At 44.2% G+C, this 121,896-nt stretch overlaps 2 protein-coding genes and 2 long non-coding RNA genes across 5 annotated transcripts; 2 read left to right on the top strand and 2 right to left on the bottom strand.

Moving 5' to 3' along the window:
* Window positions 1-5,285: 5,285 nt before the first annotated feature.
* LOC121140899 (60S ribosomal protein L24-like) lies at window positions 5,286-7,617 on the bottom strand. Its single transcript, XM_040747521.1, has 2 exons — window positions 7,133-7,617; window positions 5,286-5,456 (listed from the first exon to the last, which is right to left on the bottom strand). Exons 1-2 carry the CDS (start codon window positions 7,615-7,617, stop codon window positions 5,384-5,386), a joined length of 558 nt encoding a protein of 185 aa, XP_040603455.1. The 3' UTR covers window positions 5,286-5,383.
* A 40-nt stretch (window positions 7,618-7,657) lies between these two features.
* Window positions 7,658-10,042, top strand: LOC121140900. Of its 2 annotated transcripts, XR_005877851.1 has the most exons (6): window positions 7,658-7,759; window positions 7,853-7,952; window positions 8,270-8,318; window positions 8,630-8,723; window positions 9,175-9,478; window positions 9,772-10,042. It is a non-coding gene; the product is annotated as an uncharacterized LOC121140900 (long non-coding RNA). The 2 variants fall into 2 exon arrangements; XR_005877850.1 differs by having other exon boundaries at window positions 9,175-10,042.
* A 13,324-nt stretch (window positions 10,043-23,366) lies between these two features.
* On the bottom strand, window positions 23,367-48,206 carry LOC110342060. Its single transcript, XR_002384051.2, has 5 exons — window positions 48,157-48,206; window positions 47,382-47,633; window positions 40,708-40,916; window positions 27,081-27,361; window positions 23,367-24,455 (listed from the first exon to the last, which is right to left on the bottom strand). It is a non-coding gene; the product is annotated as an uncharacterized LOC110342060 (long non-coding RNA).
* A 3,485-nt stretch (window positions 48,207-51,691) lies between these two features.
* On the top strand, window positions 51,692-115,801 carry Cds1 (CDP-diacylglycerol synthase 1). Its single transcript, XM_040747522.1, has 13 exons — window positions 51,692-52,055; window positions 67,351-67,478; window positions 79,114-79,210; window positions 83,330-83,427; window positions 85,171-85,310; window positions 96,440-96,498; window positions 98,334-98,416; window positions 99,601-99,688; window positions 101,489-101,557; window positions 104,290-104,442; window positions 106,297-106,416; window positions 107,353-107,456; window positions 113,168-115,801. The coding sequence occupies exons 1-13, from the start codon at window positions 51,939-51,941 to the stop codon at window positions 113,295-113,297; spliced, it is 1,386 nt and encodes a 461-aa protein (XP_040603456.1). The 5' UTR covers window positions 51,692-51,938; the 3' UTR covers window positions 113,298-115,801.
* Window positions 115,802-121,896: the final 6,095 nt, after the last annotated feature.

A 121,896-nucleotide genomic window follows, 5' to 3' on the forward strand; every position in this document is an offset into this window, starting at 1 on the left:
CAATTATATAAGAAGACATATTCCATGTCTGTTAATGCAAATGCACCAGGAATATAGCCATCCAAATGGCCACACCAATTCACAAATGTGATTACATTCTGAGTGAAGTGTGGCATTATTTAGACACGTTCAGGAACACGTGAAGGACCATCTCTGGTTCACCTGGAGTGCTCACCAGCATCACCAAACAAAGGGTTCTGAGAGTTACAATGTTAGCCTGACTAATGTGACAGTCGCTTGAAATACAGCATGCCTCTTTGCTGCTCTATTTCTGTAACTAATATCTTACCTTAACAAAGGCAAGATCTACCTCATATCAAGCGACTGGGTTTAATGTCATGAAGTTAGGCTTAGAATAAATCAGTTCAGCAAATGGAATTTTAAGTAAGAGTAAAAGCATTGTGTGTGTAGGGGGAGGGACATGAAAAGGGTTTTTAACCAACAGAACACAATTTGATACAAGCAAAGGGAAAACACACAGCAAAGGGGAAAGAAATCAGGCAGTACCAGGAGTGGCATGGATAAGGGAGGTGTGACAGCAGCCACACAGACTCAATTTTGTGAGTCGCCTGTAACATAAAAAATAAAAACACAGAGACTGAAATGTGTGATCCTGTCTCCACTTATTCTCAGAGTGTAGTCCAGACCTCTATGCTCTCCTCAGCGTGGTTGGGGATTTATTGCCCAAATGTGATTTGAAACCAAAATGCCCCAGCTGAGTATCTGCTCCTAGCTTATATACCTCAAGTGCTGGGATTAAAAGTGTGTGATCCCAAATGCTGAGATCTCCTTTGTGCAAGTTGTTTCTCTTTAGGACTGGATCAATTTCACGTAGCTCAGTGTCGTCTTGAACTCACAGAGATCCATCTAGGACTAAAGGTGTGTGCCACCACTACCTGGATCTATGGCTTTCTAGTGTGGCTGCTGGAATTAAAGGTGTACATCACCCTTTCCTGATCCCTGTGGATTGTGTCTAGCTTTGCTTTCTGATATTTTAGGCAATCTTTATTAAATCATAAATAATTAAGGCAAGAAGATAGGCAGGACTCCTAGGAGGAGGAGAATTCTGGGAAAGGTAGGCATACCGGCCTGCCATAGAGTTGCCATACTGCCAAAGGAGTAGCAACATGCCAGACCTTACGGGGTAAGCCACAGCCTCACGGCAATACATAGATTGATAGAAATGAGTTAATAATTAAGACAGAGCTAGCCAATAAGAAGCCTAGTCATTGGCCAACAGTTTCATAATTAATATAAGCTTCTGTGTGTTTATTTTGGGGCTCAAGGGTGGCAGGACCTCCTGTAACAATTAATATATCACCACATTTGCAAAACAACTTGTAGGCAGTCTATGAACATAGAGCAGAGGAACCAGGGGTAACACTATGGCGTTGCTTTCTCTTCTCAGTGGGTGGAAACATTGCTCCGAAATCTTGGGGAGGCCGAGTCAGATGGATCTCTGAGTTCAAGGCCAGCCTAGTCTACAGGGCATGTTCCCCATAGCCTGGGCTACACAGAGAAACTTTGCCTTGAAAACAAACAAAAAGCATTCTGTAGTCCTCCTAATGCCCCCTCCCACCTACATCCTTACCCTTCTTCACCTCTGACCCTTGACTGAAGCATTGAGGTTACACAGCAGGTCTGCGCTCTGCTCCTTATGTGCTCTTCACGCCCTCTGTCCTCTGCCCTCTGACCCCTGCCCTCTGCCTTCTGCCCCCTGCCCCCTGCCTCCTGCCCCCTGTATGCACTGACTTTGATGATGCTGCTGCATCTCTGACATCTTTTGCTCTACATTCAGCTATCCAAAGGCTGACCTCACAGGCTTCTCCAGCTGAACATAACAAAAATGGCATCACTATCTCTTCTAGCAGTCATTCATAAGATCATGGATTCTGCCGTCTTCCTATCTCCCAAGGGCAAAGTGGTTTAAACCACTACCTTCAGATCTACTTTTTGCTGAATTCCCTTGTGTGCAGGAAATTGCTCAGGTGCTACTGTGTTTTTCTCCTCCATTGATAGAAAAGCGACCACCAAATGTAAGCCGCATGGCAGATCACCAAAGAGGTCTGTGGAGTCACTATATTCTGGAGGCCTTCAAACAAGACTTTCCCATCCTCTGTGTTAGCCAAGCCTCTTAGTGTGGTGAGAGGATTGAAGATGCTCATTAGTACTATTCTTTTTTTCTCCATGAACATATTCTCAAGCTCTCATTGTCTTCATAAAAAAATAGAAGAGGAAGCAAATCATTCTCTCCTTCTGTCTCCTCATAGTTCAGAATACATCTTTTAAGGGTTACCATTCCTAGCATTGCAGTTATTGTCAACACAGACAAACCTCCAGCGCAATTCTCATTGTATACTCAGATTTTTAAAAAATCGGCTTTGTTGTTCATTGTAGCCACTCTGCATTCTGCCATAAGGTGGCTTGCGTACAGAGAACCCCTATCCTTCTTGTACTGTGCCCTGAAGTCGGCTAGTGCTTGCCATACCATACAGGATGTCCAGTGAGATCAAGAAAGGTTCACATTGGCCGTCAGTCTGGTCTTTGTTTCAAGTCTGCTGGGGGGAAAATGCACAGTGAACCAAGATGTCTCTGGCGCCCTTCCATGATACGGATGAAGGTCTGTGGTTACATCTATGCCATAGAACCTAACAGATTGGTGGGCTGAGAATGTCGTGCTGAAGCGTGAACAACGCGTCGGTGGAAGTTTGCATTTCTAATTCCGTTTTACTGATGTCAACATGCAGACCCTAGGTGACTTTACTAAGGTTGTGGAGCATTCTCGTTTTGTTTTGTTGCAGTCCTGGGGATTGAACCCAGGGCCTCACTCTGACACTGAGCTGTGTGGCCAGCCCTCGTTATGTAGGATCACATGTAGTCTACCATTGTAATACTGGCTGCTCTCTTACTATCTCTTTCGCCGGGTAGCTAGGCAGCCTGGGACCATTCCTTAACCTCTCCCAGTCTTAGATTCCCCATCTGCACTGGAGGTCCCAGACTGCCTAAACCTGACAGCTCTTATGAGGCTAGGGGTGGGGGAATCACAGTGTATAAAGGACTTTATATAAGATTCTGTATTGTTTTATACAGATGGTAGACTTGGGAAGGGACTCATCATGGCAACAAAACACTCAACAAGAACAACTGGAAGAAGGAAGCATTTCTTTGGGCTCACACTTCCACCGTGCCACCAGCCATCACGGCAGGGGAATCATGGCTGCAGATATGTGAGGTGTCACATTATAGCCACAATCAGGAAGCAGAGAGAGACAAGGGTCAGTACTCATTTGGAACCTTAGCTTGTGGCTGCCCACAGTAGGGTGGGTGGGGAGTGGTCCTCTCAACTTAATTAACCTATTCTAGAAACTCCCTCACAGACATGCCTAGAAGCTTGATTCCTAGGGTTTTCTAATTCCTCTTGAGCCGACCATCCATGTTACCTTTCACGATGTTAGAAGACCATCCATGTTAGCCTTCATGCTCTGTTGCCTTCGTCATTGCCTCCGTTAAGTCCAGATACAACCAAAGTCAAGACAATAATTTTCACTGCTAAAAGCCAGACCTTGCCTGGAACCACCTCTCAACACATCATCTCAGTGGTAAAGCATTTGTTTTGCATGTGCAACGCTCTGGGCTCAAGACCCAGTGCTAGGAAAAAAAAGAAGAAAGAAAAAAACTTAGCAAGCTTGACATCACTTTCAATCTTTGTCGTTACCAAACTCCTCCTAAATGCACAGTTTTCATTCCTCATCCCACGTGTCTTCTTTATCAATGTTTATATATGATGTTTATACATGAAGAATTTAAAGTGTACAGTGACAGACAACTTGTGTAACAAATTAGTCACGAGTAAGCATTTACACATTTACACCAACTGTCAGGCCTTGCAGCAGGCAGTGGAAATAAAGAGGGGCTGGGTGGGGCTGGGACAAAAACCCTGTCTGTGTAGAACTTCCATGAGCTAAGGGATACAAGGGAGAGGAGCAGGGGGTAAAGGGTGACTCGCTATGGTTTGGATAGGAGTTAGACGTAGTCTCTAAAAGTTCATGTGTTGGAAGCTTAGTCTCCTTTGTGGTGAAGGTATGAGGTGGCAGAATTCTGAAGAGGTAGTGGCCGGTGACTAGGTCCGGGACTGAGCTCCAGAAATGACTACAGCGTCGCCTCAGGGAGAAGTCTGTGTTGGGTGTACACTTCAGAGCAGCGGCATTTGCGCATTTGGAGCTGAGGCTAAGAGACAACAATCTACCAAGCTGATGAGTTAACACAGAGAAGAGAGCAATTTCAAGGCTGAAACTTGTGCATCGAAAAGCAAGGAAGGATGGGGTGGGGAGGAGATGACACAGCGGGACCAATGAGGGCGAAGGAAACGGGGAGGGGCGTGTTCTAAAAGATCCCCCAGCAGGCCTCTCGGTGGAGAGTAGAAACCCAGCCAGGTGCTGCAGGGCGTCAAGGTGGGTGAGTAAGGGCTGACAGGTTTACCCAAGGCAGAGTCCTTGAGTGTGATAAGAGCTGGGTGACCATACTGCATGAGCTGACCGAAGTCAACTCAGGAAAGCGCGGGAAACAGGAGCTGGAGAACAAAGTGAACGGGACATGATAGTTTTGCTATAAAGAGAATCTAAAGTGAAGAAGGAGAATCGGGTTACAGAGTCAGAACGCTTGGTTTGGGGGAATTTAAAAACAGATGTCCATGAACATTGAATGTATTAGTCATTCTATATCCGTAGATATGCAAAGAGTCAAGGCTGGATATGCATATGACTGGTAATTTCTCTTTTCAGGAACACAGTTAGCATCTAGGAGGTGAGGGGACAGAGGGAAGGAGGGACGGAGGGGAGGAGGGAGGGAAAATGGATGGATGGAAGGAAGAGGAGCCCAGCTGTGACTTGTCCTAGACAGCGCTGATCGGCAGCCTTAATTAGCTTCAGACTTGGAACACAGATGAACCCAAATGGATCCAGCCTTTCCTGAACGTTGTATCGTTTATTTTGTTACTGAAATGAGAGTCTCGGGCAACTGGGAATCAATGCATTGATTTAAATATTATGCAAAAGATGGAGCTATTACTACGAGAACATTTTTATGACTTAAAAATCACATTTCAGCATTTTCTTATGTCAGGGGCTGTGACAGGGCAGCATTGATTAACATGCTCAGACCCGATCATCAAGAAAAAGACTTGAAACTGCAAATTTTTTTCTTGTGAAAGATGGCTTCTTAGGTCCACATTGGGTTCAAAGTTATTAAATAATGACAGTTACATTTGGGAGGCTTTTGGCATGTGATTTGTTTTCAACTTTTTATTATGAAAAATTTCAAACTGGCGCAAAAGTACAGAAAGAACACATAACGACCTCACTCTTAACACCTTCCAGACTCCGCTTCAGTAACTGCTGACTCTGAGCCAAGCTGACTGTATCCATGTCCAAGGCCACTTCCGTCTCCTGAGTACTGGGCTGCCGGAAGCAATTATTTTCAAATGAATTTCTGACACCATGTCATTTCATCTGTAATTATTTCACATGTTAGAAAGAGACTATTTTGAAACATTAAAACATCCCATTGTCATTTCCACACTTAAAATCAGAGCAGGTCATGAATTTTAGCAAATATTCTTCAGAGTTCCCATTGCCTTCACATGGATAAGTCTAAGTCTGGACCCTATAGACACAGCATCTTTGAAAGGCAAAGAGAGACAGTTACAAGTCTTGGTTTGACAAGCACCTTATCCCAAGCCCCTTATTGTTGTGATACGCAGTACAAGAGAAAGTCTAAACTAGGAATAGCGTGGCTTTGATGTTTAGATTCCCCACCATGTCTTCCTGGGGGTGTGCCATTGGACTCTTCATTTGTCTTTTCCCGGGCTGGCCTCCGCATGCCTCGGCCCTTCCTTCCCCGGCTCCTTTCTTTCCCGAGTCCCTCCAGTCCCGCGGTCCCGCATCCCGCTCCTGCCACTTGTTTCACTGGCTTCTCCATCCCTACCCCCTTTAAGACTTCTTCCTCCTCTCTCATGATCCCCTCACTAGCCTCCTGACCCACAAAACGCGTGTGTAAACACACACACACACACAATTGCAAGTTTAGGTAGCACATTTGCCTGTCTTTCTTTTTCTCCACTGTTGCTCACTGATACACAGGCAGGCTCTATGGCAACAAGCCTGAAGATGCTGCAGTGAAGGGGGAGGGCGAGCTCATGGCCACAGTTGCGTGGAGCCCGGAACAGAAGAACGCCATGCACAAGCAAGAGTGGGGCGGCCCACGCTGGTGGGGGAAGCAAGTATAGGCCAGGGTCAAAGGCCACGAAGTCTGCAGCCTTGGCCCCAAGCCCTAGTCCTCTCTCTCCTTCCTGTCTTCCTTTCTTCCTCTCTTCCTTCCTTCCTCCTTCCTGTCTTCCTTCCTTCCTTTCTCTTTTTAAAATGTGTATAGGTGTCCTGCTTGCATATATGTGGGTGCATCACAGGCAAATAGTGCCCATGGAGGACAGGAGAGGGCATTGGATGCCCAGGGACTGAAGTTGCAAATGGTTGTGAACTGCTTTGTGAGCACTGGGAATTGAACCAGGACCTCTGGAAGAGCTCTTCACCTCCGAGCCATCTCTCAAGCCTCTAAAGCTCCTCTTGCTGGTTGTCTCCTAACTCCAGGCCTAGGCTGGTACTTCCCTGGGCACACCTTCTATAAAAACAAACAAACAAACCAAAACCACGTACTGCTCTTATGACAAACGTCATGGCCTCTAGTCCTGCAGCCTTCCTTCAGCCCTGGCTTAGGTAGGGCCACACTACAGGGCAATGGTACACAGGCCTCTATGCTACATTTCATGAACTTCCCGCAGTGTCCCAGCCCTCCACTGCCACACTACAGCCCAGAGTAAATCTACAAACCTCCTCCCCCTCCTCCCCTCCTCCTCCCTCTCCTCCCCTCCTCCTCCCTGTCCTCCTCTGTCTCCTCCTCCCTGTCCTCCTCCCTCTCCTCCCCTCCTCCTTCTCCCTCTCCTCCCCTCCTCCTTCTCCCTCTCCTCCCCTCCTCCTCCCTCTCCTCCCCTCCTCCTCCCTCTCCTCCCCTTCTCCCTCTCCTCCTCCCTCTCCTCCTTTTAAGAGTTAGAGGTGGATATTTACTTAACACTCAGATCTACCTGTGTTCACTAACTCGGGGAGTGGCTACCCGCGCAGGCTTCTCCTTAGGTATTGCCTTTACCAGGGCCTGGGCAGCAGCCATTGCTGTCTTCCTTGAGGCCGCTTTGCCTTTAAGGCTTCCTTGGCGCCCGACAGCCTGCTCTCCCAGCCGAGCTTTCCTAACTTCCGGTTCCTTATTCCTCTCAGCCATTATATCAACAGGAGATGCGCCGGGGACGGCCCACTGGAATTTGACTGCGTGGCAGGGTCTTTTGAATTTCGTCTGTCTGTTCCTCTTTTGTGCGTGCTTCTGTGGAGGACAGTCCAGTTTATCTGTCAAGGATTCCTTCCCATCAGTCCTGGCACAGTGATACCCACGTCTGGGGTAGATCTTGTACCTGCTGAAACTGTACCACTCCATCGTCATGGCTAGGGCTGTGCTGGTGGAAATAGTGTAGAGAAAGAAAGGAAGACACCTCATGGGGCAGAGGGAGAGAACCTCCATGAATGTATATCTCTTCTTGATGAAGAAGACAAGGATAGCTCCTGCGAGACGGTGTCTCCTAGGCGTGTTGGGAAGTTGTCCTTGTGAAATCTCAACTCTATGATCGTCCTTTGCTTTCTTACTGACAACTACTCTGGCTAGGGTGACATGGAATTTTAATTTGTGTTCTCCTGGTGGGTGAGGGCATTGACTACCTTTCCAAGTATTTGTTGATCATTTGTATTTCGTCTTTTAGGAATTGTCTCTGGGCTTGGAAGCCCACACCTTCAATCCCAGCACTGGGGAGGCAGAGGCAGGAAGATCTCTGTGAGTCTGAGCCCAGCCTGGTCTACAGAGTGAGTTCCAGGACAGCCAGGGCTATGTAGAGATACCCTGTCTCAAAAGCAAAACAGAACAAAAACAAAATGAAACAAGAGAGAGAGAGAGACAGAGACAGAGACAGAGACAGAGACAGAGAGACAGAGAGAGAGACAGAGAAGAGAGAGAAGCTTTCTGGCATTTAATTTCGCATTTCTCTGTATAGTCTAAATATTAACTCTATCTAGTATGTGACCAGAAAAAAATTTGTTCTGTCTGTAGGCTGTTTCTTCACTCAGACAGTTTTCTTTTCTGTGCTTTTTAATTTTATGCAAATCCATTTGTGTGTTCTTAGGATTCCTTCCTGTGACAGAGATTTTCAGGAAACCTTTGTATCCACACAGGTTAGTTTTATATTGACTTGACGTAAGCTAGACTCATTCTGGAGGAGAAAACCTCAATAAGGAAGAGGCCCGTGGGCGTTTTCATGGTTGGTGATTGATGTGGGAGGGCCAGTTCACTGTCCGTGGGCCATCCTGAGCTGGTGGTCCTGGGTTCTACAAGAAAGCAGGCTGAGAAAACCATGGGGAGCAAGCCAGTAAGCAGCACCCTCCATGGCCTCTGCATCAGCCCCGGCCTCCAGGTTCCTGCCCTGGAGGAAAGAGGACCCCAAGCCCAGACTGTTCTGCTATCACACTGCTTTCTCTCTCTACAGAAAAACCAGTGAGTCCAAACTGCAAGCTCATGTGTGATTCAAGCACACTGCCTTTTCACGGAAATGTGTGGAGCATGAAGAGGGCTGGCTCCCGGTAAGTTTCATTTGTTTTAATTTTACTACGTATGCGTACGTTAGCAACTGTCATCAATGACTCGTTCTTATTTCATTATTCAATGTGTTTAATATGCTTTATCCAACTACACACATCTACTGTTATTTAGCTCTTGGCTGACACAGAATGAGAGACATCAGGGTGTCCCGAGCTCAGCAAATATTTGTTCGTTTCAAATTATGGCAATGTTTATCTTTAAAAGAGCCAGCTGTCGTAGTTATGGTAGAATGAAAGGACACCATCCTACTCATTCCCTTCTCGGGAAAGACACTATCAATAAACTATGAAGCTTGTATAAATATTTTTAAAAGGAATGTCACATAATTTGTTGTAATGACACCCCCTAGTGGGCATTTTCATTACTGCTTTGACCGCCCTTTAGAGTTGTTCGTTTTAATAGTTGGTTACTTGGACTTTTTTTTTTTTCTAGAGCTAGGTAGGGTGGCACATATTCGTGATCCAAGCACTCGGGAGGCTGAGCCAGGAAGACTGCCTCAAGCTCTGGTCTAACCTGGGATACATGTTTCAAAATTACTAAAAGAAAATTCTTCTGCCTGTAAACAAAAGTTACATCTCCAAACAATCTTTCACATGTGGGCCACAAAGCTAAAAAAGTGAGCCCAATCCCTTTCATCTTGAGAAGAACCGTGTCCACGCTTTGGTTCACTTGAGACAAGAAAGAATGAAAACAGCAAGGAAGACCCCAGCATGTCGAATTGGCAACGAGAACCAAGGTGTGTGGAGAAATTATTTTGCATGGGTTCTCCCTCAGCACTCACAGAGGTTATTTATGTGATATTTGTGCTGCTGTATTTTGTGCCAGTACTAATCATTGTGCAGATGGAAAGTACATTGGCAAGGGGAAACTGGGATGTGAACCCAGGTTTCCCAGCCTCAAGCACGGGATTGGTTATGAGTTAGCACAGCCACTTACTGCTTGCGTCTCAAAGCCAGTTTTTCTCAGAATAGCAAACCTGCTTGCTAGACGACTGCTGCCCTCGTCCATTCCCCTTTGCTTACGTCACAGACAGGCCCAGCATTGTCCTCCTCCAGGACTTCAGTGCCGCTTCCTACGTTCTACAGCTGCCACTCAGTTGGGAAGAAGTGGTCACTAATCCCAGAGCCGCAACTGCCAACCTCTCCTGGCAATCTGAGACAATGAGACGCCAACACAGCCACCATAAAACCGAGAAGTGAGGAGTCATGAGTTCATACAGTAGAAAGATAGACCATAGATTTAGAGAGAAGATGCATAGATAATAGACTAATTATATATATATCCTCTTTGGTGGTTTGAATGAGAAATGTCATCTATATACTTGTGGACTTAAACCCTTGCTCCCTTGTTGGTGGCACTGTTTGGGGAGGTTGCGGAGCCTTCGGGAGGTGGAGCCTTATTGGAGGAAGAAGATATCATGGGAGTGGGCTGTAAGGATTTAAAGTTTCACCCCACTTTCTTTTTTATTTTTAGAAACACTCTTATTTACATATCCATCCCCCCATTCCCTCTCCCTCCCATCCTCCCATGCTTCCCACCAACTCCCCAACCCAGTCTCCAGGGATAGTGAGACCCTCCATGGGGGATCATCAAAGTCCATCACATCATCTGGGGGAGGACACAGACCCTCCTTTCCGTATCTGGGCTGCAATAGTATCCCTCCATAGGAAAAGGGCTCCCAAAGTCCATTTGTGGCCTAGGAATAAACCCTGACTCCACTGTTAGAGGTCCATAGACTGCCTTGGCCTCCTAGCTGGTACCCACATTCAGAGGGCTTGGTTTGGTCCAATGCTGGTTCCCCTGCTTTATGTCTGCATGCTCTCTTTAGGTCAGGTCAACTGTTTCTGCAGGTATCTCGAGACAGTTCCGTCTAGGTTCATTTGGTCATCTCTCCTCCCTCTCTGCAACTGGATTCCAGGAGTATGGCTCAGTGATCAGCTGTGTCACCCTACTTTCTTATCCCTGACCCCCTTACCATACCACTTCTCTCTCCCTCTTTCTCTCTCCCCCTCTCTTCCTGTCTTCCTCCCTCCCTCCCTCCTCTCTCTCTCTCTCTCTCTCTCTCTCTCTCTCTCTCTCTCTCTCTCTCTCTCTCTCTCTCTCTCTGTCTCTCTCCTTGTGTGAGGATGAAAAGTTATAAACAGCCAGCTTCCTCCTTTGGCCTCACCCTGATGAACTGTTCTCCTGAGCTTAAGTAACAGTCTCTTCCTAAATTTGCTTTTTGTCTGTGTTATCAGCAACAGAAAAGCAACCGATCCAGGCTCTCCCAATAGGAGACTGTTAGGGCACACCAGTTAAAGCAAGAGTGCTGGCGTTCAAAGGGAACATTTCACAGTCATCATAACAAGATCACTGATGACTTCAAATCTCGAGAGAACTTTGGATGAGAACTAGTGTCTTCCCACCTCCTGCATCACAGCTACAAGGGAAGGAAAGGCGATAACCACTTCACAGTGGATTATTAAGTTACTTCTTGATATGCTGAGCTAGGGGAACTCCACCAAGGGGCCACAGATGGCTGTGGTGTGACTCCAGATACAGACGTCAGAAGAGTCTGCTCCCATGACGCACTTCTGCTGACGTTGCAGACCGACCACAAGGACACTCAGAAAAGCCAGGATGGCGACCCTTCTGCCTCCTTAAAAGAGGAGACATTGTCAAAACCAGGGTCAGAGGTGAATTTCAACAGTAGAGTGTTTGCCTTAAACACACATGGTTTGGGATTCTATCTCCAGCCCCACAAAAACATAATGCACCCCTAAACCTGTCCAAATCATAAAAGACAAAGGCTGTGGGAAATGCAAGTTAAGGGAGTGGAAATGGCCATCAGTGGTGACTGCAATGCCCAGCGAGGACCCTTCATGTCACTGAAGGGTGCACCTGACAGAGGTTAAGTCACCCCTGTTAAAATCTGAGAGGAAATAAAGTTATAAATAGGTCACAGAAACACAGAGTGACAAATAATAAAGCTACAGGGTAAAAGTGGGGTGCCAGTCAGTCTGTAGTCACTGGAACAAAATATCTGAGGAAAAATACTCAAAAGGTGGAAAAACTTGTCCGGTCTCATAGTTGAGAAGCGTCAACCCAAGGTCACTCAGCTTTGTTTCTGGGCCTGTGGTGAATGAAGCAGGACTCATGGCAGAAGCATGTGTTGTTTCTTCACATCCAAGGATCTTAGAGACTCTGCTGCTACCTAGAAGTTCCGGTTGTCACTGAGGTCCCTCCTCCCCCCCCTCCTCCCTCCTACCGTTATATCCTGCACCTGCGACTCCTCAGCACGGAACCAACGATGAAACTGCTGGAGCATGTCTGTGACGGTCTACGCCGCTGGGGTCAGGTTCCTCCATGACACCTTTTCTCTTGCTACTTGACCACTGGTGTGGATATTGTACAGGGTTCAGAGGATACGAGTGTTGTGTGTTCGTGTAGGGTGTGTGTGTGTGTGTGTGTGTGTGTGTGAACAACACTGCAATCCTAGGCCAGAGGCCTGACTCTGGGTATCCCAGCATATTGGGTTCAGGCACTCACCCAAAACTCAGAGAAAGTAATTGTAAAAAAACGGTAAAGGATGTTATGTCTGTGAAACCATTGACAGGAAGGAAAGGAATGCTGCTGTCAGTGCTCCTCAGAGGCACTGGCAAGAGCCCCATGCTACCCCAGAGAAGTCAAGACGATGCATGCATGCGCATGCACCATTGATCAGCCTTGGTCAAACTGCCGAACTCTCAGGATCTACCAATCTCAGTCCATTTCCCATCTTACAAGCACCCTCCATCTGACCTGACCAGGGGTTATGCACACTGTGCCCAGCGTTTACAGGGGTACTAGAGATCTGAACTCAGCCCTCATTTTTGTGTGGCAAGCACCTTATTCATTGAGCCATCCTCCCTATGCCCCTAACCCCCCCCTTTAGTTTTAAGGATGGATCCTCTGTAACCTAGGCTGTTCTTGAACTCATGGCAATCCTTCTACTTCAGTGTCCTGAGTGTTAGGATTACAGCCATGAGGCTCCATACCTAGCATGGGGTTTGTTTGATTTAGTGTCTGATATTAACTATGGGAACTATTTTTTTTCCAAAACTGCATTTTTTCCTACTACATGCTGTCCTTTTCCCATTTATTCATGACACACTTTTGCTTATTGCATACCGAACCCTTTTATTTTGCCTAGATTCTATCTATGGCCTATTTATTCAGTTGGGATTTGAGTTGTGATGAAATTTAAAGCTGGTTGAGTAAAAGACCATTTTAAGCAATAGGCAATAATGGTTCCTTAGACCAGACACTGGCAAAAGAGGACCTGGGATAGAGCTGACAACCGGACACAGAGAATGTGTGGACGCTGGTGGCCCCAGAGCTTTGACTAGCAGGGCCAGGCTACCCATGGGCGCAAGGGTTTCAGTTTCCCAGCTTCACGTCACCTCATTTACCCCAGATTCCAGAGGGACCCAGTAGCCTGAGCCAATCTGTCTCGGGTCCCTAAATCCAGCTGATCGCTACTGGAAGGTGAGAGAAGAGACACCAGAGTACAGCGCTAAACACAGCTGGAAACAGCGTTAGGCAAGTCGGAGTCATCACGGACAGGAGCTGTGGATATGTAAGCTGAAAACATTCCCCTTCCAAATCATTGTATTTATCACAACACGTGTTTTAGTGACATTGCCCCCGCTACCAAGAAAGCTGATGTAGTTATGTGACTATATATTGCATGGACCACGTTGCTATCAGTAAGTCTTAGTGCTAGAAGTTCCTCAGGTAATTCTCTTGCTGCAATCAATAACTGTTTTACTTCTTCCCAGGGTCTTTGTTTTGTGTTGCGTTTATGAATGTGTCTTCGGCTTTTAGAAGCAAGCTTGGTTTGTTTCGTAGGTAAAACTTCTAGATCAGTTTTAATGAAATAGAGTAATACTAAACATTCCTGGTCTTTCTGGTTCTCAGCATTTTTACTATGTTTATTATTGCTATTGCTGTGTGGGTGTTTGTCTGCATGTCTGTCTGTGCACCGTGGAGGCCAGTAGAGGGCCTCAGAGGCCACGGAACTGAAGTTACAGCTGGTTGTAAGCTGCCCTGTGGATGTTGGGATTGAACCTGGGGCCTCTGGAAAGGCAGCAGTGCACTTAGCTTAGTGACCACCTCTCCAGTCACTACAAATGTTTTACATGCCTATTACAAAACAAATGTGAGCAACACAAAAGGCACGGAAGGATGAGCCCATCCTCCCTTACATACCCTTGTATTATGACAGTCCTATTGTCACCATTTCCTTCGGTATGCCTTTGACCGGTTTCTTTTTGTTTTGGCTTATGTTTGGTTTCTATTGCTATCCTTTCCTGATACACCTTTACCTCCTTTTCCATGGCACAGCGTAGGTAGGGTTGACCTGGCTCATAATCCAGGGGTGGGTGGTGGACCAAGCTGGGGCCAGTTAGTGAGTTTCTTTCTAGTAAGGTTTATGGCCTGGTTGGATGTGAGCCTGGAGTCATCATCGCTGCCTGAGAAACCAATGTGTCGGAGAATGGGACCAAAACAAGTGAGAGCAAAATCGAGATAGAGCAAGGGGTGGGATTCTGACTATGTGGTCCACCCGAGAATCCTTGTGCCAGGGATGTCAAGGATAACCCTGCTCCCCAACCTTGCCATCTCTGTCTTAACTTGTCATGCTGGTATTCTGTCATTCACGATGAAGGGTCACCGATAACAACAACTTTGACAAACTTTATCTGTCGCTGATATTAACTTCCAAGAGTGTTGCAGAAGAAAGTGACCTGAACTGAAGACAAATTTAAAGTTTAATCCATGGTTGACTCTGGGCACGTAGATTCTAAGCCTTACTCACTCTTAAAATGAGACAAGATTGCATTTATTGGGTATACTGACTACTTGAAAATGTTTGTCAAGTTTAAAACATTCTGGAAAAAGAAGTTAGTTTTGAATTATGTTTGCACTAATATTAAATGAATGTTTTCCAAAAATCATTTGTTTTACCATTCTAGCTAAAAATTTCAGAATGTTCTAAATTTTTCCCTCTGAAAATGAAATCAATCATCTTGGGATGCACAAGATAGGGACTGGCAGGGTGGTGATTGGGGTATAGATACAGGACACGAAGCATGGTTGGTCACTACTTGTGTGGTTTGTATGGGAATGACTTCCATAGGCTCCTGTTTGAATGTCTGGTTCCCAGATGGTGGACTACTGGGAAGGATTAGGAGGTGTGGCCTTGCTGGAGGAGGTGTGGCCTTGCTGGAGGAGGTGTGTCATCAGGGATGGACTTTGAGGTTTTAAGAGTCCCCGTGATGCTCAGTGTCTCTTTGTCTCTCTTGCTGCCAATCAATATATAAGCTCTCATTACTGCTCCAGACCTATCTGTTTCCTGCCATGACAATAATGGACTAACTCTTTAAAACTGTAAGCAGACGCCAGTTAAATTCTTTCTTTGATAAGAGTTGCCTGGCTCCTGATGTCTCTTTATGCAATAGAATAGCAACCAGGACACTACGAAAGCAAGATAACAGGGGGGTGAGATGGCTCACTGGGCAGACGCACTTGCCAAGGCTGAAGACCTGAGTTCAACATCTCGATCCGTGTGGTGGAAGTAGAGAAGCGACCGTCAGAGCTGACCTCCACACACAGGCTGTGTGATGCCCACAAGGGCATGCGCACACACACCCGGATGCACTCACATGCACACACACAAACACAAATAAGTAAATAAATAATAAAGCAGTGCAGTGACTGTCCTGCCATTCCCTATTATTTCCTCTACCTTTGTACATCCTGCAGTTTTCCATAATTAAAATGTTAAAAATTCCTTGAAGCTCTCCCACTGTTACACTCCCAGCCCTAAAATTCCCTGACATCCTCTGAGGGCAAACACCTGACAGAAAAGGCTGGCTTGCAGAATTCCAGTGTTACCTCAGGTCTATGTTTATAACATTCATTTACTTATATTGGGGGTTGTTGTGTAAGTGTGCCCATGCCACAGCACACACGTAGGGGTCAGAGGACAGCTTTCAGGGAGTAGGTTCTCTCCTACCTGGGGATCAGACCCGGGCCCTGGGGATTGGCCACAAGCACCTTTATATAATCAACCATCTCACAAGCTCAAGTACAGTTTTTTTTAATGGCCGAAATAGTAGAAACACCCTATGCCCATTCACTTAAGTTGTAGAGGTCCAGATGATTAATAATTCATAAAAATAATATGGAATGTACCCCAGCTGGAGCCAGTAAGAGAAGGGCAAGACCTGTCAATAATATTTGGATGATCATGGGAACTTAATGAAAAATACCGTCAACATCCCACCATGTTAACCGTGGACCGAGTCGCAGACCCATACTAGGTCCTCCAATTACTAGATCCTCCAATTGCCAAATGACCCTCACTGTACACTGTTTACTGGGAAACATAAAAGGCTAAGAAAAACAAAAGAACACTCTTAAAGAGTGTCGGGACTTCTGTCCCCCAGGAAGGCCACTCTGTGCCCAGTGGACCAGCCTGTCTAATCTGAGCAGCAGACCCCTCTCCCTGGAAACTAGGGTTACGAGCAAGGGACCGACTCTCAGATCAGTATTTACTGGCTCTTCTTGGGAAAGTCACCCAACTTTCCTGCGCCTCTTTTTAAAAGGGGAACAATAAGGGTTACCACTCTAAGGGTGATGTGGGCTGTCTCGCGAGGAGGCAAGGAGTCCTGTAATTTGCCATGGCCCCTTTAGTGTCCACTGTCATTATAAACAGAACATTTTCCTAGTAGTTTGTTTCTAAGTATTAAATTCCTTATATTCAGATTACTTTTCTCAAAATTTACCTATATAGCTCCTACCATAAAGTGAAAGACCAGTCTTAGTGACAATAGATGTGTCCATTCAGCATCGCTAACAGAGGATCCCACTGACAGTCATAAGTTTTAACATGTGTGCACTGAAGAAGGGCCCAAGGCGGCTGAGAGCCAAGGTGTTGAAGCCTATGATGCTAGAATGGGTAGGAATGAGAACCCCCAGGGCAAGGCCACAGCAGCTCACCAGAGGCTGAGGCTCAAAAGTGACAACCCCGGACCAGCGCTCTGTCATGCTAAAAGGTCTTAGAACCAACTTCCAAATCCAAGCCTTCCCGACACTTGTTCATTTTTTCTCTCTGCCATGGCAAGGAAGGACTCTCTTCCAGAGACCCACGTCTCCACAACCAGATCAGTCCAAAGAGGACCACCATCACCTCCAACTTTCTTATCGAAATCCCTTAGCCAGAGAAGCTAGATTCATGTGTAGCAAGACTCCACACACCTGGGCAGAGTGTCCTCTATTCCATCTACACAGCATCACTTCTAACCTATTGTTTCATAGGCACTATGAACACTGTCCCAGTTACCTGTGTCTTCTCCAAGCCCGCTGAGTTCCCTTAAAAATCATCTACTATTTCCCTGAAAACCGTTTTACATTCCCATCCTGTTACCCTGTAGGAAACATGTGAGTCACTGGCTCATATTGGTTTAGAGAATTATCACACTCCCATGATACCGCCATGCTGTGGTGTTTCTCCCTTTGCACATTAACAAGCTTGTATTCCAACCCTAGAGGGAGGAGGAGAAATTCCCCTTCACCTTCCACTCTGTATAAAAATGACAAAATATTATAACCAAGATACCTAGGCCAGATATGGTGGTGCAGTCCTGTAATACTAGGACCCAGGAGACTGAAGCAGAAGGTTAGTGAGTTTGATGCCACCCTGAGCTACATAGTAAATTTCAGGCCAGCCTGAGCTACAGAGTGAGACTCTGTCTCAGAAAGTGGGAGAAAACAGAGAAACAGACTCTGTCTACACTGATGTACATCAAATTATGTGCCTTGAAATACAAGTATCTCAAAGTGTTAGTAACCATTGCACATAAAAGGGTTCTACAGATAAAATTTAAATGTTAGGTAAATTTTGTTAAGTAGACTGTTTACAGGAAGGATTTTCAAAGCTTTGTACCAATATCTTATTATTGGTGAGTTCAAGAGAGAGCCCGGTTTCCTAACAAAAATTTGAACATAGGTGGGCGTGGTGGCTCACATCTGCCATCTTAGCTGCCAGAGAAGCTGAGGCAGGAAGATAATCACCAGTTTAAGGCCCTCTTGGTCCACACAGGGAGTTCCAGACCAGCCAGAATTACAAAGTGAGTGAGACCCTGTCTCCAAGCAATCATAACAACAAAGTCGAGCATAGAACTCTTATTTTAGCAAACAGACACATGTGGCCTTTGTTGAAAGAGGCTGTTTCTAGTGTCATCCCAGAGAAGCCCCTCATCATTTCATGCCTCAGTTTCCCCATCTCTAGGGTTGGTGTGATAGAGAGCCATGCTTTATTCTAGCAAAAAAGTGAAGTGTTTAGAGCAGTACCTGATTCACAGCACACACCACAAAACTGCCTCGACTGCTCTTGCAGTTGTTACCTTCAGGCGGGCACACTGATGTCTCAGCAATCTAGAGCAGGTGTGTTAACATGAGTCACAGCTCTAGGACAATGGTCACACACGGTCATGGATCTTTTAATCTATGCCTGCTGCCTGAACTTCTGGGACCATGGTTCTGAGGCCAGGGCGATTCTGATGTTCACTCACTGATGTCAATGGACCTTACTTGGATTTCATATTTAGAGGCTGTAATTCAAACTTTAGGAAGATTACTTCCATGGGCTTGCCCCACCTTGACATTTTGGGCAAGGAGACATCATAGACTCCCAGAAAATGCTGGGGATGTGCCCATGACCTCACGAGCCATACTAGTCTTCTAATATTTATTGCTGTGGTTTAACACAGATTGCAAGGGAGGTGAATGAGTTAGCCTCTCATGGTCCAGGACATTACAGAGAAAGGAAGAGAAGTAGACGAAAGGAAAAAGGACACAACAAATTCACAAAGTAAATAGATGTCTCCACTTGGTGGGGATTGCCAGGGTCCTTAACAAATGTGTGATATCATTTTGCAGTCTCTACCCCAACACTTGGTAATGATGGTTTCCCTCAGGAGTCATCAACAGAAAGGACTATTAAACCCATAATTTTCGTCTTTGCTTGCATGGTCTTACTTGGAATCGTTTCTTCCTATGTGTGGGACCATTTGTGTTTATTTTTCTAAGAACTCTCCATCTCTGAACTGTTCCCTGTGTCTCCAATGTAAGCTACTCTGACCTCACAAGTCACAGAGGCATCACAGCAAGCAAAACAGAGCACCCCTGACTCCATGGCCCCTTGGCCTTCTGAGTGCAAAAGGAACCAACAGACCTCACTGCCACTTGAGGAGTCTGTTTCCTGGCCCAGCCTCATGACAGGAAGTAGCTGGCAAACCAGTCATGTTCAGTCCCCTGCTCAGAGGAACAGAAGACTTTGTTCCCACGCTTAATAGGTCATTATACACCTTTCTTTTTATCTTGGAGACTAATAGATTGACTTTAAACCGTTCTTCATTGTAGAATATTGTTTTTTAACTAGGCAAAGATGTGTTATGTTTGTTTAGGTTGGGAATATTAATTTAATTGTGTAAAGGTGTGTTATTTTTGTTTGCCCCACATTTGTTTAATGATGTAAAGATGTATCACATTTGTTTCACCTTGCCTGCCTAAGGCACCTGATTGGTCTAATAAAGAGCTGAGTGGCCAACAGCTAGGTAGGAGAGAGATGGGTGTGGCTGGCAGGCAGAGGGAAAAAATAGGAGAAATCTAGTCTTGAGAGAAAAGATTGAGAGAAGGAGAGAATGAGGGACACACCCAGGGCAAGAGGCCAGGCAGCCTCTACCAGCCTGGCACAAGAAGCAGTGGAAAGAAAGAAGAGCAAAAAGCCCTGAGGCAAAGGATAGATAAAGTCAAGCTGAAAGAGCTAGCCAGAAGCCAGCCTAAGCTAGGCCAAGCATTTATAATAAGAAGTCTCTATGCCATGACTTTGGAGCTGGTTAGTGGCCCAAAAGAAAAAGCCTGGTACACGTCTTTTTTGTCATATGTCAAAGACAAATGTCACGATAAAGTCTCAAGAATTTGTTTCATACCATATGTTATGTTGTGAACCAAATAGAGCTTCCCAACATAGTATAAAACTGTAACCTGCTGGTGGTATCTCAACATTAATTTAATTTAAAATTTTCACATTTAATTCAAGCAGTGGTGGCATACATCTTTAATCCTAGCACCCAGGAGGCAGAGGCAGGTGGATCTCTTGAGTTTGAAGCCAGTCTGATCTACAGATCAAGTTCCAGGACAGTCAAAGCTACACAGAGAAACCCTGTCTCAAAAAACATGTATGTGTGTATGTATGTATGTATGTATGTATGTATGTATGTATGTATGTATGTATGCATATATGTATAAAACCATTATGCACTTGGTAAACAATATATTTATAGATTTGAATTTCTCATTATATTTTATTGTGCTTATTACATTGCCCCCCAAATTATCACTTAGTTATTAAGCTTTATGAAGAGAAATGTGCCATTTACCCCCAAGTAGACAGTGAGAGGTTTCACTTGAGTTAGTTTCAGTCCATCATGGCAGAGTCCACAGTGGGAGCACACGGTGACGCTCCTCACATGGAAGTGGGGACACTCCTCACACGGAAGTGGGGATGCTCCTCACACGGAAGTGGGGACGCTCCTCACACGGAAGTGGGGACGTTCCTCACATGGAGGCTGAACCAAGAACCAGGGCAGATCAACAATTTTTCCCCCAAATGCTGCCTCTTATTACATTATACACCATCACAGATATTCAAAAGGCAAACAAGGTCCTTCCTTAGTGTATGGCCTGCCTCCCCCTTTAAAGATCTGTTCGCTATTTTAAATTATGTGTATGTGTGTGTCTGTGTGGGCATATAAGCACATGAGCGTAGGTACCTATGGAGGCCAGAGGTGCTAGATACCCCTGAAGCTGGAGTAACAGGAGGTTATGAAGCTCCTAACACGGGTGCTGGGAACTGAGCTCAAGTCATCTTCGAGACTGATACATGTTCTTAACTGCTGAACTGTCTCTCTAGCTTTTCTCCCCCTTTCAACTCCTTCTCTCTATTTCTTTTTCTTCCTTTCTTCCTTCTTTCCTTCCTTTCTTCCTTTCTTTCCTCTCTCTGTCTCTCTGTCTCTCTGTCTCTCTCTCTCTGTCTCCTTCCTCCCACTCTCCCCCCCTTGTATGTACCATTGTGTGGATCGTGGGACAACTATTAGGGCTGTCTTTGCAATGTCGATCCCAGGGACTGAACTCAGGTCTTTAGACTAGGCGGTGAGCACCACTATGGAAGTACTTGAGAGAGGCATGACCTTTTTCTTTCTTAAATCTGGTATCTATTCTGATGTAGAGAGCAGAGCAAATGTCTTACCAAGGTCCCTCACCTGGAGAGAAGGCTTAAAGAAAAGGGTTAATATTTGGTCAGAAGAACAAGCCCAGTGCAAGTCTCCTACCAAAGAAGCCCAAGAAACCATCAGGAAACAGCTTGGGAGACAGAGAGAAGATGCCCCACATGAGCAATGGGTGGATGTGTGTCCTGAATGGAGCATTGCTCCCTGGGATCATTCTCTGCGTATACCCAAGCTTGTGTGGGAAAGAGGTTTAAAGTATTTAACTTTTTTTCCCCCTTAAGGTTTATTTATCTTGTACACAGTGTTCTGTCTGCATGTACACCTGCAGGCCAGAAGAGGGCACCAGATCTCACTACAGATGGTTGTGAGCCACCATATGGTTGCTGGGAATTGAACTCAGGTACTCTGGAAGAGCAGTCAGTGCTTTTAACCTCTTAGCCATCTCTGCAGTCCTGGTTTAAAGTATTTTAAATGTCATTGTATTTGCATTTGCATTTGATTTGACTACGTACTGATTTAATTTTGAGTAACTTTAAATTTTAGTGTGTGCTTGTCCTGTGGCAATCAAACTCAGGTGACCAGGCTTGCCCAGCAAGCACCTTTACCCACTGAGCTATTTTGCTGGCCCTCAATGATTTTAAAAGTGATTTCAAAATGACAGACTCTGGAGATCCGCCATGGAGGGTCTCACTCTCCCTGGGGATCAGACTGGAGATTGGCTGGGGGGCTGGGGGGCTTGGTGGTGTGGGATGGGGAAGACGGAAGGGAGAGGGACCTGGGATTGACATGTGAAACAAGCTTGTTTCTAACTTAAATTTTTAAAAAAGGAAGAAAAAATAATAACAACAAAAAAAGTGATTTCGACGTCTGAGGGTGTGGCTCAGTGGTAAAACCACTTACCTGTCATTCATTAAGCCCTGGGTTGAATCTCCAGCACTACAGTGAACAACAACAAAAAAAATGGGGGGAGGAATTTCCAATTATAGTAATGTGATATATTTTCAATTATAGTAACCTGAAAAAGGCAAAACAAAGCTAAGGAATCAATAAAAAGATTAGTGATGTGGCAGTTAACTATTGTGTTTGGTATTAAAATGAACTCACATCATCGTACACTTGCCACAACCTGTGGAATGCGCAACAGAAGTCATGAAATCCAATGCAAGTCAAGAGCTTTGGTGGTAACCATGTGTCACCACAGGCTGGTGGCTGTAACAAATCTGCAGAGGACTTATTCATAGCCGAGACTGTGCTCGTGCAGTGGGCGGGAGGACTCACAGTTGAGGCTGCACATGTGGGGGAGGACTCACAGTTGTGGAGGATGCACATGTGGGGGAGGACTCACAGTTGAGGATGTACATGTGTGGGGAGGACTCACAATTGAGGATGCACATGTGGGGGGAGGACTCACAGTTGAGGCTGCATATGTTAGGGGGAGGACTCACAGTTGAGGATGTACATGTGGGGGAGGACTCACAGGGGAGGATGCACATATGCGGGAGGACTCACAGGGGAAGATGCACATGTGGGGGGAGGACTCACAGCTGAGGATGTACATGTGGGGGAGGACTCATAGCTGAGGCTGCATATGTTAGGGGGAGGACTCACAGTTGAGGATGCACATGTGGGGGGAGGACTCACAGTTGAGGCTGCACATGTATGGGGAGGAGGTGTGAGGACCTCTGTGCTTCCTGCTGTTTTGCTGTGAACCTAAAACTGGAATAAAAAATATATTTTCACAAGGTGATTCCTCTTTTAAGAATCTATTGTGTCAAATCATAAAAGCGGAGAGAACAGAAGGACCCATCAAGTCAATTTTAACAATTACCGACATGAGGCCGACCTTGCTTTATCTCACACCTACTCACTTCCCTCCACCAGACCTCAGCATCAGCCAGGGACTCACCGCAGCAGGCCTCGGATGGCCTCTCCCTCATCACGCAGTAACAGCCCAGAAATGGGATTTCAGGACCCGTGTGGTAGTGCGCGCTTACAGTCCCTAACCTGGGAGTCTGAAGCAGGAAGAGAGAAAGTTGGAAGGCGGCTGGAGCCACACAGCGGCACTGTCTCTCATGCACAGAAGGAAGTACTTTCCAGGACTGAAGAGACCGCTCAGCGGGTAAGAGCACTGGCTGCTCTTCCGGCGGCGCTTAGTTCAGTCCCCAGCACCCACAGGGTGGCTCACAGCTGCCTGTAACTCCAGCTCCAGGGGACTGATACTCTCACACCAGAGCTCATAAAATAAAGGTTAAATAAGCTCTATTAAAAAAGGAACATTTCATAGTTCATTATCCAAGCTAAACCTGTCAATTAGTTTAATACGAATTACTTTATTGTTCTTGCCTTTATATCTCTTCGGAACATTTTGACATCATTTTCCCAAAAATCCACAGCACCCCCAAGTCTTCCCAAACCTCCAAATTGAACTTTATCCACATCCTCCTAACAAAATATTTTGTAAACCTTGAGAAACATCATGGCTCTGTATTGACATAGTAAATACCTTTCGAAAATTAGGAGAAGCAAAATCACATTAAAGGTGGGACCTATGGCCTTTGAAGCCCTGCTATTTTCAGCATGGTATTTTCTTAAGTGCCAGGATGTCATCTTCTGGGCAGGGCTCTCACGCACTAGTCCAGCAAGCTACTAATGAGGTGCAGCTTGATCAACCATCCAGGAATGCTGAAGTTGGTGACCTGAGCTTGCTGGAGCCTGGCTAAGCAACTCCATACACTGTGCTTAGGCATGCTGATAGCTTCCCTTAACAAACAAAGGCTAGGCTAGAATCTTCTTGGTAAATATTACTTTAAAAAAAAGGAAAGCAGGAGATGAAAACTATAAGAGGAAATGGAGATTAGAGCAAAAAAGCACATGGAAAGGCCACACAAGCCGGAGGCAGATAATGACTGCAGAAACCTTGAAACCCAACTGCTATGGAGGAAAAGTCAACTAAAATGTTTCCACTGCTAACCACTAGTTGGATGGTTTGGGAGCTCCTGGCGGGTCTGCAGGTGGGATCGGGAATATGGTTGAACACCAGAGGATTGATTGATAGCTCACAGAAGAAGCAAACTGAGGAGTAAGGAAAGCCAGGTACCCATGCACATTTTACGAGACAAGCCACTCATTTCCTGCATTAACAGGCTAGTTCGCTTTGTAGCGTGGAGAGCCGCTGGGCACAGCACATGGCAGTTGTAGGAGCAGCTGCTTTTGCACTGCCAGGATCGGGTAAGAAGGGACCTGAGGGCTGTAGGGTTTACTCGGTCCCGCAGTTTAGGAGCTTTCGGTCCACTTTAGAACAGAAGGCATGCAGAGCCGTCTTCACAGCGGTGGGAGCGAGCAGCGGAGAATTCTCCCATCACAAGCTTGCGTTGGCTGGCAAGGGGGCTCCTTTTCACCCTTTGGAGAATGGGAACAGGAACACAGATCGGTGCAAACTGAAAGTCGGGTTTCTTGGCAGGTATTACAGACTTCTCAGAAGGAAAGGGCCGCTCCCACAACTGGTGAGACCAGCAACTCTAAGTGGGGTTTGGTTTTTACTTGAGTTTAGGTGACTCTTTCTCTTCCCTTTTCCTATTGGTCTAGAGGAATCTGTGAGCCCCTGACTACAGCAGGAGCTGGATCTCTGGAATCATCGATCATCTGGGGCACCCAGCTTGCTCGCTCTTTGTGATATGATGGGTACAAAGAAAGCCACTATGTGTGAGGGGAGATGGGCTATGTGTCAGAGAAGAAAAACTTACTGCTGGGGATAAAGCCACAAAGAAACCATGTACTGCCTATTGATGAGAGCAAAAAGCTATTAGAACCTCCTCAAACTGGGGTTCTTAGGCTCCCCTTTCTCATCCTAAGGGTTGATTGCTTCAAAGCAGAAAGAGGGCAGGAGCCTAGGCCAGGCTGTACCCTCGAGGGTACAGCCTGGCCTAGGCTCCTGCCCTCTTTCTGCTTATAACCCATGCCCACTTATCAGGTCCTTCTTTGAAAGGTTTTTCAGCCTCGAGAAATATCATAATCTGCTGTGAAACAGATATTCAGATCACAGACCTGTGGGGGGCTCCGACTCAAACCAGGAGAGAAATGAACGAAATTACAGGAATCTCTGCCTCTGAATACATGGTCTTCATGTCCAGGTCCAGTCAACTTCCAGTGTGTGGGAGGCAGATTTAACACAGGCAGAGCACCAGAGAACTCCTCTTGGGGAGAGGGCCTCCATGTGATCAGGTAGTGAGTGGCAAAGTTCTCCAGTGAGGGAGGCTGACCAGGTGGTACAAGGTTACCCTAGTTTGTCAGTAACAGCTCTCCTGCTTGCCCAGCTCCAGGGACTAGGACTAGCTGTAGTTGTCTAAGGCAGTGTTCTCCTGTGGGTTGTGACTCCTTCAGGGACAAATCCTTTCACAGGGGTCACCTAAGACCCTTGGAAAACTCAGATATTTACACTGCAATTTATAACAGAAGCAAAATTACAGTTATGGAGTAGTGAAAATAATTTTTTGGTTGGGGGGTCACCACAACAGGAGGAACTGTATTAAAATGTCACAGCATTAGGAAGATTGAGAACCACTTAGATGCTCCCTCTCTGTCTCTCTCTGTCTCTGTCTCCCTCCCTCACTCCCCCTCTCTCTTTCTCCTTCCCTTTCTCCAGCCTTCATTGTTTTGTTCTGTGTTGTCTTGGTATGACATGGAGTTTTGTAGCCCAAGCTGATCGCATAGCAACCCTCCGGCATTAGTCTCCCAAGTGCTGGTATTACAGCTCTGTACCACCATATCTTGGTTTGTTCTAGGGTTTTAGTGTTTTGTTTTGTTTGTTTGTTTTGTTGCTGCTGTTGTGAAAGAGTCTCATGTAATCTAGGCTGGCCTAGAACTTGCTATGTAGCTGAGAATGGTCAGTTCTGAGATTGAAGAAGGTACCATCATGTCTGGTCTATGTGGTTCTGAGAATGAGCCCAGGGATTTGTGTAGGCAAGGACTCTCCCAACAGAGCTGCATCCCCAGCCCCAAGGATTTCTTGAATTTCTAATAGACATCCAGAAGCTCTTGTACTCTTTCAATAAGTCAGAAGAAATTCTGCTGTTCACTACTAGTATTTACAGAAATGGACATCTGAACACGTATAAAATTGTTGAAATAAAATAATATGTAAATAATTGTATGTGTGCGTGTACAAAACAGTATGTTTATTTTAAATTTTTTTATTTGAGACAGGGTTTCTTTGTGTGTAGCCCAGCTAAAATGGCATAGTCTTGTACTGACCAGTTTTATGTAAACTTGACATAAGCTAAAGTCATCAGAGAGGAGGGAACCTGAATTGAGAAAATGCCTCCAAGTTGTTGGGCAGTGGTGGCACACACCTTTAATCCTAGAACTTGGGAGACAGAGGCAGTTGGTTCTCTGTGAGTTCTAGTCCAGCCTGGTCTCTAGAGCAAGTTCCAGGACACCCATGGATGTTACACAGAGAAACCCTATCTCGAAACAAAACAAAACAAAAACAAAAAGCAAAAACCTACCCTCTACCCCTAAAAAGGGCTACAAGGTTAAGTGACAGGAAAAAAAATGGTATTCAAAATAAGTTAATTAAAATGAAGTTAAAATACAAAAATATAAAACATATTTGATTTACTAAAATTAGCTCAATAGGCTTACAAATGATCATCAAATTTGGGGCATCAAATCGCCGTAGTCAAGCAAGGACCGGTGGAACAGGCCTGCAATCCAGCACTTGAAAGCTGCAGGAACAGAGTTCAAGGTCTCTGAAGATGGAGGCCAGCCTGAGCTGCCTGAGAGCCTACCTCAGACAACAAAACCAAAATGGATCAAAACCAAATGCAAATGGTCATATAAGAAGGAGCAACGCCTTAGCCTAAGATTCTGGCCTAACCTTAACCCTGTTAGTATTCAGGCATCTGTACTGTCCTGTCCAGAACTTGACAAAGAAAATAGGCATCTGAAAGTCAGCTGTTAATAAGTTATCAACCAGAGCCCCATAAAGCACAGTTTATGTTTGGAAGAAAATCAAAATAATCCTACCATCATGAGACCAATCAGCCTTAGGCTACTGCTCCCTTCATCTCGACTGATGGGCTTCTTGATCCTGGAGATCTTTTTGTGGGGAGCTCAGATACTCCAGCAGCCAGAAAGAAAACCAGACTGCTAGCATTCGTGTTTTGTTTTGTTTTTTTCCCCGTACACAAGAAGGGACACTTCTGAATTCAGTGTTTTCTGTGGATCTGAGAGAGTACACTGTCAGGATATACTCTCTTCCTCCTGGAATGTCTGTGCTGCAGGATTTTTCACAACAGTGGGAGCAGCTGCAGGAGTTAGGGGGACAGAAAAAAAAATAACATGTTGCCGAGATCACCTTTTACCAGACACACTTAAATCACCCGTTCCTCCCGCTCAATCGAGTCAGCGCAATTCCGCAATGACACCTGTATATGGAATTGCTAACTTCATTTAATTAGCAGTTTCATGACGATTTAATAACAACCCTCAAATGCTGTTCACACAAACACAGAAAGTATCAGGTAGATTATGAATTCCACAGTAATCTTATGTGGTCTACAGTGTTGTTTGTATAATTTTACAGATGAGGAAATGGGCTTGTAACGATTGATTAAGTAGTTTGCTCTGAGTTAGATGTCTGGCAGGTAACAGAGGTATAATCAGAAGCTAGGACTGCCTGCTGGGGAAGCCCCAGGCCACTGGGTTACAAGACTTTATCAGTCACCTGCTAGCAGCCAGCCACTCACAAAGCGTGGCCTGTCTGGCCACGTCTTCCCACCTTTGGCTTTCCCAATACCTTCCCTGCCCCCTCCACCACTGCCCTATTTCACTAAGGCAACGACGACAGCCAAGTATGGAGCCACTGGAGGCTCACCTGATGTTTGGTGGACTGAGGCTGGAAAAAGAATATCCCGAATGTATGTAAGCGTTTAGGGCATCACTTAAGACAAGAGGGACTTAACTCTGTAAAATACACTGTGAAGAAACATTACATGGGGCGCGCACACACACACACACACACACACACACACACACACACACACACACACAGGTGGTGGTGATATAATTTGAGCGTCTTTATATTCCTGTTTGGATTAAGCAGATAAAATACACTCCTGTAAAGTATATTCCAGAATCAAGAAGTCGGAAATAGAGCATAAAAAAGGTAAAGGACACCTTTAATCCCAGCACTCGGGAGTCAGAGCTCTGTGAGTTTGAGACCAGCCTGGTCTACAAGAGCTAGTTCCAGGACAGCCTCCAAAGCCACAGGGAAACCCTGTGTCGGGGGGGGGGATATAAAGGACAAGATGAATTAAATTAATTCTGAAATAGGAATTGTTTTATAAAAAAGAAAAAAAAAGTAGGGCACATAAAAAGAAAAGCTACTTTTTTTGTTTTGTTTTGGTTTTGTTTTTTGAGACAGGGTCTTCCTGTGTAACCCTGACTATCCTGGAACTTGCTCTTGACCTGAGTAGCCTTGAACTCACAGAGATTCCCCCTGCCTCTGCTTTTCAAGCGCTGGCTAGAAAAACTACTTTTAAAAGCATTATATTGTGGGGCACTCAGGAGACAGAGGCAGGCAGATCTCTGAGTTCAAGGCCAGACTGGTTTACAAAGGAAGTTCTAGGACAGTCAGAACTGTTACAGAGAAACCCCGTCTTGAAAAAAAAAGGTCAATTTATTTGCTACCTGTTATCAATTACCAAAGTTCAATGGATCTGAGCTAAGTTGGATAAGATTTTTTACGGCAAAAGGCCTAAGAATTCTTAACAGGGAGACAGTGACTAAGTGGTAAGTCAATTTACTAAAGTATCCTTTATCACAAGTAATTGTGAAGTGTTTTATCCAAAGATGCCACATTAATAAGAGCACTATCATGAAAAATGGAAATTAATTATATTGTAGTGTTAATACTGATTGTCCAGTTGACAGGATAGAACCACCGGGAGACAAACCTTGTTGGGGTGTGCCTGTGAGTGCTGCTTGTATTTTACAGATTCAGCTGGGTGGGGAGACTGATCCTAGTTATGGGTGGCCTCATTCTTAGGGCTGGGATCTCGAACTGAATTAAAAGGCAGGAGTGAGCTGATTATTTATGGCTTATTCTAAATTTAAGTTGGTTTTATTTGCTGGCTAGCCTACATTCTGGTCTTAACAGCTTTTCTGTTTTATCTATGGCTTACCTATTCATCCATGGGTGGGGAAAGAATGGGACACTAATACAGAAGGCAGCAGAAAATGTTTCCTATTTGTTATGACTTTTTTGAAGACAAAAAATAATAACACATGACTAATATTTTTAAGTTAGAGAAGTCACCAGCCTTCCATTTTCTTTTTTAAAAATTTTTTCAGAAATTTTTTTATTTAAGTTAGATACAAGCTTGCTTCACACGTCAATCCCAGTTCCCTCTCCCTCCCCTCCTCCCCCAGCTTCCCACCCAATCCCCACTGCATTCCCCAGGGAGGGTGAGGCCCTCCGTGGGGCATCTCCAGAGTCTGTCATTTCGTTCATGGCAGGGCCTGGGCCCTCCCCCCATGTGTCCAGACTGAGAGAGCATCCCTCATTGTGGGATGGGCACCCAAAGTCTATTTGTATGCCAGGGATAAATACTGATCTATTACCCAAGGCCCCATAGACTGCCTAGGCCTTCTCACTGACACCCACATTCAGGAGGTCTGGATCAGTTCCATACTGGCCTCCTAGCCATCAGTCTGGGGTCCAAGAGCTTCCCCTTGTTCAGGTCAGCTGTTTCTGTGGGTTAAACCAGTCCAGTCTTGACCCACTGCTGGTGATTAATTCTATCAGAGACTTCAGATTCTCTGCTGTGGTTAAGGGGTGCCAGGAGATCCTGAAATGGGTATGATCATTTTCTTAGATGGCCAGTAAATTGTACAGAGTAAGTGCGCTTGGACCATTCAAGTGAGGTTAACCCATAGCTTATAGATGTAGGCCACTGGGTATACTGATATATTGATAAAAAAGTTACTGATAGTAAGTACCATACGGAATGATCCTAAGTGACCACCAAAGGATTAATGGGTAAAGAAAATGTGGTTTATATGTACAATGCTAGTCTGTCTTGATGAAGAAGAAAATACTGCCATTTGTTGCAACTTCAAGCTACTTTAAGATAAGTCAGAATGGCTACCATTGGGAAAACAAATTTGACAACAAGTGGTGAGGAAACAGAGAAAGAGGAACCTAGTTTCTCTTGGTGGGAGTATAAGCTCATGTGCAAGTCAGTGTGGAGGCTTCTCCAAAAACTAAAATAGAACTGTCATGTGGCCCAGATATACCACTCCTGAGCATATACCCGGGGAATCCTATAGCCTGCCACAAGGACAGCTGCACATCCATGTTTATTGCTGCCCTTACACAACAGCCAGGAAGAGGACTTAGCCCAGCTGTCCGGCAACATATGAATGAAGAATGAAAATGTGACACATGTGTATAATGAACGTTTACTCAGCAACAAAGAGATGTGAAACTTGCAGGAAAATGGAATGGAAAACATTATATTGAGAGAGGCAACCCAGGCTCAGGAAGACAAGCACCATATGTTCTCTCTCATATGCAGATCCTAGCTTATAATTGTAAATTCTGTATGTGGGGGTGGGAGTAAGTGTGGGTAAAAGACCAGGAAACTAGAGAGGCCCATGAGGCAGGGAAGAAGAGGCTTTGGGGAGGAGGAAAAACCCTGACCCTAGCCCCACCCTTATTACTTGTAAGCTAACTTTTAAAAATAATAAAAATACTGTCATTTGTATTTATACTCAAGATAAATAATTGACGTTGTCATTAACCAGCGGTATTTTGGGTATATGGTTATTGAGACTCCCATTTTTGTGTGTGTGTGTGTGTGTGTGTGTGTGTGTAGGAGAAAAAGAGAAAAGTGTTTGCTTGTGTGTTGAATATGTGTTTGTGTGTTGTGTAGTGTGTATGGCATGTTTGTGTGTTTGTGTGGTGTATTGGTGTATGCGTACATGTGTGGGTGATGTGTTTGTGTGTGTGGCATGTTTGTGTGTTTGTTTGTGTGGTGTATATGTGTTTGTGTGGTGCATGTGGGGTGTGTGTGTGTGTGTGTGTGTGTGTGTAGGAGAGAGAGAGAAAAGTGTTTGCTTGTGTGTTGAATATGTGTTTGTGTGTTGTGTAGTGTGTATGGCATGTTTGTGTGTTTGTGTGGTGTATTGGTGTATGCGTACATGTGTGGTGTATATGTGTTTGTGTGGTGCATGTGGGGTGTGTGTGTGTTTGTGTGGTGTATATGTGTTTGTGTGGTGCATGTGGGGTGTGTGTGTGTTTGTGTGGTGTATATGTGTTTGTGTGGTGCATGTGGTATGTGTGTGTGTGTGTGTTGTGCATCATGTATGGATGTGCATCACATACAGATTTGTGCTTATGTCTGTGGGTACCAGTGGTTGGCATTAGACGCCCTCCTTAGATGCTCTTTGCTTTACTGAAGCAGCTTCTCTCAGATGAACCCATAGCTCACCAGTTCTGCTAGTCTGGCCAGCCAGCTTGCCCTGGACATCCCCCCTTTCTCTGTCTTCAAGTGCTGAGATTATGGTCTTGCCCAGCCAGATTTATGTAGGTGCTGGAGATCAAACCCAGGTCCCCACGCATGCATGGCAAGTGCTTTCACCTGAGCCATCTCCCCAGCACTAGTAAATGGGAACTGTAATGGAATAAGGAAGCCATTGTTCAAGACTGAAAACCCTAGAGACTTGCTAAGCGGTTTTCCTCTTTGCCTTCTGTCTTCTTGCTTACGCACCCTCTCCTAGCCCTGCTGTCATTTCTGGATTCTTTCCCTTCTCCCTGTCCCAGGGAAAGTTGTCTTCCCTCTCTGTACTGGTTTCTACCCTGGCAGCTCCTGACTTTTATATACGGTCTGCCCCCACCACTTGAACTGTAGTCTCATATTCCTCCCATGACCTCGTTTTTTTTACTTTGATGTTGTCTTAAGCCCCAAACTTGCCTACCTGAATATATCTCTTGGCTCCATAAGTCGCATTTCTCTTGGGGAGGGAGAAAGCATGGTTATTCTCAGTTCCCTTGCTCTTGGCAAACACGGTCAGTCTTTAGAAGACCCTGAACTCAAAGCCCTGGGCCATTACCTTTGGTTGAGTTCACTGGTGATGCTGTGGAAAACTAGCTCTCCTCTGCATCTCTGGGGCCCATTAGAAGAACCTGAGATTTCACAGCTAGGTCCTACTGCCCAGAGGTTGTTAGTGTGATTCATCTGGAGGCTGAATTGTGTATCCTTGCACTTCTGTTGACATAAAACAGATCTTCTCTAAAAAAGAATAAAATATTTCATTCTAGAGCCAAATATGAGTGACCCAGCCCAGGAACACAGGGGATAATTATTCAGTAGGCTGAAGATAGCCCAAGGTGAATTGTTAACTTGGCTCTGAGCTGCAACATCCTAACCTCCCTGCATCACTGAGGCTCTGATCAGTCCATCAGCTTTGTAGACATGTCTTTCCCCAGGAATTCTCATTCACATTCCTAACCACCACAAGCGTGAGGACAGGGTTGTGAGAAATATGTGCAGCTTTGCAGCAGGCCCCTTGCTCCCATAGTCTGTACCATGTCTGTAAGTCCAAATGAAAACCCACAACAGAATACCCCTGCACTGCCCATCACCCCACAATAGAATACCCCTGCTCTGTCCTTCACCACACAATAGAATATACCTGCACTGCCCAACACCCCACAACAGAATACACCTGCACTGCCCAACACCCCACAATAGAATACACCTGCACTGCCCAACACCCCACAATAGGATACCCCTGCACTCCCCAATGCCCCACAATAGAATACCCCTGCTCTGCTCTTCCACCCCACAACAGAATACCCCTGCACTGCCCACCACCCCACAATAGAATACCCCTGCACTGCCCATCACCCCACAATAGAATACCCCTGCACTGCCCAACACCCCACAATAGAATATACCTGCACTGCCCAACACCCCACAATAGAATACCCCTGCACTGCCCATCACCCCACAATAGAATACCCCTGCACTGCCCATCACCCCACAATAGGATACCCCTGCACTCCCCAATGCCCCACAATAGAATACTCCTGCTCTGCTCTTCACCCCACAATAGAATACCCCTGCACTGCCCACCCCCCACTCTTTCAGAATCCTTTCCTTTCCCATCCAGCTGTTCGTTTCTCCATAGACTCTCTCACACCTAACACTCCATACGTCTACTTGCTCTTTACTGTCCTCTCCCTCTCTCTCCTTTGCTGATCCTTGTCTTAGACTTGCTCAAGTGACTGTCCCCATATCCTCCTCCAAAAAATTGATAGACTAACCTATGAAATGACAGACATGCTTGACACTCTCTAGGTACCCCAAGGGTATAAGCCCCAAGAAGGAAGCGGTTTTGTCTCCCCATATAACTGTCATAGTCCAGTACCTTGAATAACATGTGGCACACACACAAAAGGAAACTAAATGAATAGTTATGAATGAATAAATATCCCTAGGACCATTTTTAGAATGCCTGGTTATTCAAATAAGTTACATTTACATTGTATTCATAAGATAGTTCCTAAAATGTTAAAGAGATGACACTCTCTATGAGAGTGGAAGGGGAAGGGTGTGCAGCGCAGTGGCCAAGTGATTGTCTACTGTGTTCAAAGCCTTGGATTTGAGTCTCAGAGCCCAAAAACCCCAGTGGTGAATAAAACAACAATATTGGATTGTTTTTTTTTTGAATAACTGTTATGCCCAGGAGCCAATAGGCAGTCTCACGATTCTAGCTACTTTTTATTAAAAATCCAGTGGATTTCCTACCACATCTGGAAGGAAATGACCTTAGCTGGTGTGTAGTTCTGGCTACTGTTTGGGTAGCACATGGCTTGCGTTTAAGGCCTTGCCCGTGCTAGGCAGGAGCTCTACCATTGTGCTACATCTGCTATTTATAACTCTTCCAAGTCCGTCATATCATTAAAACACCCAGTGCCTCCAATGGAAAAGAAAGTATGGCTGATGTTCCCACACTTTGGCTTCATACAAGGAAGTCCTCTGACTTATTCTCAACATTTCTCTTACCACAACTGTTTACAATGGTTTCCAAAGAAATACTCCAGTTGTTAAAACCTGAAAGTCCACGTTCCTGTTGCCACTTGCAACAGAATTACCTACAACTTGCCATGTGAAAGTATTGACACATGGGGCAGAGCAGATAGGCCAAGGTGTGGGCTGTGGACATGACTCCCTTGGTGACTCTTGTCTGAACTTGTTCAAGTGACTCTCCTTGTCCTTCTCCAGAAAGTCAACCTGTAAGCCTTTGGATTAAACACCTTGTATATAAAGTGATAGTAGTGCTTGGTACTTTGTAGGTACCTCTAGATGTCTAGATGATCTTCCCCATCTTCCTCTAGTCCCATCTCTCCTCCTGTAGTCCCCTTCTCCAGCAATAGTGCCACCAGACAGTAGGCTGCCTGAGTAAAAGACCCTAACCCTGTTCTTAAACCCTCACCCATTCCACACACAAGTGGTCAGCAGTTTGTGTTGCCTCTACTTCATTTTGTAAGTATTTTGTTCTGAAACGGGAAGTAACTGAGGTTACTTGAGGTCATGAGGGTGAGACAATTATGCAAAAGCATAGGGATCCTTGAGGAAAGACTCCAGAGAGCACCACTGGCCTCTTCACCATGTAAGGCCATAGCAAGAAGGTCTCTGTCTGCAATCCAGGAGGAAGAGCCTCCCCAGAAACCCACCCACTTTGATCCTGCCTTCTGAACCACAGGAAAATACTTTTTAAAAAATGGTTGATCTACCCAGTCCATAACAGTCTGCAGTTGAGGCTGAAAACTGAGAGTAGGGTATAGTGTAACTAACTAAACACATGCATGAGGTGTTGGAGGAAGAGGTCAGAAGAATTTTGAAGTATGTTTTACAAGGAGCTTCAATCATGAATGGAATTCTGATAGGAATAAGGCCATTGATGATCATCATATCAGTATGAAGGAAGAAAAAAGGGGACCTGGAGAAAAAGTGTTTGTCTGCAAGATGACATGAACAATCTCACACATTAACAGAAATAGATGTCACAGGCCATTTTGACATGTCTGATGGAAACAGGGAGAAGAGGACATTGGAAACTAGAGGAATGGTGAGCCACAATGTTGAAAAGAATTGGCTGAGTCTATGATAGTCTGTTATGAGTATAATGGCTAAGATGGAACCAGTCTGCTGTGCTGGGCCAGTCAGTACTGGGTATGATGGCAGGCTCTGTCCTCAAGCTCTCCGTGATGGCAAGAGAGGAAGGTGGGGTGTGGGCTGTAATTTCATCCTTTTAGGCCCAGTTTTCTCAAATGGAAGCTCTAAAGCTCACAGTTCTCAGTGGGTGCTGCACTGGAGAAAGGAAAAGTCCACACCCCCACCAGGTAAGTAGTGCATCCTGCCCGTGCCCACTTCCGCCTCCTTCCAGACAACATCCTCAGAAGTCCTGAAACAACACGAAACTGGCACAATCATTCCGTAGGGACATCTTACAGACTCTGCCAACATATTAAAAGCACGTGTTGGGGGAGACATAACCAACATCCACTCCCTTCTACGTCTCAAAGAGAAACCAAGGTGATTCCACTGATGTTCAGTCTGGGGAAGCAATGAGTTTATTAGCCTTACTTACAGAGCAATGTGTGAGGGGTTACACAGGAACACAGATGTGATGGGGCAAGTCCTTCTGTGTATATGTTGTCCTATTGGTTGATAAATAAAGCACTGTTGGCCAATAGGGAAGAAAGATAGATGGGACTAGGAGTCAAGGAGGATTCTGGGAAATGTAGTCTAGGGTAGAGAGTCGCCATGTGATCCTGGGGAGAGAGGACGCATGAGGCTGCATCCTCAGTAAGATAAGACCTTATAAAATGCATATTAGTAATTATGGGTTAATAATTAAGTCAGAGCTAGCCATTAAGAAATGGCCAACAGCTTCATAATTATTATAGTGTCTTGTGTATTATTTAGGGGCAGAGACAGCGGCAGGACCCAGGCAGCTGGCGGGAAAGAATATTACTTACGCAGATGACTTTAAAAGCTGCCACATGAGCAGGTTTATATCCAGCACGCATGTATGCATGATGGTGCCTCTGTGGCTGCTCCTTCCCTGAATCCTTCCCTATCTGTGTCCTCTAGCCTTTCTTAGAGTCCATGAGGCGACATTCACTTACAACAGAGTTTCCTACAACTTGGGAGGGGTGGCTGGATGCTCAGGTCCTAGAACCCTCCTTTGCCCCTTCTTTCAAAAAAAGGGGTGTCAGGAGTCAACTAGCCCAGGTTTGATGGTCTTTGGTGAGCACCCAGCCAAACTCCTGAAGATGGCAGCAATTTGGCCTGGAGGATGCCTTGTACAGTAGCATATGTTCTTAACCTTATCACCACTGTCTAAGTATTTATAAAGCTGCACTTCTCTCATGGGTTTATATTCAAGTATATACAGTAAATGTACATTATAATTATGTACAGTATAACTTTAATAAAAATAAGATTGGAGTGAAATCCCTACCTGTTCATTAATAAAGGAATGAATGTCATTGTATCTATACTGACTGGAAGAATGAGTGTTCATAACCTAACTCAAAACTGTGATGGAACATAATAGTCAGAGAAAAGGCATATTACAGTGCATCATGTCGAGTATACACACATGCTACATACTTGGTTTTTCTGTAACTTTTTTGAGACAGGGTCTCACATACCATGAACTGGCTTCAAACTCAACACATAGCTGTGGATGACCTGAACTCCCACTACCTCTTCAATGGTGGGATTTTGGGTGTGCACTATCATGTCACTCATGGATGCAGAATTTAACATAGGTTGCACACATGCCAGGCAAGCACTTTACCAACCAAGTGATCTGCATCTCCAGCTCATGCTATAGGCTTATATACGTGAATTCAGACATGGGAAATTATCCGGAAGGAAACCTGGTAAATAGTTAACAACTGACTATTTCTAGATAAAGAAATATGCTTTCCAGAAGATGTAAAACAGATTTTAGAATTGCAATATGCTCTGGCTAATAGAGCATCCTTTAAGTTTTTAACTTCAAGTGTGGGTTTATATATGTACATATAATTTATATACATATATGTTTACATATTTTATGAGCTACCTAGAGCTGAGCTATGACTTTGAAGGTATTAAAGAATATTTGTTACTTAAAGAGAAGAATATAATATCTATTGGATGAGGACAAGCATGCATTGTTAAAAAGTACAATTTACAGGGGCATGGGAGGATGGGAAGGAGAGAGAACTGGGATTGATATGTAAAATAATATTGTTTCTAATTTAAATAAAATGTATTTTAAAAAAACAAAGTACAATTTACAAATAGAGTGAGGGAGGGCCATAATTCCATGTGAACATAAAGTAAAGCACACAACAAACACTTATTTCACCCTCAGTGATGTAAGCAGAGAGATACTGTGATGGGGGAAGTCCTGTGATTATGCCAATAAAACACTGTTGGCCAATAGGGAACTAAGATAGGTGGGACTAGGAGTCGAGGAGGACTCTGGGTAGGAGAAACACAGAGAGTCAAGATGTAACGCCTTGGGGTAGGAAGCTCGGAAACCTCTCCAGTAAGAGAAATACTTAGATTAGCAATTATGGGGTAATTACTTAAGTCAGAGCTAGCCAGTAACAAGCAAGGCCAACAGCTTCATAATTAATATAGCCTCCTGTGTGTTTATTTGGGACTCATGTGGCTCTGGAATCAGGCTGGCGGGAAGGCTTCTCTCAAGGAAAGGCTTCCCTTTACATAATGGTGATTAGGAGTGGGATGATGACTTTCCACGTAGAATGACAAAAGCTTTAAAGGAATTTTAGAAACAGAAGAATGGAGAGAAGCACAGATTTTTGGTAGCAGCATTTTCTCATGTGGGCTCTGTTTTGCTAGCAACAAGCAGAGACTCTCCTGGCTCGCTTAAGTGAGGCTTCCTGACTCAGCAACAAAACAACAACAACAACAACAACAACAAGGTTCTTTTAAGAGGCTCTGCTAACCATTAAAAGGTATGTATGTACAGCTGGAAATGGCAGTGACCACATCTCCAAGACGGCAGCTTTTGCTGGATGTCAGACTGAGACAGTGAGTTGGAGTCACGCTTACGCACGCCATCTTAGAAAAACTGTAGTTTAAACAGCTGCGGTTTTAACAGATAAGACACGTGGCCAGAAAAACATAAAGATTTACAGTAAAGTCAGACTTGGGTGAAGAAAAACCTCTAAAGGTTTACAGTGTATTTAAAAATATATATAAGATTGAGAGACTAAAAGAAAAGGCATAGTGGTAAATAGAGTATCCAGCTGTGGTGACGCATGCTGGTAGTAATTGCTGCAGAGGCAGAGTCAGAGGCAGGCAGATTTCCAAAGAGAAACCCTGTCTCAGAGAAAAATAAATCAAAGTAAAAGAAATAGAATAATAATAGATAAATAAATAAGCCACGTAAAGATGGAAAATGCACAGAGAGTCTGGATACTGTACACTATTGTGTTTTTCAGTTTTTTGATTGCTCAGGAAGGAACAGCTGCTAAAGTACACTTGATTATAAATGCTACTAAATTAATTCAACTTATATCTTTTGAAAATGCCTTGACTTCAAAATTTAAGTATAAGGATATGTTACTTGGGAAAGGAGTTTTTATTTATGTTTCTACAGAAAATGAAAAGCTGAGGATTTCTTCCAGGCTTCTGTGGTTTGATGAACCAAGTCCCCTGGAAGCAGTGGACCAAGTGTTCCAACAACTGAAACAGCTAAGATGATGCAGTCTTACAGACCCTGAAACTAAGGACTTATACAGGTTTCGGAGTTTTGTCATGATCCCCATGGTTTGAACAGCGCCCCCTTCCAGCATGAAGCAGTTTGGAATGAGCTATGTCCTAATTCCTATCTTGTTTATAAATCTTTGTTTTCATTTAAATGGGGTTGTTTATAATTGGCTAATGATCACAGCCAATCTCTTTTTAATGGTAAAAAGGGGAATTATGGTATGGGTATGGTTTTTCATTTATTGATACAAATTCAAGATCAATTTTGTGATATGTATATTTCTCCTCTTGATTAAGTATTGTGCTTATACTGTTCTTTTAAAACATAATGCATAATTAAATACAGATAGTTACTTATAATAGTCAGAACTTATAGTTAGGTTAGTTAGGTTTTCTAGATATACAGAGATATATTTGAGATAGACAGTCTTCAAACCTTTCAAAGACCTTCAGAAAATGGCATTTAAAATGGTTTAGGGCTTTTCTTGACAACGAGAAATGTCTGCTCCTGGCAGCACCAATTACGCCTGAGAGAAAGATGGGCATTGAAGAAACTCATTATGGAGTTTGCTTTCAACATGGCAAGATTAGCCATTTGGGCAAGAAACTGCTCTTGCCTAGACTGTTTGTTGCTGTATAAACTGGACATGCAGGACCCACAGGAAAGTGATTGCTGAACTCAAACAGTCCTTCAGGGTTCCTGCTTCATGGAAGAGTCTACGAGTCTTTCTGAGGACACAGAATAATGACTGACAGACTGCCAATGCAGATGGACAGTTTGAAATTTCCTGCTTTGCTGAGAAATCTTCTGGACACACTGTGGCCTATGGGCTAAAGATGGATGCCCCAACATTACAGAGGAACTTTGGGTGACTGTCCAGGTAGCAAGATGTCTCTGTTAATCCTAGTGTTTATATATTATCCTTCTGTGGCCTTTGATAGAATTGAAGGCAGATAGTTATAATTATAGTTTTCCTTAGTTATGATAAAAGATAAGCTACATATAGAACTTTGGACTCACAAGGATGGGATGGATGATATTTTCTTTAAATCTTGCTAAAATATTGTAACTGTGTTCTTACTTGATAACTGTTCTGTTATATATAATTTGACTATGTTAAAGTTAGACCTTTCTTTTTGTAAAGACAGAAAAGAGGAGATGATGGGGGAAGTCCTGTGATTATGCCAATAAAGCACTGTTGGCCAATAGGAATCTAAGATAGGTGGGACTCAGAGTCGAGGAGGACTCTGGGTAGGAGAAACACAGAGAGTCAAGATGTAACGCCATGGAGGTAGGAAGCCCGGAACTATTCTCCGGTAAGAGAAATACTTAGATTAGCAATTATGGGGTAATTACTTAAGTCAGAGCTAGCCAGTAAGAAACAAGCAAGGCCAACAGCTTCATAATTAATATAGCCTCCTGTGTGTTTATTTGGGACTCATGTGACTCTGGAATCAGGCTGGCAGGAAGGCTTCTCTCAAGGAAAAAGCTTCCCTTTACAATACTGAAGTTAGAGAATGTAGCAAAGAGGATCTTAGCTTAAAAATCATTTATCAGACAAATGTATTTATATCCCATAAATATGAACCACATGAATGCCTGTCTTTCTTCTTAAGATTGACCTTTACCCCCACAGAGCTGTAAAATGACCCAGTTGAACAAAGACAAGCAAATATGTGTTCCTCCAGTTGCTGTTCAGAGCAACAATGGCTAAAGAAAATGTGGTCTATTTACACTGGTCAGCATAGAGAAAAAGGAAAGAAGAGTTTTTGTTCTGTTTTCGTCATGAACCACATTGTAGGTTGTTAACCTGTGTGTAAAGACGACTCAGAACTCTTACCTGTGTGTTTGTGTCCCGTTATCTTCTCTTCACACTCCGTCTCTCTGGCCTCTGGTGTCCACTACCCTGATCCACTCTTCTGAGACTGGTGTGTGTGTTTCTTCACATGGGTGGGAGTATGCGATGTCTGTATTTCTGTGTCTGGTTTATTTAACGCAGCACAATGACTTTCATTTCCATCGAGTGTATGTGACCCAGATGGTAAATAGCTGAAGAGAGGAAAATAAGGACGTGACCGTTACGTATTGAACACAGACTCTGACACATCATCATGTGTCAACCGTCAGTATCACAAATGCATGCCAACATGTGCCAGTTAAAAGCAAAAGGAAAAATATGGAACAGCAAAGAAATAACAGAAATAAAGAAATCCAGGAGTGGTGACACATAGCAAGTAATCATTTTCCACCTTCAGGGAGATAGAGCATGTGAATATTAATATTACAGCATATTATCTGACGGTTTTTGTGGGTGGAGTAATACTTTCAGACAGAGGATTTATGTTTTTTCTCTTAATGTTAGTGATTATGAAACTGACATTTTTCAAAAAATAATTTTAAGGGCTGCATATTTCATTGTAGGTTGTGCATAACTCACGACTTTATAAATTTTTACCATTTTAGGTGCTCGCATTCCGATTTTAGTATTATTAGCATTATATTTAATGTTTTTGTGTAACTTTCAAATTTTTACAAAATCTTCACCCTGTTCCAGTTTCATTTATATTTTCATGAATTTTTATATGCAGACTATGTTAATAAATATGGAAAAGCAATTTTAAAAGGTACACTTTTGCCGGGCGTTGTGGTGCTCGCCTTTAATCCCAGCACTCGGGAGGCAGAGGCAGGTGGATCTCTGTGAGTTCAAGGCCAGCCTGGTCTACAGAGCGAGTTCCAGGACAGCCTCCAAAACAATACAGAGAAACCCAAAAAGGTACACTTCTGTGGAATCAGGTGTTAGCAGGCAAGCCTACTGGGCATGCCCAGGGTCTATTGGAAGGACAGCTAGGAACCTCTTTTGCTCATTTCGAAACTTGGCCAATTTTCCCTCCCCTAGCTATGTTTATGATCACTGTGGTAGTTTGAATGTAATTGGTCCTCATAATCTCACAGGGAGTGACACTATTAGGTGTCACTTTGTTGGAGTAGGTTTGCCCTTGTTGGAGGAAGTGTGTCGCTATGGAGGTGGGCTCTGGAGGTTTCCTATGCTCAGGACACCACCCAGTGTGTCATTCTACTTCCTGTTGTCTGCAAGATGGAGCACTCTCAGCTCCAGCACCATGTCTACCCACACGCTGCCATGCTTCCCATCATAATGAACTAAACCTCTGAAACTGTAAGCCAGCCACCCCAGTTAAATGTTTTTTTGTGTAAGAGTTGCTGTGGTCATGGTGTCTCTTCACAGCAATAACCCTAAGACAATCACTCTCTGCCTTTTGAAACAAATTTGAATATTTGTGAATGAGCCCATAGATCTTAGTCACTTCTTCAGTGTACACATAGCAGGTGGATACTAGTCATTTATCCTCTTGACAAGACTGCCAAGTAGCAAGGCAGATTTGATTGTCTCCCTGGTGAATACAACTCCAAACTTTTACCTTCGGGAAACTTCTGGAAATCCTTGTAGAAGATGTTTTCATTCCACTACCAATCTCTTCCTCAAACATACCGGAAGTAACTTGACTAAACCTAGTAAGGGTACATTTGTTTCTTAAACTCAGTGGCAAAGTACTTACAATCTGTACCAGATGTTGAAGGGGAATTAACAAAAATGAGAAACAATACAAAACCCACTATAGCAAAAATGGGAAACAAAACAAACCTCTTAAGCATTGTAGGTTAACAACATTCCGGGTCCACCCAGTTTCTGTGGTGGTTTTCCTTCTTTGGGCTCCTCCCAAGAGTCTGGAGGCTACAGTGGAGAGTCTTTGTCCTTTTAGCAACTCCATGTATCAATATTTCACAGGTTAGTGCAGAAAAATGTATAAGGTAGTAAATAACTAAATTGTAAATTATTGTTATGGGACCAGATGAGATCAATTTACCCTCCATAATTATTTGGGTTATTAATGTTAATTTGATGAAGAAATCAGCAAAGTTTCTAAAATAGGACCTAAAATTTTAGTGGATCAACTGTAAAAAATGGGCTACCAGACAGTCGATCGTATAAGAAATGTATAACACAGAAGTGTTCAGAAAGGTGAAGGAATAAAACATTCACTGATGTAACATTTTTTAAAGATTTATTTTATTTTTAATTATGCATGCTTGTGCGTCTTTGTGTGGGTATTTTCAAATGTGTGGGTGCTTACGAAGGCCAAAGGAGTCATTGGATCCCTTGGAGCCAGAGATACAGGCTATTGGGCGCTGCCTGGTGGGATGGAGGGAACAAATTTGGGTCCTTGGAAAGCCCTCCTGACCCCTGAGCCATCTTCCCAGGCAGAGGTGTAGTCATGTCTTTAACATGACCGTGACTATACTTTCCGAACCAAAGCTGAGGCTTCATACAGTCTAACTGAAGATTTTTGGGGGGCTATGATAATATGTAGATGTGAAAGTTTGTCAATGTTTAAAAATCTTCATCATACGTACTTATGTACCTTAATAAATACAGCACATTTTAAAAATACAAATAATTGGAACCATCTGGAAAAAAAACCCAAAATATGTGATCTTCCTAACCAAGAATAGTAAACCTTGAAAAGGCTCATTTCAATGGATCATTGAAATAATCATTCAAAAATTGTGCCATGGTTTTACGTTCCTTAATAGTCAGGTTTCCAATGCTGTGAGAAAATCAATTTAAAAGTAGGAAAGAGTGATTTTCCCTCGTAGTTTCAGATGTTTCTGCTCACGGCCACTTAGCTTCTTCCTGTAGGTCTACAATGAGGAAGAACACTCTGCTGGGGAATTCATGAAGAACCTGCCAGTCACTGTCTGGTGGGCAGGAAGGAGGGAGGGGGGAGAGGAGAGAGGGATAAAAGAGGAGGAACAGAAAATAAAGAGTAGAGAGAGAGAAGGAAGGAGGAGGATGAAAAGGAAGGGACAGGCTCTGGTTTCAGAGGCCATGATCCCGAAAACTTGACTAACATCTACTAGGCCCCCTTCTCCTGAAGGTGCCACCATCTACCACTAACAGCACAGGCTGCCAATCAAGCCTTCAACACATGGACCTTTGAGAGTCCAGATACAAACTATAGCGATGGCTAATGGAACTGTGGCAGAGTATTTCCTTAACACAATCAACCAGGGTCAGTTTCTGTCTCTGAACCTAGGAACCTCATTACCTGGGAATTCTGGCAACTTGCTAAACACAGATGATGATTGATTTCGTCTACAGAAATTTGTTGACTCAGTCCTGATTTTGTTTGGTTTGGGTTTGATTTTTTGCCTTTGCTGTTTGTTTTGTTTCTTTTTGCTTTTAGCAATAGTATCTCTATCATTCTTATTTCAGCCTGGCCTGGAATTATTTAAGAAGCCTGGCTTAGCCTCCATATCACAGGGATCCTCCTATCTCAGCCTCCCAAGTGCTGGGGTTGCAGGTGCTTTCCGTGCCTGGCTGTGATTCAACCCTTCCAACAGCAGTTATTTACTTGGTCCATTTCCCAAAAGACACAAATGCACCTATATTTGAAGAACAAAATACCCACCCATTCAGTATCAGAGGCATGCATATACCCACTCTCTTTTGTGTGTACTTGAAAACGTAAAACTTTCATTTTTGCTTAAAATGCACTTTTGTCAACTGTCAAGGGAAAGTCAGGATTAAGCACCCCGTCCTTTAAATTTACAAACTGTAAATTTATAGAAAGTGTCTGTCCTCTACTTTACAACACATGATTTTCCTAGGGATCCATCGAGGGAACTGAAGTGTAAGGCATTCCACAGTGGCCACACTGTGTGCATGAACACAACTGGTTCCAGTTAATAGTGAGAGCTCTGTTTGTGTTATCTTTGCCTCCTCTCAGGAATGGGACAATAATTCTTTTGGTAAGCTGATGCTTTCTTTGTGCTTTGTTTACAAAGCCACCCTACCCCCCTGTTTTACTTCCCCAACACAGAATATTAGTGTACCCTTCCTTCAAGGTGTTCTGGGGTATGGCAGTGACCTTAGAGATCAAATACTGTTCTCTTCCATAGTGCGGGTTTTAAGAATATGAAAAATAATAATAGGTCACACTCCTGACCCTAACCCCAACCCCAACCCTAACCCTTACCTCCTGAACCCGGCACAATTTGAAGGTGACAAGCCTGTGGTTATGTCACACTCCTGGCTCCAGCATGAGGGAGACTGAGGCCTTCTGGCTAGCCTGAGCTACATAGTGAATTCAAGGTCAGCCTGGGCTTCCTAGAGAATTCCTGTCACCAAACAGCAACAACAAAACAAAGACTTACACTCTCCCACCCCCACCCCCTTAGGTTTCAACACAAAATTTCCTTTAGGAACCTATCATTCCTAATCTCTTGACTTTTTTTTTCTTGTAAAATGGGCAAAGGAGAACAAGTGAAATGATATGTGCGAAGATTGTACAGTGTTACCTAAAGAGCCATTAACCTTAGGATGCGTGTGTTGGTTAGGATATGGCTTCAGCCATGTTTGATGAAGACGCTGGTAAGCTGGGTCAAATCTTGAAGGCAATAAGTAGAGCTATGACCCCACAGTCAGGGCTGTTGATTATGAACCCACGCCTTTAACCATCCCATCGCGTTCACCTCTGGTCTGTCTCATAGCATCACACACCTCACAGTTGTTTTCCTGGGATGTTTACTTAAAAGTAAGAGTGTGTGAGCATCAATTATCTCTCAAGATTTTCCCATTAGATGCCCCCACTGATAGGCTTAAATTAGACATTCTGTTTTCGTTGCTTTTTCACTAATTTACTTTACCCTTTTATTTTTGAGATTTTATTTTAGCTACAGTATTTCTCCCTTCCTTTTCCTTCCTCCAAACTCTTTCATATACCCCTCCCTGGACTCATTCAAATCCATGGCTTCTTTTCTCACTAATAGTCATTATATCCATCTATGTATTTGCATATGCATAAATATTTCTAAATACAACCCGTTCCGCTCATAGAATGTAGTTTGTATGTTTGTTCTCAAGGCTGACTGTTTGGCTCTGGACAACCAATGGGTGGTCCTAAGGAGACACACACTTCTTGCTCCCAGCTTTACTCAGTTGCCTGTAGTTCTTTGTGTAGGATGAGGGCCTTGTAGGCTTTTTCCTGAGTGCTTTGGCATGTTCATTGGTATCCTCCTTGTTTAGCTCACATTTGGGCAGTTATGTTGGTGAGATTTTATGCATGTAACTTCTTACACTTGATCTTAGCCAAAAGGCCGAGAAGTGATGTGTGTGGCTTCCTATGTTACTAGAAGACACAACCTCACGGCAAACTCCCTGAACCTCTGGCTCTTACGGTTTTCCCATATTCCTCTTACATGATGTTTCCTGAGCTTTAGATATAGAAGTGTTTCATTGAAGGGTCCATGTGACTAGACTCCACAACTCTCCATATTGACTGGTTGTGGTTTTCTGTAGCGGTCTTTTTCTGTTGCAAAAAGACATACATTAATGAGGGGAGAAGACTACACTTATATGTGTATATAAGGTCAAATGTTTATAGGTTATTATTAGGGATTATTTTGGTTTTGTAATCAGTGGTTATAGATTCTCCTCCAATAACCATGGTTTCACTAACACTAGTTAATTAAGTAGGTTTTTAGTACCAGGCACAGAATCTTTAAGTCCAACTAGAGGGTAGTTGGTTACTGCCAAGCAGTGTGTGCCACTACTGCACTAGTAGGGTGGTTGTTGATGCAGTTCATAGGTGTCATAGTTGGATGGGACTGCTGGTTGCTTCTCTTCTTTGGGAGCTTGCATGGTGCCTTCTGATACCATAGAAACTTGTTTCAGGGAGGAGTATTCATGTTAGTTGCTCAGAGGCCTTTGGGTCCTGTTTCTAAAATGCATGGTGTCTTCACCAATAGGGACGTACTTTCCACCTCTATGGGGTAACCTAGGCAACAGTGGTTGACTTTGTATTGGGGAGTCTCTTATCTCTGACCAACAACTCTAAAGAGGGCTTCTCCTGTTAGGTACTGGGGTTTTGTTCAGTGGTTTGTCTTAGTCAGTATTCTCTTGCTGTGAAGAGCTGTCATTACCATAGCAACTCTTATAAGATGAACTTAACTGGGGCTTGCTTACTGTTTCAGAGGTTTAATTTATTATCATCATGGTGGTCCACATGCAGACATGGTGCTGGAGCAAGTAGCTAAGAGTTCTATGTTTAGATCCACAGGCAACAGGAAGAAGAGAGAGGCCACTGTGACCAGCTTGGGCCCTTGAATCCTCAAAGCTCACCCACAGTGGCACACTTCCTTCAAAAAGGTCATACCTCCTAATCCTTTCAAACAGTACTACTCCCTGGTGACCAGCCTTCCAAATCTTTAAGCTGATGGAGGTGATTCTTTTTCAAATCTTATGGTTCTTAGAGGGAGCACTGTCAGCATAGAAATATATATATATTTCTCATATATTTCCATGTATTATTTTTAGGTAAATGGTTAATCATACGATTCTTTGTGGCTTTTTTAGCCATCTATTTTGTTATTTTACCTCCCCTTCCTGTATTTATCTCTTTCCCTTTAAATCAGAAATACTTAACTCCAACTTACATAAAGAGGTGTAAGAGGTAGCAGAGAAGGTAGGTCAGTCCCCATCAGCTATAGGGAGGGTATCCAGGCAACACTTGGTGAGGCACAGCTCTTCTTCCCTTGGCAAGCTGGGAATGGTACATCCCAGGAACTCAGAACTTGAGATGTGGGAAGCAGCTCAAATTCCCACCTAAGATGGATACTTTACTCAGTCTTGAAATCTTGGGACACAGTTTTTGGAGAAACAATAGCAGGTCTCTGCATATCCTGTTCCTATTATTGTGGGCAATGGGAAAAGTTAAAAGCTAAAATAGACACCATAAAAATAGCAACATCACTACCCGCTCTCATACTACCCCCAAATCCCTTATTAAGAACTAAGCAACTCCACTGGGCATTGGTGGCACAGGCCTTTAACACCTTTAATCCCAGCACTTGGGAGGGAGAGGAAGGCAGATCTCTATGAGCTTGAGACCAGCCTGGTCTACAAGAGCTAGTTCCAGGACAGCCTCCAAAGCCACAGAGAAACCCTGCCTCGAAAAACCAAAAACACAAACAAACAAACAAACAGAAAAACAAAACAAAGCAAAACAACAACAAAAAACAACTAAGCATTTCCAAGACCACTGCCGTGGAAACTCCTCACACTAGCCAAGAAGTGTGTCTTGGCCGAATGTCTCCCATGTACTCTGGGGTTCCTGGAAAGTCCATCTGTAGGCTAAACGGACGCTGTAACGATACGCGACACACAATTACTGACAGTAAAGCTAAGTATTTAATGTAGAAAATTACTCACAAGATACCAAACCCAGAGGAGCCAAACAGTTCTCAGCTAGCGGCCGGACCGGAAGCCGAACTCCAGGAAAAGAGACCGAGACTTCCTGTGTGCTGTCTTTTATGCCTTCCCCCCTTAACGCCCCTAGCCATGCCCAAAAGTGGACCTGGCTAGTGACGTAGTTCCACCTACGTACGTATACGTCTTTACGTCCAGCCGTATACGTCTTTAGTCCTGCCTAAAGTGGGTGTGGTTAGCGGTGTGGTAAACCGCCCTTTTATTACCTCATCTGTATGCGCCTCTAATAAGTCACATGTTTAATGGCGGCATCAGACTTCCTCCTACATCCATCAGCAGGTCAAACTATAGCAAGAGGGACCAGGTGAAGCTTGGAAATCATTACATGTTGGATTTTGTGTCCTAGAACACAAATGTAATAAGGGAAGAAAATGAAAGATTTTTAAAAAAGGAAAGAAAAAGGTCTTGAAAAAAGTCTGCAAACACAAAGTGAAATAAAGCCAGTTATGGCTGAATACATTGTAATATATTTTAGCTAAAATATAAAATCATTAGTAGAACTTCTTTTAATACATGTTAAATTTAATCTTTTTTAAAGGTAAAGTGAAAAAACGAAGAAAAGTGAATATCCATGTGTATTAGAGTTCTCTAGAGAAACAGCACTGATAGAATCTATCTACAATCTGTCTATCATCTATCTACCATCTATTAACTATCATTTACCTATCATTCATATCTACCTATCTATCTATCTATCTATCTACCTATCTATTTAAATGAGATTTATTAGAGTGGCTTGCAGGCTGGATATTCCAGCAATGACTGTCTTCTGATGTGAAGGTCAAGAATACCAATGTTGTTCTAGCCTGAGGCTGGATGTCTTCACTGGTCTTCAGTATACTCAGGGGTTCCAAAGAAGGCTGTGATCACAGTGAAGGAATGAACGTGCCAGCCAGGGCACGGGCAAGCAAGACAATATGAAAAACTTCCTCCTCCCGTGGTCTTCACAGAGGCTGCCACCAGAAGCTGAGGCCCGGATTTAAGGTGGGTCTTCCTACCTCAATGATCCAATCAAGAAAAATCCCTCACAGGGCTTTAGTTGCAGATGTAGTCAACTTTACAACCAAGAACAGCCGTCACACTGTGTAAGTCAAAACATAAAACTCAAAACATGAACATCAAATAATTTCCCATTGGGCCATACATCTCTATCTGTTTCTCACTCACTTCTTCTACAATCACTGCTGACTGCCCGAGGGCAAGGGCTGGCTCTGCAGCAAGATCTTGTCTGTGGTTCCATTGATCACTCAACTAGAGTCAATAACGATAATGAATACAGAAATAAATTACCATTAGCTGAAATACAGGGAGTGGCGGAATTTACAGAAGGCTTGGAGCACTCCAACGACTCGCTCTGCTGTGTCCCTCCGCCCCGGGTGGAGGAATGCTATTCTTCTGTTACGCTCACTGTGTTCTCTCACCCTGCTTGTCCCTCTCAGTAGCCCTCCCCTCCACTGCTGCAAAGGGGGAAAAGGAAAGGAAGGGTGTAAAAAGAGGCTTTTTCCTTGAGAGAAGCCTTCCCGCCAGCCTGGTTCTAGAGCCGCATCAGTCCCAAATAAACACACAGGAGGCTATATTCATTATGAAGCTGTTGGCCTTGCTTGCTTCTTACTGGCTAGCTCTGATTTAAGTAATTACCCCATAATTGTTAATCTAAGTATTTCTCTTACTGGAAAACTTTCTGGGCTTCCTACCCCAAGGCGTTACATCTCGACTCTCCGTGTTTCTCCTTCCCAGAGTTCTCCTGGACTCCTAGTCCCACCTATCTCGGTTCCCTATTGGCCCAACAGTGCTTTATTGACATAATCACAGGACTTCCCACATCAGAAGGAAGCTGAGGGGTTGCCTAGAGGAGGGAAAGAGAAGTGCTGAGTACCTCCCTGCACCCGGGCAAGGAAAGACTAGAGTCTGTAACAGCTAGAAGGGGCCACGAGGCCAGCCTCCTTACTATTCATTTTACAGATGGGGATGGGGTTACCCACTTACTAGGGGCCACAGAGGTAAAGGGCACTACAGGTGCTGGAACACTGGCTCCCCAACTTCGTGGGAGAAAGTCTAAAGTCCTCCTTTTTGCTGGGTGGGAGAGGCAACCCACTCCAGCCATCTGAGGCCTCTTCTGTTGTTTTCTCTTCCCATCAGAATGTACTTTATCTCTGACCCTCCAAAAATGTAGAACAATTAATTCAATTACTCTCAGTCTTCTGTTCTTTACCAAAACAAAACAAAAAACCCAAACCACACACACATACACACACGCACACACACACACTCAAATCGTCACTAGTTTTAAGTGATATTTATTTATGTGTGTGAGTGTACACATTGAGGTGAGAGGAGAGGCTTCTGGAGGCGGTTCTCTGCTTCCCCCAAGTATGCAGGGTGTGGGGATGAACTTGAGTTACCAGTCTTGGCTTCGGAGTGTCTCCACCCTCTGAACACTCTCCCCTTGGCCCTTCTCCTCTATCTTTTTCCCATTATCTTTTTCTACTCTGTTTACAAAGAGCACATTATGATTTCTCTACACTTTGGAAGATGAAGCTGGCAAGCCAAACTGAATGAACTTGGTGGCTTTAAAGATCTGTCTGGCCAGGTAAAGACACGAGAGCCTGACATTTCTCATTGCATCTTACTCCGACGTTTGAATTTTGCTGGCTAGTTATTAAAATTTAAAAACAGCATAGTGCTTATTTTCACTTTGTCAGCAATGACCTGAGAAATTGTCGACTTATTACAATAAAGGTGCTCCCCTGTCCGGTTTGTGGAATGTGTGTCACTTTTACCTTTAAGGATCAGCTAGCAAATGCAAGTGAAGAAAAATAAGCGCCTGCTAACAGGATTTAGAATGGAATTAACGCAGATCCTGTGTCCATCCTGTTCCCGTTTTAGCGTCCCAAGGTCCTTGTCTTTCAAAGGGACACGGCTGGCGGCGGCGCCCTAGGGCATCAAAGGTTCTCTGTGGAACCTTCGGTAGAACATTTTGTGAGATTCCAAAAGCCTGAGTTTCCCCAGTACAGAACCTAGGTACGAGACTGAAACTATTAGCCAACTCATCCCGAGGCACCTGGGAGGCACAGCACCGGCTGGAACGCGGAGCCAACGGGTCTGTCCTGCCGAGCAAGTTTCTGCTTGGGGACGCTTGCGAAGCTCCGCCACGCCGCGGCGTGTCAAGCTGGGCCGAGTCCCTTGGAGTAGTCTGCTGAGCCCGGTGTAGTGCCCCTGCGCCGTCGACGGCTTCCCGTCGCTCGGGCTCGCCTCCCACCCTGCCAGTCCCAGACCCGTCCCACATCCCCAATCCCGGCTCGCACCTTTCCGGAGCCTCAACCTGCGCGCCGGGCCGGGGCGGGACCCGGGCAGTGACGTCACCACCAGGGGCGTGGCTCCGGGCACCGCAGTGCAGCGCGGAGGGGCGGACAAGCGGGGCGGGGCCTGCGGCGCGTGACCGTGCTGCGGGAGCTCGGCGGCTTGGCGGGCCGACAGGCGAGCCGGGTGGCGCGGTCGCCGGGCGCGAGGGAGGGCCGGGCTGCTCCTCCGCCCTCTGGGGCCAGTGCGTGGAGCCGCGCACCTGGCAACGGCGCCGCGTCCCCGCCCGCGCCGCCCCGCACCCCCTGCCGGCGGCCTCGAGCGCTCGCTCGCTCGTTGATGCCGTTCCGGGGGTGACCCGGCGGGGCTCCGCGGTGGCGGGGCGCTAGACGACGCCGGCCCAGCCAGCGACGCGGGAGCGGGACATGCTGGAGCTGCGGCATCGCGGGGGCTGCCCCAGCCCCGGGGGAGCGGGAACACCGCCACCCCGCGAAGGAGAGGCGGCCGGCGGCGACCACGAAACCGAGAGCACCAGCGACAAAGTGAGTGAGGAGAGAGTGAGTGAGGCGGGCCCGGGGCCGCGCCCCTGGTGCCGCGGGGGTCCCGTGTGTTCCCCGGGCGGGCAGGCGGGCGGGCGGGCGGGCGGGCGGGCGGGCGGGCGAGGCCGGGACCGCACTTGAACCTGACTGCACCTGAGCTGCTGCTTCTCCCGATCCTCCCACCCCCAACCCCGCTCTGGGGTCAGGGTGGAACCTGTCACCGCGGGCGCCCGGGCTGTCTAGTTGCTGCCACCTCTCTTGCCTTGCCTTGGTAGGGCGACAAAGTTGGGAGTAAACTTAAGATGGGCACCTTGGTTCTAGGCTGTCATTGGAGCCTGACGCAGACAGGCTGTGGAGCTACTCCAAGCTGCGCTTTCGTTTCTCTGTTCTTTTTTTTTTTTTTTTTTTTTCCCCCGACTGATATATTTCGAAGAGTTGAGGCTACTTGGGGGAAACGTGAGTGCGGTTTTTCGTTTAACCGGACAGTCCAATTCCAGACTTTTCACACCCATCCCCACACTTTTAATAAAATAGGTTAACCTTGCTTCTTATTTTAAAACACGCAGATGCAGTGCCCCTGTTGTAGTTAAAGCTAGGCAGAGTCAAGAGCTTAGGTGTGTTTCCTAATAAGCTGATGCCAGTGAGAACTTTTTGGGGAGAAAAAATGCAGTTTTATGACCGCGTGAAATAAGTTGGGAAATTGGGCCACAGAATACATTTATAAAAGCTTATGTTTACAGAATTCCACTTGGCTTGAGAAACTCAAAACTTTCGAATCATCCTTAGAATTATTTTCGTGGAAGATCACAGTGTGGTGGTGTTTGCCTGTAATCCCAGCACTAGGGAGAGGTGAAGGCTAGACAATGATTCTCAGCTTTGTAGAAAGCTCAGTGCTGGCCACGATGTCAAACAAAAACAAAAAGGTGACTTTTTAAGTTGTCTTGGGATGACCCAAGGTCAAGCTCACTGGGCTTTGGTGCTGGAAGCTAACTTCCCCATCCCTGCCTGTGCAGTCCTACATGCCTGGCAGATTGAGTGTTCCTCCGAAAACTTACGTTAATGAACTTGATGGAGCTCGAGTTACAAATCTGTGCCATGTAACACGGAAGCAATAAATATGATGGTGACTTTAGGATCAAAACTTTAGACCCAATGAGTTGACAGCTTTTCTTTCCTGTTCTGGTCTGTATGAGTGTCTGGGGAGTGTATGTGCTAGGGAAATAGACGAAATAGCATTTTCTAGCTATAGAAGGTTGAGAACTGGAAGCAGTGTGCTAAGAACAGCCTTTGTGAAAACTGTCTTGGAAACCAGACCAAAAATAGAATTAATTAGGTTGGGATTTTGTTTTAGCATTGGTATCCTTTGGAATCAAGGAAATACCAACCTCCTCATGCTGACTTCCTTAACTGGAGAAAGCTAACAGGGCTTCTTTTAACACAAAACATGTCCTGAAAATGGGAAGCAGTGCATAAAATAGCTTTTGAATTTACTTACTCACATTTTAAACACCACAATGCATTTAAAATAGGAATGACTTGTGCAGTGTCATTTGACTCAGTGGAATCGTCATCTCTCTTGGTGACTTGTTCACCCCACTGGCTTGTGTGTTTATTCGTAAATGCTGTGTTGTTAGCTGTCATTGATACATACTTTGGCGGATGTGGCTTTCCGAGCTGAAATGCATCCATCTGTAACTCGTTTCATCATGATTTCTTAGACGAGGTGAGCTTGTTCAAACCGCGCCTAGATACTCCTGTACTTCTAGAGTGTGGTCTCAAGGCGCCCTTGACTTGCCAGGCGTCGAGCTGTATCCTCTGTCTGTCCTTCCTTATCAGGGTGTGTGTTTGAACACACCTGTATTTCCAGGTCAAGGGCTATTTTTAAATGAGTTGCCTGTTGGAGGCTGGTTAATATTTGGTCCATCGAAACGCTCTAAGTGCTGTTCTGCTCAAGAGCCAGTAAAAGGAGAAATTAAACCTTTTGAAATTAATGCAAGAAGGGGAGGAGGTGCTTTACATCCTGCTATTAAACTGTACTCCCGTGCTGTGCCGTTTGGTAGCCTTTATAATGGTATTGCTAGTGTGACATTTTCATTGTTCAGGACCCTGAGACTTCTGCTCAGAGAAGGCTCTGTGCTCTGGAGAATTAACATGTGGAAAAAGTGCTTCTTACCTCCAGGGGAATGTTCCAGGAGATGGAGTAGTACTTGACGGAGTACTCCCCCAGCCCAGGCCCCACTCTGGAGACCTGTGTGGCTTAGAATTAATAGATGGCTATGAAGGCCTTGTTAGCATTTGGAGGGCCTGAATGAACTCTGCTTGGAGACTGTAGGAGAAACTGTCAAGAGTACCTGAGGGGGTTGAAGTAGGAAGTAAAGATGCCTGGGAATTCAGTCAGGTGGGCAGGAATTAGGACAGGGTTAGGACAGGGGTTAGGACAGGGTTAGGACAGGGTTAGGGCAGAGTTAGGACAGGGTTAGGGCAGGGGTAGGGCAGGGGTAGGGCAGGGGTAGGGCAGGGGTTAGGGCAGGGTTAGGACAGAGGTTAGGGAAGGGGTAGGACAGGGGTTAGGGCAGAGGTTAGGGCAGGGTTAGGACAGGGGTTAAGACAGGGTTAGGGCAGGGGTAGGACAGGGGTTAGGGCAGGGGTTAGGACAGGGGTTAGGGCAGGCCCAGGACAGGGGTTAGGACAGGGGTTAGGACAGGGGTTAGGACAGGGGTTAGGGCAGGCCTAGGACAGGGGTTAGGGCAGGGGTTAGGACAGGCCTAGGACAGGGGTTAGGACAGGGGTTAGGGCAGGCCTAGGACAGGGGTTAGGACAGGGGTTAGGACAGGGTGTTCTATGCAAAGGTTATGCAGAACTGCTTCTTCATTCAGGGTTCTAGGAACAGAACACAGAAATTAGTTTAGAAATCCCAGAGCATGAAGTCTGCCTGTCCGATTGGTGGGGTTGAGTGCTGGAGAGCCTTGTAGCCTTTGATGTTTCTCTTTATTCTTGGACTCTGGGAAGCTGCTGGACTTGGCTTTGCTATTGTTTTGGATATTGATTTCCTTTGAAGTAGTGTTTCCTGTGTAGTCCAGACAGAGCTGGAACTCACCATCCTCCTGTCTTTGACTCCCCGTGCTGTGCTGGGGTTGCTTGGTACCACCACACCTAGCTTGTCACTGGAAACCTCTGCAGAGACACTCTTAGCTCAAGAGAAGTGGTCTGGAAAGTGATGGAAGGGGGAACCCTGATAAGGAGGGTCTTGCAGAACTATCTAGGGGAATTGATGGGCTAGTGGTCAGTCTGGGGAGATGGTGTCCTACAGTAGAGAGAGGGTATGTACCTTTCCAAAGATGGTGGTGGGCCATGACCAGGGTGCTCATGGCAAGACAAATGAAAGAGTGTCCGTGTTAGAAAAGAGTTAGGGTTGTAAGGAGTAACCAAGATGAAGAGTCCTGGATGCTAGAAGAGGAGGGATTGCTTGGAAGGTGTCCTCAGTAGTACTTTACATTAAAGGCTGAGACACACACAGTGCTTAGCCAAAGGTCTTCGTGGAAACCAGGTTTTCTATTAGGGAAGTAAGGAAAGCAAACTTGGTAGCTGCTGTTGGGAGTTGGCACTGTAAGGGAGGACCATCCCCTCAAGGCTCAGGGAGCTGTGCAGAAGAGGAGGTGAAATGATTGTAAGAGTCAGAGGTGACAGATGACTCAACAGGACTGATGCATGTGTGAACTCCTTAGAGACTGAGGCATCATGCACAGAGCCCAGGCAGATGGGGTCCCAGTGCTGAGAGAGAGAATGTGGACACGGGCTCCTACCCTAACCCTAACCAAGAAACTACATGCAACTGATTCCTACTGATTGTCTCTGGGTATATCAACCGTATCGCAGGGCAGGCCCCACGCCCCGGAGTTAGTTGGCTAACACAAAATGCTTTTTTGTTTTGAGAGAGATGGAAAGAACATAAAGTTGGGTGGATAGGGGAAGATCTGGGAGAAGTGGAGGCGAAATGTGGTTAAAATATATTGCTTTTTTTTTTCATTTACAAAGATGAGGGAAGATGTTCTTTTTTCAGTGGAGGGGAGGTGTGTTCTTAGAAGTTAGCGGGAGATGAGGTGCTGACACGGATGAATAGGCTGAGCACGAGGCAGGAATGAACAGAGAGCACAGGGGAGTGTTCATATGTACCAGGGAAGAGAGGAAAGCAGAAATAGAGGGTGGTCCAGAACCGTTTTGAAAAGCAGAAGAGGGAAGATCCTCCCAGTTTCTCAGTCCAACAGGGACTTAGAACTGGTGAACGCTAAGCAATCTAAGAAGCAGATTGGCTTAAGCTAACACACTGGTGGTATCGTTTGTTTGAGACTCAGGACATTGAATGAACAGGAGGCAGCTAGTAGATCTGTCAAACCCAACGCAGACGGTTTCACAACAAATCCGCACAGTTGTTAAGTTAGCCGTAAATCACAGCATTTGGTGTTTGTAACATGGGGGGGGGGTTGCTCACTCAGTTCAGGGTCTGTCCAGTCCTGATGTGTTCCTCATACTGTGTTTGGAGTAGTAGCTGAGGGGAAAAGCAGTTGGTGCTTCCACAGTGGGAAGAGCAGGTGTGACAGAACTGGGAATTGAGTTAAGGAATGCCTTTCAATGTGAAGACTTGATAAGGATGTGTAACTGTCATAATACAACTGTGTGGAATTGTGCAAACAGCGGGAAGGGACTTAGAGGAAGGTCCGTGGCTGGGAACTGAATGCATCACCCAGTTAGTACTTCATGTGGAACAGCTGGTGTGTCTTTCAGAAGTTCCCTCTTCGGGCCTCAGAGGAACCGGGCCTTCAGGAATATAAGCTACGCCACTAAAGTCAGTTCTAAAGTTACTGATGTGCAGACAGTAAGCTATGGAGGGTGAGGGTTGGTACAATGCCATTTAAAAGTCTTTCTTATACTTGGGATTTCTAAAGAACGGCCTGGTGTTACTGCATGAGGTTTTACGATTTGGGTCTTGACTGTAAGCAATTCATCTTTTATTTTGAGAGATTTCCCATAGAATATTATCAGCTGTGTATAACAATTTATTCCACTAGAGTGGACTTTCTGATGCAAGCAATCAATATTCCTTGCATGTCATAAATGTACCAGGGAAAGGTGGAGTATTTTGTTTATTTAATTTTTTTCTTTTGTACTCTAGAGGTCTTTTATTTTTGCATACCTGTTATTCATAGGGGACTTTTATTTTTGCATACCTGTTATTCATAAGGGATGGTCTCCAGCAGCCCGGGCCTCTTCCCATTGGTTCTCTCCAAGTGTGCTTCCCTAGGTGAAGCTGGCTGGCGTTTCGGCCAAACCTGGTGCCACATTGTGTCCTTCTCTTCGGTGATCACCCTCCCTCAGTAATTAGTGATGGCCTGGGCTCTTGCAGTGCTCACAATCACTCGTTCTGTTGACAAGGATCTTGCTGTACCGTGCAGTGGCACTGACTCCTGTTTCCTCATGGTGACGTTTATGGGATACCGTTGTTAAGTATTCCCAGGCCCTCATTATCACAGGGCAACCCTTCTTGTTTCCAGAGGATGCATATCCCACACTTGTCTTTCCCTTTGTGTTGGCCACTTTGGCAGTTTACTGGAAGATGACCACCCTGACTAGACGGGCGTGGGATAATTAGTGTGGTCCTCTAGAAAATGAGGTTGTAAAGATATTATAAAACTAATATACAATAATCGAGCATCATTACTCTTTGGGTCTATGCTTTGACATATATGCATTATTGTAAAATAGGTATTTACATATTCATAGATGATTCAGCTAAATACATGGGTTTTCTGTGTCTGTTTTCCCTTCACTATTCTATATTCGAAAATGCTGCTTAAAATATTTTAACTTAAGGCAATGAAATGGGTCATGTGGGATCTTTACCAGTTTTCTGAGACTTGGTTTTGCGCCTTGGGAAAATGATTGTTAGGTGCACCTCTAAGCAAGGCTCAGACCAGATGCTGCCCTTCAGAGTTGACATATATGGAGACCAAGGGTGGCTTGTCTGTGTAAAGTCCCAGGGAGGAAAATTGCTGGGACAGGTAATTTTATATGGCAAGTTCCTTAGTAGCTAGAACTCCAAGAGGACCGGTTAGCTTGAGTTGTTCCTGAAGAGTGCTGGCATTAGTTGTAATGGTAATTTTTTTTAACCTAAAGAGGGGTCAGACTTATTCTTCTAGTAATTGGTATTGTCTGCTTGAGAGTTTGTGGGAACTGCCGAGATTTTAAGCTTTGTCTTTAATACGACATTGAGATGCACAGAATGGAAGTGCCCAGTACTCTGTGGGGATCTTATTTATCTTAAATGTTTTGTGAACCTGAAGGCTACTTCCTGGCTGTGGCGTGGTCCTTTTGTGTGTCAGGACTCTTAGCTGGATATGGGGGTGGTGAAGCTCATCTCATGTCATCATCTACCTGGCCCAGAGGGCACCGAACCCATTGGCATTAAGATAAGGGCTCCCTGCCATGCTATCTGGTGCTGTGGGGCAGAAAATATTTATTAAGCTCATCTTGGACTTAACATTTCACCTCATCTTGGACTTAACATTTCACCTCAATATGTAGAAATCCAGATGAGGAAACAAGATAGGCCTGGGGCTCTTTCTTGGCTGTGGTTTCTATTTTCTTTCACCTACTTACTGTAAGGTGGATCCTTTTAGCAACTGTATAGGATGGTGTGCTTGCAGAGGCCAGTGCATGCGGAGTCCAGTGCATGCGGAGTCCAGTGCATGCGGAGTCCAGTGAGTGTGGAGTCCAGTGCATGCGGAGTCCAGTGAGTGTGGAGTCCAGTGCATGCGGAGGCCAGTGCATGTGGAGGCCAGTGCATGTGGAGGCCAGTGCATGTGGTACTCCCTGGGATTCGGCATGCAGTACTCCTGTTTGTACTACGTTTAATAAGTACAAGATTGATGTCTGGCACCTTCCAGCTACTCATCTGGGTGACTCTTCTTATTCCTTCTCCTGATGGATTTACCACATGTGTTTAAGTCCTGAAACTGTGTTGTTTAGTTTTAAACCTTCCTCCACATTTATACATAAGCATCATCAATATCCAGTCCTTAATTTCAAATAATTATAAATATTCTGCCAAGTTTATTTTGCCCTATGATGTGGGCATGCAAATATTTGTTGGTGAATGTCTTGAAAGTAAGTTACAAATATGCTGGACACTCCCTGAGCAGGACCACACATCTTTCTCTTTTGCTTTCTTTTTGACAGTGACTTGAGTAGCTCAGTCTGGCCTTGAACTTGCTGTGTAACAAGGATGACCCTGAACTCTGATCCTGTGGCCTGTGCCTACTGAGTGCTGGGATGAACATCTGTCTAAGCGTGTATCTCTTACAGACATTTTCCTACATAGCCACAAGACTGTTACAGGTTTAAAAATTAACAAGTCTGTGTAGCTTGTTACAGTGCACACACTCACACTTCCAACTAATTGGGAGGTAGAGACGTGAGGATCACTAAGCCCAGGCATGCAAGACTAATCTGGGCAACACAGACCCATCTTTTTTTTTTTTTTTTTTTTTTTTTTTTTTTGGTTTTTACGAGACAGGGTTTCTCTGTATTGTTTTGGAGGCTGTCGGTCCAGCCCGGCCTCGAACTCACAGAGATCCGCCTGCCTCTGCCTCCCGAGTGCTGGGATTAAAGGCGTGCGCCACCACCGCCGGGTGAGACCCATCTTAAAAAAGAAAAAATCCACATATTAATTGTCTAACTCCCCAGTACTTCTTTCAGAGCTCCCTGTGCCCCAAATCAGGATCCTAGCAGGAGAGTACTGAAAGTAGGTATAGCTATTCTTGGTTGATTTACTGTTGTTGTTGGTTTTTAAAAAAATTTTCTGATGGGGTAAGACAGTGTAGCAGTGAGAAAATGGTGATGTCTCTGAAGAAACTTTACTAAAAACTCAGGTAAAGTACACATTTGCTATCGTAATCTTAATTAGCATTTGAATGAAACCCATCATCTGAGTTTCTCGATGTCATCCTATTCCTTTATCCCTTAAGGGATCTTTAGTTCTAATTTGGGACTTGAGACTTCCATAAATGACACCATTAGACATAGTACAAATTTAAGAATGACGTGTCTCCAGGGAAAGGTTGCTTCGAGCCAGAACTGCAGGAACAGGACCGGAGATTAGGTGGGGTGTGAATATTGCCCGTGGCATTTTAAACAGCAGAAGATGGCGAGAGCAGTGCTTTGCCCACTGGGAAGTCTGGACTTACTCATGTCTGTCACAGAGGCAGCCATCACCAGCCCCTCAGCATACAGAGTCCTCAGGTTCAGGCCAGGCCCTGGTGGGTGGAACTCTGGCAGGAGAAGAGGCCAGAGAAGAGTCAGGTAGACTCTGGCAGAGAGGTGGGATGCTGGAGAGGTTCTCTGTGTGCCATATTAGACTATGGGTACTTTTTGGTATCTCATTTCTGATAACCTGTATATTGTATCATCACAAACAGTGGCTTAGAACAACAAAGACTTACTGTCATATAGTTTTGCAATCAGCTCTCTGAGAACTCCCCAGCTGAACCCAGGATGCCAGCAGGGCTGCTGCTTCCCGAGGCTTTTAAGGGAAGTCCTATATCCTTGTCCTTTCTTGCTGCCCAGTCTTCCGGCATACAATGGCTGTGGTTCCTTCCTCCATCTTCAAAACCAGCTATATACTAACTTCTGCTCTTGTATCGCCTCTGGTTCTTACTGCATTCTCTCCCCTTGGGATTATGTGTAGCCCACCTGGATAGTCCAGGATAACCTCTCCATCTCAAGGTTGGTTGCTTGGCAGATGTCAGCGCTGTGTTTCTCCCTTGCACTGTAACATACGTCTTCACAGGCTTTAGGGAACAGATGGCTGAGAGATTAATCTCTGTGTAACTCTGAACTGAGCTTAGCTCTGTGGGTTCCGGGATATCTCTTTGGGACTACATGTGGATGTACCATACCCTTCACTGCCTGGTCCCTGCCTGGTGTTCACTGTTGGGAAGAATTTCTCTGGATCATTCTTTTCAGGCTCTCCAGTAATACTCACTAAATTGAACACATTTAAAGTGCTGTGTTGATAGTTCAGGTTACTATACAGAATGCCACTGACCGGCCCGCTTAAATAACAGGGATTTATTTCTCACAGTTCTGAGGCTGGAAGTGCAACATGGAGGTTGTGGCTGACTTGGTCCCGCGTGAGGATGCTGTTTCATATTTTCAGAAGACACTGGCTGTCTTTGTGTGGCAGAGACAGGCATCTGTCTGTGGCCTGTGAGAGAACTGGTTCCAGTCTCTACTCTGTGACCTCTCAGTGTTATCACATTGGAGGCTCACACCAGGGTATGACCTGGAGGGGGGGAGACAAATATCCATAGCAGGTGCAGCTTGATGAATTCTGAAGTCTTTTTTCCCTTGTAACCATCGCCACAATTACAATAATGAACATCATCTTCTACTCCCGTTTGTTGTTTTCATCCCCTGGGGCTGCTGCTATGCTTTCTAATACTATAAGTTAAGTTTACATATCTTGGGAGTGCTATACAGACATGCACTCATACATGTTTCATCTGGCCCTTTATTTTCTAATTTTTTTAAGAGAGGAACCTATGTCACTCTGGCTGGCCTCCAGTTGGCTTTGTGGTTAAGGTGACCTTGAACCCCTGGTCCTCCCTGCCTTGCCTCCCCACAACTAGGAATATAGGCATGTCACCACACCTGGACGTCAGACCTTTTTATTTAGTGTGATTATTTTAAAGCCACACCTATACATCCCATGGAGCAGTAGTTCACATGGAGAGAGAGAGAGAGACAGAGACAGAGACAGAGACAGAGACAGACAGACAGAGGAGAGAGAGACTTCCCGTATGGAGTAACAATCTGCCCATTTCACAGTGGAATGTTGGGTTGTCTCCTGTTTGGCACTGCTACAGATAACAGCTGCCGTGGATTTATGTATACAGCCACATACAATAGACATATGCTTTCATCTTTCTTGAGGAAAGTTCTATTAATGAAATGGCTGGGTCATCTGGAGATTATACATTCATTTTTCTAAGAAACTGGCAAGCTGTTTTTGCAAGTAGTTATCCTGCTTTACACTCCCACCAGCAGCATACAGTACTTCACAGTTTCCAATGCCTGGTGTGGTGTATGTATATATATGTGAGCTTGCACATATGCACACATATGTGTGTGTATACCTGTATGTGTGTATACATGTGTGAATGTATATATGTATATACTTGTGTGTGTATATGTGAGTTAGTGTGTATGTGTGTTACTGTGTGTGTGTATGTGTGTTAGTGTGTGTGTGTGCGTGTGTGTGTTTGGGTCTCTGTGTTGCCTAGACTGGCTTTAATTGGTGTGCCCCATGCCTGTTTCATTTGCAGGTTTTGATTTTTTTTCTACCTAATGAGTAACAATGTTAGCATCTTCACTTGTGTTATTGCCTCTGTGTGTTGTGGTTGGTGGAGAGTGTCTGCTAAAATATTTGCTCATGGTTTGTGGTGGTTGATTGTTCTGAGTGAACTTTGAGAGTATTTTATGTGTTCTGGCTGTCGGGTCATCACCAGTTGTGTGATTGACAGGTGCCCTCTCCTAGTCTTTGGCTTATCGTCTGATTCTTTTAGCAGCATTTAAAAAAATAATTTAGTGAATTTTGTTTTCTTTGTTCTGTAATGGATTATGCTTTTGTTATTATATTTAAGAAAAGTCTTTGAAAAAAAGAAAAATCTTTGGGCCCTAATCCAAGATTAGGGACTTTATGGAATTTTAAAAATTCTTTGACCCATCTTACTTAGGTTTTGTATGTGCTGTGAAATCTGGGTAAGGATTCCCTTATTTGTAGTTATCGCAGCCCCTCCCATGGCATTGCAGTTGAGCATGTGTGTGCGGGGTACTTCTGTTCCCGTGGTGATCCTGTCTTTTTTTTCAGTGCCGCGTGGTCTTGATGACAGTGGCTTTACAAGAACTCTTGCAAACCAGCAGTGGATGTCCTTTAGCTTCGTCCCTTCAAAGCTGCCGTGGCTGCTCTTTCCTTTGCAATTAAAGTCAGAGTGAATTTCTGTTTCTAAGGTCTGCTGTTGACTGCTTCCAGGCTTGGCGTCAGTATGCAGATTTGGGAGCATCCCTAGAGCAGGGTAAACTGGGTGCTTTGCTTAGCATCTCAGCCTAAATTTTTCCACTTATGAAACGGAAGTGATTGTTTCCTTGGTGATTGTACATGTAAGTGAATCAATATCTAGGAAGCATCTTGTTCCATGTTCTAGAATCAGTTTCCCTGTAGGAGCCAGACTTGTAGGTGAGCAGGGCGACTCACTCAGCTCAGACATTATAGACAGACAATTTTTACTTGGGCTTTGTAGCTGGATGAGGGTAGTGCCCCTTACTTAAAAGTCCTCATTCCACCTAAGTACAGCGTGGGTCCTAAGCCAGGCGGTTCACCTAGGTTTACCTGTAGCGAGAGCAGGTAAGGACTTATTTTAGCAGAGCCAGCAGACTCTTCAGCATGGGTTTGCTCAGTGCCAGCTCCTTGGAGTCAGGAGTGCTGCCTGTGGTCAACATTTTCTCTCCACAAAGAGACTGACAACAAATAAAGAATAGCAGACATGTCATTGTAGTAAAGAGAATTCTGGAAGTATAGTTGGAGAGTAGCTAACCTGGAGCTGAGCGTCAGAAGATGAGAAGTGGCCTTGATGGTGAGGTCAGACCATTGCCTGCAGGAGCTGGGCTTGAGGCACAGGCAGGGAGATTAGAAACATAACGGGTGGATGAGAGAGGGCTGTAACTTTACTTACACTTACTAGAGAATAAGCATTCACTTGCAGGAAAGATGGAAGACACTTTGTAAAAAGTGGGGTATGGGGAGGAGACCCGGAAGATAAAGAAACAGACAAAACAGCAAGAAGTGATTTGGCTTCACCCTGCTGGTTTTCGGCAGGAGAGCAGTAAGATCAGATTTGTGGCTTTGTAAAATTGTCTTGGCTGCAATGTGCACAGCAGGTTCTAGTGGGTAGGATAGGAGGCTGAGACATGGGGATGAGGGTGATGCTCAGGGGGGCTGGTGGTGATGGAAGGAAAGTCAGAAGACAGACTTGCTGCAGGCTAAGTGTGTGGACAAAGGAAATGCTCCCAGAACTGATGGCCTGTTGTTATTATTATTATTTTTTTTTTGTAACAGGGTTTCTTTGTAACAGCTCGCTATCCTGGAACTTGCTCTGTAGATCAGGCTGATCTTGAACTCAGAGATCTGCTTGCCTCTGCCTCCTCAGTGCTGCAGTTAAAGGCATGTGCCACCATTACCTGGCTGCCCAGTTTTTTGTGTAGTTCACTTTTATTATGTGTGTGTGCATGCACATAATGTGTGCAGTGCAATATCATATGTGTTGAGGTCAGCAGACAGACTTTTCAGGAGTCTGTTCCCTGCTTCACTGTTGATTCTGGGGGCTGAACTTAAGTCTTCAGGCAGGCCTGCATGCAAGCACTATAGTCACAGAGCCATCTTGCCAGCTGGACAAATGGGCTCACTGGTTTAGCTGTGGCTTCTTCTCCAGAGTTGAAGACAGGTTTGGTGGGAGAGGCAGGTCGGTTGTTCCTGTGGCATACCTGGTGGTTTTCATGGAAACATCCCTGAGCATGGCAGACGGGGAGGAAGTGGTACAGTCCCTGGTGTACAGGGAGATGAAAGGGAGGCGGTGTACGCTTTGGAACCAGGGGCCCACGATGGAAAGACATTTGAGAATCATCTTTAAACTATGGGTTTAGCAAAACGCAGCAGTGACTTTGCTTTTCAAAACCGTTTGAATCTACCCAGCATGCATCAGTGCTGGATGGCTGCTTGGTCATTTGAAGTGTTCCTTTGTCCATGCACTTGATGGCCTTTCAAGTTGGCTGTCTTTGTAGCACAGAATCCATCCTGGAATTCAATTCTAATGTTGGAGTAATGCTGGTCCAGCATGCCCCGTTTGGGAATTACCTTTGATTCTTTATTTAGGATGAAATTAAATAAGCCAAATTCAGTTTTCAATTTTAAATTGTGTTTTTCTAAAGGAAGAAGGATAAAACTCAGAATTTGAGGAATGTGACTAAGAGCGTGGCAGCACAGAGGGAGGGCAGGGCAGTGTTCCTGAGCGTGGCGGCACAGAGGGAGGGCAGGGTTTCATTTCTGCTGCTGGGAAGAAAAAAATCTTGATAGCAAGCAATGTTGCTAAGAGAAGGAGTTTATTTTAGTTTGGAATTCTCAAGTCCATCACTGGCAGGGAAGTCACAGAGGCAGGAGTCCTAGACAGCTAGCTATGCCACATACACAGTCAACAGCAGAGAGAAATAAATGCACCAGTGCTGCCTGCCTGCTTGCTGGCTAGCTTTCTTTACTCTTAGTTGGGAACTGTTGTATTGCTGTAATGAAAATCCATGACCAGGGAAACTTAGAAAAGGAAACATTTAATTGGGGGCTGGCTTACAGCTTCAGAGGGCGAGTCCCCCATCACTATCGTATCAGGCATGGCAATGGCTCTAGAGCAGTAGCTGAAAACTTTATACCCTGATCATCAGGCAGCAGGAAGAGAAGAGAGAGAGAGGCTGAGCCTGGCATGGCTTTTGAAACCTCAAAACCCCCTCAGTGACACACGTCCTCAAACAAGGTCACACCTCCTAATCCTTCCCAAACAGGTCCATCAACTGGGCCCAATCATGTATGCATATGAGCCTATGGGGACATTTTCCTTTAGACCACCACAAGGATCTATTCCAGGGAATGGTGTTAACTGCAGTGGTCCAGGTTCTCCTATATCAACCAGCATTGAGATACCCCCACCCCCCACATACCTGTGGGCCCATCTGATCTAGGTAATTCCTCATTTGCACTCTCATCCCAGGTTATTCCAGGTTAACTAAAGTGACAGTTAAAACTAGCCAGCACAAGAGGTGAGGCTTGAGCACAATTCTGTCACTGTCATCTATACTTGGAAGTGGTTTGCAAAAATGTTACTGATTTGAAGAAAACAACTTGAATTCCAGCCCAGTGGTTTTATTTCCAAGTAGAAACTGAAGCCTCCATTCCCTTGGGGCCAGTGGATTGATCTTGAGTCACACTGACCATCTGATTTGAGGTAGGCTGTATCCTGAGCTCCCGATTCCTGATCTTGTGCTCTTTTTGTGGCTTTGCGACTTCTTGGAGAGGTGTAAAACAGTGATGAAACTTACTGAAGCTTTGGAGCCAATCAACTGAGTTTGGGTTGAGGTTCCAGGAAGTTGTTTCCTAGCCCAGTGCCCATCCTTGTCTGTTGGGCATGTGCCTCTTCGCTGGACTCTGGTTCTCACATCTGCGAATCACTTCATTACTGAAGGTTGTTGGTTGTAGGAGCATGGAGGGCTAGGAGGAACGGGTGTAAATGAGGGAAGGATATGTCAAATCAACAGCAGATGCTATGTCTCTTCTTATGAATCCCTTGGCCATTTTATCCTGAAAGTTCTAGGATAGCCTCTGTCATAGAGACCCAGGGCTTGGATCCAGGGCCTACAGCACACACACACACACACACACACACACACACACACACACACACACAAACACCACAGTGCTTGCATATGTACCCTCTTAAAAGTCGGCTTAGGCATCAAATAACTTAAATCTGACAATTGAAATAACCCTGTGATCATGTCCGTCTGTTGGAGAAATAGGGTGTCCATTTGACCTACTTCCCTGGGAACTAATAAAAATGATGGACACTAAAATCCATATCACTACAGCCAAGCAGGAGAGCCTTCTTCCTGTTGATGCTGGGATGGTAGTTAGATACAACCAGACTGAACCGCTCTGTAGAAGGTACAGAAATAACCCTGTTCTCCCAGTTGAGGCAAACAGTAAATATTTGGTTCAGTCAGTAAACATCAGACTTAAGGAATAATTGGAGCTGTTCTTATGTCTTTTGTTTAAGGTAATCCTTTAGTCTGGAATTTTACCAAATATAATAAAGCTTACTTAGCCAGAAACTATGGCAGTGCTTCAGCATTCACTGTAAGCCAATAGTAGTGTCTTTGTCTTAGGTTAGGCAACTAAGTTTTGGCATACTGAGCAATGAGAGAATGCACCAGCAAGCATGCGTTGTTTAAAAGAATACTTTGCCCCAGGAGTGATAATACACACCCAAAGACCAGCATTGGAAGGCCAAGGTGGGAGGGTCAGAGATTGAAGACCACAGCAACAACATAGTAAGTCTCAGGCCGGCCCTGGGACCACACGGAGGCCCCATCTCAAAATAAACATATATGTGAACACTTTGCAAACAGCTCTTCTTTTTAATTTTAGGAAACAGATATTGATGACAGGTATGGAGATCTCGATGCCAGAGGAGATTCTGATGTTCCTGAGATGCCACCGTCCTCAGACAGGACCCCGGAGATCCTCAAGAAAGCCCTGTCGGGACTATCTTCAAGGTACGATGGGTGAGGACAAGTCCATCTTGCTGCCTGGCACAAGCACATGCTTCAAGGTTGTCCTGGTTCATCCATGCATCCTGTTTGGCTTTTTGTGCGTTTGGGACAATGGGAGAAGAAGGTGGTAATGAAGGACAATCTGAAGTGCTTTAGTAGAGCCTTTATTTAACTCTTAGGCCATGTGCAGTGTGAGAAGACCAAGTCTGAGAGGTTAACTGCTGAAGGGATGGGGTTCACTGATAAAGGTTACAGAGACAACCCAGGCTCCTAGATTTTCTGGTGTTGCAATGTCTCATAATGAAAATCACATATTGTGTGTTCTTCATATGCCAGAAAAAAGAAGTAATTTGTATCATTTAATTTGATGGTTGTTTGTGTGAGGAGGGGTATATATATATGTATGCATATGGTGTATGTGTATGTTCGTGTGTGAGTGTTCATCTGTGTGCACGCACAGGCCAGAGGTCAGTATCAGGTGTCTTACTTGATGTGCTCTCTAGTTATTTGAGATGGGATCTCTCACAGATCCTGGGGCTCATTGATTTGGTTGGGATGGCCACCCCTCCACCCCCACCCTGCTGCCCCCACTCTGTAGTGTGCCACCGGGCTGTACCTTAACATGGGTGCCGGGACCCAAACGAGGCCCTGCGCTCACTCAGCAGAGGCTTTGGTGCCTGTGCCATCTCCCAGCCTCCAGAATGTCCTTCTTTAACTGAATCTAAAATTACTGTCTAAAACTCAACAACATGTTACCATTTTGTATTTGTGCTATCTTAAAGTGTTTATGACCATGGGATTTCAGCTAATTCTGTCTTACCCTTCACTGAATGCCTTGGTAATTTGAATTATAAAATTTATGAAACTGCAGGAAATGTTCAGTTTCATGCAGATTACTGTGTGAATTGTTGCACCCTGACAGAGCTTCACCAACATCTTCTTATACACCCCACAGAAAGGGATGTCTTTTACATCGCATCCTGAGAGCACAGGCACAAAAATGCTCTGAAGGTTTCTGTGCTGTTACCTTATATGATAGCCTCTGATTTCTTTGTGCTTGATGTTGTTCTTTGGTATTGAACTGATGAACATTTCTCCTGAGGAGTCACAGTCCACCATTCTAACACCGTTGGTCTAGTCATGGGGCAAAGGCAGTTGGGAGTTTCCTTGTTTGTGTCAGCTGATAACCACTCTGAGGATATAAAGGGAGACTCACATTCAACTCCATCTCTCCCCCCTTATCTTCACAATGTGGGTCAGTCCGGTGGTGTGTGTGTGTGTGTGTGTGTGTGTGTGTGTGTGTGTGCGTGTGTGTGTGTGTGTGTGCGCGCGCGCGCGCGCGCCCGCACTCTCTCCTCACCAAGTCGGTTTCTCTATAGAGATCACCCATTTGGTGTCTGCTTTGACACTGTCTACCTGGAGTGCCAGTGGGCTGAGGCCCAGGGCTGTTCCTACTTCAGACAAGATCACAAGTTGAGGCTTTCAGACCTCTCACCAGACACAGATTGGGTTCCCGTCAACCCTCTCATTAGGTTCAGTTCAGAGCAGTCCACAGGCCTTGAGGAAATGATCATATTGCCTCTTTATTATAAAGCATCTTAATGGACTTCTGACAAAACAGTCGAGATACAGAGTGAGGTATGCACGTCCCAAGTGTTAGATTCTGTCCCTATGGAGTTGTAGTCCCCTTCCTCCTGGGATGTGGATGAATTCTTGTTCCCCTTTCTGGTCTACTGTTTTCACCTCCCAAAATTCTTTGTGCCTCATCTTTGAGGGTTCAGGAGACTTCATGACAGGACTGTGAACAGATAAACAGGTCAGATCTGATGTTGGGATGTTGAGCCAGGAAACCCAGCATGGATTTCCCTCCCGAAACTTCTTGTCCTGTGGACAGTGCTCCTTCCTCCTGGGATATGATAGCACTTTTCTCAAGTGGGAGTCTTCTGGTCCCCTTCTTGGCAAGATGGACTTGAGTATTTCTGTACAGCCAGCTCTAGGACAGGATGCTGAAGGAAGATTTGAGTATACTTTTTGTGCCTGTGACCTACCTAAGAGAAGAAAAAGTCGGGTGTCTGTGGCCTGCCTTAGAGAGAAAAAAAAGGACCGGATTAAAGGAGGGCAGACGAAGGCAGCCTGGAAGATTTTGCTGTTTGAAGTCTGCATCTGAGGACTCTCCTGGCCCAGCATTAATCTAGTCTTTGAGAAAGTAAAGGCTTTGGGAGGTAAGCCTGGATTTGTGGTTGAAAATGGAAAAATCTGTCACAGTAGCATAAGCATATTAAAATAAATAATTTCAAAGCAATGTTTTCCTGTTGTTTTTATTTTTAAGATGATGGAACAAAGGCATGCTGTCTTATTGAAAGCATATCTCTGATTTTAATAGTCCCTGTTCCCAGTCATCCCTCTGACCTAGTTCATGGACACAGCTCTGCTTTAAAAATCTCATCAGATCTGTTTCATGGTGTGTGTGTGTGTGTGTGTGTGTGTGTGTGTGCTATATAAATGCATACACATGTGTGTGCTTTACTTTAGTGCTCTGTAATAATGATGCTGAAATCCTAGGTATCAGTCAGACTCCTCCTCAGGAGTGACCTTGTAATATGAAACAACAACAAACACTTGGAGCTATTTACTGAGCAAGCACTGTGCTGAGCACCACTTTTACCAATGAACACACACTAATACATTCTCACAGAAGCCCTCTCACAGTTATGCTTGGACTGTTTTGTAAATGAGGATCCCAACTAGTAGAGGGATAATATGAGCCCAGGCCTTGTTCTTACCTGCACGGTGTAATGAGGGAGTAGTTCTCAAAACCAGAAAGATAGATTGTATAACACTGTTCATGAGAGACTTTGTTGTGAAGACTAGAACAGTAGCTGGTCTAACAGTTTAATCTCAGACAATTGCTCTGTACAGAGTACATACATGGGTGTTTATATACAACATACAGTTTGAAGCCTTCTTTTAGTGTAATAAACCAAATGAGACTGTGTTGTAGAAACTTGAGTTTATAGATATGTTGGGTTAAAAGTCCTCACTGTGTGAGAAGTTTCTGAGTATCAGGAGGAACCCATGACCTTCCCAGCATATGTATTTGCAGTAGTGGTATATATTCTCAGACCCTCTGTCCTGTGCATTTGGTGTGCATGTGTGTGCATGTGCATATTGTATGTGCACATGTGTACACGTACGTGCCAGTGTGTGTACGTGTGTGATACAGAAATGGGATCATATTCTTGGCTATTTTCACTCCATTCTGTGGTAATTAGAAGCAATATATCCTTTCCTTAAATACCTTCTACCCTTTTGGGGGCATTTAATTTGTCTCTGAGTTTTCACAATGTAAAACATCTGCATATTAAACATGTGCTTCTCCCTAGAAACACATGACTTTGTTAAAGTGAGTCCATAATTTTCTTAAAGAGTGAACTGCTTGACCAAGGTTCAGGCTCATTTCTGAACTCTTACTCTGTGACACCTCAAAAGAAATGTGCTTTTGAAAAGTGTCATTTACTGCAGTTGCCTCAGGCATTACCTCATCCAAGTATGCTCTGAGGGGTGTGTCCATCAGTCAGGTAGGTGAGCGTGCTCTGAGGGGGTGTTCTCAGGTAGGTAAGCTTCATCTCTCAGTGAGTCTCTTCTGGGGACATGTGGCAGTGTATCGTGTCAGCATAATAGCTGCTGATGACAGCTGGTGGGTGGAGAGCAGACCTGAACAGCTAAGTGTGGTAGGGAGGCTCTCCTAACGGAGAGGCCTGCTTCAAAGTGTTGCTAATGCCACAGAAACCTGGAAAGCTCCAGAGAGGCCTGCTGGTGCTCCTCCCTGATTGGTGTTGCCATCTCCTTTCTTTGAGAACCCACACACTTCCTGTCCACCTCTGCTCCAGGCTTTCTACAAACTGCTGCTCTCCATTGGACAACAGCTCCTGCCTGCTCTTCAGGCCCACCTCTGGGTCCTCACCCTTGGCTTAAGTAAGCTGCATGACCACCCAAGTTCTCGATTACTCATGATGCTTGTGCCTCTAGGAAAATAATTAAAACATGTCACTAACTTTTGAAACAAAACTGACTTACTGATTATATTAACAGCCCGGCTGTGATTTGATCAGCATGTAACCACTTAAAATGATTGCTTTTTTTTCTGGCTGTACTAGGAATTGAAGCAGGGCCTCAGGTGTACCAAGTGTGGTACTCTACCACTGAAGTAGATGATTACTAAGAAACCCAATATAGACCATCCACTCCATGTTAGCAGCAGTGATTTCCTGCCCTCCATTGTGTGCTGTTTTTAAACTGAATACTTCAACTCTGAAAGGCAGTGTTTGATTATAGGAGGATGTGCTTCCCAAAGTTCACATGTGAGAACTCAGCCCCTGGTGCAACAGGGCTGAGAGGTGTGGCCTAATCAGAGCCCCTGTGGGTAGGTGCATGCCACTGACATGGGAGTGGGGGCAGTTGCCACACAAGTACTCTCGTTCTGAAAGTGACTTTTCTTGGTGGCTTGTGCTTGGCCTTGACTGTAGGATGAAACAGGAGCATCCCCAGGAGCCACGCCCAGAACCTGACCTCCTGGCCTCCAGGACTGAAAGAAGTAAATCTCTGTTCCTCATAAATTAACCAGCTTCAGGTGTCGTGTTACAGCAGCAGAAAGAGGACTAAAGACACAGTGCCACTTGATAATCACAGCACAGATAAATATTTATCTTCTAACTTTGTAGTTTTGGAAAGTCTGGAGATTAAATTAATTTTTATCTTATTGGCAGAATTAGCTATGCAATAAAACATGGCTGAGTAGAGACTTCTGGTGAGACTGGGAGCTCCCCATTTTCTGGGAAGGAGAGAGGAGGAGAAGAAAAACATACTGTTTTACAGAGGACACACTGGAAGTTTATGCAGGCAGTGGTAGGTGGGCTACCTGGACGGTATAAAGGAAAAGATGAATGAGGCTCAGAAGGAGGGCAGGCTGCACACAGCTGTACATACGGCTCATGGGAGGGGAAGCAGGAGACTTGATGGGTGCATTGGTTTTGTCCTCACTGCATGATTCTGGTGAGTGAGCCTCCATGAGTAGGCTGTGCAATAAGAGTATGTCCAAACCAACAGATGTGCATGCTGTGATGTGGAAATAAAATAAATGGCACCATGGCTTCTCCTCAGCTACTGAGCCTGAAGACCCTGAAGATATAAACAGATGAGTCTGTGCATCTGTCTAGGACACAGAAAAGAGAGCAACAGAGGACGAGTCAGCAGAGAAAATGAGATCTTTGGGGTGGGAAGAAAAGAAATTTTAGAAATGGAAACTTAGTGACGTCAATAAAAGCACGGTGGAAAGCATGGCCAATAGGCTCAGCTAAATAAGAAAGAATGTCAGGGATAGAGGACAGGATCAAACACCAGTAAAGAAGAGAAAATAATAAATACCATAGTCACAGTGTCCAAGACCTCTGGGTTCCACACAGAGATGAGACCTAAGAGTACATGTGATGGAAGAAGGAACCAAGATCAACCACAGGAGAGAAAAGATATTCAATAACATTTCAACAGAAGACCCAATATCTGGAGGAGTGGGCATCCCTAAATAGATATGAAGAACCTCTTCATGACATATTATAGTCAAAATATCAAAAACTATTTTTAAATATTAAAAATTGTAGAGGAAAAACAACTCAGAAAAGATAAAGATACAAAAATATTAGATCCCATCAGCCACCTAAAGGCCAGAAAAGCACAAAAGACTACTTTCCAACTGTCAACCAAGGTTTCTGTTTCCAGCAAAAGCACCTTTTAACTGATGGAGAAACAAGACCAATTCAAGACTAAGGCAGTTCATGACCCCTGAGCTTGTAGAAGCACTTCAGAGAAGTGAAAGTAAGTCAGCCCCAACCATAAAGGCACGGGAAAGAATAAACTATTTGTAAGGAAGAAATGAACAATGGAAATCTGTTATGTCCAACACAGTACACCAGAAGACCCCCTTGTATTAGTAGTGGGGAGAGAAAAGAACAAACAACCCATCTAGCAGAAAAATAGGTAGCAAAGTTATAAGACTTAGTAAATAAACAGTCTTCAATAATAACCTTAAATGTAAGTAGTTTCAACTTACCAATAAAGAGAAACAGAATGACTAACTGTAGTAAAAAGAAACCGAAACAAGCAGACCCAACTATCTTAGCTCAAGCAACACATATCACTTGATAAAGACACCCATAGACCAAGAGTCGAAGGAAGAAGTCTGTCAAGTCAGTGGGAACCTAAAATAAGTGGGTGTAGCTATTCTTGTATCTGTTAAAGCAAAGTTAGAAGAGATAAGAAAAGTACATACTAATAAAGGAACTGATTCATGAAGAAGATATAACAAAGTGTGTGCGTGTGTGTGTGTAAAACACTGAGGCTCCTAATTTCATAAAGAGTAATGGGTATAACAGTCAGGTAAATCCTGAAGCATAACCTATAAGGTTTCAGTAACCTATTCTCATCACTAGATAGGTCCTCCAAACTAAATTCAACAGTGAATGCCATAGTTAAGCTACACTATACGTCAGACAGACTTACTGATAATGTGACTATCACAGTTAAGCTACACTATGGATCAGACTTACTGATGCTTACAGAACAGTCCACCCATGATCTGTGGAATCCGTTGCAGCCTATGGGCCTTTCTTAAACATGTATCATAATTCTGTGTTGCTAAGCCTTAACAAATACAAAAAAATTAAATAACTGTTTTTTTTTATCTCATCAGATCCTAGTGGAAAAAATACTAGGAACTGATAGCAAAAGAATGCATATAAGCTACATAAATTACTGGGAGACTGAACAGGACACCTTTATGTGACCAGTGACTCACTGAAAAAAATTGAAATTTAAATTTAAAAATTCCTACCATCAAATGAAAGTAGAACTTATTGGAACTTTTGGGATATAGCTGAGGAAGTTCTAAGAGGAAAGTTTCTAGTTGCAAGTGCTTACACTTAAAAAAAAGCCAGAGAGAGCTCCAACATGAGACCTAACTATAAACACATCACAGGCTTAGACCCAGAAGAGTGAACCAAACCCAAAGCAGTACATAGGAAGACCAGGGCAGAAATTAATACAATGAAGAGTAAAGAAATGTGTAGAATCAGAGTTGGAGTTGGATCTTTGTAAAAAATAATCAAGATGGATAGACACCCCCCAGCCGAATTATCCATAAGAGAGAGAAGACACAAATAATAAAATCAGAGGTAAAAATGGGAAGATTTGTCAGATTCCAGTGGAATCAAGAGGGTGATTAGGGAATACTTTCAAAACTTGTGCTTCAGAATACTGGAAAATCCAAAGAAATGGGTAGACACAATAGACTAACAAGCTATTAGATGACGGTGTCTATTAAAAGTCTCCCAACACAGAAGAGCCCAGGAGTGAGCACATTCACCGCTGGATTCTACCAAACTTGAGAACTGACTTCTAATATCCGTCTAACTGTTCTGTGAAAGGAACTCTAACGAAGTCATTCTGTGATTATATTGACACCCTGAAGAGATAAGGACATCACAAAAAATTAGAGGCCACATTCTCTTGAATGTAGACACAGAAATCCCCAATAGAACTTCCCACAGTGGGGCTAGAAAGATGTCTTAGTGGTTAAGAACTCACCATGCAAGAGAGAGAATAGGCGAGTTGCAAGTGATCTGATAGGGAAATGGGAAAGGGGAGGGGCCTTTCAGAAGGGGGAGGGCGGTGGGTAAAATAACAGTAAGATGTCTGTAGGAATTATACCACTAACTCTTTACCAAAGAACCCTGTTATACATGTAAATCCATGTGTAAATATGCATATGTACTTCCTCATCTGGACCAATGGTGCTCTCTCCAAGAGATCCAGACAACCCCAGTACCACACGTGAGAATCCCTCCTTTGAGAGGTTGGCCAGGGCTGTCCACGACACTCCCAGAACATACAGCCTATAACTGTTGGGCTTGGTTGTTCCCAGAGGAGGAAGGTAAGTCTCTATTGCTGAGGAACCATGCAGAGACAGGGACTGAGAGGGCCCTGAGCTGGAATTGACCTGCATCCTGAATGCCCCCTTCCTGAGTATGGGTCCTTCAAATCTTGTGCCTGAAGTGAGGTGTTCTCTTCTCTCTCTTAAGCAAGACCCATATTCTCCCACATGCACAAAAGTAAATTCACAAAATAAACACAACCTAACGGGGTTCTTTGTTCTTTTGCTTGTTTTTTGTAAGACGCTAGAGTGATGGGTGGGTGGTTGAGAGCACTTACTGCTCTTCCAGGGGTCTCGAGTCTGTTTCTCAGCACCCATCTCGGCTCACCTGCACCTGCAATCCTAGCTCTAGGGGATCTAGCCCCTCTGCTGTACTCCATGAACACTTGTATTCATACATGCACATACTCACACACAGACACACATAATTAGAGTAAAATAAAAATCTTTTTTAAAAGAGAGCTACCATGTGACCGACCCAGCTGTCCGACCTCTGGGTGTATGTATGCCTCTAGCACGCAGAGATGCGTCCATACGGAAGCTATTGCTCCACTGTCCACAGTAGCCTCAATATGGATGTCATCAACAGATAAATGATCAAGAAGATGTGGTGCACATACGCTGAGAATTTTATTTAGCTGCAGAGAATAAACTTGTAATATTTGCAGGGAAATGGATGAAACCAGAGATATTGCATTGTGTGAAATTAGCCAGACTCAGAACAGTGTGGAATCTAGCTTTAAGCTTATGTGTATGGCGTGGGCATGTGTGTGTGTACGTCTCTGTATGTGTATGTACCCTTAGGGAGACATGAAAGATTAGAGGTAGTGTCAGGGGAGTGGGATAGCAGAACAAGAGGACCTAGTAGGTACATGTGACTGGAAAGGGGTGGGGAATGTTTTTTGAGGGGGAAGGGAACCTGTGTGGGGGGATGGGAGAGGGAAAAGGGCAGGGGACAGATAAAAGTTAAGTATAATATATATGCATACGCAGCAGTATAGCATAGTGATACCCATTAATTTGGATGCCAACAAAAGTTTTCTCTCTATAAAAGAGGCTAAATAGCGTGTGTTCCTTCAGGGCCCAGGATGCAGTGACTGAGGTTCTGAGACATTGGGAAGGGAGTAGATGATGTCTTGGTGTTCCTGGTTCTCGGCAGCCACTGTCATTTCCTGTTCAGAGCAGACACGGACGGACGACTTGTGAATGGTGGCAGCTCCCATCAGGGCCAGCTTCTGGTACTTCTCTAGTGAAGGCTCAGTGTGATCCCGATTCCTCACACAGGACAGGGTTATTGTCACTGGCCGCTTAAGGACCTTTGTTCACCTCTGCCTAGCTTTGTGACTTAGCCCAGTTCCCTAATCCACTCAGTAATCTGCAGAGAGTTAAGTCTTCAAAACTAAACAGAACTTTCCACTTGTGTTTTCTGACTGTACACTAATGTTCAGTTCAGACCTGAAGTTCAACACTCGATGAAAGAAATGATGATTGTATGTATTTTACTAAACAGTAGAGGGAAATACAGCAGGATAAACTCAGTTTGAATACCTCGAGGAAAACCTGGGAAACTAACAAAAAGCTGGTTGGATTTAATGTTGTTGACATTGTGGATCCTTGAGTACAGAAATGGCCTTAAAAGATGATTTGACAAAGATGTGTCTAAACTGTGCAGGGCGGGGGATGAGGGTGTGGCTCAGAGGTAGAGTGTCTATCTAGTATGCATGGGTCTTCTGTATGTGAGCTCAGCACTACACACTTGCGCACACGCACGGGCACGCTCATGCACATACATGCTGCACAGGATTCATGTTTTTTATGTGTACAAAAAAATAAAATCAGCCACTTAATGTAGAAGAGTGGTTGAAAGTAAGAATTATAGTCCATATCTTATAAGGAAATGAAATCAGCTATCAGTTCTGTTGAAAATAGGGAAGGGCCTGTGCCTATAATAAAATGCATTTACTAGACTAGATTGAATCAAAATTTTATATGATACAAATTAAATGTTATTGCTGTAACTAATAAAAGTCACATGTGATGGTTTGTCAGTTTGGTTTGAGTGACAAACACCCAGAGCATTAATTAGACACACTGGCGTGTGTGTGTATTGGTGGTTACGGCGGGGCATGACGGAGCAGGGAGGCCCCTCTGGCTGGAGCTCTGGACTGAATGAGCAGGGGAAAGGGGGGACAGCTGCAGGACCCTGGCTTCCTGCTTATTGCCTGTGACCTAGCCCCATCGCCATGCCTTCCCGTCATTCTGGGCCTCCCCTCCCCCACCCCATTTGCTTTTTGTCGGATGTTTGTAGTGACAACTAATGAAAATCTTTTAAAAATTATTTTAAAATTTAATATGGATGTGTGCATAGAACCATGAGCCACAGCACTGGTATGCGGAAGTCAGAGGTCAGAGGGCAACGTTCTCAAGTCTGTTCCCACGTTTCATCTTCACCAGGCCTGCACAGCAAGCCCCTTTCCCTGCTGAACCCTCTTGCTGGCCCTGAGAATCTTTTTTACCTTTATGCTTTATACTTTTATGAAACTGTTGGTTGACTCAGTATCTCATCAAATATTTGCTGAGCAAATACTCTGTTCAAGAGTATTTATATTTTGTTGCCACATCCCTCAACAGACAGTGCAATAAAGGAGGACTCAGTGTGTGGAGAATAATAGGCAGCTTACACAAATCGTTCCTTCGTGTCAGGATTCAAATGCTCTTTGAATTCTTACAATACACATCTAGCACATGTCGCTGAGGGCCTTGGTTTTTATGAAGATTGCTAGTGAAATTCATGGAGGATGTGTTACTCTGGGGAACATAAGAGAAAAGGTTGGAATCCTTGGGAGACTCCAACTTTATGGGGCCTAAAGCATGTGTGGTAAAAATCGCTATTATCTTAAAGAAAAGCAGCAGAGTTTGAACCCAGGACTCCCCAAATACAGGTGCTTTCAGAGTCTGTTCGTGCAGCAGGGTCGTGGTGCTGTACAGGCTGGCCTCTAGTCCTGGGTGTAAGTGGGCTTCCCATCATTGAAGCCAAGTAGCTGGGGGATCCTATCATGACTGACAAGTGACAGCCCATGTATTGGAATTTGTCTTAGTTTTCTGTATAGTGTCTGCCAGAGTACCTCGTGGCATGGTCAGATAAGACAAGGACATTCCTGCAGAGCGCAGCATGAGAAGAGGGGTTGCTGGGTACCTCAGCCTTAAGACAGAGGTCATGGGAGATCCGGCCTCACCATAGCAGGAGTCAGCCAGGATGCTCTGTTCTAAGAAACAAACTCCGGGTTTCCATGTAGTAGCTCTGCTGTCGGTGCCACTTTAAATGGAGCACATTTTTATCTACTCCTCTAAAACCCTGTCTTCCTTTCCAAGACTCTTCAGGCTCCTCCTCACAAAATCCCTGTTGGCACGTCCCGCTCCCACATCCAGGCTGACCACCTAACCCCCCCCCCCCGCCCTCATGACTTCTCCCCACTCATCTTTAGCAGCAATCGCTTTCTTTCTTTAGCTGACACAATTTAAAATTTTAACTGTTGCTCTTATTACTGAAAATGAAGTAAGATCTTCTTAAAGAACAGCTAGGGAAAATTCCCAACACATACCAAAACTTTAAAATCATGTTACTAAATGCTGACTTTACAAACTTCTTTGCAGGTGGAAGAACTGGTGGATTCGAGGAATTCTCACCCTGACCATGATCTCGCTGTTCTTCCTGATCATCTACATGGGGTCCTTCATGCTTATGCTTCTGGTACGTCATCGACACCTTCCTGGGTGCCTTGGTTCCCCAGCCTTTACATGGCATTGAAATAATGTGAGCGAATAATAATAAAAGGTAACTCAGGACGTGGCAACAGCAAACTCAGTTCTTGAAGCAATTTCTAGTTCACAAAATGATCTAGACCAGTCTTTGCCGTTTGCACAGTGGTCCCTCAGTGTGCCCATTCAACATGGACCAAGGGCGCACACGTTAATACTGGACATCTGCCTATCCAGTGCCCTGCAGAGCATTGGGGTGACAGAAGTGCCGTACCACTGCCATCTGTTTATATCTCACCAATCCCTGTCTTCAAGGAGCTTAGTGTGACAGCAGAAACGCTCAGTCAGAGGACTAAGTGGTGGCAAGTCTTTGTGACAGGCCATGCTCTAAGCACAAGGGTGGAGAAGCATGCCATCTTTTTTTTTTTTTTTTTTTTTTTTTGGTTTTTTCGAGACAGGGTTTCTCTGTGGCTTTGGAGGCTGTCCTGGAACTTCCTTGGTAGTCCAGGCTGGTCTCGAACTCACAGAGGAAGCATGCCATCTTAAACAGGGAAAATAGAAGGCTTACAGAGAGATGGCACCTAAGCTTGGTCCCGAAGATTACACAGAGAAAGCAAGGTGGATTTCAAGCTGGATACCCCAGTGTCAATCAAGCTGGGGGCCAATGAGAGAAGGTGGACCTCCTGCATAGGATCTGAGTTGACCTGTGGTTGACCTCGAGAGATGAGACTGGAGAGCTGAGCTGAGCAGATGTCCTTCTGGGGGAGTTAGACGTTGCGTACGGGGAGCCAAGTCATGAGGGCAAACAGACAAACTAAGCTCTTACGTCATTCATTTCATAAATGCCTTCAAGGTGACTGGCGTGTACCAGGGATTACAGTAGCACCGGGGTATGTTAATAGTGGTGCCTCGGAACACATCCCATCCTTGTTTTGATGGTGCTTGCTGTTGACACTGTAAAGGACTGCTTAGCTACTTCTAATTACAAACTGCAGCCTTTGAAGTAAAGACTAGTACTGTGAGAGAAGAAAAGGAGTCGGCAGACTCTCTGGAAGCATTGTGTAACACGTGTGAACTTCCAGCGGGAGGTGGAAGAGGAGCTGAGGAGGTGGAGGGAGGAGCTGAGTGGAGGTGTTCCTCACAGAATGTGTCCCTCAGTTGTGTGAGCCAGGAGAAACCCTTTCCTTCAACAGACTCAGCAAGGGTTTCCGGATATTGACTTAGCAATGAATAGTGACAGCCATTCCTGGGGGTACACACAGTGTCCTTCATTATTATCATGTAAGGATGTGTTGAGAAGGTGACAAGCTCTCTAGATAAAACTGTTCATTCCCTCCTGGCTAGCCCCCCTGCCCCCACTGTGACACCTGCTCCTCCAGGGCACACCTGCTCTCCCAGGGCACACCTGCTCCCCCAGGGCACACCTGCTCTCCCAGGGCACACCTGCTCTCCCAGGGCACACCTGCTTCTCCAGGGCACTCATGTCTTCTGGTGTCATTCCTCTCTTACCATCCACCTCAGGCTCAGCTCTCTGTCCGCACCCACATCCGTGTGTTCTGACGGCTCTGAACGACTCACACATAGCCTAACATACCTCGGCCATTTGCAGACATGATGCCTGTTTGTGTTCTTTGATGCTGTCGCTGCCCATCCATCCCATCACAGGTGTGTGTGTGTGTGTGTGCGTGTGTGTGTGTGTGTGTGTGGTTATTTCCACAGGGCTTTAGAGTTACCTGCTTCTTCACAGACTCCTCTCTCCCTCTTCTCCCTCCCCCTCCATCCCTCAGTGAGTGATTAGTGAAGTGGGCTGCTGAAGAATTGACTCTTGCTTTTAAGGCTCTTTTTTTTTGTTGTTGTTGTTGTTTTATGAGACAGGGTTTCTCTGTATTGTTTTGGAGTCTGTCCTGGAACTTACAGAGATCCACCTGCCTCTGCCTCCTGAGCGCTGGGACTAAAGGCGTGTGTCACCAACACCCGACTGCCTTTAAGGTTCTTAACACATTAATTGGGCCAATGAAATTCTTCCAGTGTTTATTGCTATCAGTATCAGTGGCATGAGGTATTAATTTCCATGTAATCTCCCAGTCCTTAAAAATACAAATATATTTTAAATATTTTTAACTCTGTAGTGTTTTGAATTCCTTATTTTTGGTTTTCCGAGACATTGTTCTGTGTTCTCCATGCAAGCTGTAATGATCATCCCACGGATAACATGGCTGTTAAATAAGGCCCCCTTCTCTTCCTCTCAGTAGGATGGGGGCACAGTGCTAAGTGGGTATGTTCATAGAGATTACAGTACTGTACTTGATATTTTAAAAGCTCTTTGTTCTGTAAATGGTGTGGTTTGCCATTTTGTCTTAACACTGAATTTTGTCCCCATTCTGTGATTATTTTTGTAAAAATACCCATTTATTTCATATTTACACAAAGATTATTTGAAGAGTTACCTTTATATATCCTTGTTTTTATAACAGTAATAACTTTTGCTACCAGTACTTTCTTGTACTTTGGTATAATACTTCTTTATTATGTGGCTAAGGGAACATTTACTTTTTTAAGTCCATGATTGGATGTATAATATTTGGTGGCAGAGTAGCTTAAAAATATCCTGAATGGCCAGTTTGAGAGGCTAGTTAATCTCTCTGTCTCTGTCTTTGTCTCTCTCTCCCTCTCCTTCTTCCTCTGTCTTGTGTGCATGTTTATGTGCATACAGACCTGTGCACATGTGTGTGTGCACTTTCCTGTGTGTGCACCCTGGAGGCGGAGGATTGCTACTGAGCGTGTCTGTCTCTTTGGAGACAGGGCCTCCCTGGAGCTTGATGCTCTGTCAGCTCTCTGCCCCGCCCCTTTCCCCAGTGCTGGGGTTTGAGCTTCCTGCAAGTCAACTTAGATCCTCATTCTTGTGCAGTGTGTTTCTATATCCACTGACTCATTTCCCCAAACCACAAGAAATGTTAAAAAAAATACACCTTCAAACATGAGTTTTGAAACCTTTTTCAATGAAAGACCAAATAGCAGTATTTTAGATTCTAAGCTGCAAATTGACCTGTTAAAATCTTTAATTTTTTTAAACTCCTTAAGCTTATAAAAAGTCTTATTTTGTAGAAGATTGCACAATCTCAAGTCCTTGAGCATGTTGTTTAGAGGAAGGAAAATAATTGTTGGCTTAGAGGTTTTGTTGTGCTGTTTGAGCTTAAGTAAGATGTTGCACTTCACCTAGACCCTCGGGTTTATCACTGGGAAGGGCTAGGAGCAGAACATCAGCTCATGGGTACCAGCACACCTTGCAAACAAAACTCTACCAACTCTGTTGCCTGGGCAGTGTGTGCAAGTGTAGAAGGCCAATGATAACTGTGCCCACACTGACCAGAGCTGCTGCTGGCAGTCTGCTCATCTGTGAGAAGGAAAAGTGGCGGATGCTGTAATTATTTGTCCTGGACATCATCTTTTTTGTTTTTTTTTTTGTTTTGTTTTGTTTTGTTTGGTAGGGTCTCACTATTTGGCTGTGGCTGGCCTGGAATTCACTGTGTGGCTACCTGGAGAGCCTTGAACTCACATAGATCTGCTGCCTCTGCCCGCTGTGTGCTAAGATTAAAGGTCCTTGCCACAATCTAGATTATAAGTGTGCTGGGACATGCGATTAAAGATACATGGATACAAGCAGACTTCTCTTAGTCAGCCTTTTCCTATAGGAACTAAGAGCTGGAAATGGAAAAATCAGAGCTGGGCGTGTCGCACCTGCAATTGTAACACAGGGGGCAGAGGCGGTGAGAAGGGAGTTAGAGACCAGTCTGCCCTATAGTGTGAGACCCTATCTCAGGAAACATTGTCCAGTCTTGAGAAATGGTGGATACATGGATATAAATAATAAAAATAAATGGATAAGGCCCACCCAACTGCCCAAGGATTCACTATGCCTGGCCTCTCCTGAGAAGACCTCAGGCCTCCATTTAAACAGGCATCACTTCCCTAGAAAGAGTGAATGTTGCCTCTTTGCTGTTGCCATTTAGAATAATTACAAGTTGGTAGATTAAAGTTTTCTAAAACACATGTGGCAAGATGTTCCTTGCCAGTTACACAGCACAGATCACATGGCCTTGTTTACTTTCAGGTCCTGGGCATCCAGGTGAAGTGCTTCCATGAGATTATCACCATTGGATACAGAGTCTATCACTCCTATGACCTCCCGTGGTTTAGAACACTAAGTTGGTGAGTGACCGTGAGATTATCACCATTGGATACAGAGTCTATCACTCCTATGACCTCCCGTGGTTTAGAACACTAAGTTGGTGAGTGACCGTGAGATTATCACCATTGGATACAGAGTCTATCACTCCTATGACCTCCCGTGGTTTAGAACACTAAGTTGGTGAGTGACCGTGAGATTATCACCATTGGATACAGAGTCTATCACTCCTATGACCTCCCGTGGTTTAGAACACTAAGTTGGTGAGTGACCGTGAAACCACTCTGGAAATGCACATCTGATTCATTTCTGAAGTTTTTAACTGTAGAATGATTTTGGAGAAAGAGAAACATGCTGTAACTGAATTTGTAAAGAGGAAAATAATCTTTGCTCTTCCTCCTCCAACACAGACAGTCTTCCTCAAGCCTGCACTTCAGTCTTTGTAATAGCATCTAATTAATGATTAATATATACCCTTCCTGATCATAATTTTATGAAAAGCTTTCTAATCTTTTTCCCAATTGACAAGAGATTATACAATATTTGATGCGTACATATATGTGTAAAGTTTGGCTTTGTGCATTTTTTAAACATTTCAGACACTCATCCCTGTCAAGACCCTGAGTAGGAAACACGGCGCTATAATAGATCCTGTCAGCCCACATGGTCATGCCTTTAAGGACACTACTCCATTAACATTTTCCAGGAAGCTGTTGTCTTCCTAAGATAGCCATATATCACCTTTGGACTTTGAATATTCTATGTAGTTCCCACCTGAGCGTAATGTACGGCTTATGCCTCTAACCCTAGTTCTGGGATCCAAACCACAGCAACTTGCTCAATTGCCAATTGTCTGTGTCAGGAGAACCGTGAGGTCGAGGCCAGCCTGAGATGATATAGTAAGATCTGGAGGTGGGGAAAGTGGTGGGGTAGGTGTTGTCAGTGACAAGAAGTAATTTTCTCCTCACAGTTTTCTCCATTTCTCATAAAATACATGGGAAATACATACACAGACATCCACACAGGTGAAATACACATACAGGAAATACACACACAATATGGGAAACATACACACAGACTGTCACACACACATGCACATGTGAGCACATACACTAAATCAAAATAAGAAGAAGCACTCCTCAATTGGTGCCCTTCTGGGCATTGAGAACTGAGAAAGACATCAGAGCTATGTGCAGGGCAGGAGGGGGAGATGCTCGGCCACCTCTTCCTCCGTTCCCTCTTAACTTGCTTGGTGAGGTGGGGTTGTGACCTCCAGTGTTAGTTATTAAACATGAGAACATTGAGCAGCCAGGAGTTAATTTTTATTATAAACTCAACACTGTGTGTGTACGTGTGTGCAGAGATGTGTGTGCATCTGTTCACTATAACCTCAGCACTGTGTGTGTGTGTGTGTGTGTTCATGGCGTGTTTGCATCTGTCTGTTCATTATAAACTCAACACTGTGGATGCATGAGTGTGCACAGATGTGTGTTTATCTGTCTGATGTATTTTGACATTGTTGTCTCTGATACTGTATTTTGAGTTAAACACATGAATTGTCTTTGGTGGATTGCTGGTTATTGTTGGCTGATAGGTTTGAAATTAAGTTTAAAATGAGAAAACATCATTTTAGTGGAGCATATTTTGGATTAATCACCCAAATTTGATTTTGATCTTAGTATTATCATAAGACTGCAAGGAGTTATTCCATCACATTTGAGGGGGAAAACACTCAGACATGCCAAGCTGATGGGTTTAAATTGCAGGTACTTTCTACTGTGCGTGAACTACTTCTTCTACGGAGAGACGGTGGCGGACTACTTTGCTACGTTTGTTCAGAGGGAGGAGCAGCTGCAGTTCCTCATCCGCTACCACAGGTTTATATCCTTCGCCCTCTACCTGGCAGGTAACTAGGTCGGCCCGTGCCGGCCCCAGCTAATGTTTTCCGTGTTCATTTTTACTCAGGTGACTTAAGTGCGTTTGTGTGTTTTTTTCTGTAGCATTTTATCCTTGGCTTTCTTTAAATTAGTTCTTATGTATAAAGCTATTTCTTCCATTGTAGTCTTAAGTACATTTATTCCCTAGTGGTAATTTAAAAAAAACAAACCATAATTGTAGCATTCCATGTTCCTGAAATTTTTCTTTTCAATTTATAATTTAAAAAACACTTGAAACATTTATTAGAGTATTTATTCATTAAATATAGTTTACAGTGAAAATTTTACAAATATATATTTATAATTGTCCCTAGGGAATAACGTTTCTTCTAAAGCAGGGATTCTCAAACTTCTTAATGCTGCCACCCTTTAATACAGTTCTTCATGTTGTGGTAACCTCCATAAAATTGCATCATTGCTATTTCATACTGTAATTTTGCTACTGTTATGAATCTTGATGCAAATATTTTTGGAGAAAGAGATTTGACAAAGGGGTGGTGGTGACCCACAGATTGAGAACTACTGTTTTGAATGAATCCATGAATCTGCTGGACACGGCGTATTATGTGTGCAAGCCTGCTCCCAGGATGCCATGGCCTTGTTTACTACTGTAGAGTAAAAGCCAGCTGCTAAGGAAGAGTTCGGGTCTGCAGTGAGGTCCCTCAATCCTTAACCTCTGACCCCAGCACACCAGGACATGGAGCACAGTGTGGAATGATGCTGGCGCCTTAGAGAGCAGAAGGCTTTTTCTAAAGGGTTTTCCTCATTTTATATCAGCTTGTCTGTTTTCTGACTTCTCCCCTTAATTTAAAAAGTTATAGCTGGGAGTGGTGGCACACACCTTTAATCCCAGCACTCTGGGAGGTAGAACTCTGTGAGTTTGAGGCCACCCTGGTCCACAGAGTTCGAGGACAGCCAGTGCTACACAGAGAAACCCCATCTCCAAAAAACAAAGTTATTAATGGAGACTGAATAGACAAGTCAGTGGTTAAGAGCACTTGCTGTTCTTGCAGGGACCCAGGTTCAAGTCCCAGCACCCATGTGGGGCTCACACCTATCCAGGGGATCCAGTCCTCTCTTCTGTACATACACATCCATGTAGTCTAAACATACACATAAAACAAATAAGTCTAAAAAGTTACTGATGACGTGTTCACAGAAGGTACATTCTTGGGAATAGGCATTGAAGCATTCCCACTCTTTCAGTTTGGAGGTAGTCGGTTCTCTTGAATTCTAGGCAGCTGGAAGGAGTGTGACACGGAGAGATGGCGGTGATTGACACCTGCTGAAAGGTCACCGCACAGTTGTGTATTGTGAGATGCAGGGCTGTCCGTCTGTCAGGGCACATCCCGCACGTATCTTCTTTGAATGAAGAGCGGGTTCTGAGGTGGGATCTTTCCTCAAGAGATAGGGATGTGCCTTCTTGGTGTTTAAAAAGTTAGTGGGCTTAGCAGGGAAAAGCTCTGTAGTGGCTCCTGGCTCTTCTCTGAGTTTGCTAGTTTGTTTCATTTTGTGGCTTCTGATGGGGCTCAAATTGAGGGTCCCAAGTGTCAAGGCAAGTGCTGCATCTCCAGTCTGTCTTCTGTCATCAACCCTGGCAGTTGTGCTTTGTTTCATGTTACTGTTACTATATTACTTAGTAATAATAATGGTTAAATTATGAATCATTTATGCTATGTATTAGTTTTTAAAAAGCAGTTTCCAGCGATGTGTAGTATAAACAGCTCCCTGCCCCACTTCTGCAATGACTTGTGTTTCTGTAGGTGATGTGCTGATTTCTTTATTTTTGGCATTATTTATTTTGATGATGACTTTTTTCTTGTTTTTTTTTCATTTTACATACTAATCCCAGTGTTCCCTAACCTCGTTGTCCATACCTCAGAGGGGGTAAGGCCTTCCCTGGGGAGCCAACAAAGTGTGGCATACCAAGTTGAGGTAGGACCAAGCCTCTACCACAGGGAATGGGCTCCAAAAAGCCAGTTCAAGCCCCTGGGATAGATCCTGGTGCCACTGCCAGGGGCCCTTGATGTTGAATTCTTTAAACCCTGCCTCACGGTCCACACTATCAGGCCTTGAAGTCATCGTTTCTGGTACTTAATTGGTTTCCAAACCACACCTTCCGGTGGAGCCAAATACTGCCTGGCTTCCAATCATAAATTTTAAAGATCTTATTTTATTTTTAGTTTATGTGTATGAGCGCACATGTGTGAGTGCATGTCTGTCCACTCTGTGCATTCAGGGCCTGAAGAGGCCAGAAGACGGCACTGGATCCCTGGAACTGGAGTTAGAAATGAGCTACCATGTGGGTCCTGGGAATCAATCCAAGGTCCCCTGGATGAGAAGCCAGTGCTCTTTTTTTTTTTTGGTTTTACGAGACAAGGTTTCTCTGTATTGTTTTGGAGGCTGTCGGTCCAGCCCGGCCTAGAACTCACAGATCCGCCTGCCTCTGCCTCCTGAGTGCTGGGATTAAAGGCGTGCGCCACCACTGCCCCGGCCGAAGCCAGTGCTCTTAACCAACAAGCCATCCCTCCAGCCCCTCCATTCATTTTTAACTCTTTATTCTCCTTCTACTGACCCAACTGCCCTCCCTTCTCCTTCCATAGAGTTCAGCTTCAGAGAGGAGCTGTTCATATTCCCTGTGCGGCTAGCCCACGTGTGCTGGTAGTATTTTTTGTTTTGTTTTTAGATGCCCATACAAACCAGAGACCGTGTCTTTTACTGTGTCTAACAGAGGCCCCTGGGCCCCTCTTCCTGTGGACTAGCTGTTTGGAGTCCCTGCCTTCATGCTTTAGTTCTTTCCCAGGTCCCCTAGCTTCCTGGACATCATCCCACCGTGCAGAAGCAGGGGCTGTAGTGGTGAGCGTCCTGTGCGGCAGTGCAGAGGAGGATGCTCTGTGCTCAGCAGGTCTTGAGTCTTGCCACTGGCCCCTCACTTGATGCTTCTCTTGCCCCCACTGACCCTTTGTGTTGGTTTTGGCGAGGGTCTTTAGTCAGCTCTGCAGTCTCAGTACTGCACAAGTTACCCGTAGTTCCTGCTGCTGAGTTTTGTCATGGTTTCCTTCCATTCTCTTTGTTGTGGTTGGTCGTCGCCTCCATTTCTTTCAGTGGCATTTCAGTGCACGGGCTGAACAGCCAAGAGTGTGCATGCTCAGCAGAACTTTAACCTGGGTTCGCATACTTCCCATGTCTTCACATGGCCCCTGGGTTTCTCAGTCCCGTGGGCTGTCAGGGATACCCAGCTCTTTTAATATAGAGTCTAAAGTCACTGGAGTCTGGGTAGTGTGGGAGGGCTGTGCCTGTGCCCGCTGTTGACTGGGACCTGCTCTGTACCTCTCCATGGGCTGCCAGAGGAATGCAAAGCATGCCAAGATTCTAAAACAGTCTTGTTAAAGATAGGGTGTTTTTAAATACATATACTTTATATGCCTTAGCAAACATTCCCAGAAACAAAGAAGTATTCAGTGAGATCATCTTGATGCCGTAGAGCCGTAATTCTGGTCTCCAGGGGCTTGCAGAAGTTATTGCAGAAATTCCAGAAACTTCCGGAGTATTCAAGCTTGTACAGTCCTGTCTTCTCTCACCTGTTTTCTCAGGCAGATGAGAGTCGATTATTCTGTGACCCATCATTTCTAGTCAATGTAGCTTCAGGTGGGTATATAGTAACATAGCTACCCACCCCAGTGTCTCCTGATGTGTGGTTGTTAGAGATTGCAGCTTGCAGTCCAGATGGGCCTAATGCCAGTGTATATGAGGCTGCCATTTCCTTCCCTTCCTCCCACTGTTAATGGCTGTAGCTCATGCTTGAGAATAGCTTCTGTTGAGTAGAGAGAGATGTGAATCGATTTTCTTGTTGTTTCTGTTCATACGTCCCATATATCGTCTCCCAACATAAATAACTGTTGTTTTTCCCAATGATGCACTGATTTCTGCCACCAGGTAACAGGATCAGGAGTCACAGAAGTTCATTTGAAAGTCACCAGTTATTTTTTTATACAAACATCCAAGTGCTTTCCCATGCTAGGGCCTAAGTGTGGCGGCCCGATAGCATAAGGGGAAATGGCGGATAATAAGGGGAAATGGCGGATAACCCACCCCATGTGTAAAGCCTACAAGTCTCAGGTCCATCAATTCACAGTGGGAACATGACTGAACATGATCAACAGGGGCAGGAAGAAGAGGGCTTGCTCTGAGAAGGGCTGGACCACCATGGACGCCTTGGAGAAGAGGTGCCTGGTGCCATGAAAAGTGAAGAATGGGTGTGTCTCTGCCATCCATTCTGGGACCAGCTAGGGACCAGCTAGCTGTGCTAGGAACAGAGCTGAGACAATGGCATGTCCAAGCCTGGAAAGTAGAGACATGCATCCTGAGAAGCTGGTTTTGTCATGGGAAGGGTTTGAACTTCTCCCAGGGAAGCCACAAGGGACTTCCACACCAAGAGAAGATAAAAGCAAATCTGCGACTAAGTGAAAAATGGGAGAGTTGGGAGCACTTAGCAGGGAGAGTAGTGAGGAGGCGGAACCCTGGCCCTGCAGATTTATACCCAGCACCAAGAGGCTATACACTTCAACAGTCAACAGCTGATTGGTCCTTGGAACCCAGCCTCTATTTTATGATAGTCTATGAAAAATTGCTCTGTGTCCTGGGTAGTGGCTTAAAATACACTTTTTAATTGAGATCTTTGTAAATCCATGTGTAGTTGTAAGAATGAACATTTTCCTTTTGCATTTTGCTCAGAGTAAACACACACACACACAGACACACAGACACACACACACACACACACACACACACACACACGCAGCAGCAGCAGCGTAGAGTAAGCTGGGAGCTATTAGGCCCAAGCTTGTGGCTCTCACTGTGTGTTGTTCTCACTGTGTGCTCTGTGTACAGCTCTCAGTTAATTCTGGAGCTCGCTGCTGAGTCTGGCAGTAAGTTTCCCTTTGTGTCTGCCGAATAAATGAATGATTAGAAGGCCGAGAATGTGTGGATCCATACACACCATGCTTGTGAGTGCTGTCGTCTTGGGCTGCCTGCTTTGCTTGATGTGAGTCTTTAAATCGTTAATAGCACCATGAGTCTGCCTGGTGGAGCTGGACTTTGAGCCCGTATAAGGAACTAGGAAGCATGCTGTGTTCACCCGTCCATTCTGTTCACACGGCAGTAGGAAAGGGGGCCGTGAGTGCTAGTTTTATTGCCGTGGCCAAAGGACTTTGGAAAGCGCATGTCTTAGTTGATGTTAAAAGTAAAGCCAGCCTAAGATGTTTTATTGACATTAAATTTTATTGAAATAAAATGTAGGTGTGTCTGGGTCTCTCCCCATCATCAGAGGTCATGAAGTTCAAAGACTTGCCTCCTGTCATACAGGGAGACTCACTTGCGTAGGATTTAGAAGTTGTCCTGACATTTAGATAATCTTGTCACAAAGTGACTTTGACTAATAAGCAAAAAAAAAAAAAAAAAAGTCAGTGAGACTGAAAATAACATGTTTCTCCAGAGACGGGATTTGCATAAAAAAGAATGTCTCCCATGCCTGGTAACTTGGGCTTGGGCTGTTGAGAAAAGACAGCAAGCATTCCTTCCTTTACAGGCTCTGTAATAGTGGGTTGATGAGGTTGGGGTATTTGACCCCAAAGAACATCAACAACTACAGTTACATGTATTTTTTTAGCCAATGATTGTTTCCTTACACTGATATGCTGTTATTTTGGTATCTGATCAGTCTCCTTTGGCAGCTTTTCTTTTAAAATTCAGTGAATATGACTCTTTGTATATCAGTTTCTGCCAGCCAATTTCTTTTTTTTTTATTTAAGATTTATTTATTATGTATACAGTGTTCTGCCTACATGCTGGACGAGGGCGCTGATGGTTGTGAGTCACCATGTGGTTGCTGGGAATTGAACTCAGGACCTCTGGAAGAGCAGCCAGTGCTCTTAACCTCTGAGCCACCTCTCCAGCCCTGTGTATCAGTTTCTGAATTACCCATTCATTTGACCTGTGGGTGAACACCTCAGATGTTGTCTAGGGTGTGACTGGTCCACACAATGCAGTATGCCTCTGAATTTATGTAAGATGCTGCTAGAAGGCTACGGGAAGGGTGAGGAGGGGGTTAGTAAGCACCTAGCCCCTCCTTGTGGCTGTTTTAGAATTAATGATGCCACACGCATACTGACTAATACTAAACCTAAAAACAGCTTTAGTTTTCTATTTCCCATCCCCCAGCTGTACAGTGAGCTAGGTAACACTCATGCCTATCTCACTTTGTGTGTGCTGCATCTGGAATATCATAAATACTTGATAAGTTTTTAAATTGTTAACTAATTTTCTGAATTCTGCTGTATTGTGTCTTTTGGACTTTTCTAGTATCTCAATTTTCCCCTTACTTTTCATGACCTGCTCGACCATCTGATTTGCTTTTATTCTTTGCTGTAGATACTTCTCTTTGTTTTTTGGAAACTGGCTCTTGTTGCTGCTTGGGGAGTGCTTGGGATAGGATGCAGGATGCTTATGCCTGCATCAGCATCTCCAGCTCCACCAGGACAGTGCCACATAACTACTTGGAGAACTGTTACATCACAGCTAAATGTGTTAGGGACCTGTTCTAGTTTGCTTTCTGTTGCTGTGATAAAACACTGAACAAAAGCAACTTAGGGAAGAAAGAGTTTATTTGGCTTATATTTTGTGATTGTAGTCTACCACTGAGGGAGGTCACAGCAGGAACCTGGAGCAAGGGGGGAAGCGAGACCATGGGGGAGCATGACTCACTGGCTTGCTCGCATGGCTTGCTCAGCTACTTTCTTATACACTCCAGGACCACCTGCCTAGGGGTGTCACTGTCTACAGTGGGTTAGGCCCTCCGACATCAACCGTTAATCAAGAAAATGCCCCCACAGACATGTTCACAAGCCAGTCTGATGGAGGCAGTTCCTCAGTTAAGTGTCACTCTTTCCAGGTGACTCTAGTTTGTATCAAGTTGATGAAAAATAACCAGAATGGTGGCCTTTCCAGTGCTGTTATTTGTAGTAATGTAATAAAGTCTGTGATTTTAATTGAAAACATAGCTACATAAATATTCTTTAGTTAAGAAAAAGGTATGACTGTGGATCTTTAGAGTTAAGATATAATATGTGTACATTTTATGTTTTAAGCATAAAATATTTACATAGCCATGTAGCTGTGAATGATAATGATTTTCATATCTATTATTAAAACTGTTTTTCTTTAAAAATATTTAGCTTTAGATAAACTTGATGTCTTAGTCAGTGTTCTATTGCTATGAAGAGACACCATGACCCAGGCAGCACTTATAAAAGAAAGCAGTTACCTGAGGGCTTGCTTACAGTTTCAGAGACCTACTGCATTGTCACCATGGCAGGGATCATGGTGACAGGCATATAACTGAGAACTACGGTCCACAGGCTGACACGTGGGATGGAAGGAGAGGCAGCTTTCCTCCTAATCCTTCTAATCCTTTCAAATGTTTCCACTCCCTGCATTCAAATGTATGAACCTTTGGAAGCCATTCTTACTCAAAGCACCACACTTTAATCTCCTCCTGTGAAGTCAGAGAAGTATGTGGTCTTGATGTATTTAATTCTTGAGTAACTATATCCTGTAAGTGAAACTGGACCAATCAAAATGGAATGTCAAGATTGTTCTGGGTGAAATGTCCACTAGGAAAATACTGAATGACTGGGCTGCCCATTTTGTTTAGTGCATTTCCGTGTGAATGGCTCATAGCTAATGATATCAAGATGGTGCTGATGCTGTCCCTGGGCACTGAGGGATGTGCTTGTGCACAGGGAGGTTCTGGCAGTCCCCGCCTCTGCCCGTTCCCCATTAGCCTTTGACTCCATGCCAGTGGACATGCAGCTTCAACCAGAGCACAGTGGTACACAGTGGCACAGAGTCCCATTGCTACTTGCACTGCAAGATAAGTCTCCCTGCTGTGAGAGGGGTCTCAGTTTCATTTCTGTTGCTGTGGTGAAAGTCCCTGACAGAAAGTCCCTGGGGAGACGGGGTTTGTTAACAGTTCTTGGCCAGTCCACTATGGCGGGGAAGTCAAGAAGCCACTTGAAGCAGCCAGTCACACCCACATCAGGAGCAGAGAGAGAACGTCTGCCTACTGTGCTCTCCTGCTCTCTATACACACACAGTCCAGGATCAGTTATCACAAAACAGACCCCACAGGCCAGCAGGTCTAGAATTTCTAGATCCTTCTCAAGTGATTGTAGATTGTGTCAAATTGCCAATTAAAAATAGCCACCACAAAGCTGGGCGTTGGTGACACACGCCTTTAATCCCAGCACTCCGGATGCAGAGGCAGGCGGATCTCTGTGAGTTTGAGCCAACCTGGTCTACAAAGCAAGTTCCAGGACAGCCTCCAAAGCCACAGAAAACCCTGTCTCGAAAAACCAAAAAAAAAAAAAAATGTCCTTTGGGTACAGAATTCTTACCAAGGTAACATGGATTCATTTAAACTGTACACACCACACACACACACTCCACATCCATCTCACCCACACATACCCACTACCCCCCCATACCACTATTTCCTTTGGCTGTGTCACAGATCCTTAGTATTATTTATCCTCCCTCCCTCCCTCCCTCCCTCTCTCCCTCCCTCCCTCCCTCCCTCGTTTCCTTCCCTTATGCCTCCCCAGGCAGGTTGTCCCCTCAGCCCATTTTTCCTATTTCCCCTCCATGGTACCCCTCTCTAAAGCTCCCGCCCCTTTACTTCCCTGGTTTCCATGGCTACTCCAGATGATATACTCACATATGAAGACTGGAGGTAGGATCTAGAGATAAGCATTTGTCTTCCTGGGCATGTGCCAAGGAGTGAGTGGTATAGCCTGGTCATATGATAGATCTGATTTTAGCTTTTTGAGAATTTTCCACATTGACTTTCATAGTGGCTGTACCAGTTTGCAGTTCTACTAACAAAGAACTATAGTTCTTCTTTCCCTACATCCTCACTAACATTTATTGTCATCTGTTCTCTCTCTATATTTCTCACTCATTTTGTTTTTCAAGACAGAGTTTCTCTGTGTAGCAGCTCTGGCTGTCCTGGAACTCTGCAGACCAGGCTGGCCTTGAAATCACAGAAATTCACCTACCTCTGCCTCCAAAGTGCTGGGAATGAGTAAGGTAAAATGAAATCTCAAAGTGATTAAATTTGCATTTTCCTAATTGCTAAGGATCTTGAACACATTCTGAGGTATTTCTTAGTGATTTTAATTCCTTTGGAGAACTCTGTTCGAATCTCTGGCTCGGTTTTTAATTGGGTCATTTATTTTCTTGACTGTTTAGTAAGTTTTGTATATTTTGGGTATTAATCCTTTGTTGGAGGAATAGCTGTCACAGATTCTCTACTCTGTGGCTTCCTCCTCACTTGACTGACTCTTTCCTTTGCTGTATAGAATGTGTAGTTTGGTGAGGCCCCATCTGCCATTCTTGGCCTTAATACCTAGGCAAATGGAGTCCCTTTGAGAGAGTCTGCTTCACCGATGTCCTGTAGGGTCCTGCCTGCATTGCCTTACAGCAGCATGAGGTCTTGGATGCATGTGGGTTGATTTTGTACACTGTGATAGAAATGGCCCCAATTTCTATGTTTGGCAAGTAGACATCCATTAATCTGAGGAGTTGAGGGTCATAAGAGGAGTCAGAGAGAAGGAAAATGATAACTACAGCATTCACATATGAAATTCTCAATAAAGAAATAAAGAAAACAAAATCTAGCCCTCACAGAAGGAAAACTTAAAAGCAGAAAACCTAAAACGAGACTTTTACACACTTGGCAGTTGAAGCAGCACAGACTCTATGTTCTTGAACCTTCTCTGCTTTCATTCATATCCTCTCTATCTTCCTGTCCTGAATGTTAGCTGTTGGATGTTTGCACCAAAGGATGTTTCTCTACTGGCTTTGTAGTCCACTAATCCTGACTACGCCATAGATGACAAGTAGGAGGCAGGAACTGTGGTCAGCTCCCCACTGCCCTTACTTTGCAATAACCCTTCACATTGGATATTTAAAGTCGGTTACCAAAAATAGACAGAGGCAGCTGCTGTTTGAGTCTCTGTCCCGAGGAGAGATGCATCTTTAGTTATACTGCCCAGTAAACTGAGTACAGAGATGCACAATCTAGTTTATCTTATATGGTGTAGGTCAGTTGACTTATAGGTTCGGTTTCTGTGTCAGATTCACTGTAAACTCACTCCAGAATGCACGGCGGCTTATCTTAGACTTGGTTTATGCATTTTTAGTATCCATCTCTGCTAGAAGCATCTTTATAAATTTACTGGTATTCTGAGAAAAGTATATGGTTAGGGACTTTCACTAAATTGGGCAACTGCAATACATCTTTTTGTAATAAATGTATGTGATGCAATTATAATAAAAATGTATGTGATGCAACTCAAACTCCAGGGAATAAGAAATTACTTAAAAAGCATTATATTTTACTGTATTTTTACTACTGGTCTGAGAAATTTCAAGTTATTCTTTGTCATTTCAAGTTATTCATACCACTTGCATTTCCATGGAACTGTATGACTTGAGGGCCAGGAGCATCTAAATATTTCTTTTAATCCTGTGATCCTCGGAGAAGGAACAAAACCTCTGTCTCCATTTGTGAAGTGGAGATGATGAGGGATAACTACATCAAGGGTATTGGGAGGAGAGAGTTAATACTTGTCAGAGCTTAAATGGGATGCTATATAGACATTGAACGCATTCTGTGCGTACTCAATAGCTATGCCGAAGATTAAGCCTGGGGCTCCAGCACATGCTAGGCAAACACTCTACCGCTGATCTACCAGTCCACTCTTGATACATTGATGACTTAAGATGTTTTCCAGCTTCCATATTAGCAAAGGAATAGTTCATCTAATTAATGTAGGAGATACTGAACTTTTTTCCTGTGGAATACATCTGGCACGTCAGAGATTTCAGAATCGACCCTTCAGGAAACTATTTAAAATGCTTACTGTTAAGTGGGAGAGGAGGCGTTGAGTGCTGGCTGAAATATGCTTGGGTGGGGGTCGCATTCAGGGGATCCCTTCCTCATACAGAGTCACACAGAATGTCTTTTGTCTTTGAACAGGTTTCTGCATGTTTGTACTGAGCTTGGTGAAGAAACACTACCGCCTGCAGTTTTATATGGTGCGTATCGATAGTTTCCCATAGACGTGCTCATCTTTTTCCTGTCCTTGAAGAAGGGACAGTCAGATTAGCCACTTAATGTCTTGCCTGAGCCCGAAGAATGCTTTAATTTTTTAGGGTTCATGAGATACAAAATGTTGTAGTTGAAAAGGTTTTTATATTTAAAACGTATACCCGTTCCTAAGATAGTCCTGAAACATTTTAAAGTATTTTCAAAGAAAAAACTGTAAATGATGTGTTTGACTTCCCTAATTGTGGGAATTCTGTCTCAGGGATAGTTGCTGAAGCCTAACAAGCCTGTGCCATGTGGTTTTGTTGAAACTGACCTTGGACACCAGCTGTTGGCATCAGCGCAATGTAGAGCATGTGCTTCTGTGGTCGTTATGGTCAGTCATAGGTCATTGTTACCCTCAGATAATCTTGTGCAGTGGAGAGAAGCAGTCTATGCTTTCGGAGACCCATTACTTTACACAGTGAACTTCTCATTTTCCTAAAGCGGAGCGACTTATGAGTCTAACGTATAATGCAGTTCTGAGAGAAACAAACTCAGGGTCAGCAAGGCTTATTTCACATTGGATCATACTACCCATTTGGGCATTTCTTTTAAGAAAACATTCTATAAATTGTCATTGCTAAGAAATTTGTAGTATTTCCTACATTTCTAATTTCAGGTGATCCTAGAGTAAAAATCTTAATGTAATCTAAGAACATCAAGACCAATAGGAAGTAATCAAATCTGTAAGGAACGTGGTTCTAGGATCCTTGTGAATAACAAGCTCTGTGCACGCTGGGGGACCTTTGTTTCTCTGTGGCCCTCTTGTATCCTCCTGTGCTCTTTAAATCATTTAGTTAATTTACAAGACTTAACATAATCAAATCTTATGTAAGTAGTTGTTGCTTGGGGAATAATGACAAGAAAAAATATGTCTGTGTAGCTCGATCCACGGATCTACAGGTCCTGAAATTGTGGGTATAGGACTTACTGGATACAGAGGACCAGCTATAGAATATAGTAGGGTCAGTTGCCTATTGAAAAAAGTGTATATTTTAAAGCAGCCAGTATAAAGTATTTGTTTCCTTTAATGTAAGAATAGAGGAAAACAACCAATATAAAATACCATGTTGAGATGAGAAATAATGTTTAGGAGTAAATAAAATCTGAATTAGTTGAAAATCACTTCATAATTGCTAATCAAATTCATAAGATGAGAACATCAAATGACTGCTCTTGGTTCACATTCCGCCCCTAGTAATTGTGCTAAAAGTCATGAAAACAGCCATCCCTCAGGATGAGGGGCAAGGGAGGAGGCGAGGGAGTGATGGGTGGGGCAAACAGCACAGAGCTTTCAAATTTTGAGATTGTACAACGTTGTTGAACAGGCCTAGAGAGATCAGCTTTCAGCATGAAAAGATGAAAGTAGACAGTTGAATCCCCAGTTTCAAACATTCAGAGTTAGAATAACTCTTTGCAGGGGAAGTTGTCAGGGAACCCAGGAAAGCAAGGAGCTAACTGTTAACTCCTCAGCAATTTAAATGGAGTGACCCAAGGTGCTTTATTTCTCTGTGTTTTTAAAAACTTCACAGTATGTCTCACTGGCATTAACATTCCCTTTATACGTTACAACTATTTTGCTAAGCATTTCCATTATTTTGGGGTTTTAGTAGACAATGTGAAGAGTGTAATTTACTAACTGCACTGTTTTGTTTGTATGACCTTATCTTACAAATTTTGATCAGAAGTCATGGCAGAAAATTTGTGTTTCAAAATTGCTCTTGCTAATTGGCTGTCTGATGAGCTGTGTTTGCTAATTTTTGTGTTGTTGGGCTATTAACAGTTCGCATGGACCCATGTCACTTTACTGATAACCGTTACTCAGTCACATCTTGTCATCCAAAATCTGTTTGAAGGCATGATATGGTAAGGGATTATGTTGTGTTATGCTGCGTTCTATTTTTATGTTTTGCCCTTTAAACCCCCTAACACCAAGCAGTAGCTTTCCAGTTTCCACTGCAACATGGAAACCACTTATAAATCCCATTAAAATTACTGAGTTTTACTTACTGTTTGACAACTGAGCACAAAATACTCCATTGATGACTAGAAAGCTTTCTTTTAGCTCCCAGCAAAATGCAGAAAGCCTTCCTGAAGACCCAGTTCCATTTTCAGATGTTAATAAACCCCAGTGTTACTTTTTAAAAACCAAAGGTTAGATGTTATTTACATGAAAGGCAAGGAGTATGGGAAAGTTGGCTTTCAGTAAGTGGGTTGGAGAAATGTCACCTTTCCCACTTCTGGGAAGGAGCAAGCTGCTAGACTGTGTGTGTGCAGAGCTGTGCACTCCACCGCACTGGAGTTTGCAGATTCAGACAGCGTTTTTCTTAATTAAAAGTAATCCAAATGAAAAATTAGAAATGACCTGGAGTGGAGGCTTAATGAGGGTCTCTGCATATTCATATAGACGATGAAAGTGAGGCTTCTCCCTCCCCCTCCAGCTAGAGTCACCAACTAGAATCTTTTATAACTAACTGGAGTTTTGCCAGCTTACCAAAATGTGCATGTGTTTATGTAAACAGTCTAGTTTAGGGATGGATGTCATATAAAACCTTTTAATTGAGGGAGAAATGTGGCTTATATTAATTGCTTCTGCAAAGTTATCAGAGTTTGACACAGTCATAGAATTAAAATTAATAATTTTCCTGGAAGAGAATTTGCATTAAGAGCTTGGTGTATACTTGTCACTTCAGTCTCTGGTTGCACAAGTGACTTGTTTGGCATTTCACAAGGCTGCTCTTCCTAAAAGAAATGATGGGTTTTTTTTTTTGCAAGTTGTTCCTTAAAAAATTAAGTTCTAAATATTTGTAACTATAATGGTTTCCTTAGCAGCGTTCTAAGTGTCTTAATTAGTGATAGGTTTTGTTGCACCTCCTGGCTGAGAAGTGAGTGTGTGTGATATTTCCTGCTTCTCCCAGACCTTGCCATGTGCTGTGCCCTGCCCTGTCCACTCTGATATAAGGGGCTGTCACGTGGGTTCATTCTGAGCTGTAAACTGGATAAGTGTTTGCTCCTTAACCGGAAGACTTTTCTCTGCTAATGTTTTAAAGGTTCCTTGTTCCAATATCAAGTGTCATCTGCAATGACATCACTGCTTACCTTTTCGGATTCTTTTTTGGAAGAACTCCCTTAATTAAGGTAATAGGAAATGTTAGGAGGAAGCCCTTCCCATAGGCTGAAAGCTGGGCCACAGATTTCCAGGGCACCTTGACATCAACCTTTTGCTTCTCTTGCACACATTTGATTTCCTGGGCACCTTGATGTTTCCGAGCAGCAGCTTGCCACACTGCAGGCAGTGAGCTACCCTCTCGTGAGTCCCCTCTGAGTTTACTGTCATGTATTCACTCGGGGCCTCTGTGGGAGCCTGGCTCTGTTTCCCTCTGCTGACTTTTCCTCCCCTGACCACTGATTGGTTCTTTATTCCACTCCCAGCATTCCCAGAGCTAGCTATGCTGTCCTTTACTAAACTTCCTAAGAGAGCGAAGCACATGTCTCTATGTACTGCCATTCAAAGACTTCCAAATTCATTTAAATAACTCTGGAGTCTAAAGCCAACGGTGAGACGTGAGGGGGGGGAAGCACATGTCAACTGCCCAGCCATTTTTGCCTCAGATTTGGTTCTGTTTATGGATGGTGGAGGTGAGGACATGAATTACATTACTCAGATCTCTAGGGGCTGGTTTTGAATACCTTTCAAGTGATTTCAACAAAGAGGATTGTTTGTGTGATACACCCTGGAGATTGGGCAATGTGATTCAGTGAGTCGTCAGCGGACACTTTAGAGTTTGAGTCCACTCGATGGCACTCATACAGACAAGGGATTATCCCAGGAGAGGCGCATTGTTTCCCTCTCTGTAGCAAAACTGTCACCAGATTTGTTAAGAAACTGTTGCTGCCCAGCTAGTTTAGCTTTATACTTTCTCATCTTGAAGATGAGACGCCTACAAGGAGGTCAGGCATCTAGGCTGTGACCCATCCCTTCCCCCTGAGAGTTAGCTCTGAGAGTATATGACATCCCACTTGTCATATTCATTTTGATTTTTGCCTTCCATGGCAGCTTCGTCAGTTAGGACCACACACAACTCCTGAGGTTTCTCTCCTGTCCCTTACACCATCAAGTTCCAGACTTACCTCCAGATTTTTCTCTCTGAATGTCTCATTGACTGGGAAATAATAGCCAGACTGTGAAACATACCCAGTGTCTATTCTCAGAAACACAATATGTTCCTTGTGTCTAAAGGTAGACATAGATATGGGGGTGGGTGCATAATTTGAGGCTGCTAAATATTCCATTTCAGAAGGAAATCTTGCATGTCTTCCATATTAGGACTGAGCAGAACACAATAGTGCAAATTTGTAATCTCAGCACTCGAGAGGCTGAGGCAGGAGGGTTTCGAGTTCTAGACCAGGATGGACTTCACAATGGGACCCTATCTTCCTAGCCAACCTGACAAAAAATAGACAACCTGAGTGTCAGGTGTCTGTGTCTTGTTGTATCCTTTCTGTTCTCTGGTCAGTAACAGCTCAGCACTGCCATGTCTACGTGGGATGACCAGCAATCTCATTGCAAGAGAAGCATGCAAGTCATGAGAAAACAAATTCAATATTAAATTTATAGCTCTTTGAAAGAAAAAAAAGAACATGAGGGACTACTTAACAGAGATGAATAGATATCACAACACATCACACATGTTTGAGGGGTTGCATCACACGTTTGAAGGGCTATATCACATGTTTGAGGGGCTGCTCTGCATTAGATGCTTCTCAAGACATGTGCTGAGGTCATTCATGACCATGCCGTGAACAACTGGAGTTTTAACCCATTCAAATAAGAGAAAAGGAAAGAGATGTACAGGTTATTTGGGGGAACTCAATGAGGCACTTCCATTCCCTGGTTTTGTACATGCACTAACTCTTCATCTTATCTGACTTCTTTAGCTGTCTCCTAAGAAGACCTGGGAAGGATTCATTGGCGGTTTCTTCTCCACAGTCATATTTGGATTCATTGTGAGTTTTACTGGGATTTTACTTTTATTTATACTATGAAAATGCATGTTAAATTTTAGCCTTTTCTAAGCCTACAAAACCACAAAATGCTAGTGATATCTTTTATTAAAACTTAGTAAATAGGCACCGATAGTTAGTCACTCTCTGTGTTTTGATTAGTGTGGATTCTGTGATGGTCTCCACCTGCTGCAGAAAGAACTGTGTTTGGTGAGAAGTGAGAGCCACACTTTCCTGTAGATATAAGACAAACTGCCTATCCCCACCAATACATCTGTAGCTTAACCCCTAAGACTCACAGAACATCTCCAAAGAGAGGGAGGAAACATAGTTAGAGCCAGAGGACCAAGATGTCTGCTAAAGATGGGTCTTCCATATTTGCCAGGGAGCTACACCCACAAAATCTTAACAGTGATCTTCTAAACAAGACCTGCATAGTGACAACACATACAGGGGAAATCTCACAAGGCCTTACCTGGATGAAGAGGGACAGGATATTAATGACTGCTAAAAGATGGAGCATCAGTCTTCTTGAGAGAGATACTTACAAATCATCTAATCCCAAGTGATCAGCCTTAAACACGTATACATATGATCAGGCTGTGTTTATATGTGTGTGTGTAGGTGAGTGTATAAAACAGTAATAATTGAAGAAGATGAGGCTATGAGTTTGAGAAGTGATCATGGGGGCACAAGAGGAGTTGGAGAAGGGAGCAGGAGGCCTGGAAGTGATTTAAATATAGAACTCACATATGAAATACTTCAGACAAACAAACAGAAAACCCCAACCTACTAAGTATAACCAACTTGGAACACCAGTACCTGTTACTCAGGTTGCAGAACAGGTCACGTGGGAGCTTAAATTCTGTGTCCCAGAAGGATCCAGGGTGCTGGACTTTCTCAGGTGATTCCAGAGTATAGCCACGCTGGAGATCCACATGGTGCTGGAGAGTGCAGCCACACTGGGGGGTCACATGGTGCTGGAGAGTGCAGCCATGTTGGAGATCCATGCGGTGTCCTTTGTTTTGGTGCTTTCTGAAGGCTGCACTGCTTGTTTAGGAGGGTACAGATGCTGGGACAGGTGACCCCTTAGTACTAGCAGAATGCAGATGGTGTTCAGGTCTGTCTCCTGACACATGGTAGCCACTGGATCAATGAGTACTTCCTGCTGTGAGCTCAGCATATTCACGTTTAAATATTAGCCCATGGTTGTAGGGTTTGGGGCAGTGTTATATTTGGCTTTGGTGCTTGAGATCGAACCCAGGACCTTGAGCATGCTGAGCAAACACGCACCACTGAGCCTCATCCCTAGCCCTAGAGCTTAGGTTTGATTAAAGATACCTAGTGGCAGCACTTGGATGGCAGAGGCAAGCAGATCTCTGTGAGTTCAAAGCCAGCCTGGTCTACATAGTGAGTTCCAGGACAGTCAGAGCCATACAGTAGGACTGTCTCAATGTCCCTCCTCAAATAATAATAAAATTACTATAATAAAAGGTATCAATAAGGGGTCTATAAATGACTAGAGAAAAGAAATATACACAAAATTACTCTTAGGGAACTCAAAAATTTAAGTCCGTAATAATAACACAAAGCTTTGAGAGAGTAAATATGTAAATAAGTGTGGCATTGTCCTTTGTGGGGAGACTACCCCACTATTTAGTTTATAAACATAATTCTGAATGAAAATTCTAGTAGAATTTGGGAAAAAAAGCAAGTTCTGAGGTAGAATGTTAGTAATCATTGATACATATGGAGGATCCAGTCCTACTTAAGGTTGACATGTCAAAAATAAAACACCAAGTTAAGTAATACTATAAGAGCTTATTATTTAGAAATTCCATGTGGAAAGCCCCATCATTGGAAATGTAACATACAACCAGATAAGAAACAGGCTCATTTGGAAGCAAAAGCAGTTGGAATCTATTCCTAGTAGCATATTTGAATTTCTGCTGTTCTTGAGCAAAACAATGGAGTGAGTGCCTGGAAGAGAAATGGAACCAAATGTACAAGATATTTTACTGTATCTCCCATTCCCATGGCTGAAGATGGCTAATTTTAAAGACTGCAATGGTGAACAGCTGAGTCAGGCAGCCTGGCTGGTAAGAGACGAAGTACCTTTCCCTTGCATTGTTGTGTACTGTTTGCTTAGTGGTTTTTGTATCAGCTGATGAAATTAACACAAGTCTATGTGCAATAAGGCCCCCTGCACAGCCCATATCTTTATAATCCACTCCCCCACCGTGTCTTTTTAGGCCCTGCTTAAGAGTAACTATGTAGACTTTAAAAAGTAAGGCCTTGGGCCGGAGAGATGGCTCCGTAGGTAAAGGCACTTTCTGTGCAAATCCTGGGGCCCCGAGTTTTATCCCCATAGTCCACATAAAAGGAGAAGGAGAAAACTGACTCCACAGAGCAGTCCCCTGGCATGCACACACATACCATGTATACGTACTTAGAATAGTAATAAGATAACATTTAAAAGTAAGATCTCCCATGAGGCTCTTTCAAGACCACATTAGCCCTGCCCCTTGTGAGTTTGTATGGAGATCTCACTGCTTTCAAAAATTCTTCTGTTCTCTGAAGATTTTTCAGGGTTTCTCCTGGGACCCTCCTGACCTAACTGTGTGAACACAGAGCCAAATGCCAATGCAAAGACACTTGGCACCTGGCTCTGTCCTGTGACTCTCAGCTCCCTTTTACTGGGGCCGTATCTCATGATTTCTTGCTTTGTTCCTTAGGCCGCTTATATGTTGTCCAAATACCAGTACTTTGTATGTCCAGTGGAATACAGAAGCGATGTCAACTCTTTCGTGACAGAATGTGAGCCCTCAGAACTGTTCCGGCTCCAGAGTTATTCCCTCCCTCCATTCCTAAAGGCGGTGCTGAGACGGGTGAGAGCTAGTGGCTAGCAGATTGGAGATCCATCATTCCCAGCTGAGCTTCCCTAGAAAGTTGTGTTCTTCCCTTACAAGATGTAGATGGCGTCATCTTAGACATCAAATGGGTACTCACATTTCCAAGCATATGTTTGTACACTGGGAATTTATTTGCATAATGATTTAATTACTGATAGTAATTTACTTCATGTTTTTAAAAGTATTTTAAAATATAAATAAAAGTTAAAAATAATTAAGAAATTTTTTTACAAAAAAATGAGTACAGGTTATTGATATGATTTGAATAAGTATAAAACTTAATTAGATTCATCAGTTGAAAAAGTCCTTGATTCTTTAGGGGTCACTATTAATATAAAAATCTTCTAAAAATGAGTCCTGACATTGCCACCAATCATCTGAGATATCATCCCTCAGTATGCTCTGCGGTAGACAGTTCCTGTCTGTTGTCGCATCATTAAAGTGGGAAAAAGTGGGCTGGTTAGTTTTTATGTGGGAAGAGGGAACCTCAACTTAAGTCAGAATGTCCTGTGGGCTTGTCTCTGGGGCATTTTCTTAATTGCTGATAGATGGAGGAGAGTCAAGCCCACTGTGGCCGGTGCTGTCCCTAGGCAGGTTGGCCTGAGCTGTATAAGGAAAGTAGCTGGGCCAGCCAGGCAAAGCAAGCCAGCAAGCACGTTCTCTCCAGGTTCCTGCCTTGGCCTGACTTGGTGAGGGCCTACAAACTGTGAGCCAAATAACCCCTCCTTCAATGCAGCAGAAGGCAAGCAAGGACACACAGCGACTGTGTGTGCACGTGTGTGTGCATTGTACTTCAAACTCACACCCGCAGTTTTTAGAAATAAGTTAATCTAGAAGTAATGAATGCTCAATATTTGGTTTTAAACACTTTTTCAATACCCACGCTTCCTGTTCCATGTTATAAAACTTCAGCTGGTACCAGTCTAAAGTTTGGAGCAATGTTGTTCTGTGAGAACAGAGCCAAAACTTTGTGGGCTGCACATCTTTCCAGGACCACATTCATCATGTGCTGCTTTTGGTTCATAGTTACTTAAGGCGGAAAAGAGCCATATACTTAAAAGGAGAAAATTCTGTTCAGATGATTTCTCTAAATCTTCTGTCATCATTTTGTTCATGTTCATTTTAACATGTTTCGTTTTGTTTGAGACAGGGCTTTACCATGTAGTCCAGGCTGGCCTTCAGCTCAAGATATTCCTGTGTCGTCTTACAGAGTACATGCCACTACCTCTTAACAGTATTTTAAGATACTTATTTCTGAGTTGGGGAGTGGTGGAACACACCTTTAATCCCAGTACCCGAGGTCAGCTTCGTCTGCAGAGCAAGTTCCAGGACAGCCAAGGTTACACAGAGAAACCCTGTCTTGAAAAACCAGTTTTTTTTAAAAGAAAGAAAAAGAAAAGAATTTTTTCCGTGTGTTTCCATAGCTTTCAACTTAGTTTTTGTGACAAAGACAACTTTTTGCTATTTCATTGTTTAAAATTAGTGTTATAAAATATAAAATTAAAATAAATCCTATGATTATAAGAAAAAAGTACTGTGGTCAAAAGAGCAAGCGTAGAGTAAACTAAAGTGTAATCTCCCACACAGCTGTTTCCCAAGCCCTGGCTGAGCTGGAATTCTACAGCGAGGCTATGGGTGCTGGACAGGGAGTTGGCACAGGGCATGGAGACTGTCGATGATGACATTTTTCTCTCAGGGTCTTTAAAGCTTGAGAAGTTAACAAAAATGTGGCTTGTTTTAACCTTCTATGTCTGCCACGGTTCCCGGGTTACATGGCACGAATAAGTACAGTGTTAATGCAGCTGGTCCTCTCCACTTTTTCCTCCTTAGGAAACAGTGAGCTTGTATCCCTTCCAGATACATAGCATTGCGCTCTCAACATTTGCATCGTTGATTGGCCCATTTGGAGGCTTCTTTGCCAGTGGATTCAAAAGAGCTTTTAAAATCAAGGTGTGTTTTTATATTCTCTACTACTTTGTTAGTGTACGGAGTTGGGAGCTATATTGCCACTGGGATGTGGTCCACAACTGGCCACACTAAGCCTGTGGAAACCAGACCATCCCTGAAATCTGTCTCAGCCTCACAGCCATGCTACCTGCCTGGTTTGAGTGTATCCTTTTTTTTTTTTTTTTTGGTAGGTTTGGCCATGCCATATTCATTCCTTTTGGAGTGTCTTAGCCTCTTCTGGAGATGGAATGTCACCTCAGAGCTGGGGTAGCTTCAAGACTTTAGGAACCTGGCCATGCATTATCTGCAGCTCAGCATTGCCCAGTCTCAGTTGGGTTTATCAGGCACTGTCATGTCAGGCTTCGAAGAACATTCTTCCAAGTACACAGCAGTCCATGGGTTAACTTGTGGTCTCTGGGTTCAGACATTGAGTACATCTGCACAAATCTCACCCCTAGCCTGCTCTCAGGTTGTTTCCTGGACAAACATGTTGTCAGTGAGCCAGCTGCTATGTTCTTTTTCCCTCAGTGCAGAAAGAAGATTGTTTATCATTGGACTGTTTGGATAAACACAAGTTAGAAATGCTTGTGCATCCGTGGCACACCAAGGCAGCTCCCACACAGCTTCTGCCATGCAGGGGCATAGGCAGTTACAAATTAGACCTTTTGATTTATGAAAATTACATCAATGAGAAAGAGTGCTAGACTTCATTAATATTTAGTGTTATTTCAATTCTGTGTTCCAATTTGGAAATCATTAAACAGTGAGTGGATATTTGAAAAATAACATTTTTGCCTGTTGGTTATATTCTCATTTATTTATATGTGTTAGAAAAAATAGTAAATTTGTTTTCCTTATAAAGGCTATAATACTGAAAAGACATTTACATGTCAGAATTTGATACAGGTGATATTTTTGCGCATTTGTTTGTTTCTGCAGGATTTTGCAAACACCATTCCTGGACATGGCGGGATAATGGACAGATTTGATTGTCAGTATTTGATGGCAACGTTTGTGCATGTGTACATCACAAGTTTTATAAGGTACTTTTATATTAAAAACAAACCCCAAAACTCATCATTATATTATTCTTTTGAGTTCTCAATTCTTGAATTGATGGTAGTTTATATTGTCAAGTTAAATGGAATTGTAGCTCTAAGTAGCAGGATCCAATCTTCATTGTTTTGAATACATTTGAGCAACTCAGAGGTAGTATACACCATGTTTGTTAGCAGGACCCAATTAAAAGACCCAGTTAATGTGACTCGTGCTAGGTTCAAGATACAAACATCACATTTCTTAACTGTGGGCCTTGCACCGAATGCTGTGAAGGAAGATGAGAGTTCATTCTGCCCAGTTATTGCCTGAGTGTCTGTGACATGTCACAGAGTGCTCTAGGTACAAATATAGCACAGAATAAAGCAAAGCAACCCCTCACTCCCACCCCCATCCTCAGAAGTTCTTGCTAAGCTATCAGAGTATCTGAAGTGAGTGCTTCTCAGTTTCAGGAGGTCCCATTTATTAATTGTTGATCTCAGTGTCTGTAATACTGGTGTTATGTTCAGGAAGCAGTCTCCTGTATCAATTCATTCAAGGGTACTTCCCACTTTCTCTTCTAAGAGGTTCAGTGTGGCTGGATTTATGTTGAGGTCTTTGATCCTTTTGGACTTAAGTTTTGTGCATGACGATAGACATGGATCTATCTTCAGTCTTCTACATGCCAATATCCAGTTATGCCAGCACCATTTGTTGAAGATGCTTTCTTTTTTCCATTGTATAATTTTAGCTTCTTTGTAAAAAATCAGCTGTTCATAGGAATATGGGTTAATACTAGGGTTTTCAATTTGATTCCATTGGTCTACCTGTCTATTTTTGTGCCAATAACGAACTGTTTTCAGGACTATAGCTCTCTAACAGAGCTTGTAGTCAGGGATGGTGATGCCTCTAGAAGTTCCTTTATTGTACAGGGTTGTTTTGGCTATCCTGGGTCTTTTGTTTTTCCATGTAAAGTAGAGTATTAGTTTTTCAAGGTCTGTGAAGAATTGTGCTGGTATTTTGATTGGGATTGCATTGAATCTGTAGATTGCTTTTGACAAGAATGCCATTTTCACTATGTTATTCCTACCTATCCAAGAGGATGGAAGATCTTTCCATTTTCTGGTATCCTCTTTAATTTCTTTCTATAAAGACTCAAAGTTCTTGTTATGCAGGTCTTTCACTTGTTTGGTTAGTATTACCCCAAGATACTTTATGTTGTTTGTGGCTATTGTAAAGGATAATGTTTCTCTGACTTCTTTCTCAGCCCATTTATTTGTCTGTATATAGTACAGCTACTGATTTTTTTCTTTGAGTTAATCTTGTATCCTGCCACTTTGCTGAAGGTGTTTATCAGCTATAGGAGTTCCCTGATAAGAGTTTTTCGGGTCACTTATGTTAACTATTGTATCATCTGCAAATAGTGAAGGTTTGACTTCTTCCTTTCCAATTTGTATCCCCTTGATCTCCTTTTGTTGTCTTATTGCTCTAGCTAGAACTTCAAGTACAATATTGAAAAGGTATGGAGAGATTGGACAGCTTTGCCTTGTTCCTGATTGTAGAGGAATCACATTGAGTTTCTGCATTTAGTTTTATTTTGGCTCTTGGTTTGCTGTATATGGATTTTATTATGTTTAGGTATGTTCCTGTTATCCCTGATCTATCTAAGACCTTTATCATGAAGGAGTGTTGAATTTTGTCAAAGGCTTTTTCAGCATCTAGTGAGATGATCACGTGGTGTTTCTTTTTCAGTTTGTTTATTTGGTGGATTACATTGATAGATTTTCATATGTTGAACCATCCCTGCATCCCTGGGATGAAGCCTACTTGATCATAGTGGATGATTTTTCTGATGTGTTCTTGGATTGGATTTGCCAGTATTTTATTGAGTATTTTTGCATCAATATTCATGAGGGATATTGGTCTGTTGTTCTCTTTCTTAGTTATGTCTTTGTGTGGTTTGGGTACCAAGGTAATTGTAGCCTCGTAAAAGTAGTTTGGCAATGACCCTTTTGCTTCTATTGCATGGAATACTTTGAGGAGAATTTGTATAAGCTGATCTTTGAATTTCTGGCAGAATTCTGCACTTGAGACCATATGGCCCTGGGCTTTTTATGGTTGGGAGACTTTTGATGACTGTTTCTATTTCCTTAGGGGCTATAGGTTTATTTAAATTGCTTATCTGATCTTGATTTAATTTTGGCAGGTGATATCTATCCAGAACGTTGTCCATTTCCTTTAAATTTTCGAATTTTTTAGAGTACAGGTTTTCAAAGTATGACCTGATGATTCTCTGGATTACCTCAGTGTCCCTTGTTATATCCCCCTCTTTATTTCTATTTTGTTAATTTTCATGTCCTCTCTCTGCCATTGGGTAGTTTGAATAAAGGTTCGTCTGTCTTGTTGATTTTCTCGAAGAACCAACTGTTTGTCACATTGATTCTTTTTATTGTTTTCCTAGTTTCTACTTTATTTTATATTTCAGCCTCAATTTAATCATTTCCTGTTTGCCTTTTTTCTTCTAGAGCTTTCAGCTGTGCTGTTAATTCTTTAGTGTGACTATTCTCCAGTTACTTCATGTGGGCACTTAGTGCTATGGACTTCCCTCTTATTACTGCTTTCAAAGTGTCCCATAAGTTTGGGTGTGTTGTGTCTTCATTTTCATTGCATTCTAAGAAGTCTTTAATTTCTTTTGCTATTTCTTCCTTGACCCAGGAATGATGCAATTGGACATTGTTCAATTTCCATGAGTTTGTAGGATTTCTGTATTTTGTGTTGTTGTTTAATTCTTACTTTAAAGCATGGTGGTCTGATAAGAAACAGGGAGTTATTCCATTTTTTTGGTACCTGCTAAGGTTTGCTATGTTGCTGAGTATGTGGTCCATTTTAGAGAAGGTTCCATGTGGAGCTGAGAAGAAGGTATATTCTTTTGTGTTTGGATGGAATGTTCTGTAGATGTCTGTTAAATCCAATTGTTTAAAACTTCTGTTAGTTTGTTTGTTTCTTTGTTAAGTTTCTGTATTGTGGTCCTGTGAGAATGGTGTGTCGAAGTCTCCACTATAAGTGTGTGAGGTTTTCCTAGCTTTTGAAGCTAAAGTCTGGGTTGTTTAAGATTGCTTACTCCCTCTTTAGCAGTACTTGTTTCTCATCCTGTATATTCCAGTGTGCTGGTTTTTACCAGTCAATGCCAAATATTTTTTAATTTCCTATATCACTGTCTCTTGACACTTGGGTTATTTAGAAGTATATTGATTGATTTCCAAACAAATCAAGACTTTCTTGTTCTTTCTTTATCGGTATTTACCCTAGTTTCAGTGAAGTTAAACCTTGCTTCGTGGCCCAGCACATCATCTTTTCTGGTACATGTACATAAGCAAGTGTCCACCTTGCAATTTTTAGATGTAATATTGTGTTGGTTGCAGTGCTGCTAAGGGCTGAGTACTGTCGTTTGAGTTGGGAGTGCTTGCTCTACCCAACTAGACCTCTGTGGGGGTCTCCTGCCATGATGACATGTCATTGCTTTCTCTTCTTCTGTAGGAACATGTAATTTAAAATCACCCCCTTCGAGGTTGTATTGAAATACAGAGACATAGCACTGGTGTTTCTCTGGAGTCCCTCACTTGGTCACTGTATCACCTTCCTTTCCCGCATGTCTGGCTGCCTGCTCCACAGCACGTTAGGAGGCTGCAGCAGCGACTTGCAGTTGGTTAGGGCTAGCATGCTATTCCTCTGTCCTTTCATAGCATTCCCTCATGCTTTGTCTTTTTTGTATGGCATTTCCTTGTTGATAGTTTGGCATTAGTAATTCATGGTTAAGTCCAAAAAATAAAACCAAAAAGCAAATATTAAAAGCTTTATTTTTCAGAAGGTGACAGGTTTTTAAGGCATTGATTTGCACTGTTTGTTTAAAAAAGAATTCATCTCGTGCTTTCTCAGCAGTAAAGTCATGCTGAGCCATGTGCCTGCCCTCTGAAAGCAGATCCTTGTCCTATTTGGAAGGCACAGATGTCCTGGATGCAGCTCCCAGGACACACCTGCTGACATCACTTTCCATTTAGCTGAACTTGCTGGGATGACTCCTTTCTCTGTGGTGGCTGCTTCAGGTTATGGCCCTGGAATGTAACAAGACAAGCTGGACTGTAATTTGAGTGGACTTTGGTTATGAGGGGCACATGGCCACAGGTTTCTTCCAGTTTTTCTTGAGACATGAAGTTGACCCATGGGATGGCTGCTCTGTGCTGTTATCCAGCTATGGTTTTAAGTCAAAGATTTTTCAGAATAAATTGTGCCTCTGTCCATCCTCAATGTAATAATTCTATAGAAGACATTTCCTTGTCCCTAGGATTTCCATTTCTTACAATTCTGTTTTTAAAAACTGTGTTATAAATAATTTGCTTACCTGTCTTTAATGTGTGTCTCAGAATTCCGGGCAGTCCTACATACTTTGCTGGGGGATGTTCCAGTTAGATTCCACCATTGTTCATACTTGTAACCCCCCTGCAAGGGGAAGATTTAATAACAATTGTACACACATATTTTAAGATTATAGGTCTGTGGGCTTTGTTTTTTTGAGATACAGTCTTACTCTGTAGACCAGACTGATCTGGAACTCACTATATAGTCCACCTTGGCTTCCAACTCATGATAATCCTTCTGCCTCAGCAGGTCCAATACTGAGCTTACAGGTGTAAGCTACTATGTCTGTCTTGTTTCACAGACCATTGTTTTAGAAGTGTACATATAGGATGTATACATGTGAGCTCTCCAGGCCAGGTGGCAGGAAATTGCATCCGATGGTTGCAGGAGGGTTAACAGAAGCTAGGGGGTGAGGGAAGGACCGCTGCCTGAAGTTCCTCTGAGCTCCTTGTCACCCAGCTGGATTGCACATGAAAGGCTGGAGCAGGAGTCTTGGAAGAATGAGGCCAAGGAGAGGGGAGTGGTGGGTTGGGTCGGGGGTGGGGGGAGTGGGGGGTGGGCAGAGTCAAAAAGAGGTGGTGGGTGGGATCAAAGAGAAGAGGAGTGGTGGGCCAGGTCAAAGAGAGAGAGGAGTGGTGGGCTGGGTCAGGAGAGAGGGGTGGTGGGTCAGGTCAAAGAGAGAGAGGGGTGGTGGGTCAGGTCAAAGAGAGAGAGGGGTGGTGGGTCAGGTCAAAAAGAGAGAGGGGATGGTGGGTGGGGTCATGGCCAAGAGGACTGCTGTGGTTGATGAGCAAGAGGCCAGGGCTGTCCTTGGCCTCTGCTCAAATTGCAGAGTACCTCTCCATGTTGTGTGCTTCTTGGTGTGTCCCTGGGACTTTGAAGAAGGCATGGACACCATGATGCATCCTGAGTAGGAACTTTGGTGCAGGACTTCAGTGTTTTGTGTCTCAGATGAATGATCACAGTCCCCTGAGGGTGTTTCTTCAACAAAGCACATTTACATGGTCTAGAAGTCTCTATGAAGCTAGAAATTTTAAATTTCTTTCTGCGGCCCTCTTTACGATTTGGCTTGTGTCTCCTGGCCTGTGGATCTCTGGTCTATGCCCACCCTCCTGCAAATCCAGGCACAGTCGTTCTAGCTCTTTTCTGTCTCGGACACGCAGGTTGGGCACTCACAGGGATCTTGTGGAGAGCTGTTTCAGTTCTGTAGTGGTGGTTGCTTAGCAGTAAAGAGTGGGTTATCAGGAGTTCACTTAGGCCCCGTGCAAAAAGTGTGACCATGTCTTCTCTGCTTCCTCATCAGGGGTCCGAATCCCAGCAAAGTCCTCCAGCAGCTGTTGGTGCTTCAACCCGAACAGCAGTTAAATATCTACAAAACCCTGAAGACTCATCTCATTGAGAAAGGAATCCTGCAGCCCACCTTGAAGATGTAGCTGCCCTGAAAGAATGGACTGCCAAAGAGGAGCTCTCAGAACAGCTCCCAAGTCTTCCACTGAGCTGGCATGGGGCTAAAAATATGATAGATGCAGGGTTAGCAGATATGAATGTTTCTTTCTCTGAAATTACTGTGAATATTTAACAAACACATGATCTGAGTAATGAGTGTATAGCAGCCGCCCACCTGGGAAAGATCCTATACTTTTCTAAGATGTATTTTCCGACGTTAACATCTCTGCCCTCACTTGCTAGGTTCCATGATTTAGAAGACTTGTGTTTTAGAGAGTCAAACACTATAAACTGAGACCCTCTTAGGGTTGTCCCTGGCAGTGTGACCTTTTGCACAAACCTTGACCTTTGCACTGGGAACTGCCTCTCCGTAGCCCGTTGCTTGCTGCAGGCACTTGGGAAGCCAGGTCTCCGGGGCTTCCTCTTCTTATAGACTCAAGTATTTCTGAAGGGCTGAGTTAGATTAAAAATAAGAAAGAAAAAGCACGATTGTCCACTTTTTCTGTTTTTTTTTATTATTTTTCTTTTTGTTTGTTCATGGTACAGGGGATGGAACCCAGGGTCTCGCATACACCAGGCATGCTCCACTCCTGGGTTCCCTTCTGGCAGGACTGCCTAACTGTCAGAGACACAGTATAGTCTCCTGAGTGGAAATGTCCCGATTTTAAGTAGTTTCAAAATTCGGAGCCTAGAGGCTGAAACTTGTGCCGTTATCCATTTGTTTAAAAGCAGGTGTCAGAATCCACTTCTGATGAAACTTTTTGAAAACATAATCAGCTTCCCGAGAGACGCAGAAGTGGTCCTCAGAGGCTGCAGGAACAGCCACCCGGTGGCTTGATGGTGGCTTCTACTTTTCTTTGTTCCCTGTGAACTGATTGCCCGGATTCCCAGGAAGCCATGCAGGGGCGTGGCTGAGGTGGAGCCCTGGCAGGGTGCCTGAGGTGAGGCTCCACATGGTAAGCCAGGACCTGCCCCCAGCTCTCTGTACACCTCACCCGAGACAGAAGAGAGTTCTGCCCAGAGAGCCAGGCCCTGGCCAACCCCCTGCTGTTAACTGTTCTTCCCATCACATCACAAAGACCAAGAATAAACATCAAGCAGAAGTAATAGCCATTAAGAAGAAAAGCACATGAATGCCACTCCTTCCTCAGGTGGCCTGGACATTGTGACCAGACCAGAGGAACCCTCTTAGCCCTGAACATAAACTCCTGTTGCTGTGTGCACTCGACAGCCATATGTAACATAGAAAATGTTGTTGGTCACACTCAGAAATCACCTAGGTCTCCCATGTCAGTGTTCAGAGGGGAGAAATAGATACCTGTAAAGGATATTTTGGTAATGAAAAGAGTAAATATTTTGTCTAAATTAGAAATGAGTTTCAATTATCACACATTTCCTTCCTGCTATAGACATGCTGGGCTCTGAGGATAAGCCTCAGCCATCATGTGTGTTAGCCTCAGGGAGCACAGCAGACAGAGACCCTCAGTCCTGAGCATGTGTGGTCTCTGCTAAGGTGACTCCTGACCTAGGGCTGCATTGGGCCCACGCCATGTCCTGCTATGCATGAAACCTACTGAAAGCACTGCCACAGGTTATTTTCAGTCGGGCCACCTGTGAGTTAATTCAAGTATCCCCCGCTTTTGTTTGTCCCCCACTCTCTGCTCCAGTTGTTGACAATAAAGAGTCACAGACATGAAAACAACACAGTGAAACCTTGTGACAGGAACATGCCCTGGAAACATGGCCATTGGCACAAGGAAGAGCTGCTTGGGGATAGTAGAGACTCCCCTGACCCACCTCGTTACCATGGGATTGGAGAGTGTTGTGAGACAGGATTATGACAGCATTACTTATTACATATTAAAAACCAATATTCTCCTAAACAAAGTATGAAACTAGTAGGACTATTAGGGCTACAGTAAAAGCTTTTCTCAAATAGACTTTTAGATTTGGGTGTACATGATGCCATATGAAAAATAAGTACTGAATTTTAACAAAGCTCTGAAGATCAACATTTCTAGCATACTTTTATAGCATGCATATGAAAATGGACCATATCTTACCAAACAATCAGCAGAAGAGCTAGACTCCAATCAGCATTACATTTGCTCCAGAAAAGCCTTCAGCTAATGTAGTGATGTGGGGGACAAATGAGGACTGGGAACTTCTTCAAGTGCAGTGATGACCACACTGGGAATCTGCTGCTGCTTGGTACCCATCACTGGGATGCTGATGTCTCCTATTCCCCTTATGGTGGCACATGCACAGTCACTATCTGAGAGCAAAGACCATCCCATTTCATTTACCCTTCTCATTTGCACTTTGGTTTGAACAAAGGTAATGACACCTAGTTCAATGAAAAGGAAATGGTAGCATCACTGTATATACTCTGTACATGGGTAAAAGTTTATGATATGTGTCAATCAGTTCTCTGACTCTTTTTACTGAAACTGAGATAGAAAAATAGTAATAAAAATCGATGGTATTTTGACTTTGCTGTGGCACTTTCTCATTGGAGAAGCATCCCACAAGCACTGGGTTCCTAACACATGAGCTGCCTGCCCCATTCTCACTTGGGTTTGGACAGCCCCACCCTTTGTCCCAGACGGTCATTTTATATACTTGTAAGGTGTGCTTCATTGCCCCTTGCTGGTTAGACAACATGAAGGGACCCTGATTTGTATTGAACGAGTGTAGCCCATTGGTAATTGTGCCTGCCCATATCCGGTGGGAAAGGGCAGGCTGGCAGGACTGAGCCAAAACCCAACTGGTGCTTTGGCTGTGTCTGCTCTGGTGGGATTAAATGCTTTTTGAGTGGTAGATAGCCTCCCCCTTCACTTGAGCAAAACCTGGAATGCTCCCAGTAATCTCACTCAGACCAGTGCATCCTTCATGAAGCAACAACACCGGAACGTACAGTTCTCTGTCCTGCTCTGACAGATGCAGGGATGGACGGTGGCGACAAGTGAACCCCAGGTTCATGGGAGATGGGGTGCCAGCTGAGCTCCTTTGAGAGTCTCCTTCCCTTTTTGAACCCCATGGAGAAAGGGCCTATGTACTTTGGAGACTCTGAAGTTGCAAGGAAAAGCAGGTCTAGACAATTTCCCCTAACCCAGTAGCCACTCTGACAGCCTGGTGTCTTCATGTACAGATGTGTTGTACTTTGTGGAATCCTTAACACATCCGGGGTCGTTTAGTGAAGATTAGTTGACAGGCACATTTTGTGACAACAGCACAGTGTTCTCCAAAAGGATCAGGGAGAATCAGTCCAGTTTCCTAAAGGGCATAAGGGGTATGGTTGATAAAGGGCCTTGTCCATGGAGAAAGTTCCCAAGACAGACATGCTGTCCGAGTAACTGGGAGAATGAAAGGCCACTTTGTCCTCTTTAGTGGGAGACGAGGGATCCACATCTCTCTCCTTCCAAACCCACGAGGTGTGGGCCTTGGCAGTTCATAAACTCCGAGTTTTTCTACTCTGGGTCCTACTTGAGTTTAGTGGATTCCAATGGTTTTTAGCCTTCAGATGAGGCCCAGAAGAGTGCTAAGTGTGTGGAATAGTATGAAAAAAAACCCTGTAAACACATTTTTCATCAGTTTGATAAATCCAAAGTTCTGAAGGAATGAGAACCAGAAATTTCTGCTAGTCCAGGTAAGATGGACATATTTCATTGGTAAGCCTTTTCCCCCCAGAAACTTTGTTGAAATATAATTTACACACCAGGCTGGACCTGATAATGCATGTATGTTATTTCAGCACTAGGGAGATAGAGGCAAGAAAATCAAGGGTTCAAGGTCAGACTCAGCTATGTGGTGACTTCCAGAACAGCTTGAGTCTCTGTGAGAACTTGCCTCAGAATAACAACAGCAGTGATTTATGTACCAAAATGTGTTTTACCACCAGTAAACGTAGTTGGAAACCATTTCCATGTTCTTCCCAAAAGTTCCTGGTGTCTGTTTGCAGTTAATGCCCAGCTATGCTGATCCTAATCTGCTAGCCTTTATCATTTGCCTTCTGTGGACATTACGTATTAATGGAATCATGGGTGTGCTGTAATATTTTTACATGTATTACTACTTTCCTTTTCATAAATACTGAATTTGGGCAATCTGTTTGCCAGTTGATAGGCACTTGTATTATTTCCAACATGGGCAGGAACTAAAAGAAAACTATGAACATGCTCTTCTCCAGCCTCTGAATTGGCTGGGGTAGGGGAGATAAGGTGTTGATTGCTGTTTCTCACAACTTTGTATGTGGGGGGCGGGGTGAAGGGAAGGAGTGAAAATTAGATATGGTTAAATTGTCCCTTTTGCCATGACTTTCAGTGAACTGTGATTTCATCACAGCAATAGTAACCCTAAGACAGCGCCCCGAGTCATAATTTCTGAAGGGTGGATGCCATCTTCTCAGTAGAATGCTCATGAAACAGTATTTGACAGGAATGTTGCTGTGGTGCTCACATAGCTAAGTCCACGTTCTGCCCTCCAAACCTTCCAGGCCAGCTGGAGAGGCATGTAGCAGATGCTCTGTTGGCAGTCTGCTGAGGAAGGGCTCCTAGCCTTGGCTGCATCGGGGTGATGGACATGAAGAGCAGGGTAACCGGGAAAGCCCAGGTAGGAGCAGAGACTCTGGTACGTTCTGCAGCTGCTGGGATAGCCTGTCACTGTCACCTTTTTTCTTAGCAGATACCTTCTTTATACTGGAAAGTGGCCTGTCCCCAGGTCACAACTGTGTTGTAATAGGAACTTAGTGGCATAGAGAAGTACGGTTTGGGGTGCTGGTCCCTGCGAAGAAAGCCCACTGAACACCCGCTGAGGGCTTGGGAAGAGGGGTCACATAGCTAATATGTGAGCCAGGAGTTTTCACTCTTTCAGCCACCCAAGAAAATTGAAACTGTCCACTAAAAGTAGTGTCTGAGTCTTTACCATGGTTATCCATGAGAGCAAACGGTGGAGATGCTGGTAGACAGGTAAGTCAGACAAGGTGCATCACTTACACAGTGATGCTGGTACATTGCTGGTAGACAGGTAAGTCAGACAAGGTGCATCACTTACACAGTGATGCTGGTACATTGCTGGTAGACAGGTAAGTCAGACAAGGTGTATCACTTACACAGTGATGCTGGTACATTGCTGGTAGACAGGTAAGTCAGACAAGGTGCATCACTTACACAGTGATGCTGGTACATTGCTGGTAGACAGGTAAGTCAGACAAGGTGTATCACTTACACAGTGATGCTGGTACATTGCTGGTAGACAGGTAAGTCAGACAAGGTGCATCCCTTACACAGTGATGCTGGTACATTGCTGGTAGACAGGTAAGTCAGACAAGGTGCATCCCTTACACAGTGGCCCTCTACTGTCCATGGATGACCAACAACAACCATCTGTCTATACAAACACGCACACAGAGACACAGATACTCAGTTTTGGCATTTGAGACTCGGTCTATAGCCCAGGTTGTCTGGTTAGTCAGTCTGTAGTCCAGGCTAGTCTCAAACTCGTCTCAGCCCAGCCTCAGTTTCCTGGATGTTAGGATTACAGGTGTGAGCAGCCATGCTTTCTTTCTGTGGTGCCCGTATTATGGGGTCTGTAAATGGGCACCAGCACTGAGGACTAGTCCGGAGAGCTGCTAACTTGCCCCCAGTGCTGACCTGTAACAGGTGCAGACAGTGCGGTCTGTCTGCTGGACAGGGTGGTCAGGGCTGCCCTGGAATGTTTCACTCTCCCGTTTGAGCAGGGAGGTGGCGAGGGGCTTTCTTTTCTGGCTTTGGGCAAAGATGCTTCTCACTGAGAAAATGGGTGTGCTGCTCAAGGGCCCCTCCAGGACTAAGGGACAGTGACAGTTTCAAACACAGGTTTTCAGGCCTGGGACCTACATACCGGGAGGCTCTAACCCAACAGCACATGCTCTAAGACGTCTATGAAAACTACATTCAAGCTGAAGGCAAGGCTCCTTTAGCGGCTGCCCGCCAGGCGTGCTTGTAGGAGTCCTGCACAGTGGTGGACGGGGTGAAGTGGCCGTGGGGAGGTCCAGTAGAGAGCTTCTATAGAGCGTGGCAATGGGAAGGTGCACGGGGCTAGGGCAACCGCTGGGACCAAGGACACTCACTGCAGTCAGGAGTGCTGGAATACTGAGAGCTTCAGGAACGTTCTACTGGGGCAGGCAGAAGGGCTGGTAGGAACAAAGCTGTGGGATGGAGAGTTGGGGATACAGATGCCGCTCAGGGTTGTCATCGGCATGGTGACTTGGTATGGCGTTGTTGCCGCTCTGTGGAGCTATCAGGAAGCAAGCAAACAGCACCCATAGCACCCAGTTCTTACACTGTTCCCAAACAGCCCGCCTCCGCAGGTGGAAAGTGAGTGCCAGAGCCACACCTGGATGGGTGAAGATGAAAGTCACTGTGCCAATAGAGGCCAGCAGGTTAGAAAGCATGTTGTCTGAGAGCCACACCTGGACGGATGAAGATGAAAGTCACTGTGCCAATAGAGGCCAGCAGGTTAGAAAGCATGTTGTCTGAGAGCCACACCTGGATGGGTGAAGATGAAAGTCACTGTGCCAATAGAGGCCAGCAGGTTAGAAAGCATGTTGTCTGAGAGCCACACCTGGATGGGTGAAGATGAAAGTCACTGTGCCAATAGAGGCCAGCAGGTTAGAAAGCATGTTGTCTGAGAGGGGGACGACCCGGGAACGCACGAGAAGGCTTTGTATCATGACTGTTTAAAACAGTGCCAATTCTACAGAGGGCCAGAATTAGAATGACATGAAAATGAAGACTACAGAGCCCAAAAAAATCACACTGGTGGAGACTATTTCACCGAATTTTAACAGTAGGGCATGGGAAAGACCCTGCAAGTTTAATTGGAGTTGCTATGGAAAGGCCAGGCTCTCACAGGGACATTCTATAAGAGGGTTTTTGTCTTCCTTGCTGATGGCTGAATGTGTATCACCCTGAAGACAGGGACTGCTACAGTTGACGGGATACAGCATCTTCAATGTGTGGATTTGAATTTGAACTAGAAGCATGTTCAGTAATATGGCAGACCCGGGCAGCAAAGTCAGACGTGATAGACTGATTTGTAGGTGTACAGTCACAGTCTGCTTGGGTTGACCTTTGCTCCAGGAGTATTTCCAGAATCAGTTTGCAGAGGAGCGGTTTCCTGTTATGAGCAGTTTTGTGGGGTGGGGTATTACATTTTGATACTGGGGCGGAACTTGTGCCTAAGCCCATACTCTGTCACCACACTCCATATTCCTAGCTAGAAGCTGCATTGAAGTTGGTAGTAAAAGGCCACAAACAAATTGTTTTTATTGGAATAGCTGTCCTTTTCCCTGGGAGGAACCTTGTGGTTGTCTCTGCCTCTGAGCAGGAAGCATGGGAGATGATGGTCAGGGTTGAAGTTCGAGTGAAGTTCTTGATAAGGCTGGGTGTGATTCTGTACAGATGGCATGGCAGTCATGCCAAGTCTACTTTCTCTGCGGTCATCGAAAGGACCACTGGGAAAGGTGTAGGCTCTGAGTGGAGGCTGTGGCTGGAAGAGGGAGGAAGCTTGTTCTTAGGCACCACACTTCTGGAACCCTGATTCCTCTGAACAAGGGAGGCTGTGGGCTTTGACTGCCAGGAGCTCTTTGCACTTCACCCCATAGAACAGATGAACAATCAACTCCCTGTTGATTTGCCTTCGGGTGTCATATTCCAGTACATCATTTCTTGAAAGAAAAGGGCCCCCAAAGGAAGTGGCACTATCAGGAGGCCTTGTTGAAGTAGGTGTGGTCTTGTTGGAGAAAGTGTGTCACTGTGGAGGTGGGCTTTGAGGTCACATATATGATCAAGGTACCACCCAGTATCTCAGACCACTTCCTGTTACCTGCAAGATGTAGGACTCTCAGCTACTTCTCCAGCACCATGTCTGCCTACATGCTGCCATGGTAATGAAATGGACCTCTGAATTGTAAGCCGCCACCTCAAATGTTTTCCTTTAAAGAGAGCTGCCCTAGTCATGACATCTCTTCACAGCAATAGAAACCCTAAGGCAATTTCTAAATTAATGTTAATGCATTGAGGACATACACACCAGTTTTGCTCTTTAACTACCAAACACCCATACTTTACAGCACTTCTTCAAGGAGGTGTCCTAATAAAATTTCCTAAGAAACTCAGATACAGGGAGGTTAAGTCATTCACTCAAGTGATAGAACAGAAACAGCTCTTGGCCTGAGCAGCATACTTGTGAGAGCTGTATATAGCATTAAAATGGTAGCTCTAACAGTTTTATACAGTCAAAATTTTAGTCTTGCCTAAGATAATAATGTAGTTTTTAAAAGTCCTCATTAGATACCCCAATAATTCTGAAGTGTGTTATTCATATTGCTTCAAGTTGTAGAGGGGAATTCCAATAACTGGTTGTAGCTGCCAATGCCTAGGCCCATGTGGTGGGGTCTGGGTGCTACATTTGGCAGGTGTTGGTGGGATCTGTGTGGCAACCAAACAAGACTGTATGCATGCCATCACACTGTAGGCAACACTTCCCGCATCTTTTCCTTGTGTTAGTTCTCAGGTCTTCCGTCCTTGAGTCCCGAAACCTTTT

Source organism: Mesocricetus auratus, unplaced genomic scaffold, assembly GCF_017639785.1.
Source record: "Mesocricetus auratus isolate SY011 unplaced genomic scaffold, BCM_Maur_2.0 Super-Scaffold_100006, whole genome shotgun sequence".
Lineage (NCBI taxonomy): Eukaryota > Metazoa > Chordata > Mammalia > Rodentia > Cricetidae > Mesocricetus > Mesocricetus auratus.

What these genes read in the sequence shown, in the direction of transcription:
- LOC121140899 (XM_040747521.1), bottom strand. Translation starts at nt 7,617, where the DNA reads ATGGAGGTTCTCTCCCTCTGCCCCATGAGGTGTCTTCCTTTCTTTCTC. An exon ending in CCCCGAGTTAGTGAACACAG is followed by an intron (nt 5,457 to 7,132) that starts GTAGATCTGAGT and finishes TGCTTCCGGCAG; the next exon opens with CCCAGTACTCAGGAGACGGA.
- Cds1 (XM_040747522.1), top strand. Translation starts at nt 51,939, where the DNA reads ATGCTGGAGCTGCGGCATCGCGGGGGCTGCCCCAGCCCCGGGGGAGCG. An exon ending in CTTCGCCCTCTACCTGGCAG is followed by an intron (nt 85,311 to 96,439) that starts GTAACTAGGTCG and finishes GTCTTTGAACAG; the next exon opens with GTTTCTGCATGTTTGTACTG. An exon ending in AAAGAGCTTTTAAAATCAAG is followed by an intron (nt 106,417 to 107,352) that starts GTGTGTTTTTAT and finishes TTGTTTCTGCAG; the next exon opens with GATTTTGCAAACACCATTCC.